At 34.8% G+C, this 144,179-nt stretch overlaps 3 protein-coding genes across 11 annotated transcripts; 2 read left to right on the forward strand and 1 right to left on the reverse strand.

The window, feature by feature from the left end:
- Positions 1 to 18,155: 18,155 nt before the first annotated feature.
- On the reverse strand, positions 18,156 to 31,101 carry LOC136037352 (uncharacterized). The gene is made up of 2 exons (XM_065720038.1): positions 30,902 to 31,101; positions 18,156 to 18,488 (listed from the first exon to the last, which is right to left on the reverse strand). The coding sequence occupies exons 1-2, from the start codon at positions 30,928 to 30,930 to the stop codon at positions 18,173 to 18,175; spliced, it is 345 nt and encodes a 114-aa protein (XP_065576110.1). The 5' UTR covers positions 30,931 to 31,101; the 3' UTR covers positions 18,156 to 18,172.
- Positions 31,102 to 57,634: 26,533 nt separating this feature from the next.
- LOC136037355 (zinc finger protein 845-like) lies at positions 57,635 to 108,602 on the forward strand. Of its 2 annotated transcripts, XM_065720049.1 has the most exons (11): positions 57,635 to 57,845; positions 64,324 to 64,476; positions 66,668 to 66,769; positions 70,879 to 71,031; positions 72,867 to 73,040; positions 74,114 to 74,287; positions 75,915 to 76,076; positions 85,664 to 85,887; positions 92,986 to 93,259; positions 100,474 to 100,575; positions 106,491 to 108,602. In XM_065720049.1, the coding sequence occupies exons 2-11, from the start codon at positions 64,431 to 64,433 to the stop codon at positions 107,819 to 107,821; spliced, it is 2,742 nt and encodes a 913-aa protein (XP_065576121.1). In that variant the 5' UTR covers positions 57,635 to 57,845; positions 64,324 to 64,430; the 3' UTR covers positions 107,822 to 108,602. The 2 variants fall into 2 exon arrangements, with proteins under 2 accessions (XP_065576121.1, XP_065576122.1); XM_065720050.1 differs by lacking the exon at positions 100,474 to 100,575.
- A 5,413-nt stretch (positions 108,603 to 114,015) lies between these two features.
- On the forward strand, positions 114,016 to 143,641 carry LOC136037353 (LIM/homeobox protein Lhx1-like). Of its 8 annotated transcripts, XM_065720041.1 has the most exons (7): positions 116,057 to 116,124; positions 117,142 to 117,200; positions 120,887 to 121,028; positions 126,442 to 126,543; positions 131,542 to 131,765; positions 134,545 to 134,818; positions 143,520 to 143,641. In XM_065720041.1, exons 3-7 carry the CDS (start codon positions 120,983 to 120,985, stop codon positions 143,624 to 143,626), a joined length of 753 nt encoding a protein of 250 aa, XP_065576113.1. In that variant the 5' UTR covers positions 116,057 to 116,124; positions 117,142 to 117,200; positions 120,887 to 120,982; the 3' UTR covers positions 143,627 to 143,641. The 8 variants fall into 8 exon arrangements, with proteins under 8 accessions (XP_065576115.1, XP_065576112.1, XP_065576114.1 ...); XM_065720043.1 differs by lacking the exons at positions 116,057 to 116,124; positions 117,142 to 117,200 and adding an exon at positions 114,016 to 114,076; XM_065720040.1 differs by lacking the exons at positions 116,057 to 116,124; positions 117,142 to 117,200 and adding an exon at positions 114,329 to 115,081.
- The last annotated feature ends 538 nt before the right edge of the window (positions 143,642 to 144,179 follow it).

Here is a 144,179-nt window from a genome sequence, read left to right on the forward strand (position 1 = left end):
GTGTGGCGAAGCGCCACCCCAACAGCTAGTATATATATATATATATATAAAAGTTGTCTGTGTGTGTGTGTGTGTATCGAGTGACGTCATGTTTGTGTGTCGACTGACGTCATGTTTGTTGACTGACGTCATTTTAAGGACTGAGCTGTATGCGTCATGAAGTTGTTTGTCGCCTGATGTCATGTTTGTCAACTGATGAAATTACATACCGGGACACAAATGACGACCGGGATACAGGGAATATAAATGATGACCGGGAGCCTCAAAGAGAAATTACAGACTGGGACACCCGGACACAAATCACGACCGGGACACAGGGAATATAAATGACGACCGGGACACAGGGACACAGCTACAACGGGGACGCCGGGGGCACAGGCGGGATATATAAAAGACGACCGGGACACAGGGATTGTTCGAATAGAAATTACAGACCGGGACACCGGGACACAAATGACGACCGGGACACAGGGAATATCAATGACGACCGGGACACTCAAAGAGAAATTACAAACTGGGACACCGGGACAAAAATGACGACCGGGACACAGGGAATATAAATGACGACCGGGACACAGGGACACATCATTAGAATAATGAGGTACATATCTGAATACGGATTGTTTTTCCCATGGACAATTATATGTTGCATGTTCAAGAGTCAGTAAACCTGACAATCTATTTATATGCATAGACAATGGGACAGCGAAGAATGTTGTAAATTCGCATGTTTTACGTAGTTTAAAACATATATATATATATATATATATATATATATATATATATATCTATCTATTCACAGGTGGGACTATTCACAGGGACACAACTACAATGGCGCGTAACTAATATGGCGCGTAACGACTTACACGCGCAGGGAGGGCTTGGGTGGCGCGAAGCGCCCCACCAACTAGGTGTTGGGGTGGCGCGAAGCACCACCCCAACAGCTAGTATATATATAAAAATAAGTTGTCTGTCTGTCGAGTGACGTCATGTTTGTCCGCTTATGACGTCTGAATTATTTCATCATATACCAATTCAAAAACGAATGTATACAAGCCGACCTAGCTGAGTTGGTAACGCGTTATGTTCCAGGTTCTAGGTTCGAGAGGTTCCAGGTTCGAACCATTAATACAAAAGAAGAAAAAAACTAAAAAAAAGGTAAAAACTAAAAGAAAAACTAAAAAAACTAAAAAAGCTAAAAAAAAGGTAAAAAACTAAAAACTAAAAAAGAAAAAAAACTAAAAACTAAAAAAAAACTAAAAAAAAGGTAAAAACTACAAAAAAACTAAAAAGAAAAAAAAATTAAAAAAGGGCTAAAAAACTAAAAAAAAATAAAAAAGGTAGAAAACTAAAAAACCTAAAAACTAAAAAAGAAAAAAAAAGAAAAAAAGGAAAAAGACTGAAAAATAAAGGAGAAAAAGAAAACTAAAAAAATAAAAATAAAAAAAAAATAAAAAAAGGTAAAAACTACAAAAAAAGGTAAAAACTACAAAAAAACTAAAAAGAAAAAAACTAAAAAAGCTAAAAAAAAAAGGTGAAAACCAAAAAAAAACTAAAAAGAAAAAAAGGAAAAAACAAAAAAATTATTTCAAAACTAAAAAAGAAAAAACTAAAAAGGAAAAAAACCAAAAAATAAAGGAGAAAAAGAAAACTAAAAACTAAAATAAAAATAAAAAAACTAAAAAAAGGTAAAAACTACAATAAAAACTAAAAAGAAAAAAGAAAAAAACCGAAAAAGCTAAAAAAAAAGGTAAAAACCAAAAAAAAAGAAAAAAAGGAAAAAAACAAAAATTTATTTCATCATATACCAATTCAAAAACGAATGTATATACAGACCGGAACACCGGGACGCAAATGACGACCGGGACACCGGGACACAGGGAATATAAATGACGACCGGGACACTCAAAGAGAAATTACAGACTGGGACACCGGGACACAAATGACGACCGGGACACAGGGACACAACTACAACGGGGACACCGGGGGGCACAGGGGGATATATAAATGACGACGAGGACACAGAGAAAGTTCGATTAGCAATCACCATCAACAAAGCTCAAGGGCAATCATTAGAATCACGAGGTATAGATCTGAATACGGATTGTTTTTCCCAGGGACAATTATATGTTGGTAAACCTGACAATCTATTAATATGCACAGACAATGGGACAGCGAAGAATGTTGTATATTCGCAAGTTTTACGTAGTTAAAAACATATAAATATATGTATATATATATATATATATATATATATATATATATATATATATATATATATATATATATATATATATATATATATATATATATATATATATATATATATATATATATATATATATATATATATATATATATATATATATATATATATATATATATATATATATATATATATATATATTCATATTTATATGCACAGGTGGGACACAGGGACACAACTACAATGGGGCGTGACTAATATGGCGCGTAAAGACTTACGCGCGTGGGGGGGCTTAGGGGGGCGAAGCGCCCCCATCAACTACGTGTTGGGGTGGCGCGAAACGCAACCCCAACAGCTAGTATATATATATATATATATATCTATATATATAAAAATAAGTTGTCTGTGTGTGGATCTGTGGATCTGTGGATCAGGTGACGTCACCTGAAAAAACTGGATCAGGTGACGTCAAAACTGAAAAAACTAAAAAAAGGCAAAAACTACAAAAAAAACTAAAAACTAATAAAAAAAATAAAAAAGCTAAAAAACTAAAAAAACTAAAAAAAGGCAAAAACTACAAAAAAAAACTAAAAACTAATAAAAAAGCTAAAAAACTAAAAAAACTAAAAAAAGGCAAAAACTACAAAAAAAAACTAAAAACTAATAAAAAAAATAAAAAAGCTAAAAAACTAAAAAAACTAAAAAAAGGTAAAAAACTAAAAAAACTAAAAACTAAAAAAAACTAAAAAAAAGGAAAAAACTGAAAAATAAGCTAAAATAAAGGTAAAAACCAATAAAAAACTAAAAAAAAACTGAAAAAACTAAAAAAAGGCAAAAACTACAAAAAAAACTAAAAACTAATAAAAAAAGTAAAAAAGCTAAAAAACTAAAAAAACTAAAAAAACTAAAAAAAGGTAAAAAACTAAAAAAAATAAAAAATAAAAAAAACTAAAAAAAAAGGAAAAAACTGAAAAATAAGCTAAAATAAAGGTAAAAACCAATAAAAAACTAAAAAGAAAAAAAGGAAAAAACTAAAAAAAATTTTCATCTAAAAAACTAAAAAAACTAAAAAAGGTAAAAACTAAAAGAACTAAAAAAGAAAAAAATAAATGACGACACTCAAAGAGAAAGCGACCAGGACAAAAGGAATGTTCGATTAGCAATCAACAAAGCACCGGGACACAGGGAGTATAAATGACGACCAGGACATAAGTAAAAAAAAAACTAATAAAACTAAAAAGAAGGTAAAAACTACAAAAAAACTAAAAAGAAAAAAACTAAAAAAAGGCAAAAACTACAAAAAAAATAAAAACTAATAAAAAAGCTAAAAAACTAAAAAAACTAAAAAAAGGCAAAAATTACAAAAAAACTAAAAACTAATAGAAAAAATAAAAAACTAAAAAACTAAAAAAACTAAAAAAACTAAAAAAAGGTAAAAAACTAAAAAAACTAAAAACTAAAAAAAAACTAAAAAAAGGAAAAAACTGAAAAATAAGCTAAAATAAAGGTAAAAACCAATAAAAAACTAAAAAAAAAAACTGAAAAAACTAAAAAAAGGCAAAAACTACAAAAAAAAAACTAAAAACTAATAAAAAAAGTAAAAAGCTAAAAAACTAAAAAAAACTAAAAAAAGGTAAAAAACTAAAAAAAATTAAAAAATAAAAAAAACTAAAAAAAAGGAAAAAACTGAAAAATAAGCTAAAATAAAGGTAAAAACCAATAAAAAACTAAAAAGAAAAAAAGGAAAAAACTAAAAAAAATTATCATCTAAAAAACTAAAAAAAACTAAAAAAGGTAAAAACTAAAAGAACTAAAAAAGAAAAAAATAAATGACGACACTCAAAGAGAAAGCGACCAGGACAAAAGGAATGTTCGATTAGCAATCAACAAAGCACCGGGACACAGGGAGTATAAATGACGACCAGGACATAAGTAAAAAAAAAACTAACAAAACTAAAAAGAAGGTAAAAACTACAAAAAAACTAAAAAGAAAAAAAAACTAAAAACTAATAAAAAAACTAAAAAATCTAAAAATCTAAATAAACTAAAAAAGAAAAAAAAGGAAAAAAATAAAGGAGAAAAACAAAACTAAAAAACGAATGTATATACAGACCGGGACACCGGGATACAAATGACGACCGGGACACAGGGAATATAAATGACGACCGGGACACAGGGACACAACTACAACGGGGACACCGGGGAAACAGGGGGATATAAATGACGACCGGGACACCGGGACAGGGAATGGTCGATTAGCAATCACCATCAACAAAGCTCAAGGGCAATCATTAGAATCATGAGGTATAGATCTGAATACAGATTGTTTTCCCATGGACCATTATATGTTGCATGTTCAAGAGTCGGTAAACCTGACAATCTATTTATATGCAAAGACAATGGGACAGCAAAGAATGTTGTATATTCGCAAGTTTTACGTAGTTAAAACCATATATATATATATATATATATATATATATATATATATATATATATATATATATATATATATATATATATATCTATATTCACAGGTGGGACATAGGGACACAACTACAATGGCGCGTAACTATTATGGCGCGTAACGACTTACGCGCGCGGGGGGGCTTGGGGGGGGGGTGCGAAGCGCCCCCACCAACTAGGTGTTGGGGTGGCGCGAAGCGCCACCCCAACAGCTAGTATATATATATATATATATATATATATATATATATATATATATATATATATGTAAATAAGTTGTCTGTCTGTCGAGTGACGTCATGTCATCATATCGTCATGTCGTCATGAAGTTAGTTGTCGTCATGTTTGTCTATCTGTCGAGTGACGTCATGTTTGTCTGCATATGACGTCTGAATTATTTCATCATATAACAATTCAAAAACGAATGAATTCAAGCCGATGTAGCTGAGTTGGTAACGCGTTATGTTCCAGGTTCTAGGTTCGAGAGGTTCCAGGTTCGAACCTAGGCTTAAAAAAAGGTAACACGAGCTAAGAGCTCATATGGCACTTGTGACGAGGCGAGAAGAGCTAAGAGCCAAGAGATCATATGGTATGAGCTCTAACAAAATTCTATGAATCAATAGATTGATTTAAAAAGGAAAATAAGAGGCTTAATGCCGGTCAGGATTTAAAATAAGAGCTCTGAATCACGATGTTCTTCTAAATATCAAAATTCATTAAGATCCGATCACCCACTCGTAAGTTATAAATACCTAATTTTTTCTAATTTTTCCTCTCCCTTTAGCCCCCTAGATGGTCGAATCTGGGAAAACGACTTTATCAAGTCAAATTGTGCAGCTCCCTAAAACGCCTATCAATTTTCATTTTCCTAGCACGTCCAGAAGCACCAAACTCGCCAAATCACTGAACCCCTCCACCCAACTCCCCCAAAGAGAGCGAATCCAGTACGATTCTGTCAATCACGTATCAAGGACATTTGTTAATTCTATCCACCAAGCTTCATCCCGATTCCTACACTCCAAGTGTTTTTCCAAGATTTCCCCCTCCAACTCCCCCCAATATCAAACGATCTGGTCGGGATTTGAAATAGGAGCTCTGAGACAAGAATTCTTTCTAAAAATGAAATTTCATTAAGATCCGATCATCTATTCGTAAGATAAAAATACCCCAATTTTCACGCTTTCCAAGAATTCCGGTTTCCCCCTCCAACTCCCCCCAACGTCACAGGATCTGGTCAGAATTTAAAATAAAAACTTTAAAGCACAAGATCCTTCTAAATACCAAATTTCATTAAGATCTGGTCACCCTTTCGTAAGTTACAAATACCTCAATTTTCAAAATTATCCCCCTCCAATTCTACCAAAGAGAGCAGATCCGGTCCGGTTATGTCAGTCACGTATCTTAGACAGGTTTTTATTCTTCCCATCCAGTTTCCTCCTGATCTCACCGCTTTAAGTAGTTTCTAAGATTTCCGCCCCCCCCAACTGCCCCCCCCCAATCACGCTTGATCCAGTTGCGATTTAAAATAAGAGATCTGAGTTACGAGGTTCTTCTAAATATGAAGTTTCATGAAGATCCGATCACTCCTTCGTAAGTTAAAAATACGTCATTTTTTCTTATTTTTCAGAATTAACCCCCTCCCCCCCCCAATAGATCGGATCCGTTCCAATTATGTAAATCACGTATGTAAGACTTTTGCTTATTTTTCCCACCAAGTTTCATCCCGATCCCTCCAATCTAAGCGTTTTCCATGATTTTAGGTTCCCCCACCCCAAACTTCCCCCAACGTGACCAGATCCAGTTAGGATTTAAAATAAGAGCTTTGAGACACGATATCCTTCTAAATATTAAATTTCATTGAGATCCCATCACCCGCTCATAAGTTAAAATACTTCATTTTTTCTATTTTTCCGAATTAACCGGCCCCCCACTCCCCCCCCCAGATGGTCAAATCGGGAAAAAGACTATTTCTAATTTAAGCTGGTCCCGTCCCTGATACGCCTGCCAAATTTCATCGTCCTAGCTTACCTGGAAGTGCCTAAAGTAGCAAAACCGGGACCGACAGACAGACAGACCGACAGAATTGGCGATTGCTATATGTCACTTGGTTAATACCAAGTGCCATAAAAAACGAACCAAGAGCCTGTGTATGTACCTGCAGTCCTTTGAGTCTGCAAGGCTATCAAAATATTCAACACCCGACTTTAGAATAATATCAAAAATGATTACCTTGCCCTTTTGAATTATCGATACCGTTCTTTATAGGTAGGAATTTTTTCATACATTTCAGTTACAATTTTATCCTTATCTTTTGACATAGATTCTTTGAATGACCTGCTCATCAAATTCATGGAAAACGTTTTAAATACGTATTAAAATTGCGCATTTGAAAAGGCGACCTTTGAAACAGGTGAGCATTAACTGGGGTCCGCGTTGTCTGTGCCCAAAGGACATGGGAACTAATTAAAAGTCAATAGCTAAGTTCATGAATGTAAAATCATCATTGATGACTGTCACAGTGTAAAAATATTTTCCCTTTACTGTGCTGACTGCATAGATGACTGGAACAGTTACGTCCGCAGGACTTTGCTTCTTAGGGAATTCCAATTTCGTCAGCAATAGTTACAGCTTAGGGGTATAAGCCTAGAGAAGGAAACATGTTAAGAAAACATTCCATAATACGCACAACAGCTGTAGCTAACAACTTTTGCATGGATCCCCCCTATACTTTACCGCCAACCCACCTTCCCCTAAAAAGCAAATATATAGTCCAAATTACATTAAAAAAATGCATTCTGTCACCCATCACTTGTTTTCCGGTTCTTCTTTTAAACAGTTAATTCAATTAATAAGTACAAGGTATGAAACAAGTAACAATTACAAGTACTTATATTAATAAGTACAAGGTATATAATTTCGACTGTATATTTACACATTAAGGGGGGGTAAAATATAGGGAGTTCCATGCAAAATCTGTTTGCTACAATTGTTATGCATATTGTATTCTTATCATGCTTCCTTCTCAAACATGTTTCCTTCTTAACTCGTAAGTTAAAAATACCTCAGTTTTCTAATCTTTCAGAATTAACCCTCGCCCCCACTCCCCCAAAGAGAGCGGGTCCGTCCCGGTTATGTCAATCACGTATCTAGGACTTGTGCTTATTTTTCCCACCATGTTTCATCCCGATCCCTCCACTCTAAGCGTTTTCAAAATTATAGATCCCCCCTCAATTCCCCCCAATGTCATCGGATCCAGTCAGGATTAAAAATAAGAGCTCTGAGACACGATATACTTCCAAACTTCAAATTTCATTAAGATCCGATCACTCCTTCATAAGTTAAAAATACCTCATTTTTCTAATTTGTGCAGAATTAACCCTCCCCAACTCCCCCAAAGAGAACGGATCCGTTGCGGTTATGTCAATCACGTATCTAGGACGTGTGCTTATTTTTCCCACCAAGTTTCATCCCGATCCCTCCACTCTAAGCGTTTTCCAAGATTTTAAGGCCCCCCCTCAATTCCCCCAATGTCACCAGATCCAGCCGGGATTTAAAATAAGAGCTCTGAGACACGATATCCTTCCAAATTTCATTGAGATCCGACCACTCCTTCGTAAGTTACAAATACCTCATTTTTTCTATTTTTTCAGAATTAACCCTAGCCCCCCCCCCCCCACTCCCCAAAACAGAAGAGATCCATTCCGGTTATGCCAATTATGTATCTAGGACTTGTGCTTATTTTTCCCACCAAGTTTCATCCCAATCCCTTCACTCTAAGTGTTTTCCAAGTTTTAGGTTTCCCCCTCCCAACTCCCCTCCCCCGTCACCAGATCCGGTCGGGATTTAAAATAAGAGTTCTAAGACATGATATCCTTCTAAACATCAAATTTCATTGAGATCCGATCACCCGTTCGTAAGTTGAAGATACCTCATTTTTTCTAATTTTTAAGAATTACTCCCCCCCCCCAACTACCCCAAAGAGAGCGAATCGGTTCCGATTATGTCAATCATGTATCTGGGACTTGCGCTTATTTTTCATCAAGTTTCATCCCGATCCCTCCACTCTAAGTGTTTTCCAAGATTTTAGGTTTCCCCCCCTCCAACTCCCCCCAATGTCATCAGATCCGGTCGGGATTTAAAATAAGAGCTCTGAGAAACAATATCATTCCAAACATCAAATTTCATTAAGATCCAATCACCCGCTCATAAGTTAAAAATACTTCATTTTTCTATTTTTTCCGAATTAACCGGCCCCCCCTCCCCCCCTCAGATTGTCAAATCGGGAAAACGAACATTTCTAATTTAATCTTGTCCGGTCCCTGATACGCTTGCCAAATTTCATCGTCCTAGCTTACCTGGAAGTGCCTAAAGTAGCAAAACCGGGACTTTAGGTTTCCCCCTCCAACTCCCCCCAATGTCATCAGATCCGGTCGGGATGTAAAATAAGAGCTCTGAGACACAATATCATTTAAAACATCAATTTCATTAAGATCCAATTACCCGCTCATAAATTAAAAATACTTCATTTTTTCTATTTTTTGCTAATGAACCGGCCCCCCACTCCCCCCCCCAGATGGTCAAATCGGGAAAACGACTATTTCTAATTTAATCTGCTCCGGTCCCTGATACGCATGCCAAATTTCATCGTCCTAGCTTACCTGGAAGTGCCTAAAGTAGCAAAACCGGGACCGACAGACCGACAGACAGACAGACCGACAGACAGACAGACCGACAGAATTGGTGATTGCTATATGTCACTTGGTTAATACCAAGTGCCATAAAAACTACAAAAATAACAAAAAACTAATAAAAAACTAAAAAAACTAAAAAACTAAAAAAAAGGTAAAAAACAAAAAAAAAACTAAAAAGAAAAAAAAACTAAAAAAAAAGGAAAAAAAAAACTGAAAATAAAGGAGAAAAAGAAAACTAAAAAAATATAAATAAAAAAAAACTAAAAAGAAAAAAAACTACAAAAGCTAAAAAAAAGGCAAAAACCAAAAAAAAACTAAAAAGAAAAAAAGGAAAAAACTAAAAATTTAAAGAAAAAAGAAAAAAAACTAAAAAAGCTAAAAAAGGTAAAAACAAAAAAAAAAGAAAAAAAGGAAAAAAACTAAAAATATATTTCATCATATACCAATTCAAAAACGAATGTATATACAGATCGAGATACCGGGACACAAATGACGACCGGGACACCGGGACACAGGGAATATATATTGACGACCAGGACACTCAAAGAGAAATTACAGACTGGGACACCGGGACACAAACGACGACCGGGACACAGGGAATATAAATAACGACCGGGACACAGGGACACAACTACAACGGGGACGCCGGGGGAGCACAGGGGGATATATAAATGACGACGGGGACACAGGGAATGTTCGATTAGCAATCGCCATCAACAAAGCTCAAGGCCAATCATTAGAATCATGAGGTATAGATCTGAATACGGATTGTTTTTCCCATGGACAATTATACGTTGCATGTTCAAGAGTCGGTAAACCTGACAATCTATTTATATGCACAGACAATGGGACAGCGAAGAATGTTGTATATTCGCAAGTTTTACGTAGTTAAAAACATATATATACATCTATCTATATTCACAGGTGGGACACAGGGACACAACTACAATGGCACGTAACGACTTACGCGCGGGGGGGGGGGGGGGTTGGGGGGTTGGCGCGAAGCGCTCCCACCAACTAGGTGTTGGGTTGGCGCTTCACGCCACCCCAACGGCTAGTATTTATATACATTTTAAGGGCATAAATCATGTCATTTTTCCACCAGGAGTGGTCGTATCGTTTTTGGTTTCTATGACGGTCGTTAAGTTACACAAGATGAAAAATTACTCTGAAGAGCTAAAGAAAAAGGCAGGAACAAGAAACAGCAACAAAGAACATAAACGAAAATGTTGCACAACGAAATTTGCGGTTAGTTGCAAGAAAAATTTGACTTAAAACTGAAGAATCTATATATATAAAAATAAGTTGTCTGTGTGTATGTGTGTCGAGTGACGTCATGTTTGTGTGTCGACTGACATCATGTTTGTCGACTGACGAAATTACAGACCGGGACATCGGGACACAAATGACGACCGGGACACCGGGACATGAATTCTCAATTCAATTGGAATTGCTGATTTGCCACCCTATGGCTTGAAACTAAACAATAAGACGCATGATTTTACCGAAGCGTAGATCAAGTTAAGATATTTCAAAGGATAAATGCACCGGAACATTCCTGGTTGTTACTGAATGATATAAAAACGAAAATTAAAGGAAAAATATAACGACTGGGAAAAGCCGGGAAAAAATTTTTGGCACAAAAAACGTCATGCGAAATTACACATAATTTTGAATGAATCCAAGCAGTTAAAACAAAAGGTATGGGAAAATTTCTGAGGTAATGATGCCCGAAAATGAAGCGCAAACAAGATCTACGCCTAGAAGACATGAGACAACAAGGATCACAACCTATGAAATAATGGACAACGAAATTGGTGGTTAGAAGAGAAGCAATAGTGAGAATACAAGTCCAAGAAGAAAACAAATCCTATAAAACGGATGATTTATTGATGCATTAACAGGAAGGAGGAATTGAATTCACGCCAGAATTTCTTATTTCAATTGAAGTTGTTGATTTGGCACCTCATAACGTAAATTAAAGAAAAACTTAATGATTAGGCCTAGTTATACACAAATATATACAAGTCTTCCGCGTACCGAGTGCTGGGGCTCAAACACAAAAATACTTTCAGTAGTCCCGAGGGAAAAAAATTAAGAATAAGATTCGTCAAAACTAGATGTGTTGCTAATAGAGTAATAAGTATTTCACTATAAGTAATAAGTTTTCATCCTGCTATCAAAACAAAGATACCGGCAAATCTTTTTACTTTCACTTTTACTTACAGTCTTTACTGTACACTTAACATTTCCGGTGGTGTGAACCCCTAGCCCCTTACAAAACAGCAGGAACATGGTGCATAACTTTTATGTAAATTCATGACCCTGATTGGCAACAGCTACCTAATATAACAGGCCAGGACGCACGAAAAGAAAGGGCTCGGAACACGGAAGCCACCCCAAGATACTATGTTTTCCCGATTTGCTGGGCGAGTATTGTTCAATATATCGAAGTCGATTTGGTAAAAGCTTAGAATTGGGCTATTGAGAAGTAAACATGTTAAGAAAATAATTCTTCTTTATAATATGAAGGGAAATTGTGGCCTGTATGCAGGAAAGACATTTTGAAGGTGATTCCGCTATACTTCACCCCCCCACCTCCACACAAATACCCACCCCCTAATGTGTAGATTTGCAGGGAAGTGCATCTTCCCCATATGTTTTCTGTTTCTTGATTTCGGCAACATTGATTCAATTAACAGAAGGTTGAGACAAGAGTGACGCATGTCAAAATGCATCGAGAATATATAACTTGGGCTATATAATTGCACATTATGGGGGAGGAGGTGGGGGGTAAAATATAGTAAAAGCGCAATGAAATATGTTAACTACAATTTTTTGTATATAATGAAGTAAGTTTTCTTAACACATTTCCTACTCATTAGCCCCAAATTCTAGGCTTTTACCCTCAATTTGATTTCTATCATTAAATCCCCCCATGACAAAAGCTTTTGTTAGGCCACCTTGGGGGAAAAAATCCTATCTGCGTGCATGTAACAGGTACACATCCACCTTTATAATTAAAAAAAATGTCTGTACATACACTGTCAAAACTCTACTCTTAAACGAGCTAAATCTGACAGCAATAAAATGCCAAAACTAGCTCTGTTTCAAATCAACTTGTAAACGTCAGAACATAAATTGATCCTATAATTATGCAAAAATTCCAATAGAATATCCAGATGAGTCTAATGGAAACAAGTCATAAAAGCAATTTTTTTCCATTAATCTTCTATAATGAAAATTATCCAATGAAAACCTCACGCCTATGCCAACAACTTCTAAACGGATGAAAAGAAACTAGTCATGTATAGACAATGAAACTTCATAGATGGGCAGAGATAATAGACCTTTGGAATTGTTCCATTTTATTTAGGCGATTTTATTTATGCAATTTTCCTCATAGATCTCAAGAAATGCACCAGATTTGGTCATCCCCCTTTAAAAATGTTCCCCTGTCAAATAAATTCCCGTCGATGTGCCTGGTTCCAGTTCTTATAGCAGCAGCAGAAATATTTGCAGCAGCGCATTTCATAGGCCTCCAAGACCAAAAGACATCCTTACGACTAAGATGTAATCGTCCCCTGAGCATCTAAAAATGTGTCAATTTCAGCTAAAATGCGTCCATCTCGAAATGTCAAAAACTGGAGGTAATTTTTTATGAGTTGTATTTTGACCAAGAAACGCTTTGTAAACCTCTTTCAAAGCGGCCAGTTAACATCACATATAGTGAAAACGAAATAGTCTATGTAAAACATTCATAGTCAATCTAAGTCATTTGACTTACTGTGAAAGAATGAAACTCATATAAACATGTAAATCCCTTACTTTGGAGAAAATCCATTACTAATGACATTTTGGCTAAACCTGGATGCTCAAAAAAAAAATGTAAAATTACTACTTTGATGAAAAATGACATTTCTTTACCAAAATGTGTATCCAGTTGGGAAATGTTTCGTTTTACGCCATATATTGTACCCGTTGCGTAAACACTTAATTCTAGGTTACAGTGAGTATGGCTAGGCTACACCAACTAGCAAAGATAAAAAAATTTGTCCCTTTTTTGTTCTTTTATGTCCCGAATTTCTAAAAGGATTCACCATTTTGCCATTTTGTCATTCTCTCCTGGCACATGGGAAAGTTTCCTTTAAACAAACAAAATATGTCCAGTAGGCCTAGGCAACCCTCCACCTACATCACTATTTTACATCCATTTTGAGCTGCAATGGACAAAAAAAAATAAATACACACACAGAACTAAGTACGTTCTCCATGGAGCTAGAACTCCGTAACTAGAAAATGTCACTTTCAAATATTGATGTTCATGGTTGTGCTTCTCAGCAGGCTCAATTTTTTTAACCATAAGTTTCTAATGAAATATAGTTTGTTCTTAAGGGATATATTGCTTTGAGCAGTGTTTCTGCCTCTAAAGGTTTTTGCTGAATACCTACAGGATTTCAGTACTGACCATGGGAAATAAACTCTTCCATACCCTTTCTCACTCTCGATAGATAACGCGCAAGGAGGAGAACATTGGTTTAGACCTACAGCCTTCAATTCCGACTGTAGGTGGAAAAAAAATTTCACAGTTGTAGACTACAGCTTTACCATTTCCACGGGACCGTGCAATATTCCACGGTGGTCTTTGCAGTTTTCCAAAAATGGATACAAAAAGTACTAGAATTGTTAATCTTTTTGTTTTGGTTTACCATTGATACAGCATGAGGTAAATTTTTCGCAGTTCATATAATGGACTTACCAATAAAGTGAACATACCACTCGATGCCCTTTATATGTTCTTTACGAATATAATAATCGCTTCTACCGCGAATTCCAGTTTAAGTTCTTTTTGGCCTAATCTAAACTAACCTTATTATAATTAATTTTTGCACTAGAAAATGTAGTATTATTTTGTTGAAAACGACCAAGAAAACGGCGCTGAGAAAAAGTAGAATTATTTTGTCAAAAACGACCGATAACTCATACTTTAATTGAAAATTTGTCATTTTTAAGAGTTAAAAAATTTACCGTAGAGCTCAAAAACTTGCAGTAGAAGCGATTATAATATTCGTAAAGAACATAGAAAAAGGCATGGAATGGTATTTTCACTTTATTGGTAAGTCAATTATATGAGCTGAGAAAGATTTATCCAGCATAAAAGAATGTCAATGTTCTTAAAGGAAAAATCATTGTAAGGAAACATTAGGCAGACGAGGTTATTTTTTGGCGCTTCGTTTTCAGTTCCATTCTAAATAGAATGAAGCTAGGATTACCACAAAATTAATGATTTTCTCCCTTTTTTTAACCACAAGATTTATGAGCTTAGCACGAATGCCCCGTGAATTCTCAACCACGGTCACCTAGATCGCTGGAGTTCTGCAGAAGACCATATGAGGCTCCAGAAAAAAAAATGCATGCTGAAGCCATTTGAATTGCAAAAGAAGGGATTTGAAATTAATTATGCAGATATTCCCGGAGAGGAGTAATTCTTTTTGAAGGTTTTGCAATTGTAGAAAGGTTGAGACTCTGAAAAACAGGACAAGCAAGTACTCAAAAGTGACTTCTGATGGAATTTGACTTTTGTCCCAAGCTGAAATTCAGTGTCTTCAAAAATTCTTGTCAAAACTAATATAGGCGTACATAATTCAAGCATCCACAGAAACAGATCAATTTTGTATACCTTTGCCTTTATGGTACTATATGGCTCATTGGTACTCCCCTAATGTGCAAATATATAGCCCAAATTTGTTCCTAACAATTACATTTTTATCTTAGATATATTTTATTAGCATTAACCAAACTGCACTTTTCGAGTGTTTCTCGTAACTTGACTTTGGGAAATCGGCTCCTACTCTGCCCCCCAGGATTTTGATAAAATTACACCCCATTTACCCTCTTTGAAAATTTTATAATATATGATGTCTTTAACTCCACACCACCCCTAAAATAAAGCCCTCTGTACGTGCCATCCAAAAGTGCATCACAGATACCGTTACTATATCCAAAAAGCGTTAGAGGTCAGTGCCGAAAACACACACACTTGCTAACATCATTCCAAGCGCGAGCACTAACTATGATAAACTAAAGTTATCAGATAACACAGGGCTTCGACACCGGATGAAAAGAACACTCCTTTAACTATCTTAGAAAAACAGGGACAACCCTCACCATAAACACTTTTGTAATTGCACACCACCCAAACATAAAATCTCAACTAGACTGATGAATATATAACCTGTTCTATGAATAGAATTACAGGGAAGATCCATTTGTATGGGAAAGTTACGATGATGATTTACAAAAATGTCAAAAGAAAATTGCGATATTACCACTAAAGCATTCAAGTAATTACGATCATGTCAGACAAGATTCCGCAGACGTATAGGCTACATATTCATATTAGGCCTATGAAACATGTAGTAACGATGGCATAAACGACTGTCTTATTTGTAGGCATAGTCTTTCTTTGTAAAATATTATACCCCCCCCCCTTCCCTCCTAAAAGAAAGACACACCATTTTCCCCTTCTGAAAGTTTCCGAGTATCCATCAAGTGAGCTTATTGGAAAAGAAAAATACATATTAGGACCAAGGCCACACCTAGGGAGACGGTTAAGGCCGTATCCAGTTGGGTTGAGGCCATTTCCGTGTGAGCGTGTTGGGAGAGGGCTTACGGGGTTTGACCCCACCCCTAATTTTTGGTCCGACTCACAAAATGATAATAATATAGATATAAACAAATTTTCGGTAAGTGTTTAAAGGTTTTCTTGTAACTGCCCCCTCCCTCTGAAAAAATCCAGGATAAACCTATGACTGGCGCTTAAACACAAGTTTTTTTCAGAGACAAAAAAGGAGATCAATGGCCTGAATAGCCCACGCCCCAAAAGCAGGGGATTCTTACAATACCTCCATGATTTCATAAAATCTGCACAAAAATTAATTTCTGTCTGCTATTGTGAGACACTTGCCTCCCCCTTCCTATGTTGGAAAATCCACTCGACCGCAAGTGACTCTCTTCATACACTCCTCCGTCAAATAACTTGTATAAATTCTTAGACAAGCCAGCACGCTTGGGGGAGAGGTCTCACCAAGGAGCATTCCAAGAACCACTTCTCTCCAGAGACAATAGTCTTAAAGGAAATTAAAGTCACGAGAAGTTGGATATTTGGTCCATATTCAAACTTTTAAAACACGATATCAATTCTCCAAAGCAAACTTGGCGAGCAGAACTCTGCCCCCAGTCCCTCAGCAAGTCGACAAGGGAAAATGACTAAATTCTTATCTCGTAAATACTGGAAATACTGAACTAAAAGCCTATATGCGTTACAATTTATGATCAAATCAGTTTTAGCCCTGAATAGAAATTTTTTTCCTTTTTTGTATCATAATTAAATATCTAGCTTTTTTTTCACCGTATTCCACTCTCCCAAATTTTCCTGCATTTATGCCACTGGTATATAAAGCCCATTTCCAGTGAGTATAGGCTAAAAGCACCTGAGACGAAAACGTAAATCCACAGAGAAGAAAAACCTTGCCTAAACTAACCATTATACAAAAAATACAACAAACATAATGCAAAAAAAAGAAAAACGAAAAGAAACTCCTTTTAATATATTTTCGTTTGAATTGTAAATGGAAATACAGTGCGTTCTAAGAAATTGTTTAAATTATTTAGTGCAATTAGTATTTTCGAAGGCAACACTGTCTTTCCATAACGTAAAAATAACAGTTTAGTAGGGATAGATCCTTTTATTAGACAGTGAAAACAAGGACAAAATCTCTGGATATTTCGATCACATACACAGTGAACCTCCCTGGCTGAGTGGATTGATGCGCTGGTTTCAGGATCTTTTGTCTTAGAGGGCAAGGGTTCGAATCCTAGAGTACACAATTAGTTAGTTTCGGACGGGGTCAGTGGCGTGACTTTTTAAGCTCAGCCAGAGTCGACCCAGCTGTAAATGGGTACCTGGACAAATTCTGGGGAAGGTAAACAGGATGGGTATGCGAAAGCACAGGATGGTTGGCCCCCAACCCCCCATAGCACTTCCTGGCTGAAGGACCAAGAAACGGAGATCAGCACTGCCGGTAGGGACTGTAAAGTCTAATGCCGTATTCTTTACCTTTACCTTTTACATGCACAGTGAACGTCATCAGCAGATGAACTATCTGCGTATGTAACCAACTTATCAAACGTATCTGCTGATAACAGCCCCTGTGTAAGTGACCGAAATATCCAGAGATCTTGTCATTGTTTTCAATATCTAATAAAAAAGATTTATCCCTACTAAACTGTTATTAGTATGTTAGAGCAATAAGGGTCAGAGGGATTGTACATCTTTGGAATTTTATACAAAAATTGGGGGGAGTAGATTCCGTCTTGTTTTAATTCACATATAAAACAACAACAAGAGACCAAACCTTTTCTCTTCTTCACTAGTATCATTTTTAGTAATCATAATACGACCATAAGATATACATTAGTAAACCTAAGATAAGACAAACATCAAGGAAAGAACACGCCTCCCTCTCCTTCTGAACCAATAGTCATTCCGAATCTGTAAGGGGTTGTTTTAATACTAAGATAAATAAAGAATAAAAGAAAAATAGAACTACCTTCTATTCCAGCATTATAACAACCATTTCCCTTATTCACGATGTTACTGAATCTAATAACAATTATTTAGCAGCTCGAACAAACTAATTGTCCAATTAGTACGGGGCTTTAAAAAATAAGTATTTTTCTAGTGCCTAAGAAGGGAACCTAACCAAAAAATCCTAATTTACATGAAAAAATACATATAAGACAATAAATCTTACTTATTTGCTGCTTCAAGTTTAGCTAGCAGTGCTAATTCATCCTGAGAAAGAACGGTTGGCGTCTGATAAGGCAAAGACAACGATACTACAGATTCATCAAACGGAGGGAGTGAGGAAGGGCGTTGCACCTCCTTAGACCCCAATGAAGTCGGTGGTGTATTGTCTTCTTGGCTAATTCCACTATCTGTTGATGGACTTGGTGACCCCCCTTTATATGTCAAATCAGTAGGGTTCATGTTTATGTCAACAGGCTGTGTGGACCTAAGGGACTCAACAGGCGACTCAGGGATAACTACAAGCTCATTCTTGACTCTGAAATAGACGAGAAAATTAATATGAATTTTATGATAAATTGTTGCAGGCCAGTGGTCCGTGGTATTCTTAATTGTGGGCTGCTTCTTTTTCTTTCAAAACATTAAAAAAAAACTTTGCAAATCAATAGTCAGTAAAAAATAAAATGAATAAAAACGACAATACAAACGGTTTTGAAAGTGGAATGAATAAAATAAATAATAGTACATAAGAAAGCAAAAACCAAATGAAGTACCAGCCACGTTCTGAGGGAAATGTGGTAGTACAGGAAAATAAAAAGGGACACAGAACACACGCGAGAAATGTTTCATACATTCATCAAGCAGAGAAAACCCACAGAGGAACACCAAACAATCGTGATTGCAGCCCGATATCACTATGAGGCCACACAAGCATGTTTTCCCTTTGGGAGACAAGGACTGAGGACAAAAAGGTGTATATTTATAAGTAATTAATCAAAAAAAAATTTCCACAAAATAAGTTTTTCCAGAAAAAGTAAACAACTCAATTAAACCAAAAATGAGCAAAATTAGAATCATGTAATCTACGAAGCGTACAACTACCACAAATCGTCATCAATAGATAAATGGAACCCAAAACGAACAGAAATTGCAATAAACAGCCGAGTCAAACTCAAAACGAGCAGAAATTATCGTGACTAGGGCTCACAACTCCTATGCCTTCTGAAGGCCAGAACAAAATTTGCACTTCACAGAAAAAAAATTATATATATTTTCATTTTTATAATTCTAAATAAGGCTCACAACCCCTATGAATTCTGTAGGCCAGAACATAATTTGCAATTCACATAAAAAAAATTCTATATATTTTCATTTTTATAACTTTAACAAATCTAATATTATTAACATTTTAAGGAATAAATATGAGCACATGTATATTGAAATAGCAACGCATATTCATTTATATTTTTTTATTAAGCTTGTTAGGTTACCGTTCTTTTTTATTGATAACTGATGCTTTGTTGTTAAATACAATTTTTACCCCCCCCCCCAACAAAAAAGGGCTAAAATTACACATATTTTCGCGCTGCACAACGATTTTCGGTGCTACAGTCAAAAGTTTTGGCGCATATCGCAAAAAATGCGCGAAACGCGCATGGTCCGTTCAAGCATCCTTGGATTAATTTTAGGTCATTTTTTGATTCTTCTTATGTCTGCTTATTTCAAATTTAGTTTCAATGCTTCGAAACGAACAAGGCAAAAAAGTAGTCCTGGTTACATCATACTTTGCACCAATTTTTTGAAACAAATACGGGGGGGGGGAAAGCGGTCCGAGCTTTTTGTTAGTTCTCTGTCTTTTTTCAAAATCTTCATTATTTAGTTCAAGGCAAAAAGAAACAAAGAGTCGCACAAAAGTGATATAAACTGTAGCGCAGAAGTGCTACTATTTGGTCATTAAATGTAGCACGTGCTACAGTGCTACACATGATGAAATAGCGCTAAAATAGCACTTTCGTGCTTCAGGTGGCAACCCTGGTTACCGTTCATTTTTTCTTGATAATCGATGCTTTGTTGTTAATAACAGATTTTCCCTTCAAAATATGCATTAACCTAAAGCTTGTATTTTATTGTCATTGAATGTCACTTCTAAGCAAGTTTCTAAGCAAGCACTTTAAGTTTTTTCTTTAAAAAAAAAGAACCATTCTCAACTCACTTGAGCCGCTGTCGAGAAGTACCAAGGAATGAATATCTTGAAGTTGATACGTGTCTCATAAAGAGTTGTCAAAAAGAACACCCAAGGAATTGTTGACATACCGCAAAAAAAAGCAGGCCTATCACATCAGATCCAGCAGATTTTCGAGTTCGAGGAGAGGGTAACATTTAAAACCATTCATTTTCCCAAAAGATTTGAGCGTTTTTAGTCTATTTCAAAATTGTATACCTTCCTTGGTGAACAGGCAGAAGTAAATATAATCTTTTAGAGGAAGTATAACTTCAGAAGGTTTTCGCTATTTGCATAATATATATATATATATATATATATATATATATATATATATATATATATATATATATATATATATATATATATAATGGCAGGATACTAGCGATTCCGTCTATAGTGAGTTTTTTCCACTGTTTAGTCAACAAAGATTTTCCCCTGTCAAGAAAGTAGCTGAAATCAGCACTAAAAAAAAAAAAAAAAAAAAAAAAAAAAAAAAAAAAAAAAAAAAAAAAAAAAAAAAACACACACACAAGAAGTAACCCACAAATTTTGAGCACATTATTATAAAGTACAAAATTATAGATACCACTATATTCATAATTGTAATTGATATTTCAATTTTGTTCGAAGGAACTTCAGCGTAATTAAAAAAATAAAATGTCAGATTAAATAACCTATGGCAGTCCAGGTGAAAAGCACTACCTTCCGAAAATTGAAAAATAAATTCGCGCCAAATTCAAGCCCCCACCCCCCGTATTATTCAAACAATATCAAACCAACTTCTCAAATGAAAATTCTCACCAAAGAAAATGTACAAAAAAGCAAAAAAACATTTAGCCCGTTTTATTCAGAAACAACAAGAAAAACTTCTTAAATGGAAACTGCTAAAATCACAAATATTGTTCAAAATTTCCTGGCATAGAAAAAGTTGCATTGAACAGTAATAACGACGATAAGTCTAAAATAATAAATAACTACTTTGCTAGTAGGCCTATGTTAACTCAAGGATATCATAGCTGAAAAATAATGTTCAGATATCTGGAAACCACACACCGTACGTATTTAATGTTCCAGAAACATGAATTAAGAAAGACAATGAACTATGAACAGGACAGTGACGAACAGACTAACTGATGTTTCCACTTTTAACAGTTTTAACCGAGATTTTAGTGTTTTTTTTTCTTTTCTGAAAACAACTGAAAAAATACTTCTTCTGTTCTAAATTATCATATTTGATTGCTTATACATAAATGTAAACATTAGTTCCATACTGCATTCTATTCAGCTTTCTGAGAAGAAAAAGTGGAAAATAATTTTCTCGGACTCGAACGGAAATTAAAAGTTCTAGTGTCCTTTGTAATTACCAAAAATACTGTAGAGCAACAAACCAACCTCCTAAGCCCCTTTTTTCCTTAAAATCATCCGATCGAACTTTTGAGATAAATATTTCGTTCAGTATAGTTAGAGGGTCTAATAACTATGCCCATGGGGATGACATGACCCCCACCACTCTTATTTTTCAGAAAGAGGGTGGATTTTACTTGGGGAGGGGAGTTTTTGGGGGGTGAACTGTTCAGGAAAAATTTTACACGAATTTTACACTTTTTGTTTGTTTTACTTTCTCCTCGGCGTCTCAATTTAAAATGTGGAGATGTTCCAGAGGAATCGTGTGAGTGAAATTGTCAGTAGAAAATTCTATGATTAACCTAACTTCACTCTCGTGGTATGTTCTAATTTCTTTAAAATTCAAAAACTAGCGCTTTACTGAAAATTGGGGTTGCTTGAGTTTTGTTAGAGAATTATAAATGTATACTAAACGTTATAGGCATCGTGGCTGGTGAAAGACAACTGAGATTATAAAAAAAAATCTTTCTATTTTCTCCAAGCTACTCATGGGATTGCTACTTTTTAAGGTCGGTTTTGTATTTTGATATCAAATCTTAGTTTCAAAATCGCTATATATTTTAGGGTTTTTCCAACTCCCAAATAAATAAAAAATATGTCACTCGAAATACAATTTCGACAAATCAATTTCTACTGATAGATCATATCAAGCTTTTAAAAGCTCCTTTGGTCAAACCTATGCAGTGCTAAAAAAAAATTAAAGTAGAAAAAAATCTCCAATCTCCTTTGAAGTCAAACACAGACCTCAGGGAAATCCATTACAGAGAGAACTGAGATAACTCCTTTTTTCTCTACCTGAGTAAGGCGCTCAGTAGAATGAAGCATCCACATTTGAGTGGAACTTTTCCGGAAATTAGAGTTGTCTAGGAACAAAATAATTTCAAAGAAAATAGCCCTTGATTAAGTAATACAGCAAGGGCTATCTTCATTGTTTTCGTTGGAGCGGCTCCCAAAAAAGTCAAGTGATTAAAGACCGTTTGACTTGTCAACAGAAGAATAGGGAGAGAAAAGTCTAAGAAAAAAATAAATAAGTGGTTCCACTGAAACTGCAATAGAGCTCAGATAATGAAGAGGCAGAAAACATAACTATGATTGATTGAAGTGCCCCTGGTACCAGACGCCCTTCTAACTTGTCACCAAAAAAAAAAGAAGGACCATGGTGGTAAGGGTGTAAAATAGCGGCTCTCCAAAAGGAGACATGCTAGAACAAGAACAGAGAAATTTTTAGATTGCTAAATTTATGCTCAATTTTATAGTTTTGTTGGCATTTTCAACAATTCATAACCAGTCCCCCCCCCCCAAAGGATCTCGTATAGCCCTATGTTATATAAACAATTAACATAATATTCAATCAATTCTTAATTCTATGTTTCGTTGATACTGGCTGCATGTTATAAAGGAAGAATTTCATCACTTCTATATTATTTTTTATGTAGCCTAGGGCTTTATGGGGCTATTAGGGGGGAGGTGTTCATAATGAATCGTCAGAAATCCTAACGTAACCATAAAAATGAGGATAAAATAGTAAAAAAAAAGCCTCTCTTTTCTCAACATCTCTTCTTCCGAGGAGCCGCTATTCTACAGCTTTACCGGAGGAAAAATAAAGCGATAAATATAAAAAATAAAGGCGATAAAAGCGACACACAATGGATGAAAAACCGAAATCCAAAAAATGCCGAAAATGAGAAACAATAGTTCTAGTGATATTAAAACAGAACTCGGATAATAAAACGGAAAAAAATTGGAAGTGTTGTCCGTCTAAGACGATATCTGATGTTCAAAATCTGTCCCTCCCTTAAGCCAAGGTTCAAGATCAGCTTGCCCCCCCCCAAACGCTCCTCAAAAGTTTCATCTCAATTCCATAAGCTGCCCCTAAGAAATTGTAGATGCGCTATTTTGATTATCTCACTACACACAGTCTCTTTCGATCTACATCACTACTTCCCCGTGAATAAACTCTGGTTTCTCAGGATTTTATATGGCTAAATTTTCAGACGGATTGCAGACAAGAAAAATTGCTACAATAGCTAATTCTAAGTTCAGCTCTGGATATTAGTAAGAAAAACAGTTTGGTGAATCGGAGACAAAACATTTTTAGAAAGTACAATAAAAACCCGAATATTAATTGGAATGAGCAAAAGATGAAAAATGAACGTTTTAAATATATTGTCAATAGAGAATACAACACTTCAAAAACCGTGTATTAACAGATCCCTTGCTTTAGGAAGCCTTAGGCAGAGAAGAGGCTTTGAAAAATAAGACAGCAACACGCCCTTATTCACATCAAGGTTACTGCCGTCAGTCAGCGTTTCCACTTCTACCGATTTTTCGCGAGATCCACCGAACTTCTAATCCATCTCCCGACACAAAAAAGAAGATACCGAAAATGCCAAAAATCTCCAGAAAATTTAATCCCCCGATAATGTTACTTTGTGGTAATCCTGTCCTTTACATGACTGTTGTCTATGAAATATTGTGTTGACAACATTTTTTGTCTGTAAAAATTAAAAACCCACAATTTGTGGTAAATATTTCGCAGTTCATATAATTGACTTACCAGTAAAGTGAACATACCATTCGATGCATTTTTTTATGTTCTTTACGAATAGAGTAAGCGCTTCTAGCGCAAATTCAAATTTAAGCACTTTTTGAACTCTTAAACATGACCTAAATATGCGGTATAAAAAGGCTTTAAACATTGGTCTCAAACTTACTGTTTCATTATAAATCCATTTTTTTTTAATGTTATGTAGTCCACAAGCACTGATTTTCCACAATTAAGTTGGATAAATAAATTTTATTAAGCCGTTTATGCCGTTTTCTTCTTCCTTGACGCCGAATTTTCAACTAAAGTATGCCGTTTCGGTCGTTTTCGACAAAACAATACTACGTTTTCTCAGTGCCAAAATTATTTATAGTTAGGTTAATTAGGTTAGGTCAAAAAGTGCTTAAATTCGAATTTGCGATAGAAGCGATTATTATATTCATGAAGAACATAAAAAAGGCATCAAGTGGTATGTTCACTTTATTGGTAAGTCAGTTATATGAACTGCGAAATAGTTACCCAATTTGTTGATTCTCAAAGACAGAAAAAATTTCTTTTTTCTGTCAAACTTTCACACACGTTCCTTTTTTTCTTGTTTTTCATTTGGAACCGCTACAGCCTGGAACTAGATATGGAACAGCCTGGAACCTGGAACTAGACATTTTTGATTAACACTTGAATTCTAAACTTTTCATAATTTTTTCAAGATTCATATGGCCGTGTAAACCTCCAATTTAAAATTCAAACAACGAGATTTAATTGTCACTGTCTTGGTACATGAACTTACGCCTGAATTTTACACATGAATTTTCGCCCTCTATCAAAAAATCCTTCCTTTGTCCTTGTTAGCAATAATAGCATTGACAGGTTTTCATTTCCGATTTCAAGTATTTCAGCCAAATTTATCAGTATCCCACGTCTTTTCATTTCATTATCACAACTCTCCTACCCCCACCCCCTACCTGAAAAATACATGGAGACGTGCCATTTTACTGTTTATGGTGAAAATCACAAAATAAAAAGACGAAATCGCAAATACTAGACACCATTTAACCATAAAAACAATAATTTTTGGATAATATCTACAACTTATTTACACCGAGTTAAAATTTAGTGAGAGATTTTCGTGGCAAGTTTCCTGAAAATGAATCAGTTCTGTGGGTAGACAATGCACAAAAATTTGTAAACAGGCTCAATTTGACCCAAATATTGATGCCAAATTAAAATAATTAGGCCAGTAGGAAAAACAAATTAGTACCAGTAAACATATTTAGTTACTGTTTTTTCTTAATTGTAAAAAATTAATAAAAGGAAAGCAAAAACGACAGGAATATAAAATAAACAAACAAGAATGAGCAAATCTCTAAGCGTTTTGATTGCTTCACTAGGTAGAGGGTAAAAAAAACGCTCAGTAAAACAAACGCCCACGACAGCAACGCAGCCATCCACTGTCTCTAAATGGAAGCGTACACCCTCGGCGTTTTTTCTACGCTGACGACTGCTGATGAGAGTATGTTTGCAGAGGGTACATCATGAAAGAAAACTAACTTGGAAGTCGTAATGAATTTCCTTTCCCGGGAAGGGAAAGGACAATTGTAAAAAAAAAAGAAAAAAAAAAAAAAAAAAAAAGCTAAATAATGTGATTAGGAAGTACCCAGAAATTCAAAAAAGTTTAAAATTTCAGGGGTTGGGCACAAATATGTCCCTACCTTCGACCCTATTGGCAATTACGCCCATTTGACAATTTGTGTGGACAGAGTATGTTTTATTTTAGTTTAACGTTCCCCTCAACATTTCCTCAATTTGTGACTTCATTATCCTCAGCCTTGGTACTACTCGCCACAGAAGTAGTAGCTGCAGTGGCAGTAGTAGGAGTTGTAGTAGTAGTATCGTGTAAATATTGCTTGGTACTTACGTGTTAGCCTGACAACAGTCAAGAAGAAGTTAGGTTAATCATAATGAAATACACCAAAATATGATGAAAATATAGGATTTTAGTAGCAAAATTATAGAAACTACAACAGAGAATTATGCAAAGTAGGCCGCCCAGTACACATTATATTAAATATCTAGCCTAAGTTACTCTAACCACCTCAATTTACTAAGTATTTAATTAAAATATACTGGCGTCGTGGTTTTTCTCATTAAGATCCAGCTAATTATAAGCGACTACATATTTTCTCTAGCAAATAGAGCAAACTTCTTGAGTGTTATCGGGCTAACACGTAATTACGTAATTCCTTTTCGGTTAATTAATCGTCCCCCTCACCATTTCCTGAAAGCTCAAAATTAATACACTCAGTCATTCCAGAATTACGCCCTTTTGACAATCTGTATACGTATAACGTGTTTTGATTTAGTTCAGTACCCCCTTAATATTTTCCAAAAAGTTCATCTAAATTTCCTTCGTCTTTTGGGACAAAAAAGGTGAAACACTTCCACCATTCTCAGTAGCAAATACTATATGTAACCAATTAGCGAATTGCACAGCTTACAGTTCTTGCTCCGAGTGATTGGGTGGGGGGGGGGGGGTATTATCCCCAGACATAGGTTCAGGACCTGTCAACTATACTGAACAAAATTGGTATCTCAAAACTTTGATTGAATGTGCTTGGGGAATCGATGGGCGTGGGAGGGATTTGCCCTCATATCATTTTAGCTCTTAAAAAGGGCAATAGGAATTTCAATTTTCAATCGAATGAGCTCCTTCCGAAGGTTTGACGTCAACTCCTTTCAATACGAAGCACCTTTCTGAAAAAATTAATAAAGAGCCAACATCGCGCTTTACTTAGGCAGCTCTGCTCCGTTGCCTACGATATTCCAGAGACACCCTTTTGACTATCTCGATTTTGATTTAGTTTTACATCCCCCTCAGTTTTCCCTGGAAGTTTCAACTTCATTCCCTATTTCATTACCGAGATATTACATCTGCTCCATTTTGACAAACTGGATGCACTTAAGCTCTTTTGATTTAGTTCAACAGTAGTAGCGGTAGTCCAAGTAGTACTAGCAGTAGCAGAAGTAGTAACAGCAATAGTAGTAGCAACAGAAGCAGCAGTGGTAGCAATAGGAGTCGCAAGTAGTTACAGTTATAGTAGCCGTCACAAGTTTCCTCTTAGTGCTTAGCCCTTCCAGATATACAGCAGACACGCTTTTTTATCCCCTCAACATACCGTGAAAGTTTCATCTTAATACCTTCATCCGTTTCTAAAATATCGCAAATACTGCAAAGTTTGACTCTTTCTCTTAACTCTACTTCTTAAAACAGTAAAAAAAACTTTAGTGTAAAGAGCGGGGCGTTGATGAGGAAGCATCTCCTTTCATATACGAAGTAATTTCTGTTCGTTTTAAGTTTTAATGTCGCTCCTTAGCCTACTTTCCGTTAAAAAAAAACATGTTTTTTTTATTTAATTTCTGAACGTTTTTGAATCAATGAATGTTTTGATTTTGGCTCTCCGCAGATGAATAATTAAAACGAAATTTGTATATTTATTTTTTCGGCTAAATGGCTTTCTCATAGTTTTGATCAAATGATTTTGAGAAAAAAAGAGCGGGGGAGGAGGCCTATTTGCCCTCCGATTTTTGGTTACTTAAAAAGGCAACTAGAACTTTTAATTGTTTTACGAATGTTTTTATTAGTAAAAGATATACGTAACTTACAAATTAGCTTATTTAGCGAACTTCTGTATTCTCGTGTTTTTATTACGTATACAAAGGGGTTCACCCCCTCGTCAGAACCTCGCTCTTTACACGAAAGCTTAAATTTTGTTCCAATTTCTTAAGAATGACCCCTGAATCACAAAAGCCGTAGAATAAATAATTGAAATTACTAAAAATACTTTAGCTTTAAAAAGAGCGAGGTATCAGGAGGAGGTGAGCCCATCATATGCGTAATAATTTCTGTTCGTTTTAAATTTTTTGCTTCTCCTTACTTTCAGTTGAAAAAACTTTTTCATATTTATTTTTTCATTGTATTTTTTTAAATAATGCTAGATAATCCCGCTTCTCCCTTCATGAAAATTTCCTTCCTCCATGACAAATTCCTGCAAGGAAAGTTCCCCCAACATATCCCCCTCTTCTCGACTTCTCCCCCCCAACCTAAAAGTCCCCCTGAAAACGTCTGTACACTTCCAAATAACCATTACTATATGTAAGCAATAGTCAAAGTTTGTAACTTGTGGCCCCTCCCACGGGGACTACAGGGGAGTAAGTCGTCCCCAAAGACATAGTTATATATATATATATATATATATATATATATATATATATATATATATATATATATATATATATATATATATATATATATATATATATATATATATATATATATATATATATATATATATATATATATATATATATATATATATATATATATATATATATATATATATATATATATATATATATATATATATATATATATATATATATATATATATATATATATATATATATATATATATATATATATATATATATATATATATATATATATATATATATATATATATATATATATATATATATATATATATATATATATATATATATATATATATATATAGGGGCTATAAAACAGGCGCTATAACAGAAAAGTACCGAAAATAAATTTCATTATGACAGAATTAAACTTGCTAATGTTTATTATTCTACAAGGAACCTAACCATTTGGATATGTATTTTCCTTGTTGATTTTCTCTAAAAAACAGTCAGCGACCCTCCTTTTTCAGGTCCATGTCCCATTCGAACCTGCGAGTCCAATTTAGCAGCCCCTTTAGAATTGGCTAAAACAAATCCATACTGCTCTACATACGTTCCACAAATTAGGTAATAATTAGAAAGGTTATGCAGAATAGCCAAACGATACTTGGAAGGGTGCCATTTCATTCATTAGAATGGTATAGCTCTCCTTTAAATGTAGAGCCGTCTTCAGAATTAACATAATTTTCATTTTTGACGGAATGTGTTTATTTATATGGGTGAAAGCTTCGTCAAATCTTCTTCATTTCATATTTCCATTTCATTTTAGTTATAAATGTAAAAACTTTGGGATCTAATAAATATTTCAATTATTCTGCCAAGAAGATCACTAGTGATTATTCCTACAGAGGGGATTAACCGACCAGCTGAAAAGGGAGTTCAATTTACCGTTTCTAGTCAGAATTTGGCTTTAAATTCACATCGGATCATTTTTTCTAAGCATCACCCAATTCCCCCGGGGAAATTCGTATCGCCTATGGTGTGGACCAGGGACGTCCACGGGAACTTTTAAGTAGGGGGGAGGGGACAAAAATAAATGTAAAATTGCACATATTTATAAGACCAGAGGGCTCTTCGAAGGAAGCCCAAAAAAATTCTAAAAACAGCTTTAAAACATTCGTTAGTAATATAGTCCATACATACGAGATTCAATGTAACAGGGATATCGGTTATCTTCTCGGCCTGCAATTTATCTCCGTGCGTGATTGAGTGCGTAGCCTAATTTACCAAAATATTATTTGGACTAATTTTAAAAAGGTATAATGACGGAAGGAAACATGATAATCTGAACAACAGAGACGTTAAGTTTTCTGACTACTGAGATAGCTAACATGTAAGTATATCTTTAGAATCGGAATTTCATCCTGAATCCAAATATAACATCCACTTGCGTAACATCCACACTCTTTTCTTCAAATTGGTTTATCCGTTTGTCAAAGTAAGGGAAAACTCATTACATATACATAATTCAGGGTAGCCTATATATTTACAAATTGGGGGAGGGAGGGGTTCCGACGCAAATGACTCAGAATGAAATTTGATTCTAAAGGCATGTCAGTTTCCAAGCCATCTCAGAATTGGGCCTACGTTAATCGGAAAATTCACTGTAAAACATTCTGCATATTGCAAAGTAAGAATTTGATTTTTTGTGTGTGTTTTCTTTTTGTTTTATATATTCCGTGAGCTATATATGGGACCATCAGTGAGGGGATTGCATTTGTGAGCGAATTGACTATTATATTTCGGGAAAGCATACAAAAGGAATCGAATAGTGTGTTCACCTTGTTCCTATTTCATTCATGGAATCTTGTATAGATTGACCGAGAATATTTTGGGATTTTCTTGAAACGTTCCCTGTCATGACAATTGCCAAATTTTGGTAAAAAACCAAGCATTGGAGCTATTGAAAATGAAACATGTTAAAAAAAAAATTCTTAATTCGTTATATGCAGAGAAATTGCAGTTAACACATTTTGAATGAACTTAATGGTGCCAAAGGCAAATTAATTACAGCGCCTTCTCCCGACTCAGTCAAATATAAGCAAGAAAAGTCGAATCAAAGTGAAAAAATGATCACAGCGGGTAACCGCCTGGTTGCACCCCCCCCCCCAGCCATGGCACCCTGGGAACCAGCCATGGTACCATGCATTTGCTATGCGTCACTCTTCTTTCAACCCCTGTACCCGTAAATTGGACCCAAGATCAAGAAACGGAAAAAAAGTGGGAATTAGTTAATTTTGGCAATATGTTTGCACATTAGGGGGTTGGGTTTGGAAGCGCATTCAAGATGTGGCAACTATAATTTATCTACATTTTTTGAAGCAAAACTGTTTTCTTAACGTGTTTCCTCCTTAATAGTCCCAATTCTAGGCCTCTACCCAAGTTTTATTCGATAATTATAATCCAGATATTCCAGAAAAATTGGGATTTTGGGGGAAGGCACCTTCCTCCAGTCACCTCTGGGCTTGACTATAAATAACTCTGATCTACCCTCCTTTAATCATCTTCTTACCTTGATATCCAAAATTTATGAAATACCATTATAATCCTTCTCTAGAACTTATCCTTTCATAACGATGAAGAAGAACTAAAAAACCACGAAAAACAACAGAATGAACTAACGGTTCCAGAACGGAAAAATATTCACTGGTCTGAGAATGAATGAGAGCGAAAGTATGAAATGTATTGAATCCTTTTTTTCAATTGCACAAACTGAATATCTACCAGCCAACTTTAGAGGAAGTTAAAATGTTAAACTTCCGATGATGCAGAGTTACCTTTAGGCAAAGAATTATGCGATGTCAAAAAGCCAGATTACTGACTTGTACTGGCAAAAAGTTATTATAAACTTCTGGGAAACCAGAAGGATCGAAAATGGTTAAAAAAAGGGCTGATTCCAGACCCACAAAAGATTACTTAAAACCCACTGGTACAGTGAGCGCCTACAAACAAATGAATTTTATCGGAGGGAGGGGGGACACCGTGCCGTATTATCTCTGGAATTTAAACAAAAAAGTGAATTTAAACAAAGAGGGAATAGTTGTGGGAAAAGTGGAAGTCATGGCCAATTGTAGAAAAAAGCCAAGACAGATTGTTGAATTAAGTGGGCAGCCCAGTCAAGGGTTAATTTTATCCCTTTGATTGCCGTTGTTACTGTCTGCCATTTATGCTACACCTTTCCGTGCATGTGTGTCCCTTCACAAATGCCAAACTAGAGTCGTACCTGTTGGAGGTTCTCGCTGGGGAAATCACGCAGGTTGACTACGGGTTAAATTACTTGAAAATTTTCCTCTCATGGCTATCACTCGACAACGCTGAACTAGAGTCAACCCTCTCATGCTAATTCACGGTGGATTGGGTTCAACCTATTGGAGGTTCTCTCTCAGGTTAATTCACGGTCGCAGAAAGGGGGAAGCAGCATATTGACAAATTTGGCAATCTATTTACAACTGATTACCCCGCCAAAGAAATGAATATGAATGGAAATGAACGAGTCCAATTCAAGGCCTACAAGGGCCTCCTGCAATCTGCCTCGACTCTTATGCAAGTGAACTTGCATTTATAAGCCAAGGGATTTGGGCGAGAAACAAAAATTTCAACTGTCTGTAATTGACTACAAAACGTCGAGTAGACATGGGCTAGATGGGAACCCCAAATGAGAATGAGTATATTGTTGGTATGTGTGAAGCGGATGGTTACTACAACTTGAGCAATGGTCTAACCATTGACGGCTTTAAGGATTCATGCTTTAAGCACGGCAAACATAGGCTCAATGAAATACCCTATGAAAGAGTTATATGGTGTTGGTATGTGCCTATAGCAATGGCCTAGCGCTAGAACAACGGGTCTAACTAGCCTCGGCTTGAAGGCATCCGTACGGATGCTCAAGCGGTGAACATGGGCAAAAGAAAGGAACTACATTGTTGGTATATGTTTAGCAATTGATTGCCGCTAAGGAAACAGTCTAACCATTCAACGGCTTTAAGCATCCGTACTCTAAGCGGTGGGCATAAGCTAGATGGGATGACTGTCTGACTGTCTGATATTTATTAGCGAAAGAGAGAGAGAGAAAGAGAGCGAGAGAGAAGCTTGAATGCTCTACAGTGGACATGGGCTGGATGGGAACCCCAAAGGAAAATGACTATATGGTTGGTCAAACCATTGACGGCTGTAAGGATTCGTTCTTTAAGCGGCGAACATGGGCTCAATGAAATCCCACATGAAAGAGGAATATAGTGTTGGTATGTGCTTAGAGCAATGGATTACCGCTAGAGCAACGGGTCCAACTAGCCTCGGCTTGAAGGCATCCGTTCTTTAAGCGGTAAAACATGGGCATAAGGAAAGGACTATATTGTTGGTCTACCGTTTAGCAATTGATTCCCGCTAAACACAACAGTCTAACCATTCAACGGCTTTAAGCATTCGTACTTTAAGCGGTGGGCATTAGCTAGATGGGATGACTGTCTGACTGTCTGGTATTTATTAGCGAAAGAGAGAGAGCGAGAGAGAAGCTTGACTGCTATACAGGGAACATGGGCTAGATGGGAACCCCATATGAGAATGAGTCTATTGTTGGTATGTGTATAATGTTGGTATGTTGGTATGTGCTGCAGCTCACTAAGCAGTTTCAGTTTTCTATCCAAGCAACTGAACGTACCTTACGATGGTTCAGATGGCTACTTCGAATGCCCCTGCACTTACCCACAAAGCTGATCTTTGACTTTGACCCTACGAAAGCCGGTTGGAGGCGAGCCCATGGTCGACCAAAGAAGCGATAGTCCGACAGCATGTACGAGTTCATGGAGTTGGCAAACATCAGACCGAGTCAAGCACAAACGTTCGCACTGGACCGAAGCGGATGGAGGAGGCAGAAGTCACTCTGCGCCGAGCAGCGCCCGGCAGGAGACCTAATTCAAGTAAGTCAAGTCAAGGATAGGGTAAAGATTCCAGGTGTTTCCAACGAAGTGTCATTTTTAAAATTAAAAGTTCTAGTGACCTTTTAAAGTGACCAAAAAGATTGGAGGGCAACTATGTCCCCTCACCCGCCCCTTTTTCCCAAAACCGTCCAATCAAAATTTTAGATAGCCATTTTGTTCATGATAATTGAAAGACCCAATAACTATGCCTTTGGATGTAAAATGACCCCTCCCCCAGAGCCCCAGGGGAAAGTCCTATAAGTTATAAAATTTGCCCATTGTTTACGCATAGTATTTGTTAGTGGGAAGTATGTATACATTTTCGGGTGGGGGGGCGAATTTTCTGCTGAGGATTTTTCCACGTGGGAATTTTCCATGGGGACGAAATTCTCCAAGAGGTTAGTCTGTCAGGGGAAATTATACACTGGGGGAATTTACCATAAAATCCTATATAAAATAAATTTTTATATGTCTTGCTTTCTCTTTTCTGTCTAAATTTTACGCGTGAAGTAATAGTCCAGGGTAAATTTTCGCCAGGCTTGAACTGTCAAGAGGATATTTCCGTGGGGAGAGGGATTTCTCCCTCTGTTTTAAAAAGTTTTTAATGGTTTTAAAAAGTGGAGTTGTGAGAAAGAGTCAAACTTTAGCGTAAAGAGCGAGGCATTGAAGAGGGGACAATCCCTTTCATATACGGAATAATTTATGTTCGTTTAAGTTTTAATGTCGATCCTTATTTGCAGTTAAAAAAAAGGTATTTTTTATTTAATATTTTAACAGTGACAAGGTTTTTAAGCAAAAAGGCAATATCACTATTTTTAATTTTGATCCTGAGATAGGTGCAGCTCAGATTATATTTAATATAAATATACCCCAGGAGTTTATGCAGGATATCTTAAGGCTAATTTATTTACATTTTAGGCTCAAGTTTTTCATCTTTCGTAAAAAGGGCGATCCCTCATGAAAATATTTGGGTAGGTGAAATATCCCTCTTCCTTTAGACAGGCATTAAGGTTGGTGGTCGCTGTACCAGAGAACAGGTACAAATGACGCAAAGTGGAGGGGACATCGAAAACTTTCTGTAGGCATAGCTGACAGACTCCCCTCCGCAATCCCTTGCTCTTTACGCTGAAGTTTGACTCTTTGCCACAATTCTGCTTTTTAAAACAATTAAAAACTTTAGCGTAAAGAGCAAGGGATTGCGGAGGGGACAACCCATTTCATATATGGAGTAATTTCTGTTCGTTTTAAGTTTTAATGTCGCTCCTTACTTTCAGTTAAAAAAAAAAAAAACTAGTTTTTTTATGTAATGTACAGTTAGGAGTGGAGTTGAAGAAAGGGATACTCTCGCAGAAAAAAATTAAATACCAGAGATATGTGACTAAGAAAAAAAAAGAAGAAGAAAAAATCAGTGTCTCCAACAGCACCATTCCTTTTTTTACAAAAGTGCTAAATTCGCACAATTTTGCAGCTATACATCCATAAAGCCCACCACCCCTTCCCCTCATGCAGACACATAAAGAATTGGATATTATAATGAGCAGCTGGTAGCAAATACGAAAATTGACTAAATTAATTATGCAAAACATAAAATTTGCCTACGATTATCCCTGGTTCCCATATATACGATTATTCAAATGCAAACACGGTTTTTCGGCCAGATAAGCGATAATCGTAATCGTATACGAATTTTGGATAAAATGTGTGATTTTCCAAAATATCGTACAAGTTCAAGAATCTTAACTTCTCCGATAATTTGGACCTAAAAATCGCATCAAATCAATAGGCTGGGCAAAATCAAAATGAATAGTGAAAAATTAATTTTGTCAGGTAGAAATTACGGAATTATACGCTACACAGCTGTTACAGACCATAAGAATTGCATTTTAATTTTTAATGTTGCTCCTTACTTTCAGTAGAAGAAACTTGTTTTTTTTTATATTTAATCTAATACTTAATTTAATATTTATAATTAATAATTTAATAATATAATATCTTAATAATTAATATATTATGGTTAATAATAATTAATAATAGTAATAATAATTAATAATATATTAATCAATTAATTAGTTAATAATATAATATATAATTTCATAATTAATTTAATAATACTTAATAATTTAATCTAAAAAACTATTTTTTTTTATTCTAATACATAGCCCAGGAAACAGCTGTTTATACATGACAATTGTTCTCATCAAAGGAAAAAAGGTTATTATTACATCCAGTATACCTGAATCAGTATCAAGGGACTTCTAAATTGCAGAACTAACCTTTGTTTTGATTCAATCCTATCTCAACTTCTTAGAAAAAAGGATACGAACTACTTTCTTGAAAAACTGTTAGATTTGGAAGTTCAACATATGACATCAGTCACAAGAATAAAATCTGGTTTTAGGGGCCAATATTCCGATAGAGCTGGGGGGGGGCTTATAATACTTAAACTTCTGTCATAGGCATCAAACTAAATTGAACTAAACTTCTTTTTTATTTAATTTAATACATAGCCCAGGAAACAGCTGTTTCTATATGACAATTGTTCTCATAAAAGGAAAAAAGGTTATTATTACATCCAGTATACCTGAATCAATATCAAGGGACTTCTAAATTGCAGAACTAACCTTTGTTTTGATTCAATCCTATCTCAACTTCTTAGAAATAAGGATACGAACTACTTTCTTGAAAAACTGTTAAGTTTGTTCAACATATTACATCAGTCACAAGAGAAAGATCTGGTCTTAAGGGCCAATATTTCGATAGAGCGGGAAGGGGGCAACTTATAATAGTTAAACTTCTCTCAAAGGCATCAAACTAAATTTGCTGCTTTGGAAGGTTTCTGATGTGAAATTTCGTCCCTCTAGACGTCAATTCGAAGCTCAATTTTATCTTTTACATTAACATTAGAAACAATACTCTGACGTTGCCTGTGAGGCTTCAATGTATTATGTTGGATTTTTTTAGGGACTTCATACAGAAGGGGGGGGGGGGTCAAAATTTCTGGAGAGGGGGGGGGGGGGGGGGCTCATTTGACTGAAAGTTATAATGCCCCTTTTCAGATACCACTCCCACGTCTATTTTCACCAAAGACACCCGATGAAAATCTTGAGATGGCCAGTTCTTTTAAGATAGTCCGAAGATCAAATAATTGAGCCTCCAGGGTTGACATATCCTCCCCAAAGCCCCCGAGACAAGGGTTGTAAGTGAGTCACATTGAACTGCAAACAAACCCGTCATTACAGATTTGCCAATTTTTCTAAAGTTTTTTTATAATTGCTTCAAAACACCGATATGCTGTCATGATAATCCATAATATATTCTTAGAGTCAAGTAACTCTTAAACAAGGTCTTGAAAAAGAGAGATAAGTCTATATATAGAGTGCTTCTACCCCTTTTTATAATTGCTTCAAAACACCGATATGCTGTCATGATAATCCATAATATATTCTTAGAGTCAAGTAACTCTTAAAAAAGGTCTTGAAAAAGAGAGATAAGTCTATATATAGAGTGCTTCTACCCCTTTTTATAATTGCTTCAAAACACCGATATGCTGTCATGATAATCCATAATATATTCTTAGAGTCAAGTAACTCTTAAACAAGGTCTTGAAAAAGAGAGATAAGTCTATATATAGAGTGCTTCTACCCCTTTTTATAATTGCTTCAAAACACCGATATGCTGTCATGACAATCCATAATATATTATTAGAGTCAAGTAACTCTTAAACAAGGTCTTGAAAAAGAGAGATAAGTCTATATATAGAGAAATTACTATATAAATCTATATATCTATAGATTTATATATAAATTGATATATAAAATCTATATAGAATCTATATATAATATAGATCTATATATGATATATTGATATATAAAATCTATATAGAATCTATATATAATATATCTATATATATATATATAGAATCTATATATAATATATCTATATATATATAGAATCTATATATAAATTGAAATTACAAAATTTTACAAATCATTGTTAAAAGGGCTTACATAAAATATCATACATAACAAGCTTAGCACACTCATGTCTGCAAAAATTTAAGCTTTTATATTCATGGGAAATCCAAGTTCATCTCTTGAGCTTCCCCAAGAGGTAGGGGTGGTATTTCCCCCATTTTTCATAGAAGGATGACGACAATTGAAAATTACACAATTTAAATCGTTGGAAAAAATAATCTTTCTTTCAAGCCTCCCTCCCCTCACAAGATTTTGGTGGGTTGCTTCCACACTTTAAAAAACTTAGGCGGGACTATCGTACCTTTAGACACACAAGATAAAAAAAAAGAAGATCAGCGATGAGTAACGGACACGTCCGTGAAAACCAGGGCTATCCAATTCATATAAACTATTCTTTTCATTCTAGTAGAAAATGTTTTGGTATTTACTAGTTATACGGAACACACCCAAGAAGTGAAGTTAGGTTAATCCTAGTGAAATATACCAAAATAATGAAATAAAAATACAACACTCTATTAAAAAGAAATTATGGGAACTATAACGATGAGCAACGGACACGTCCGTAAAACTAGGGCTATCCAATTCATATAAACTGCTTTTTTCATTGTAGTAGAAATGTTTTGGTATTTACTAATTAGACGGAACAAACCCAAGAAGTGAAGTTAGGTTAATTCTAGTGAAATATACCAAAATGTGATAAAAATACAATACTCTATAGACAAGATTATGGGAAATATAGCAGAAAATTACAGAAAGCAGGCCACACAGAACGCATTATATTAAATACCTAATCAAAATATAAATTCTATATGTTTAATATTTAATGAAAACATACATAAAACGTTGTTTTTCCGCTGAGCCTAAGCTGTTTCCGAATACAGATAGCTAAACTGCTTTTTGTCAGATCTTACGGAAAAACGCAGTTTTTCCACTGAGCCTAAGCTAATTGTCTCCGAATACAGATAGCTAAACCGGTTTTTGTCAGATCTTGCAGATCAAATTTTGGAGTTTGAACAGTACAAACTAACATTTTCATTGCACTGGAACCCGAGACTTGAAATTAGGAAAACCATTTGCATCGTTTAAGATTTAAATGATGAACGGGGTTCATGTTTCATTCCCAGTGCTAGAAAATCTTACCCCTTGATTTTTATAGAATGTCCATACCATAGAAGTATAACGTTTTGGTAAGCAGTACACTGTCGATTATAGACTGATATTCACACAATCTCATGAGAAAAACCAATTTGAGTTTCCACATGAATAACAACAAAGGCGCATGGCCAACATGCCCAGTCAAAGGGAACACAATTTTCAAAATTGAAATACCATATAATGAGTTAAGAGCGATAACGACTAGATAGAATTGTTTATATAGTTTAGGGACTAGACAGGGCCGTATCCAGATTTTTTTTTGGGGGGGGGGGAGGTTTTACAGAAAAAACTTTCAACTTTTGCAGATAGCCTAGACACAGATTTTTGGGTAAATAAATAAACATCTACCGGTACCTACTAATTAATTAAGTTTTTCAATGGTGTATAGCTTTCAGATAGAAAACGGCCTGGTTTTTCTATACATGCACTTACTGCGGCTTTATAGATTATATTTTATATCTATTATATATTAAATAATTTATCATTTGGAACTGGTTATCCTCAGAATAAGCACACATGAAAGCAGAAAATTAAATATCTAGAAGGAAAATGCTTGATAGGTAGAATCAAGCAGTTCGTAGTAACGAACTGTAGTAAGGAGCGACCCTGCTCAATAGTAACCAAAACTCTAAAAATGGAATTTTGATACCAATAGCTACATCAAAAGAATTGTATTTTAATGCTGATTTCAGATATATATGTTTTATCAAGTTTAATCTTACACATCAAAAGTTACGCGCCTGAGAAAATTTGCCTTATTTTAGAAAATAGGGGGAAACAACCCCTAAAAGTCATAGAATCTTAACGGAAATCACACTTTATTCTACGGCTTTTGTGATTCAGGGGTCATTCTTAATGAATTTGGACAAAATTTATGCTTTAGTGTAAAGAGGGAGGTGCTTACGAGGAGGTGAACCCTCTCATATATGTAATAAAAACATGAAAATACAAAAGTTCGTTACGTAAGCTAATTTATAAGTTATGTATATCTTTTACTGATAAAAACAATCGTAAAAAATTAAAAGTTCTAGTTGCCTTTTTAAGTAACCAAAAAATCGGAGGGCAATTAGGCTTCCTCCCCCGCTCCTTTTTTCTCAAAATCGTTTGATCAAAACTATGAGAAAGCCATTTAGCCAAAAAAAATAAATATGCCAATTTCGTTTTAATTATTCCTCTGCGGAGAGCCAAAATCAAGACATGTATTGATTCAAAAACGTTCAGAAATTAAATTTAAAAAAAAACAAGTTTTTTTTTATCTGAAAGTAGGGAGCGACATTAAAACTTAAAGCGAACAGAAATTACTTCGTATATGAAAGTGGCTACTTCCTCATCAACGCCCCGGTCTTTACACTAAAGTTTTTTACTGTTTAAAAAGGAGAGTTGAGAGAAAGATTCAAACTTTAGTGTATAGAGCGGGGCGTTGATGAGGAAGCAGCCCCTTTCATATACGAAGTAATTTCTGTTCGTTTTAAGGTTTAATGTCGCTCCTTACTTTCAGATAAAAAAAAACTTGTTTTTTTTTATTTAATTGCTCCAGAGATGCTAGTTATGCCATGAAGGTGATAGATAGATATTTATTGAAAAAACGCAAAAGGGACATGGCAACACGCAAAAAAACACTTTTAACACTAGTAAAAAAAAACTTAACAAAGCATATGAAACTAGACAGGAAAAAAACAACAATAAGGAGATACGTACAACAATGTTCGACTGCTCCCTTCCGTTTTCTATAAAAAAAAAATACTCTCTATCATTCTCAAATTAATATACTTTACAATATTTATAGTTTAGACACTCACTCAACCCGAACTTATTTGAAAATAAAATCCTTTAAATCAAGCGATTTGGGACAAAGGGCCATAAGGTGCAACACATCCTCGCCTAAGTTACTTCAAAAGTTGAACAGGTAATATTAGAATTAGGTAACAATATAAGGATGTAATGGATAATTGTGGTAGTAGGACAGAAATCAAGGAAATCAAAAGAAACCAAAATCAGATACATATTATTTGATTCCCCAGTCAGTGATATTCCAAAATATAACAACGACCGCCCACACAATTGTATTTAAGATCTACAGTCACTAGTGGAGCTAAATAGAGGCCTAGGCTACATGTAATAGTTTCTTCATTTTTTAAATTGTCTTATTTGGAATTATAAAGCAACTGCTGATGACAAATAAACACAAAAAATACCGACCAAACCCACTAAGTCAGCTAGCTTTTTCTACATATCCTGGGGATAAAGCTTTTTTAAGAAAAAAAAGTTTTCTTACTTTTTTCTGTTAGTTCCCTATATTTTTCGACAGTACATTACTTTCAGACAGAATGAAAGGAGAGCTTTTTTATAGATGCAGTGTTTTTAGCTGCCCGTTCAGCCACCTGGATGTTGAAATGCTATGAATAAGCAGACATAGCCATATTGCCTTTAATTATTATCAAACAGTTCGTGATAACGAACTGCAGTAAGGAGCGACCCGGCTCAATAGAAACCCAAACTCAAAAAAATTCAATTTTGATACAAATAGCTACATCAAAAGAATCGCATTTTAATGCTGATTTTAAATATATAAGTTTCATCAAGTTTAGTCTTATGCATCAAAAGTTACGAGCCTGAGAAAATTTGCATTATTTTAGAAAATAGGGGGAAACACCCCCTAAAAGTCATAGAATCTTAACGAAAATTACACCATCAGATTTAGCGTATCAGAAAACCCTACTGTAGAAGTTTCAAGCTCCTATCTATAAAAATGTGGAATTTTGTATTTTTTGCCAGAAGGCAGATCACGGATGCGTGTTTATTTGTTTGTTTTTTTGTTGTTTTTTTTTTCTTTTCTTTTTTTCTTTTCCCCACGGGTGATCGCATCGACCCAGTTGTCCTAGAATGTTGCGACAGGGCTCAATCTAACGGAAATGAAAAGTTCTAGTGCCCTTTTTAAGTGACCAAAAAAATTGGAGGGCACCTAGGCCCCCTCCCACGCTAATTATTTTCCCAAAGTCAACGGATCAAAATTCTGAGATAGCCATTTTATTCAACATAGTCGAAAAACCCTATAACCATGTCTTTGGAGACGACTTACTCCTCCACAGTCCCCGTGGGAGGGGCTACAAGTTACAAATTTTGACCAGTGCTTACATATAGTAATGGTTATTGTACAGGCGTTTTCAGGAGGATTTTTTGGTTAGGGGGAGGGGTTGAGAAGAGGGGGATATATTGGGGGAACTTTCCATCGAGGAATTTGTCATGGTGGAAGAAAATTTCCATGAAGGGAGTGCAGGATTTACTAGCATTATTTAAAAAAAAAAAACAATGAAAAAATAAATATGAAAAAGTTTTTTTCAGCTGGAAGTAAGGAGCAGCATTAAAACTTAAAACGAACAGAAATTATTACCCATATGAGGGGCTCACCTCCTCCTAATACCTCGCTCTTTACGCTAAAGTATTTTTAGTAATGTCAACTATTTATTCTACGGCTTTTGTGATTCAGGGGTCATTCTTAATGAGTTGGGACAAAATTTAAGATTTGGTGTAAAGAGAGAGGTACTGACGAGGGGGCGAACCCTCTCATATGTGTAATAAAAACATGAGAATAAAAAAAATTTACGTAAGCTAATTTATAAGTTACGTATATCTTTTACTAATAAAAAGATTCCTAAAAAATTAAAAGTTCTAGTTGCCTTTTTAATTAACCAAAAAATTGGAGGGCAACTAGGCTTCCTCCCCGCTCGTTTTTTCTCAAAACCATTCGATCAAAATTATGAGAAAGCCATTTAGCCAAAAAAAAATGCAAATTCCTCTGCGGAGAGCCAAAATCAAAACATGTATTGATTCAAAAACGTTCAGAAATTAAATAAAAAAAACAAGTTTTTTCAACTGAAAGTAAGGAGCGACATTAAAACTTAAAACGAACAGAAATTACGAAAGGGGCTGCTTCCTCATCAACGCCCCGCTCTTTACGCTAAAGTTTTTTACTGTTTTAAAAAGAAGAGTTGAGAGAAAGAGTCAAACTTTAGCGTAAAGAGCGGGGCGTTGATGAGGAAGCAGCCCCTTTCATATACGAAGTAATTTCTCTTCGTTTTAAGTTTTAATGTCGCTCCTTACTTTCAGTTGAAAAAACTTGTTTTTTTTTATTTAATTTAAGAAAGGGTCCTTCTATTTTAGTGTTTAAGGTTTGTCCTTACGCACCCAGAATCAAAGGTTCTCCCTATCCTTTCCCAATAGTAAACCCTGTATACAACAAGAGCCAAGAGCTCATATGGCACTTGTAGCGAGGTCGAAAGAGCCAAGAGCTTCTTCCCACTAAGTTTCATTACGATCTCTCCACTCTAAGCGTTTTCCAAGATTTCCGGTTTCCCCCTCCAACTCCCTAAAATGTCACCGGAACCAGTCGGGATTTAAAATAAGAGCTCTGAGACACAAGGTCTTTCTAAATATCAAATTTCATTAAGATCCGATAACCCGTTCATAAGTTAAAAATACCTCATTTTTGCTAATTTTCCGAATCAACGGTCCTTCCACTCCCCCAGATGGTCAAATAGGGGGAGTGACTGTTTCTAATTTAATCTGGTCGATCCCTGATAGCCTGCCAACTTTCACCGATCGCTATATTGATCACATATCTAGTTTCAGATCTTCTTCATGTAAAAATTGGTGTGGTCCGAGATTCAAACCTGAGACCACTCTTACCTTAAGCGAGAATCATACCCCAAGACCACAATCCATAAATAAGAAAGTAATCATTTATCTTATCGACAAATAAAATTCTTTTCAACTATCTTGTTCGCTCGCCCCACCCCCAGATGATCGAATCGAGGAAGAGATTATTTTTAATTTAATCTAGTCTGGCCCCTGATACGCCTGCCAACTTTCATTGTCCTAGCTTATCTGGGAATCCCCCCCAAACTCCCCCAAAGACAGCGAATCCGGCACGGTTATGTCTATAACGGCACTTGTGTATTATTCAGAAAACATTCAATAAGTGAAGTTTGGTTCTTTCGTGAAAGAAACTACGATGCAGGTACATTTTAATTAAGTATTTGGTACTTGTTCAATATTCAACTGATACAATTCAACTCAGAACACACTCAAGAATTTTGCTGAGAAAATTCAGTTTCATAGACACAAAGCTGAGGAAATTCAGTTTCATAGACACAAAGCTGAAAAAATTCAGTTTCATAGACAAAACTCAATTTAGTTTGCTACGAATAGTGATAGAAGATAGTGTCTGAACATGGATTTTGAAATGAAGATTTGGGATTAGCCAAAACCTAAAAGAAGAGGCAATCATATTCTTCCAGGATAAGGGGTTGTTGCCCACAACAAAACAGTGGGTCAATGGACACAACATGAATTTATACTCTTATGAGAAGGAACATTTTTGGAAATGTAACAATAGGCCATGTTTGAAAAAAGTCAATTTGCGTGTAAATACGTGGGTTTTGTGTAAATGCGTGTAAATATGTGGTTTTCGTGTAAATGCGTGTAAATACTGCAACGTAGTATGTTTCACGAAAGAACTTAACTTCACTTACAAAGTATGTTCTGAAAAATACACAAGTTTCTGAATAACGTATCTAGGACATGTGCTTATTCTTCCTACCTAGTTTCACCCCGATCTCTACACTCTAAGCGTTTTTTAAACTAAACGTTTTACACTCTAAACGTTTCTAAAAATTACCCTCAATATTTTCTACAAGTTTTTTTCTTAATACCCTCAGCCTTTTTGGAGACTCAGGAACAACGCTTGCTCCAGGCACTGTGGGAAGTTATGCCATCCCTGGAGGCATACTTATTTGACTATTGACTATTTTGAGCAAGATGGCTTATTCGTGAGTTTTTGAATACGTATCTTTCGAGAGAGGACAGCTAAATAGAGACTGGAAGGGCGATTAATTGCTCTCTGACCTTTTTTTGACATTCCCCTCAACATGGCCCGCAAGTTTAAACTTAATACTCTCGGCCGTACCGGAGATGTTGCAGATACACCTTTTTGATAAATTTGATGCGCTTAGCATCTCTTGATTTAACTTAACATACCCCTTAACATCCAAGTTTCACCTTAACACCCTAAGCCTTCCTGAACACAGCCAGAATCAATCATCCTCCCTTTTCATAACGATCAATTCCAAAAAACTCTCTCCATAAAGTTTTTCAAGGAAAACTAAATAGCTATATTAAACCAAAGTTGAGAAGAAACAAGAGCTAAGAGCTCATATGGCACTTGTGCCGAGGTTGGAACAGCCAAGAGCTCATATGGTATGAGCTCTAGCAAAATTCTAAGAATCAATATATTGCTTTAAAAGGAAAATCAAAGGGTTAATGCCGGTCGGGATTTAAAGTAAGAGCTCTGAGTCACGAGGTCCTTCTAAATATCAAAATTCATTAAGATCCGATCACCCACTTGTAAGTTAAAAATACCTCAGTTTTCTAATTTTTCCTCGCCCTTCAGCCCCCAAGATGCTTGAATCGAGGGAAGCGACTTTATCAAGCCAATTTGTGGAGCTCCCTGACACGCCTACCAATTTTTATCGTCCTAGCACGTCCACAAGCACCAAACTCGCCAAAGCACTGAACCCCACCACCTAACTCCCCCAAAGAGAGCGGATCCAGTCCGGTTAAGTCAATCACTTATCTATGACATTTATAACCGTTTTCAAAGATTTCTGGTTTTCCCCTCCAACTTTCCCAAATGTCAAAAGATCTTATGGGGATTTGAAATAAGAGCTCTGAGACATGAGTTCCTTCTAAATATCAAATTTCATTAAGATCCGGGCACACGTTCTTAAGTTAAAAATACCTCAATTTTTCTGATTTTTCAAAATTAACAAACCCCAGCTCCCTCAAAGAGAACGGATCCGTACCAATTATGTCAATCTCGCATCTTCAACTTGTGCTTATTCTTTCCATCAAGTTTCATCCCGATCTCTCCACTCTAAGGGTTTTCCAATATTTCTGTTCCCCCCCCCCCTCCAACCCTCTATGTCCCCGGATCCGATTCGAGTTGGAAATGGGGCATCTGAGACATAAGATTCTTCTATATATCAAGTTTCATTAACAGAGGCGCTATTTGGGGGGAGGGGGTCAGGGGTGGGCAAATGCCCACCCCAGATTTTTCAGGGGGTCCAAACTTCCACCACAAAGGGCCTTTCGCTGGCCATAATAATCCATTATGTCCAACATAATCCATTATGTCCAATTGATTTGAAATTACTGCACGCCTATTAACCAAAGAGCGTAATTACTTGACGACCCTTGGGGTAATTACGCTATTTGCTATTAATCATTGTAAACTTTGAAAGTAGGTTAGATACATAATAAAATTCTCGATTTCTTTCAAATGCCCATTTCCTAGATGATTACGCGACACGAAGTGAATCAGGGGGGGGCCAAGATGGAGTTCATGCCCACACCAAGATTTGGTCCAAATGGCGCTTCTGTTCATTAAGATCTGATCACCCATTCGCAAGATACCTCGATTTTCACGTTTTCCAAGAATTCTGGTTTCCCCCTCCAACTCCCTTTAATGTCACCAGATCTGTTCGAGATTTAAAATAAGAGTTCTAAAGCACAAGATTCTTCTAGATATCAAATTTCATCAAGATCTAATCACCTGTTCGCAAATTACAAATACCTCATTTTTCTAATTTTTCCGAATTGCCCCCCCCCCCTAACTCCACCAAAAAGAGTAGATCCGGTTATGTCAAACGCCTATCTTGGACTTGTGCATATTCTTTCCACCAAGTGTCATCCTGATATCTCTGCTTTGAGCGTTTTCCAAGATTTCCAGTCCTCCCCCTCCCTAATGACACTGGATCCGGTCGGGATTTAAAATAAGAGGTCTGAGTTTCGAGGTCCTTCAAAATATGATATTTCATTAAGATATGGTCACTCTTTCGTATATGGTCACTCGTTCTCAGATCTGTTCCGGTCATGTCAATCCCGTATCTAGAACTTGTGCTTACTTTTCCCACCAAGTTCCATCCCGATCCCTCAACTCTAAGCGTTTTCTAAGATCTTAGGTTCCCACCCAACTTCCCCTTCACCAGATCCGGTGGGGATTTAAAATAAGAGCTCTGAGACACGATCCTTCTAAACATCAAATTTCATTAAGACCCGATCGTTCCTTCGAAAGTTAAAAATACCTCATTTTTTTCAGAATTAACCGCCTCCCCCAACTCCCCCAAAGGGAGGGCTATATCAATCACGTATATAGGACTTACGACTATTTTTACCACTAAGTTTCATCCCGATCCCTCCACTCTGAGCGTTTTCCAGGATTTTAGGTTCCCCATACAACTCTCCAAAGTCACCGGATCCGATAGGGATTTAAAATAAGAGCTTTGAGACACGATATCTTTCCAAAAATCAAATTTTATTAAGATCCTATCATCCCTTCGTAAGTTAAAAATACCTCATATTTTTCTAATTTTTCAGAATTGACCCTCCCCCCAGCTCTCCCAAAGAGAGCAGATCCGTTCCGGTTAAGTCAATCACATATCTAGGACTTGTGCTTATTTTTCCCACCAAGTTTCATCCCGATCCTTCAACTCTAAGTGTTTTCCGAGATTTTAGGTTCACCCTCTCAATTCCTACCAATGTCATCAGATCCAGTCGGGATTTAAAATAAAAGCTCTGAGACACAATATTCTTCCAAACTTCAAATTTCATTAAGATCCAATCACTTCTTCGTAAGTTAGAAATACCTCATTTTTCCAATTTTCATAATTAACTCCCCCCACAACTCCCCCAAACAGAGCAGATCCGTTCCGGTTATTTCAATCACGTATCTAGGACTTTTGCTTATTTTCCCCACCAAGTTTCATTCCAATCCCTCTAATCTAAGCGTTTTCCAAGATTTCAGGTTCCCCTCCCAACTCCCCCCAATGTTACTGGATCTGTTCGGGATTTAAAATAAGAGTTTTGAGACACGATATGCTTCCAAACATCAATTTTTCATTATGATCCCATCACCCGTTCGTCAGTTAAAAATACTTCATTTTTTTCTATTTTTCTGAATTAACCGAACCCCCGCTACCCCCCCCCCCAGATGGTCAAATGAAGAAAACGACTATTCGAATTTAACCTGGTCCGGTCCCTGATACGTCTGCCAAATTTCATCGTCCTAGCTTACCTGAAAGTGCCTAAAGTAGCAAAACTGGGACCAAAAGACAGACTGACCGACAGACAGACCAGCAGAATTTGCGATTGCTATATGTCACTTGGTTAATACCAAGTGCCATAAAAAGTCAAATAATTTGTGAAATCATAAAACTGCAATAAATTGCAATCTAACAGTTCGTGGTAACGAACTGTAGTAAGGAGCGACCCGGCTCAATAGTAAATGAAACTTTAAAACACGGATTTTTGATTCTAAAAGATGCATCAAAAGAATTCAATTTTCATGCTGATTCTAAATATATGAGTTTCAGTAAATTTACTCTTTGTTATCAAAAGTTACGAGCCTGAGAAAATTATTCCTTATTTTGGAAAATAGACGGAAACACCCCCTAAAAGTCATAGAATCTTAACGAATCACACCATCGAATTCAGCGTATCAGAGAACCCTATAGCAAAATTTTCAAGCTCCTATATACAAAAATGTGGAAGTTTGTATTTTTTGCCAGAAGACAAATCACGGGTGCGTGTTTATTTGTTTTTTTTTCAGGGGTCATCGTACCGACCAAGTGGTCCTAGAATGTCGCAAGAGGGCTCATTCTAACGGAAATGAAAAGTTCTAGTGCCCTTTTTAAGTGACCAAAAAAATTGGAGGGCACCTAGGCCCCCTCCCACGCTCATTTTTTTCCCAAAGTCAAAAGATCAAAATTTTGAGATAGCCATTTTGTTCCGCATAGTCAAAAACCATAATAACTATGTCTTTAGGAATGACTTACTCCCCCATAATCCCTGGGGGAGGGGCTGCAAGTTACAAACTTTGACCAGTGTTTACATACAGTAATGGTTATTGGGAAGTTTACAGATTTTTCAAGGGGATTTTTTTTGGTTTGGGGGGATGGGTTCAGGGGAAGGGGCTACGTGGGAGGATTTTCTAACATTACTATAAGAAAACAATGAAAAAATAAACATGAAAACGTTTTATCAATTGAAAGTAAGGAGTATCATTGAAACTTAAAACGAACAGAGATTATTACATATATGAGGGGTTCTAAAAATACTTTAGCATAAAGACCAAGGTATTTAGGAGGAGATAAATACCTCGCTCTTTATGCTAAAGTATTTTTAGTAATTTCAACTATTTATTCTATGGCCTTTCTAATTCAAAGGTCATTCTTAAAGAATTGGAACAAAACTTACGATTAAGTGTAAAGAGCGGAGTGTTAACGAGGGTACAAACCCCCTCGTAAACATAATAAAAATATAAGAATATAAAAGTGTGTTACGTAAGTTAATTCTTAAGTTACGTATATTTTTTACTAATAAAAACGTTCGTTAAAAATTGAAAGTTCTAGTTGCCTTTTTGAGTAACCAAAAAAAATGGAGGGCAACTAGGCCTTCTTCCCCACCCCTTATTTCTCAAAATCGTCTGATCAAAACTAAGAGAAAGTCATTTAGCCAAAAAAAAATTAATATACAAATTTCATTTTAATAATTTATGTCCAGAGAGCCAAAATCATACATGAATTAATTCAAAAACGTTCAGAAATTAAATAAAAAAATAGTTTTTTTAACTGAAAGTAGGGAGCGGCATTAAAACTTAAAACGGACAGAGATTACTCCGTATATGAAATGGGTTGTCCCCTCTGCAATCCCTTGCTCTTTACACTAAAGTTTGACACTTTGTCACAATTCAACTTTTTAAAACAATTAAAAGCTTTAGCGGAAAGATCGAGGGATTGCAGAGGGGACAACCCATTTCATATACGGAGTAATTTCTGTTCGTTTTTAGTTTTAATGTTGCTCCTTACTTTCAGTTAAAAAAACTAGTTTTTTTATTTAATTAATAAATAAATTGAACCTAACACAAACAGAAATTACAATGAATAACCGAATCAAATTCAAAACGAGCAAAAACTAAGATAAGTAGGGCTGACTCCCTCCACCCATGGTTTCTAAAGACCAGCAAATAATTTGTATTTTACTGAAACGAATCATATTACACATATTTTCTTTTGTACTTGCAGCATTGAAAATAAAGATAAAAATTGTAGTGAAATAGCTTCTTGAACTGATGAGCTTCCGTGTATTAATATCATTACACATCAAATATTCAATTTGATTTTTTAAGTTCTTTCCAAGGACTGTTCAAGACACATGTAGTTTTCAATAGGACACAAATGATGCAGTAGGCTATAGACTTTTACAGATAAGGATGGAGGCAATAGCCAAACTCTTGTCAGTTTGATTTGCATACCCAATTTAAGTTTTACTCATTTCAAGATTTATTCACTATTTATAGTAGTATATTTAGCTTGTTTACTGTGATTGTTCAACTAATTTCTGCTCGTTTAGGGCATTAATTAAGACAAATCAAGACTAATTTGGATAATAATTACCATTCAAGAACAAGCCACATATAGCAATTGTAGTCACTAGTCGGTTCTAAAAAAAGGGGTTGTTTAACTTTTAGCTACTATGAGCTGTAATTGGTCTTTTACTAGACTATAACTACTGCTACAACCATGATATTGATCAAAAGAATAGTTATCACAACTGAATCAGTGGTAAATTCCAATTCTTTGTCAATTGACAGTTTTATTTTAAATGTGTTAAGATTTATTGTTCCTATGAGTTCAGGCATTTACCCCTCCACCCCCCCCCACCAAAAAAACGTAGAAAATGCCTTCCAGAAATTACTCCTTATGGCTGGTTGGTCTCTGATCACTTTCAACTTGTAAAAAAATGATTAAAACTCCCTGCAGATTGCAAATTCATTTCTACTTCCACAACATGCATACAAAACTAGCACAAATAAACCAACTAATTATATTTCCATATCTTTGAAGGATTGTAAAAACTAGCACTTTACTGAAAGCATAAAACAATATAGGGATTTTAGAAGAGTAAAAGCAAACCAATTAAAGTCATTTTTCATAGTATAAAAATACAGCATTTTATGAATTTTTCTTAATTTTTATTCATTTAATTAGATATAGATTTTGCACAATGGCTCAGTCCAATGACTAACTCTCATTTTTGGTCCTGAAAAGGATATGTCATGATGAATTTGTAGACAAGTTCAAAGAGAAGCCATCTTGATAGTATTAGGACTATAGACCAGCTTTAGAATTTGTAGTTAAAAATAAATCACCAATGCAACAGCACAAACACAGAAAGAAACACACGCCACAGAACTGAACATAAAAAAAAAACTACAAAAATAATAAACATTGAATAATAATATATAATAAATAATATATAAAATATAAGAAAAGAAAAAAATAGAAAGACGGAAGAAGAAAGGAGGACTTTTCCTACTTTAGTAATTAATATTTACAAGTACTTGAATGAGGCCTTAACCCTACTCATCCATCCAATTACACAGGTCAACCAGCATAGCCATACACAATCAACTGCAGAGTATAATCCATAAACAGACAGTTGTGTTGTAAGTAAGTATAAGTTGTTTTATACAGAATATTTAAAACTATAAATCGAACAAATAATTCAAAGGCAACCACCCAATACAAGGGCTCATCAAGAGAACACAAACTTGCCCATAGGGTTTCGGCACTTTCAATTCTCAGAGTTCATATTATGGCTTGTTTGATCTTCATTTTGAATCACACAATAGTGTATTTCTTCCAATTTAAGACTGTGATTTAAGACATGTGAGACCAAAATGTTAGCAGATAAATCAGTCCAATATTTCTGTGTGCTTCAAAGTGCCATTTTTGGTCTTGTGTTGAACCAGGAGTTCATCAGGGTTGCATTGTTTCCCCTTTATATGGGTCAATATAATGGACTTTGTCCTGAGGAACACAGCAAAGACTATGGGACAGAACAGAATCAAAAGGGGAAGTTAAACTCTCCAAGACTAAGATTATGATTTTAATGGTGCTATTTATTTTAGCATTTTAAATGAAAAAAAAAACTTAAAAAGAAGTGAATTTCTGGATTTTTTGGGATTTCTTGAGGGTGTAGGGTGCAAGAACAGGTTTGAAAATTAATGTTGAAAAAGCAAAGCAGCTAGAACAGGATTAAGTGAAGGTGAAGAGGTGATGTTAGGCAGTCAAAAGATTGGTCTAATGGACAGCTTCACTTACCCAGGTAGTATTATTAGTAGAGATGTTAGATTCAGTGAAGATATTAAAAGTTAAATAGCCAAGGCCCAGTGTTTCTTTAAAGTTCAAAGAAGCTTGGAAGAATACAGATTAATGAAATCTACAATGATGACAGTTGTCAAGTATGGTTCTGGAATGTGGGCACTCCAAGAGACAGAGGAGGATTTTCCAGATGTTTTCCAGAGAAATTTTCTATAGATTGTTTTAGGTAAATATCTGACCATACCTCAATAAGTAAACTGTACAAAAATATGATTCTATCCCACTTTAGTGGGCAATAATGAGAGAAAAGTTAAGATGGCAAGGACAATTTTGAAGATGGAGGATGACAAAATGCCAAAGATTCTCCTTCTTTGCCAACCATGTAAGCCCAATTGAAAATCATGTCACTCTCAAATAGGGAGTAAGGTAAGGAAAAATTTAAGGGGAATTACCTTAATTACCTTAAATTGCAGCTTGGAGCAATATAGGGGCATGCATAGCTGTATTGGTCTCAGGTGGCCTGGTTCTGCAGTGAGCTGTAAGTAGCAGTAGTTTCATCACAAGCTGTCTAAAAAGGAAACTATGCTGCAAAGCAGCATAGTTCCCATACTATAGCAGTTAGAAATGTTAATTCTAGAAGTGTATCCATCCTGGTTGACCCTCCTTTTCCATGGGGCAAACTAAAAATCCATAAAGGAGGCAGGGTTTTGAAGCTGAGGAAAAAGTTGGGGTTGTACAAATTATATTTTAAATATTAGTTCCAGTTATCACTTGTAGTTTCTGTATAGTAGAAAGTTGAAAGATAAGTAAAAAAACTCACATATCCATTAATGTCAATATCCAAGATCATTCACTTTCACTTTGAGTTTAAACTAGCCAGCTGCATCTCAAGAAAACAAACATCCAATTTTGCTTACATATAACATTACTATAGAGTGAAGCACATTAGTCCATTAGCCCTGCAGGCAACAGGGCAAGGTCTGTATCCTGATCAACTAACAATTCAACCAATCAGAATCAGAAGATACCTCACCCTACAGCCCACAGAGCTGATGGAATAGTACCACTTTGTTCTATAGTAATATTATCTGTAAGCAAAATTGGACGTTGGTTTTCTTCAGAAATAGCTGGCTAGTTTAAACTTGAAAGCAAAAGCAAATGATCTTGGATATTAACATTAATAGATGTGTGAGTTTTTTTACTTATCTTTCAACTTCTTAATATACAAAAATTACCAGTGATAACTGGAATTAGTATTTAAAATATAATTTCATTCATATTGTACAACTGCAACATTTTCCTTGGCTTCAAAACCCTGTCTACTTTATGCATATTCACTTTGTTGAAGGGGGATTTTAAAAAGCTAAAAAATGGATGCACTTCTAGAATTAGCATTTCTTAGTGCTACAGTTTGGAAACTATGTTGCTTTGCAGCATATTTTCCAGTTTAAACAGCTTGTGATAAAATTAAAGCTTTACCACATATCAAAATCAATCAGATTATCATATTTCTCACTATTATTACCACATCAGTTCTTAAGCTTGGTGGTACCTGGGGCAACATTAGTTAGAGAATCACTTCCCTCTCTTCAGAATCAAACATAAACAAAACTACTAGACCCAACATTCCTTTTCAGCCATAGTGCTCAGAGCAACTTGTCTTGCTTGCCTTTCCCCTTGAAAAGCCCTGATTGTTATTAATTACATTTTTAACCAATTCAATATAATTTTTTGATTCTAAATGCAGTGTAGTCATTCAGGCTAAACTATTTCTAAGTCTATACAGAGTAGATTAACTGGTTTTTAAAACAGGTCAATCAATTAAAAGACCAACAAACAAATATATTATTAGGACCATATAAGTGTCCATCAGGGTGAGGGAAAGGATGGTTATATAGGCAGTGTATAGATGCTTACAACTGTTAGACTAGGATATCATAGCTTAGGCTATGTTGAAAAGTGGCATAAAATTGGAGACCTGATGGTACACATTTCTCTAGCCTACTATATTTCTTCTTGAGAGACACTATTCTCAACTTTTAACAAGAATGGAGGGGTTAATTCTAGGTAGCCTAGGCTGTTTTTTGGGGGGATAGCCTAAATAGGCCCCAGGCTTTAATAAATCCATTCAATTTGCTCAATAACTTTCCAGGATAAACGAAATCCATTAATATAAAATTTTGTCGTATTTTTGTTAAATTTGGAATGCAAATGTATTTACCTAATTCATAGTTTGATGAGCAGGACAAAGCTTCTGAGTTAGACTTTCTGCAACTCATGGATTTTGTGTTCAAATAGTACGCCTTAATATCGAAGCCCGTTTTGATTGTCAGTGCTAATAACTAATAAAATGATGCCCATTCAATTGGACAATCTGTCTTGGCTTTTTCTACAATTGGCCATGACTTTACTTTTTCCACAACTATTCCCCTTTTCGATTAAAAAATCAACGGACTCGGTCGAGGTAAAAAAAAAACCTTAGTTAAAAAAACTAGTTTTAGTTATTTAATTTCTGATCGTTTTTTAAATAACATCAGGATATATGGCTCCACCTCCACAGAAAAATTCCCCTCCCCACAGAAGTATCCTCTAGAAAAAATGTATCCTGGTGAAAATTTACCCTGGACAATTACTTTTAACATCTCCAAGCCTAAAATTGAATCGTTAAAGAGAAAGCAAGAAATAAAAAATGCCGTATAGGCATTGTGGCAAATTTAACCAGTGAAAAGATTTTCAGGAAAAGTTCACCCCCTGGAAACTTCCCTTTTCACGGAGAACTCTCCTCGTGCAAAATTCCCCCAATAGAAAATGCATCCTCCCCTCTCCATTTAAAAAATGTATGCAAACGTAAGCAATGGGAACATTTTTATAACTTTAATCCAAAGACTTTTTTTATTAGGCCTTTCAATCAAATTGAACAAAATATTGAACACAACCATATCGAACAATTTAAAAATTTTATCGGAAGATTTTGGTAAATAATTAGTGTGGGGGGGGGGTCTAGTTGACCTCTAAAATTTTGGTCACTTAAAAAGGGCGCTAGAACTTTTCGTTTCTGTTAGAATGAGCCCTCTCCCGGTGCTATAAGCCCACTGGGTCGATACAATCACCCCTCTGGAAAACAAAAACAACAAATAAACACGCATCTGTGATCTTTCCTCTGGCAAATATAACAAAATTCCACATTTTTACAGATATGAGCTTGAAACCTCTACAGTAGGGTTCATTGATACGCTGAATCTAATGGTTTGATTTCAATTAAGATTCTATGACTTCTAGAGGATCTTTCCCGTTTTTTCTAAATCAGACAAATTTTCTCATGCTCGTAGCCATAATGAGTAGGACAAAACTTGATGAAAAATATATTTTTAGAATCAGCATAATTAGCCAACGCTTTTGATATATCTATTGGTATCAAAATTCCGTTTTTTAGAGTTTCGGATACTATTGAGCCAGGTCACTCTTTACTACAGTTCGTTACCACGAATTGTTTGATTCCAACAATGAAAATACCAAAAGCTTTTTCCTGTGTGTGCAATATAATCAAACAGTTGTGTATTCGTAAAACTTCAAAGCATGAATTGTAATTAAACGAATAGAAAAGATTTTCAACTACAGTATGGAGCAGGCTTAGGACTTCAAAACGAATTGAAATTATTCTGTATATATGACGATCTGCCGCCTTCTTAACACCGTGCTCTTTAAACAAAAGTTTTTTAGTGCTTTGAATTTTTTTTCAAATTATAACTTTCCTAACACAAAATTGGACAAAAGCTCTCAGTAAAAAAAAAAAAAATTCTCAGTAAAGAGTAAGGATCTACAGAAAAGACAGTCCCCTTTATATAAAGAATATTATGTTCAAATTGGTTTCAGAGTTGAAAAGCTCCTGTTTTTTTTTTAATTTGTGATTGTTTTCCAAATCATGTCCTGGCCTAATCAGATATGCTTTTGAAATGTTGAAGTCAATAATTGTACGTTGATTAATATCGTCCTACGTTTAAATTTACATTTTAATTAATTCCTACTCCCCCTACCTCTTTACACATTTATCTGAAACTTCACGAAGAGTAGGTAGTTTCTCCATTAAAATGTACTTTTCTAGGAATCTACCCTACCCCCACCTCAACAATTACAACCCACCTTATTATAACTGATACACAATTACAGATCACCAAAAGTAGCAAAACTTCGCTACAAATAAAGCAAATCAACTTGGTTGAATCCTGTATTGCCACCGCGTAACATTACTTTTTTGCAACTGGGAAGCCTAAAATACAGTTATTGATACTTTTAAATCAATTAGTTTTTCAGAATCTTAAATTAATACAAAACTCGTCCTCTTTGGTATAGTATCTTAGTTTGGTGCTAAAATGGCAGAAAACAAGACTTTTTCCTGGCCCAATCTGTATAGTCTGTTAAAAAAGAGATTTAAATTTACGTTTTAGTGAGCTCCCTAGCCTTGAATGAAGTCTTTCTTATCCTTGTGAAGCCTAGAGTTGCACTGTTTGTCGAGCTGTCTTTAGAGTGTCATATTTCCTCGTAGTCTCGCTCGCCGTCTCTGCTCGATCACTTCGAACGTCCGGTTGCTGATCCACTCTTTCTTTTTTCGCTACTTAAAGATCACAACTTCTGTAGCGGCAGTGAAAACATTAACTTTGAAAGTGTTCCACCCTGACTCACTTTCTGAACACTGCTGGAGGGCGTCAAAGCAGTTAGAGACCTCAACCATATACCGCTCACGAACTGAGGGATCTTGCTTTAGTTGAGAGGTGTCTATCTTCTTGGAGGAAGAGGAGTTACTCTTGTTGGCCCTCAGCTGGAGTTTGATCCTTGCAAAAACAAGACGATGGTCGGTATTGCCGTGTTCAGCACCTCTGTATGAGTGGCAGTTCTGGACAGACGAAAGCCAGCGTCATCGTACAATGATGTAGTCAAGCAATTTTTTGTCTTGCCGTCATTGCTGTACAATGTGTGAGTCGCAATGTCTCTTCTCACAAACCAAGTACTTATGACTAATAGGGCATGGGTGATGCTGCAATTGAGCAGCCACTCACCGTTATTATTCAGAGCGTCAACCGTCACAGGTTCAGCAGCCGCATCAAACAGGCCAGAGCTGTTAGCAACACATGCGTTAAAATCTCCTAGGACTATGAGGTAGTCGTGTGGTGGCACGGAGGAGAGCTCAGAGGACATCAACGCGTACCTGACACCAATACACCGGATACATGACTTCGTTCTTTTGTTCCCCCAGAATTTGTTATTAGTTAATATTTGCCTGTTTTAAATTAAAAACATTGTTACTTAGAAGTGTCATTTGCCCACTTCCTTGGTAATCCTATGGATAGATCGTTCAAAAATCTTTGAATCATTTCTGATGTTCAATTACCTTCAAGTGGCTCACAGAACTGATGGACCATCTAAATTACCTTTATTGTATGGCTTTCCGCTTTAGTTCTGCCAATGGATGATAAAATGTCATTAAGTCCCTAATATAATCATTCTTATAAAAGTCTTAAAAAACTATACCCGCTTTCTGTCTAACGGAGAGTATTCTACTCTCAAGCGTTCTTATTTTAAAAATGAACTGAACACTAAGAATTAACTTCTAAGATTGGCGTTGCGCTTCGATTTCCTTGGTAGTGTAGAAATATCAATTTTTCTTCAGAAGGTTTTCATGATTTTCTAAGCTAAATAAAATTTCCGTGTCTATCATAAAGTGTATTAGAATTATACCGTACAAATTGACTTTTAAACCAAGAAGTTTATATCAAAGGAAGTATGTTTCGACAAAAATTGTTTTCATGCTCTTCATCTTCAGCCTAGCAAATCTTTTCATGTTATGGGTGTCAAAGTGTTTTGGACACGGGTTCTTTAAAATTGTGGTTTACAAGATTAGCATGGTTTAACGCGGATACGGATAAGAACTTGCGGTGTTGAACACGGCATACAGAACGATGGTCTTTAAAACCTGGTTTAATTCTTAGTTCGATATGGGAGGCCAGAAAACGAGGCTCAATGCTAGAGAATAAGAAATAGCTTCGACTGTATTGATGAATTCAAAATATTCAGTAGGCCTTTACAAAGCATGTGATTTCAAATTGTAGTGCTTACTTCTAGGCTATTGCTCTCAAGTTTGGTAAATTTTCAAGCTCAAAATAGGCTATATAATATTCCATAACTGACAAATACAGGTGAGCCCTACTAGATTCCTTTTTTTTTGAATTTCTTATTCATGTAGGCCTACAACATAGTGTAAAGTTAAAGAGCTAGTAAATTTTCGTATCATGTCATTAATGAGCAGAGACAGACTTACTGTTGAATGGTGCCAAAGGGTGAAATTCTAGAATTAGTTAGTTTTTGCTCTCTTGGAAAGGACTTAGGTCAGGAAAATAAAAATTTTAGGGTAAAAGTCAATTTTAGCTAATTTTTGCTATCTTGGAAAGGGGTTAGGTTAGGAAAGTGAACTTTTCAGGAATGGGTCTACAGACTAAAGCTAGAGTAAAATTATAGCAGTTCATATAACTGGCTTTCCTATAAAGTGAATAGGCCTATACCACTTAATGTCTTATTTGCTCTTTATGAATATCATATTTGCTTCTACCACAAATTCAAATTTAAGCACTTTTTGAGCACAAATTTTAATTAAAGTATGACTTATTGCTCATTTTCCACAAAATGATGCTACATTTTCTCAGCACCATCTTTTTGAAAAAATAATGCTACATTTTCTCAGTGCTAAAATTAGGCTATTCATAATAAGGTAGTTTAGGAGATGTTAGCTTAGGTTAGGTTGAAAAGTGCTTAAATTAGTCTTTAAAGTAGAATCAATTATTATATTTGTAAAGAGCATAAAAATGCATCAAGTGATATGTTCACTTTATTGGTAAACCAGCTATATCAACTGCTATGATTTTGACAAAGTTAGTCCCATAAATTTATTTTGAAGTACCTATCTCCATTCCTTCTTCCTCTAGAGGGACCTGACCTTTGAAGACCTTTAAAAATCTGTGTGTTATAAAAGTAAAACCTTGCAAATTAGATCTTCTGCTTCAGTGAAGTACAAAAAAAAATGTATTTAGCTTTACAACTTTTCTCAATCCCAATTTATAAGGTTTTAAAGATAATACATTTTAAAGATAAATACATTTCATAAACTATAAAAAAGGCATTGATATGGCTTATAATTCTACTGAAATTTCAGTAATTGCATTTTCAGAACTAAAGCCAGAGAAAAAGAAACTGATAACTGAAAAGGGGGGTACTTTAAAATACCTAGTCAGGAAAAACTTTACCCAGTAGACCCATCCCTAAGAGTTTTATTTTCCTAACCTACTCCTTTTCCAAGATAGTCAAAAGTGGCTAAATAAATTTTTACCTTAAACTGACTTCAGCTTCACAACTTCGCTCAGTAACAACTTATGAGATTTCACAAATCTGCAAATACCTTAAATTACCTTAAACCACAGCTTGGAGCAATATAAGGATTATCCATCCTTGTGATGCTCCATGAGAAAAAAAAGAATTCGTTTGGTGTAGATTGTGGCTGTTAGATTAGACTCTTGTGGAGGACTCTGCAGCTTCCAAATTGTAAAGGAACTCCTGGCAGAGCCATTCCCTATCAAGGTGGGACTTGAACATGTCAATTGAAGTAGCAGAAACTGTTTCTTCAGAGAGCTGGTTCCACATATTGATGATTCTTTGGCTGAAGAAGTGGCTTCTATGTCTACTTGTGGAACGCTGCATGGAGAGCTTCAAAGAATGTCCTCTAGTAGCAGAATGCAAGGGCTGTACAAAGAGACTGGGAAGGGTATTTTTAGAGAGGATTTTTTGGTTAAAATAATGTCACCCCTTTTCCGTCAGTATGTCAGCGTCAGCAGCTTCAAACAATGTAGTCTTTCTTTGTATGGAAATTTATTCATGTTGGTAACCATCTTAGTGGCACAACGCTGGACATCCTCAAGCAACTTCCTATCTTTTTTGAAGAAAGGGGCTGCCAATGACATTCCAACCTCCAGGCGTGGACGTACAAGCACCTTATATAACTTCATAAGAACTCTAGGGTGTTGGCTGGAGATGGTTCTTTTTATGATACCGAGGGTTTTATTTGCAGAAGATGAAACAGACTTAGCATGGCTGCTAAACTTTAATTGGTGATCTACAATAACCCCAAGATCTCTTTCATCGGAAACAGCAGAAAGGAAGTTGTCTTGAAGGAAATACTTATGATGCTTGTTATTTTTGCCAAAATGAATTACATGGCATTTGTCAACATTGAAAGTCAGAAGCCACATGTTAGCCCATCTTTCTAGACTATCAAGATCTGTTTGAATTGATTGCTGGTCAGAGGGAGTAGCCACTTTTCCAACTAGTTTTAAGTCATCAGCATAAAGGGTAATAAGATTTGAAAGAAGGGTGGGTAATTCGTTAACATAGAAGTTGAAAAGTGTTGGTCCAAGAATAGTGCCCTGGGGCACGCCACTAAATACAGTTGTGGGAGAAGAGAAATGAGGAGTTCCTTGCAAATCAAAAACTCTGACACTCTGTAGTCTTTCAGAAAGGAAGCCCATAATCCACTGTACAACACCTTCGTTGACACCTGCAGCCCTCAATTTGATTATGAGGAATTCATGACAAACTTTGTCGAATGCTTTGGACAGATCAAGAAGAATCATGTCAACAGGAAAACCCTCATCAAGCAGTGTAGTCACTAATTCATATGTTTGGATAAGGCTAGTGTCCACAGATCTACCAGATCTGAAACCATGTTGTGATGTGGAAAGGATATTATTGACCTCAAGATGTTCAATTACAGCTTTATTAACAAATCTCTCAAGCACCTTAACAACTGCAGAGGTGATGCTTATGGGATGGTAATTCTCTGCTGAGTCTCTTCATCCCTTTTTATGGATCGGGGTTATATAAGATGTTTTCCAATCATGCAGTAGTTCCCCATTTTGAAGAGATAACCAGAACAGCGTGCACAGGGGGTAGCTGAGAGCTTTCCGACACTCCCTAAGAAGACGTGGATGAACACTGTCTGGTCCCTTTGACTTATTTACATCAAGCTTCTCAAGGCTATTGAAAACCATTAATTCACCTACTGACAGATCAGGCATAGGGAAACGCACTTCATACAATGGAGGATCTGGTGAGGAGGTGCCTGAATTTTGGGTAAAGGCAGAAGCAAATTGTGCATTTAGAATGTCAGCCTTATCTATTGGAGATGAGTGTAATACACTGTGGTCAACAAGGTCAGGAATAGTATGATGATTTGGGTTTTTAGAAGAGACATGTCTCCAAAAAGATTTTGGGTTTAACTTGATCTCAGAAGCCAAATTTTCCTTGTAGGCAGATTTCAGTTTTCTTTACAGAATCTGTTACACGATTCCGTACTGCCTTATAAAATGACAGGGTCTCCTGGTTCCTCTTCTTCATATACCGTTTCCAAGCTCTAGATTTCTGGTTAATCAGCTTCTTAACTTCCTTAGTGAGGAAGGGAAGTGTTTTGGGCTGTTTCCTAAAAATAACCCTGGAATGTTTCCAGTTCCTAAGTTATGAAAAACCTATTGATATGGCTTAAAGTTATGCCTGAACAGCAGGAATCACATTTCTCAGAACTGAAACCAGAGAAAAAGCAAGGGAAAATTATGATACAGTGTTGTTTGTCTAAATTCCAATAGATAATAGAACTGCAAAGTAGGTAAATTTCTAAGGCATAGAAATCAGAAGAGCATTGACACTGTAGTGTTCCAAAACTTTCCTAGAATATGTTTTTGGCTCTGGTTTCATTGTTAAAAGTTTCATGTCCAAGATAACCAAAAATAGCTTGCCTAGAATTTCACCACTTTCAGGGCCAAAAACATACTCTGGGAAGGTATTGCCAAGCTTTTTTGTCAACCCTCTTTTGATTTCTTAGCTGTGCCTACCTATTGAAATTTTTATAAAACAATATTTAACTCTGATGCTCAATTTTTTCTTCTGGTTTCAGTTTTGAAAATACAATTCCTGTTATTTGGGTAGAAATTTAAGCCATGTCAATAGTTTTTTCCTAAATTTAGGAAATGTATTTGCAGATCTTTGAAACCTCATAAATTGAGATTGAGCAAAGTTGTGAAGCTGAAAACAGTTTTCTTGTGCTTCATTTAAGCAGAAAGGCTATTTTGCAAAGTTATGTAGTAACATTCCTGTTTAGCTACCTTTTGCTATCTTGGAAAGGGGTTTGGTTTGGAAAATGGAATGTTCAGGGATGGGTCTACAGATTAAAGTATGTCCTTAGAAAGGGTTTTGAAGTACATACCTCCACTCCTTAGAGAAAAACAGAAAAACTAAACAGAATGCAACAATTAATATTAAGTAAAGTAAATTGAGTCCTGCAAATCTCCAACACAAAAAAAGAGTAAAAACAAATAGTTAACTTCTCAATTTTTTAATATAATTTTAAAACAGCATAGAAAAGTGGTAACTTCAAGCTATACTTGCTATTACAAGGTTAAAGTTTGACCTTTTTACTCCTAGAAGGTACAATAAGAATTTTAATATGCCTTTATATTGCAAAGATGGTGATTATTTCAATTATAGTTTTAAGATGGGAAAATGCTGAGGAGCTGGGGAGGTGACCACAAATCTGAGAGAAGTAAAACATGTGCACAAAAGAATATATGGTGACTTAAGATCAGGTACAAGAAAAACTCCTGAATAAGGTCTCTAGCTTATTATAACCCATAGAAAGTGGTTTTAAAAGAAACGAATAAGTTGACATCTTTACAACTGGGCTGTTTATGAAACATGAAATTAAGTTAAGACAAAAAACGACTTTAAAATTGATCTGGTGTGTTAATGCCTCCTTAAAATACAAAGACTCTTGCAAATCTTCATACTAATCAAACCAATTTGACATCTCAAGGATGTATTTTTCATCAGTAAGAACACCCTTAAAACAGCCAAACCAACCATTAAGTCTGCTAATGATTCTATTTGACTTGTTTATTTCAGATAACTGAGGATAAACCCCTAGAATGACCCAAGAAAAAATTGACTACAAAACATCAGAGTATGATAATTAGGAAACAACCATAAAATTAATCTCTTAAATAAATTTGCTAGTTTGTACTGAGGCTCTGATTTACAGAATTTTTTTCATTATGAAAAAAAAAAAAAAAATCAACAAAAGCATAGGCCCTAAAACTGATTTCTAGGGGATACAATAATTCAGTTTTGAGGGTGGGCAGAAAGGTAGAGGAACAAAAATTAACCCACCATTCAAATAAGATTAACCAAGATTTTATATTTCTCTTCATACCAAAATGAAACATCTTGGAAACAAATTTTAAGAATAAAAAAAAAAAAAAAATCAAATTTCATATGAATATCCTGGAATATAACAGCAGGAATTTCCTGAGCCAAACACCAAGTGCACCAATTCAAATAGGGCACATATTCAGTTGGCTTCTTCATTCAGATACCACGCCTAGAATTTAGAACAGCAAAACGACAGAACATCATAGCCTTTTCAAATATTTCACCAAATAGTAAAAAGATAATGCAACAATGCCTTCAGGATTGATGCAATCCCCAGAGCCCATGCAAAGAGTTGTAAGTTATGCCAGTTGAGCATATTACGTTTTTATAGAAGCAGTGGCTGCATAATATTTGGCAGAAATTTATTTTATCAAAGATTAAAAGCTCTAGCTCCTTTCAAAGAATCAGAAGTGATTGAAGGGTAACCAGCACCCCTCCCCCATGGCCTCTTTTCTCCAAATATATCAGATAAAAAATTTTGAAATAGCTATTTTGTTCAAAATATTTCAATTGTCAAATAACTATGTTTCTGAGTTTCTATACCATCCCTCCCTGGTTGGAGAAAAAGTTACAAATTTTGCTATTTGCCCATCATTAACATATAAATTTTTTATGGAAGACATGGTTGTATAAAGTCTGGGGAAGTCATATTCAATTGAAAATCAAAATTTCTTTTGCCCTTTTTATGAGTTGAAAGTGATGAGATGGTAACCAGCCCCCCCCCCCCCACTGTTCTGCTATTCCCTTTATGAATCCAATTAAAAATTTAGAAATAGCCATTTTGTTAAAATGTCCCAAAATTCAAATAACTATAACTTAGTGATGAGATTGAAAAATCCCTTGTAGCCCCTAGGGCAAGGTTCATTTGATTAAAAATTGAAACTTCTAGTTCTTTTTAATAGTCATAAGTTGTCAAAAGGCAAGGATAAGACTTACCCAGAATTCACATTCCCCCCCCCCTATACCAAATTAGCTGTCCTAGCCAAGTGGTTAGTGCTCTGGACTTGAAATCCTGGAGTCAGGGGTTCAAGTCATGGTGTTTTTGGTTATTTAACTTGTTACAGGGATCAATGGCTTTACCCTGTAAGTTCAACCAGGATTGACCCGCCTCTAAATGGGTACCTGGAGAAATCAGGGGGAAAACATGGGAAGAGTTAGATGATATGCCTTTAACCCCCAGCTGAAGGCATCAAATCAGTAGATTGGTAACTGTACAATACAGACCATTGGTCAGCACACATTTTTTTTTTTTACCAAAATGAGACATCTTTTGCGACAGAATTTTATGGATTGAAGAATTAAGCTTCACCAGATTTGCATTAAGTTTAGTCTTCAGTTAAAGAAAATATCTATTTGAAGTCTTTTTTACAGGAATTGTAGTTCATTTGCCTTTGATAGAGGAGCAGATTTTACTCGAGTTGAATAATCCCTGGTATTTTTTAAAGAAGAGATTTTAAAATAGTTAAACAATCCTAGAAATGACTGAAAACATCACATTCATTGAGGTTCCACTAATTCAGGGAGGTAAGTCAAACTATTTGTTTTCTTTGTGTTTTACTTTGTTGTCTTAAATTTTCTTGCTTTTAAATTTATTTCTTTCAGACACAATTTTTCTTTTGATTTTTAATGTGAAGCCAAAAAATTTTGACTTTTACTATTTCAGACAAAGATGATTTTTTTTTTTACTTTTCACTCTTTTAATTCAGGTTTTGCCCATATATTTAATATTCACTTCCCAGTTGCCACTTTTGGCATTATGCTAGTATGTCAATGCTTAGACCTTCACTGCTGGGGTTGTATTTGTTATTCGTGCAACTGTTGTTAGAGGTAAAAAACAAGCTTTGGTAAAAATACATTTTTAATCCAAATATGGTTTTTATTTGTTTAAATTTCAGATGTTTTTATTTTTCCCAGATTTATGATCAATTGCCTAAAAGCCTGTACATACAATCTTCCACTAGATTATTACATGGTGTAGAATTGCACATTACTTTATGTTGGGTCAAATTAAGATGCATACTGATGACTTCTCTTTTGTAGAAATTGAAAATGTTTGAAATTTTGAATATTAAGCATGAATCGACATGTTTATTACCACAAGCTGCAAGAAGCAGATAAATGCTGATAGCTGATGAACATGTAAAATTTAATGCATATCAGGAAAGATGCAACAGCTGAAACGTGCTGTTAAAAAAAAACAAAAAAACCTGCACTGATAGCCCAATACACTTTCTTAAAAGGCAAATGGAAAGAGTTTGAGCTAAATTTTAAAACAGACAGCTCACATTTCAAATATAATAGTGTTTGGGAGCTGGATTCCAAGAACAGTGTTAGATCTTACTGCTTGATGAAATCAGCTCTCTGATATAAAGCACAGAAGGCATCTGGGCATAATGGCTGGAGTATTTCAAAGAAACAGTTAATCCATGTATCTTTTCCAAACCTCTATGTGCTTGGCCTGTTTTATGTTCTACTATCAGGCTCCAGTTCACCTCTCCTTGGTTCTAAGGTGGTGATACCATCTGAACCCTGAACAATAAAGCCCCTTGTCTGAACATTATAAAGACTATAAGTTTACGACTAATTAAATTAGTTATTTAACCTAAGCCACTGCACCAGAATTTGAATAGTTTAATTTGCAAACAAACTACCAGAAATACTCAAGTATTAATCTTGTTACATATACAAATTTCGCCATGTACAGAACTGCCCGACAATATTGCAATCTGTTTGGGATTGATTTTTCGTCATTTTATTGATTAATTTAAAAATAAATAATTAATTTAATTATTTAAAATTATAAAAAATATATAAAAAATAAATAATTTTATTGATTAATTTAATAATGAATAATTAATTATTGAGGTCATTTTAAGTCTGCTTGATTCTTTTTTTTTTTATCTTTTATTGTTTTCGAGGTGTGTACACAAGATTTTGCTTTGTTGGGAAAGTTTTTCATATTTTCATTGAGTGGTTTATAGGTTGAATTCTTGAAAAGCACCGTAAAACCGCGTGACATTTGAGGTTTCGATCCAGTATTCTCTTCTAGTCTATCATATTGGATTAACAACACATCTTGACCACTAACGTCCTTGCTTCGAGCTGGTGGTGTGTTGCTGCAGCTAAGCTTTAGCTTGGGTTCTGTATTACCAAGCTGAAATCAAACCCACTAAGGCACCTCAAGTCACTGGTTTGTTGTTACTTGATCTTGACACGTTTTAAAAATTTATGGTTAGTCATGAGTGGACTGAAACTCTTTTGCACACTAGCTAACCCAGATGGAACAAAAACGAGAACAACGTCTTATTAGGCGTTAATCAAGATCAAATACCAGTACTTTTTATGGTGATTTATCTATCGAATTGAAGTATTTTTTATTTGAAAGTGGCAATTAAGGATTTCTAGTGTCTAAAGTCAGGGATGTTTTAACCATTTTTCTCAAAAGTTCATCCATTAAAGATTGAATTTTGCTAAGATTTTATATAGCCAATTTTTTTATCCTGTGGCAATAGTATTCTGTCTATTGTGTTTTTGTTAATTAGTATTAAAAAAAAAGAATTTCAATAGATAAAAATAAGTCCAGCAAAATGTATTTCTTTATATTCTTCAATTTAAATGTAAGATGGCTTCTAAAAATTAAAATTCTTATTTTTATTATTTGAGCTAGTTCAATATGTTTTATCACTTATATTGATGTATGTTTTTCTTCTTCTAGAGGTCGAACAAGAACAGCCTAGCTCCATTTTGTCATATAACCATGAAGAAATTTTCGAGAGAGAGCCTATTTCACCGGCGACTTCAAAGGACAGAAATGAAGGTTTGTTTGTTTGATAAGTTAAAAAATCTCACGTGACACAGTTATTTTTCTTGCTAACTTGTTGTTGACGTATAATTTTGGATTTATTAAATCTAACTGCTGGAGGAAACAACTCGTAAGCTAATTATTTCCGACGGATTTCTATCTCAAATTTAACTTTCTATTTAAAAAACCATATATGTTTCTTATTGTAACTGATTCAACAAAAACCTATAAAATTGAATATTTACATATATTGTTTCGCCTAAATATTCAACTTCCCCGAATCCTACTATGTCAGTGCTAGATTGCTTGTGGTCTAATGTGTAATTAAATAAAAAAAAAACAAGTTTTTTAAATGAAAGTAAGGAGCGACATTAAAACTTAAAACGAACAGAAATTACTCCGTATCTGAAAGGGGCTTTTCCTTCTCAACGCCCCGCTCTTTACGCTAAAGTTTAACTCTTTCTCTTAACTCTACATTTTAAAACGGTAAAAAATTTAGCGTAAAGAGCGGGACGTTGAGAAGGAAAAGCCCCTTTCATATACGGAGTAATTTCTGTTCGTTTTAAGTTTTAATGTCTCTCCTTACTTTCATTTAAAAAACTTGTTTTTTTTTTATTTAATTTCTGAACGTTTTTGAATCAATGCATGTTTTGATTTTGGTTCTCCGCAGAGGAATAACTAAAACGAAATTTGTATATTTATTTTTTTGGTTAAATGGCTTTCTCATAATTTTGATCGAATGATTTTGAGAAAAAAAGAGCGGAGGAGGAAGCCTAGTTGCCCTCCAATTTTCGGTTAATTAAAAAGGCAACTAGAACTTTTAATTTTTTACGAATCTTTTTATAAGTAAAAGATATACGTAACTTATAAATTAGTTTACGTAAAGAACTTTTGTATTCTCATGTTTTTATTACATATATGAGGGGGTTCGCCCCCTCGTCAGTACCTCGCTCTTTACACTAAAGCTTAAATTTTGTCCCAATTCATTAAGAATGACCCCTGAATCACAAAGCCGCAAAATAAATAGTTGAAATTACTAAAAATACTTTAGCGTAAAGAGCGAGATATTAGAAGGAGAAAAGTCCCTCATATGGATAATAATTTCTGTTCGTTTTAAGTTTTAATGCTGCTGCTTGCTTCCAGCTGAAAAAAAAACTGTTTCATATTTATTTTTTCACTGTTTTTTTTAAGTAATGCTAGCAAATCATGCGCTCCCTTCACGGAAATTTTCTCCCCCATGACAAAACCCTCGATGGAAAGTTCCCCCAGCATATCCCCCTCTTCTCAACCCCTGCCTCCAACCAAAAAAATCCTCCTGAAAACGCCTGTACACTTCCCAATAACCATTACTATATGTAAGCACTGGTCAAAGTTTTGAACTTGTAACCCCTCCCACGGGGACTGTGGGGGAGTAAGTCGTCCCCAAAGACGTAGTTATAAGGTTTTTCGATTACGCTGAATAAAATCGCTATCTCAGAATTTTGATCCGTTGACTTTAGGAAAATAATTAGCGTGGGAGGGGGCCTAGGTGCCCTCCAATTTTTTGGTCACTTAAAAGGGGCACTAGAACTTTTCATTTCCGTTAGAATGAGCCCTCTCGCAACATTTTAGGACAACTGGGTCGATTCGATCACCCCTGGGGAAAAACAACAACAAAAAACAAACAAATAAACACGCATCCGTGATCTGCCTTCTGACAAAAAATATAAAATTCCACATTTTTGTAGATAGGAGCTTGAAACTTCTAAAGTAGGGTTCTCTGATACGCTGAATTTGATGGTGTGAATTTCGTTTAGATTCTATGACTTTTAGGGGGTGTTTCCCCCTATTTTCTAAAATACGCAACTTTTTTCAGGCTCGTAACTTTTGATGGGTAAGACTAAACTTGATGAAACTTATATATTTAAAATCAGCATTAAAATGCGATTCTTTTGATGGGGCTATTGGTACCAAAATTCCATTTTTTAGAGTTTTGGTTACTATTGATCCGGGTCGCTCCTTACTACAGTTCGTTACCACGGACTGTTTGATATGGATTGTTGTGGCCATTTAACCTTGTTTACTTATATCTGTTGAGCATTACAAACTTGGTCCTTTTTACTGTTTAATATCGATAATGATCTTGAGAAAATTTCATTTGTACTGCATACATTTGAACAGTGACTAAAGATTGGCAATGAATTTATCAAGATGGATTCAAACACTAATAATGGCAAAGGTAAAAATCCAAACACCATTAGGGACTTCAACGCTATTGTTTCTTTATATTTGAAGTAAGCGAGAACATCTTTGATCCAAGCGTCTGATGTGAGTCTTTATTGGTCCCAGCTCAAGTTTGACTCTTTCTCTCAACTCTCCTTTTTAAAACAGTAAAAAACTTTAGCGTAAAGAGCGGGGTGTTGAGGAGGGTTAAGCCCCTTTCATATACGAAGTAATTTCTGTTCGTTTTCAGTTTTAATATCGCTCCTTACTTTCAGTTAAAAAAAACTTGTTTTTTTTTTTCATTTAATTTCTGAACGTTTTTGAATTAATGCATGTTTTAATTTTGGCTCTCCGCATATGAATAATTAAAACGAAATTTGCATAGTTCTTATATTTCTTTTTTGGCTAGGCTTTCTCATAGTTCTGACCGGATGATTTTGAGAAAAAAGGAGCGAGGGAGTTGGCCTAGCTACCCTCAAATTTTTAGGTTATTTAAAACGCAACTAAAACTTTTAATTTTTTACGAACGTTTTTATTAGTAAAAAATATACGTAACTTACGAATTAACTTACGTCACGAACTTCTATATTCGTATGTTTTCATCACGTATATGAGAGGGTCCCCCCCTCGTCAATACCTCGCTCTTATATATTTACATATATTCAAAACTATAATAATATGTAATATATATAACTTATATATTTAAAATCAGCATTAAAATGCGATTCTTTTGAGAGGAGGGTATCAAAATTTTTATTGGTATCAAAATTCCATTTTTTTAGAGTTTTGGTTACTATTGAGCCGGGTCGCTCCTTACTACAGTTCGTTACCACGAACTGTTTGATATGCTATATGTAAACACTGGTCAAGGTTTATAACTTGCAGCCCCTCCCACGATGACTGTGGGGCTCACGACATTCTAGGACCACTGGGTCAATACGATCACCCATGGAAAAAAAACAAATAAACACGCATCTGTGTTCTGTCTTGTGGCAAAAAATGCAAAATTCCACATTTCGTAGATAGGAGCTTGAAGCTTCTACTCTAGGGTTCTCTGTTACGCTGAATCTGATGGTGTGATTCTTGTTAAGATTCTATTATTTTTAAAGGGTGTTCCCCCCTGTTTTCTAAAATAAGGCAAATTTTCTCAGGCTCGTAATTTTTGATTGGTAAGTCTAAACTTAATGAAACAAGTTGTTTGATTACCTAGGAATAAAGTAGGTACTTCGAGAAGCAATTGAAATCGGACTTAAGATTAATTATAATATTTGCTTAAATAGGGACTTGGTAGAATATTCACTAAATGCTTTATTCTCAAATTTAATTAAAAACGATCTTACAAAATATTTTCAAAAACCAGTAGAACCAGTTACAAAAAGAACTTTGAGGCTAGCTCTCAAATAGGCAAGATTAGCTATAAAAAAGTTATTTTATGTTGTTGTAAGTTTACTTTCCCCAGATTTTTCCATGTACTCATTGAGAGCTGAGTGTACTCTGGGTAAGCTTACAGAGTCATAACATTGACTCCCGTTCAAATCAGATAACCAGCGTCACCAGGACCCGGACCCCCGTCCTCATGGACACGGGATTCCAGTTCTAGTGTGCCAGCCGTTCGACTAGGATGGAACGAACATGCAAGCCTAGAAATGCCAGGTCTAAATCCAGTTGTGTATTCCATTTATAGTTGACATATCTTTCTGATTGTGGTTAATTTAATGGAGCTAAACATGTGTTTATTTTAAACTTATGGTTAAAGAAAATATATGCTTGTGATCTTTTGTCCAAATATTCAACCAAATCATGCTATCCCAATGCAAGATAGCTGATGAAAATTGTTTGTTATAATTTTTATTTTACAAACTAGAGACATTTCTAATGTGCAATATATGTTGTTATGGTCATTGAACTTGGTTTTCTCATAGTTGGAATATATAACCAACTTGGTCCTTGTTTCCCACCTGGTCACAATAAAATCCTTGAAGATATTGTAGTGGATGCTTCTGACCATCTTGCACATATAAGCAGCCTGAAGTACAAATTTATTGAAGTGGATTCAGTCGATGAGAATGACAAAGGTACGTATTTTATTGCCTACGAAGGCATATAGATTTATGTCTTCGCGATTGGATGTATCTACACTTTGGGAAAATTTATTCCAAGAAGAATTCTAGCCGAAGAGTGCAAACAGTACGTAGTTCTTCTTGGCATAGATTGTCCCTGGAAAAGTCGACAAGCCCTAAGTTACCTTACTTTTGTCTTTTCCTATATACTTTTTTTCTTTTCGTTTCTGATCTATTCACCTTTTATTTTCTAATAGCGCTACTTGGATATTATTTTCTTTTTCGTTGTTATAATGTTATACTATTGCTCGAAAAACTGTTCCCACAAACTTCTGCTAGGTGGCTTATGGGGAGAGGGGAATTGCACTTAAGAATTATTTTGATCTATTTCGGCATGGAAACACATGAATTTATCATACACACAAATTATTACTTTGCAGAATAAATGTAAATAACATTCATCTTTTCTTAAAGCCTATTTTTTAACCGTTCGATCAGTTACAATTAAAAAATGACTTCTTATGCCCTTTTTCAGCCCCATTTTCTGGGGCCTGTGCCCTCTAAATTTTTTGTGTATTAGGCTCCTCTTGGACCAAGGTCTTGTGGTTGAAACTTTCAAACTGATCAGAAACAAAAAAAAACTCCATCACCCACCTTTCCCACCAAATATGTGTCCCTCTTTGTTCAGGACCCCTGAAATTTTTAGCCAATTGGCCATCTAAGATCAGTTTTTTTCCTCATTAAAACCTAACTATTCGTAGTTCTTCTTTGTCCTGGGAAAACTCGACAAGCCCAAAATTAAGACCTCAAGCGTTCGATCAGTTACAATTAGTATACCTAAAGTGGACTCTTGTAATTTTCATATCACTCGTTGCTAAGTTTAGCAAAACTGAAACAATCATAATATAATCTATGGAAAGTTCATTTTATTAAAATTGATGCAGAAAAAACGACATGCTTAAAACTCAATTCTTGCACTCACTGTAGTAAATGGAACAGTCAGGCTAGAATCCTCCAATACTTTTGAGGTTTATACAGAAATCTTTTAAAAGCTTGAGTTTCAGAATCTCCCTTAATGTTGCGAATCTTTCTAGTAATTCTGTTTTACCCTCTTGTTTTTTAATATTTTCCTGCTTAACTGTTACATTCAATCGTGACAAAATTTGTTTGTCAAAATTCATCCCAAAGCAGTAAAAGCCAGACACTATTCCGTAGACATCAGTGTCCCCCTCCCTGGCAAGTGAAGCTATATTCCCTTGAGATTTGCCTTAGGTAGTCTATAAAAGAGTTCTAACCTTGCATTTGGCCCTGGTTAATATCCCTAAGTTAACCAGAGCCAGAGGGAATACAGTAAAGCTGTATTCCCTTGATATTGGCCTTGGGTAGTCTGTTAAAGAGGTATAATCTGACACGCAGAATTTTCTCAATTTTATTGTTGTGAAACAAGCGATTTAGCTGTGCATAGGTGACTTGAGTATTAGGCTGCAACAATGCAGCAAGGCAACAAAGCAGCCAACAATGAATTTTTTTTTATAACCATCAGAAAATTTCTATAGCCTGCAGTTTAGCCAAGTTCGAAGGAACATCATTGACCAAAAACAGAAAATAACATAAAGTCAGGATTTTTTTACGCAATAAACTAATCTATATAGACTGTTAGAATTTTCTGAAGCAACAGACGTTATAATTTACTATGATCTGCTGGTATAGGGTACGGTGAAAACTTATGTCAGACTTTCAGGTGTCACTATTTGCCTCTTTTCACTTTAATTTGAAAAAAAACGTTCTATTTATTCTTTAAAATGAGTTTAATGCATGTTGCTACTTTTGCTTAAGTAATTTTATTCCAGAGGTAATACGCGAACAACCTAGTTATATCTTACCGTGCAACAACGAACAAATTCTTTATAGACAACCATCGGGATTGAGAATAGACAAGGTTGACTTGAAAGGGCCAAGGTTGAATTCTCCTATACATTGTGACATCTATAACCCGCCTGAAAATGGAATGGACAGAGATGAAGGTATGTTTGTTTGATAAATTGCAAAACCTCGAATTAGCTAGTTACTTTCCCCGCCAAGTTCTTAGCCGCTAAAGCTTATAGTCTTCTTAGCCGCTATAGCTTATGGAAACAAACTCAATAACCAATGATTTACCAGACAAAATGCGTTTGAAGATTGGATTTTCCATTTCGAAACTGATATATTTTTCTGATTGTGATTAATTGAATAAATATCTGTTAAAACCTAGACACGTTTGACCAAACCTGAACCTTTAATTCGTTGCTTTTTAGTAACAGAACCTGATGCTATGACATTCAAACTTAATCTGTGTTGCTATATAATCAAAGAAATTCATTGGAAGTGGGAAACTGATTAGTTGTGTCATGCTAGCAAATGCTCCATGAGTAGCCCTCTTCTAGATAAATAGAATTATCTGTCCCTCTGTTTGGGTTTGATTAGTTTGTAAAAGAGATTTAACCTAGCATTTGGCTCTGATTAAATAATTTCTTATCTTGTGGCACTAACATTTTTCTTTGAATTTTTTTTTTTTTATGAAAGAAGCGATTACGCAAGAGCAAATGGATCTGTGTTTTAGGCTGCATGGTGTGCTGAAGTATAGTTGGACAAAGTTTTTTTCTGAGCAGACTATGAAAAAAAAAACGATTAGCCTTTCGTTTCTCCTTGGTTAATACCGTCTACCGTCATTACCGTCTAGAAGTTCATTACCGTTAATACCATAATACCGTCATTACCGTCTAGAAGTTCTTGAAAATAGATCATGAACAGCTAACAACGGTAAAAAAAAAACAACCCTAGGCTTGTAGTTAGAAGGAAAAATAATGTATAAAAACAATTAATTCTTTATTATTAATATCAAACAAAATTAAATCTGTTTTGCACAACGGGTAGAGCTATCTGAACCTTCCGAATTTTCTGAAGCAAATGTCGTTATACTCCACCAGCGTAAACTTGTGTCAGTACTTTCTTGTTTTACTACTTTGTATAACTTGATATCGTTTAAAAAAAAGCTTTTTATTTAATTTGAGTAAAGTCAATGCACCTTTTTGCTTTTGCTTAAGTATTTTCCTTCCAGAGGTAATACGTGAACAACCCAGTTTTATCCTACCTAGCAACGACGAACAAGTTCTTTACAGAAAACCGTCGGGATTGAGGATAGATCAGGTTAACATAAAAAGACCAGTGTTGAGTTCTTTAACGGATCGTGGCGTCTGTAATCCGACTACAACTTTAATGGACAAAAATAAAGGTATGTCTGTTTCATAATTTAAAAAAAAAACATGGAGTTATTTTGCTATTTTCCTTACCAAATTGGTTCTGGGATATATTCTAAATTTCTTAACTTGTATTTGTATTGTAACTTGTAGGAAAACAAACTCACTCAACCAAAAGTTGCCTGCCAATATCTATCTGGAGATTGGACTTTCCATTTTGAAATTGATAATAGTTCTAATTGTGGCTAACTTAGCAATTACCTGTTAAAACCCAGACACGTTGACCCAGTTCGAACTTTTAATTCTTTGCTTCCAGCAATGAAATTTGGTGCTATGACATACAAGCTTCGTCTATGCGGCTACATCTAAAAAATTATTAGGAGGGAGACGATAGCTGGTTTTTTCGTGAAGCCAGGTAATGCTTCAGTATCCCCCTCCTGGATTAATAAAATTATGTGCCCATGAGATTGGCCTTTGGTTAGTTTGTAGAAGAGGTTTAACCTAGTATTTGGCTAAATAATTTTGGAAGTCAAGATTTTTTTTTTCTGATTTTTTTTTTTTTGAAACATACAATTAAGCTAGGGCGGAGATGGTAGAGCACTTATCTGTCTAGTGTGCTAAGTTTTGTAGGAACAAATTTTCTAAGGTTAGACTTTCCAAAAAAATAATGATTGAACTTTTGCTCTTTCATAATGACTATTCCCACTTTTATCATGTAGAAGCTGTTGAAGTACAAGCATGAACAACATTGCTGAAGCTTTTCTATGACCTTGAACCTTCAGTTTTGCCAAGATCGTAGGAGCAGCATCGACCTAAAAAATAGAATTAAGTCCATCATGATGTGTAAGTGTAGGTTATGGTGGAAACGGGTCTAAACTGAGAGGTTTCTTTCTATGGTAAAAGCTATGCATAATATCTTCAGAATTTTGAATTATTATTTATCAGAATATTTTTTGAAAAGTCATGTGAATAGCATTTTCAGAAAAGCTACCTTGATATTCACAAAGAATATATCGTAAAATGAGAAACCTACTGGCACTAATTTTATTTCAAGTTATCTCATTTATGTTTTTTATTATCTAAAAGATATTTTATTTATCTCAAAAATGAATTTTTTTATTCATCACATGTGCCTCTGATAATCTCCATTAAGAAATATCTCATAGGTCTCCTACTTTGTTGGTCAAATTTAGGCATTTCTACTTGAGCCTTGGGGATTGAGTTTTTTTTAAACGAGTTTTTTTTTTTAAGAAAGTTATTCATTTTTGTGATTGTTGGCCTAAAAATCTTCGATCATTGCGCAAAGAAGTTATAAAATACTTATTCTAATTCAACGGCTCTTTTCAGTTTTTTTCAGTTGTACATTCAGCTTTTCAGTCTAACAATATATTTTGTGTTTTTTAGAAATTTTTTCAGTAATTCTGGACCAAAAAGTTATTTTTTTTTTATTTTAAGAGTAAATGATTCAGCAGAGGCATCCCCCATCGTGTACCAGTAATTTTAGTTCATTTTAATTTTTAATGTTACTTTTTGCTCTTACTTAAAAAAACTTATTCTCTTGATTTATTGTGCAAAAGTTTACTGCAGAATGAGTTTAACATTAGTTTAAATTAATAGGAATGACCATGCTGCTAGTTTCGGTTAAACAGTTTTCTTTTTCAGAGGTAAATCGCGAACAACCTAGCTATATCTTACCCTATAACAACGAGGAAATTCTTGACACTCAAACATCTAAATTAAGAACTGATCAGGTTGACACGAAAAGTCGGAGATTGAATTCTGACATGTGTAATCCATCTACAACTCCAGTGGACGGAAATGAAGGTAAATTTGTTTGATAAGTTAAAACCTCGAATTAGCTAATTACCCTTCTCGCCAACGTGATGCTTTGAAATATTTTAAATTTCTTAAATGCTATATCTGATAGAAATAAAAAAAAAAACTAATTTATGGCAAGCCGAAACCGGTCATGTTTTTGGGCTCTCCATTTTGAATCTAATATATCTTTCTGGTTGTGGCTAATTTGGTAAATATGCGTTGAAGAAAATATATACACATGATTTCTTGCTCAAATATTCAACCAAATCATACTACTCCAATGCAAGATAGTTTATAGAGGTCATTGAATGTATTTCCATTTCACATAAGGGGACAAGTCCAACATGTACTCTACCTTCACATGCTCATTTTTTCTTGATTTTCACCCACATTTGTTTTTCTTGGAAGTCTGATGCTTGTGTGTACCAAACACTTAAATATCAAATTTTTTTGTCCCCATATTTTTAAAGATATTTCTCACGACACTATTTGATTTACCAATTGATTACATTTATCTAAAAGAAATGCAAGACTTTATAAAACAAAACAATCTGCATAATGTACTTGAATGATGTATTACTATACAAGTTTGACTATGTTGTCAATTACTATACAGCTTCATCTCAGTCTTCAAAGTGATGACAACATTTTTTTTTTTTTGGATTATCTTAAATTTAAAGCTTTCTTTCAACCTAAATTAATTTATCTTGCTTTGAACTTGACCTATATTCTTCATATTCATTAATTCAGTAACTGTTGTTTCATAATGCTTATGCAATGGATTAAATTCTCCTGACTTAGATTCAGGGTATTCATTTGCAATGTGGATTATTAGTGAGTTTCTTGCTCGACTGACCTTCTCTTGACTCTAGATTAATTCAAACTGTTTCCAAGTAAGTGTATTGACTTATGTCTTCTGCCTGGCGTGGTTCAACGTAGAAAGAGATGTCAGCTTCCTTCAACTGCTACGATGAGCTGCTAACGCTTGTGTGTCGCGGACATCGATGTTTACCAGCTTCAAATATTTTAAAAGACTATCGGTGTTTCGGTCCTCTGCGGGGTCGTTTCTATCCAGCTTCTGTGGACTTAAAGTCCAGCACGTTTTTTTCAGGTAGTTGTGATGGCATTCTAAGGAGACGACTGCACCATCGCAGAGTGTTCTCCGCAATTTCGATGGAAAACAGCGTCTGCTGGGTTGTTTGTAGTAACTTTTTGTTGCTGACGAAGTCGAACCCTCTCAGGTCTTGGTCTATCCTCTCAGGTCTATCCTCCTAAGGCTTTTCATATGAAATACGTCTATGGTCTTGGGAGCTGTGATTGTTAGGGCCAGGTTTCTGTTCCATAAAGAATTACAGACCCAACCATGGCATTGAAGATTTACAGCCTCGTGTTTTGACCAATACGTAGTTTCTGCCATGGGTGACGGTTTAACCTCCTCATGGCAGCAGGTGCCTTTATAGGTGGTGTGTGAAGTAAGTGGTAGTTGAAGCGTAATTACAATTGACAAAGGAGACCATTCTTCGTCTTGGACTGACCCCCTAATGATTATATCTCTCAGGGCGTGCCCTAGCTGTGAACGCTCTTTGGGGAAAAGCACGTTGTTGCGGTGCTTAAATCGGTTTCACCCCTTTCGTTCGGGGATCACTGTTTCCGAAAGGAAAAATATTCCTGATTGGATTCGTTCCACCTGTAAAGCTGCGGCTGAATTTTTTAGTGACCCTAGTGGGAATGATTCCCTTAACTCTTCAATATCTAGCTGAAATAAATATCATAGCGTCTAAATATCATGGCGTCTGTGTCTAATTTTTTTTTGGGGTGTTAGCCACCATGCACCTATTATAAGCAATCTGAGTCATGCTCCCTTGCAAAGTGAACAGATACAGCAGGGTAATTCTGCCTGCGAGGACGCTGTAGATTCGGATGAATTTCTCATGTGATTGTGAATAACCCGCGAATCCATTTTTGTCGAAAATACTTCCGTATAAACTTCGGGAATTTTGGCAGTACCGGGTGCCAAATTAAAAAAAAAAAGAAGAAAAAAATTACAGACAAAAAATCATTAAAATTAAGCTAAAAACTTTTGGCACCAAAAAACTGAAGAAGGTTTAGCTTTCCTTTAAAAGATAGTTGACTTTGACAACCAACAAATTTTCATTGTTTAAGGTTTTGCGTCTTAAAGTGCTGATTTCTTCTGTAGCAATGCCTAGGGGAGAAAATTGTTACGTTAAAGTGTAGCAATTTTCCTAGGGGAGATTTTCTGAGGGGTTTTTTCCGCAGGGTTGTTTTCCGGAGACTGACACTGACCAGCGATTCCAGTGTACGCTCGAGTCGACTTGTTCATGACTATGGCAAACTGCTAGAGAAGATCATTTATTCTCTTGAGAGAAATTACAGTTCTTGCGGTCAAAGTAATCAGGTCACTCAGATCCTCCCTCCTCTTGACTATCGCCCTCCCCCCACCGACAGATGTGATTTAATAGAGACTATCGCTAACTTGCCAGCCTTTGTGCGTGATCGTATTACTAGGAAAATGAATTACATAAGTTTGGTTTGAGTTTTGTCAGAGAGATAAAAAGTTCCAATGATTTGATCTGTATTATTGTGGCGGCTAAATCTGGGAAAAAACTTCCCTCTGATCTAAAGGGGTCTTTCTATGGCTGTGTCGTTAGTTTAAAAAAACCTATGTTTTCTTACTTACAAACTTATTGACTGTGTTTTAGTCAATTTTTAATTGCCTACAGTTTATTACAATGATTTATCTTTTTGAACATTTACGTTTGCTTCTCATAGACTTAATAATTTTATTGCCCAATTAGATTCAAGTTTACGCATTATTATTTGTGGTGATTTTAAATGTGATCATGGTAAGTAAATGAGCGTAGTCGAATTTTATTTTCATTTTTACCAAATTTTAATATCTGCCGCAAGTCACTTGATTTTATGTATTCTCATTTGAGTGGGAGTGCGAGTAATATTGATCACGTTCTTTCTAATTTTGCGCCCTCTTTTATGGTAAAAATTATCCTGGATTTTCCAGTAAGTGATCACTTGCTAATTCAGTTTTCTGTAATTTACAATTCGGTTTCTATGTCTAATGCTGCTCCTATTCGCCCGAAGTATGTTCACAGAGTTTTTTGGGATAATCCATAGACACTGTTTCACCGTGATAAATCTGAATCTCTGGCTTGAAAGGTAACTGTTTCTATTAGCCTGAATTGTCTTAATTTTAATAATGAGTTTAAGCTTAATTTTATATAATTTCATTTTGTCCATTGCTGAATTTGAGGTAGCCTATTAAATTCTAGAGTAAAACTATGTAAACCGAATATAGAAAAACCTTTTTGGTCGTTGAATCCGTTTCTTGTACATGCTAATCATGAATCTAAATTGGCTTTTCGTTTTTGGCAAAATTGTGAAAAGACGCGGAATCGTCACCCAGTTTTTCTGTACATGAAGAAAAAGAAAGCGGTTTTCCAGTTGGAACTTCGTCATACTAATAATATTTTGTTAATAGACCCCTCGTCTGAGGTTGACGTCAATTAAAAGACTTTGGAAAGCTCTACGTTTAATTAAAAAAAATATTAATGGCCCTTCCAAAAAGGATAGACCTGTTTTTTACTATTTTAAAAAGAAGAATTGAGAGAAAGAGTCAAACTTTAGCGTAAAGAGCGGGGCGTTGATGAGGAAGCAGCCTCTTTCATATACGAAGTAATTTCTGTGCGTTTTAAGTTTTAATGTCGCTCCTTACTTTCAGTTAAAAAAACTTGTTTTTTTTTATTTAATTTCTGAACGTTTTTGAATCAAATGTATGTTTTGATTTTGGCTCTCCGCAGAGGAATAATCAAAACGAAATTTGCATATTTTTTTTTTTTTTGGCTCAATGGCTTTCTCATAATTTTGATCGAATGATTTTGAGAAAAAAAGAGCGGGGGAGGAAGCCTAGTTGCCCCCCGATTTTTTGGTTAATTAAAAAGGCAACTAGAACTTTTAATTTTTTACGAATCTTTTTATTGGTAAAAGATTTACGTAACTTATAAATTAGCTTACGTGAAGAACTTTTGTATTCTCATGTTTTTATTACATATATGAGGGGATTCGCCCCATCGTCAGTACCTCGCTCTTTACACTAAAGCTTAAATTTTATCCCAATTCATTAAGAATGACCCCCTGAATCACAAAAGCCGTAGAATAAGTAGTTGAATTTACTGAAAATACTTTAGCGTAAAGAGCGAGGTATTAGAAGGAGGTGAGCCCCTCATATGGGTAATAATTTCTGTTTGTTTTAAGTTTTATTGCTGTTCCTTACTTCCAGCTGAAAAAGCTTTTTCACTTTTATTTTTTAATTGTTTTTTTTTTAAATAATGCTAGTAAATCCTGCTCTCCCTTCATGGAAATTTTCTTCTCCCATTACAAATTCTCGAAGGAAAGTTCCCCCAGCATATCCCCCTCTTCTCAACCCCTCCCCCAAACCAAAAAAATCCTCCTGAAAACGCCTGTATACTTCCCAATAACCATTACTATATGTAAGCACAGGTCAAAGTTTGTAACTTGTTGCCCCTCCCACGGGGACTGTGGGGGAGTAAGTCGTCCCCAAAGACATAGTTATAAGGCTTACGACTACGCTGGATAAAATGGCTATCTCAGAGTTTTGATCCGATGACTTTGGGAAAATAATTAGCGTGGGAGGGGGCCTAGGTGCCCCTCCAATTTTTTGATCACTTAAAAGGGCACTATAACTTTTCATTTCCGTTAGAATGAGCCCTCTTGGAACATTCTAGGACAACTGGGTCGATACGATCACCCCTCGGAAAAAGAAAAAAAAAAAAAAAAAACAAATAAACACGCATCCGTGATCTGCCTTCTGGCAATAAATGCAAAATTCCACATTTTTGTAGATAGGAGCTCGAAACTTCTACAGTAGGGTTCTCCGATACGCTGAATCTGATGGTGTGATTTTCGTTAAGATTCTATGACTTTTTGGGGGCGTTTCCCCCTATTTTCTAAAATAACGCAAATTTTCTCAGGCTCGTAACTTTTGATGGGTAAGACTAAACTTGATGAAACTTATATATTTAAAACCAGCATTAAAATGCGATTCTTTTGATGTAGCTATTGGTATCAAAATTCCATTTTTTAGAGTTTTGGTTACTATTGAGCCGGGTCGCTCCTTACTACAGTTCGTTACCACGAACTGTTTGATTATTTAAACCAAAATCTTTTCAAGATGAGGATGGGATACACTCAAATCATATCGGCTCCCACTTCTTTTCTTCTCCTTCCTTTGGGATTCTTTAATTTTATCCTCAAGATCTGGTATTGCTCCTTCATCTTTCAAGGTGGGGGTGGTAATTCCTATTTCAAAATCCGGTAAAAGAAATATCAGATCGGGTGACTCTTATAGACCGATAACAAAGGGTTCTATAACTGGTAAGATTTTGTGAATTGTGCATAAAGGGTATTTTTAAACTTTTGGATGTTGGTCTTAATCAAGTAGGCTTCAAATGAGGAATGACATATGACCATGCCCGTGCAACTTTTGATACAATTATTAATCAGTCAAGGTGAACTTTTGGATGTTGGTCTTAACCAAATAGGCTTCGAATGGGGAATGGGATGTGACCATGCCCAAGCAACTTTTGACACAATTATCAATCAATCAGGGTCTTCTGGCTCCCCACGTTATTTAATGTTGATTGATATAAAAGGAGCCTTGGACAATATTTCACATGCTTCTACTTTTCAGCCCTAATTACTGGTGGGATCCCCTTTCTCTTGTTAGAGTTCTTAGATCCTGGTAGGGGAGAGGGGTGGCTTAGAACAAAAATTACTGCTTCTGAGTCTTTTTCATATGCAATTTCTGTTGGTCCTAGAGTTAGACAAGGTGGAGTTTTATCCCCTTGTAATTAATATATGTTTGGCGGAGTTTTTTGGTTCACTATCCACAACCTTTATCTCTTGGACGCGGGATGTGTCTTTTATTATACATGCTGACGATATTATTATTCCGAGTCGTTCTAGAGCTAGTTTAACCGATAATTTTAATACCCTTTCCAGTAAGCTTAAAGATAGAGACCTTTCTATTAGTGTTAAAAATTTCAATATTTTCCAATTGGCGAAAATAACCGAGCTGAACTAATGTGCAACAGAAGTACTTTTTTTTATTTTGAATACTGTTCTTTATCTGGGGTTACCTTATGGTGCTTCCGATCGGAATTTCGAAGTCAATGCTAATTTTAAGTATTTAAGAAAAAAATTAGAAAGGCATTTGGCTAAAAAAGTACAGCTTCGAGGTGTCGTCTTGATATTTCTCTTTTTACCCCAATTGCCCTTCCGTATGTTCTCTATCCTGCCCTTCTTTTTTTTTTTAAATCTTAAAATCTGCAATTTTACTTCAATTCACATTTGCTGTTTTTAGTGCTGTTAAATTTACTTTTTTTCGATCTGTGTTAGCAACACCGAATTAGTTTCGAGATTTAACATTAAAGAGGCGTTGGAATTAGCTAGGATTAAGAGAAATAATTTTTACCATAACTCTTTATGTTGAACCTTTTCTCTTTTCTTCCCAGAATTTAAATAATGTTTAATGTTGCGTTTTTAGAATATTATAATAGAATATAATTTTTGAAGGTGCTTTTAGACTTTTTTTCTACATTTTATGTTTTTGTATTCTTTTCTTGAAAGCGGATATTTTGAATTTTTAAAAAAGAATAAAAAATACCTTGACAAATTATTATTTAATGGCTTATAATGTTAAGAAATCTGAAGCTTGTCTACATTGCTCTGACATTCTTTTTTTTTTCCTATTCAAGCGATTTTTTGTGTTTAGTGTCCTAGCGTAGATATTAATTGACTCAGAACTATGAGAGTTCAATTTAAGTTGAATTTTTTACTGCAGATCCATGTCCGATAACATATTATGTATTACCATATCTACATCTTATGCATAGACGGAGAACCATTACACAGAAGGCTTGCGGACAACATTCATTTCAAGATCAAACAGTTCGTGGTAACGAACTGTAGTAAGGAGCAATCCGGCTCAATAGTGACCAAAACTCTAAAAAACGGAATTTTGATACTAATAGATGCATCAAAAGAATCAGATTTTCATGCTGATTATAAATATATAAGTTTCATCAAATTTATTCTTACCTATCAAAATTTACAAGCCTAAGAATATTTGCCTTATTTTGGAAAATAGGGCGAAACACCCCTAAAGGTTATGATATTTTAACAAAAATCACACCGTCACATTCAGCGTATCAGAGAACCCTACTGTAGAAGTTTCAAGCTCCTTTCTACAAAAATGTGGAATTTTGTATTTTTTTGCCAGAAGACCGATCCTCGGTGCGTGTTTGTATTTTTTTTTTCCTAGGGATTATCGTATCGACCCAGTGGTCCTAAAATGTCGTGAAAGGGCTCATTCTAACCGAAATTAAAAGTTCTAATGCCCTTTTGAAGTAACCAAAAAAATTGGACGGCACCTAGGCCCTCTCCCACGCTCATTTTTTCCCCAAAGTCATCGGATCAAAATTTTGAGATAGCCATTTTGTCCCATATAGGCAAAAACCATAATAACTGGGTCTTTAGGGGTGACTAACTCCCCCACAGTCCCCGGGGGAAGGGCTGCAAGTAACAAACTTAGAGGATTGTTTGCATGTAATAATTGTTATTAGGAAGTCTACAGACGTTTTCAGGGGGATTTTATCAGAAGGGGGAGAGGAGCCGAGGGGAGGTTACGTGGGATGATCTTTTCATGGAGAATTTATCATGGGGGAAGAGGATTTCCACGAAGGGGGGGGGACAAGATTTTCTAGCCGTCTTGAAAAAACAATGGAAAAATAAATATGAAAAAGTTTTTTCAACTGGATGTAAGGAGCAGCATTAAAACTTAGAACGAACAGAAATTAATACGCATATGAGGAGGTTCATCTCCCCCTAAATATCTTGCTCTTTACGCTAAAGCATTTTTTGTAATTTCAACTATTTATTCTACGACCTTTGTGATTCAGGAGTCATTCTTAAAGAATCAAGGTATTGACGAGAAGGTGAACCCTCTCATATACGTAATGAAAATATACAAATATAGAAGCTCGTTACGTAAGTTAATTCGTAAGTTACGTATATTTATTACTAACAAAAACTTTCGTAAAAAAATTAAAGATATAGATACCTTTTTAAGTAACCAAAAAATTGGAGGGCAAGTAGGCTTCCTCACCCACCCCTTTTTTCTCAAAATTGTCCTATCAAAACTATGAGAAAGCCATTTTGCCAAAAAAAAATAAAAATAATATGCAAATTTCGTTTTAATTATTCATATGTGGAGATCCAAAATCAAAACGTGCATCAATTCAAAAACGTTCAGAAACTAAATAAATAAAACAAGTTTTTTTCAACTGAAAGTAAGGAACGACATTAAAACTTAAAACGAACAGAAATTACTCCATATATGAAAGGGGCTATTACCTCCTCAACGCGCCGCTCTTTACCCTAAAGTTTTTTTTTTATTATTTTAAAAAGTAGAGTTATGAGAAAGGGTCAAACTTTAGCGTAAAGAGCTGGGCGTTGAGGAGGTAACAACCCCTTTCATATGCGGAGTAATTTCTGTTCGTTTTAAGTTTTAATGTCTTTTCTTACTTTCAGTTGAAAAAACTTTTTTTTTATTTAATTCATAAAAAAAGTGAACTTTTAAGATGGTTAGGGCGAGGAAAAAAGCTAATAGTACAATTATACACCTTAAAAAAAATTAACTTTTTGTGGTGATCCTAAATGCTTGAAACCATATTGATGAAAGCTACCCATCAAAGGCTACGAGTCTTACATATGTACCATATAGTACATATGACATACGGACCCTTACACATGTACCATATTCAGTACATCAGAAAACCGTTTAGAGGATTCCTATTTACAAAATTTCGAAATCTGCATATTTTTTTTCGAAAAAGGAGATCACAGATGCTTGATTTCCTTTTCCAGAGGTTAATCGATGATCCTGCTACATTCAGAGATCGTTCATTTGTACAAAGATTGAAACACCCTTGTTTGCATTTTAGAAGCCAAATAGTTTATGCTGCAGCAAAGGGGATGATTTCCACCAATTTGTGGAACACAACCCCCATATATCCTGAGAGAGGACTAAGTTGCTAGCAATGAAAAATTATTAAACCCTCAATCGATTTCAAGTTAGTTAAAAACTATATCATACTACTTCGTTTCAGAGGCAGTAATGTCGTCCGGTGGCGCATTTGTTCCCTAAGAGTTACGTAGCTATACAAAATTAACAATTAATGTACATTTATATAAGAGCTTCATTAAAGTGAGTTTATTCACTTACTTTTTTTTTTAATTCATGCATATTGATGTTATAAATGTGTATAAGCTGTTACTTATGATTGTTGATGGGTTATTTCGTAGGGAGAGGTTTGGTTTGCCGGATTCCTCCAAAAATGAATGAAAATTGATATTACTCGATATCGTGCATGTAACCTTGTTTAAAACTGTCACTGTTTAGCTCTGAAAATTTTACACATATTAATGTCAGCAAATTTTTTTCTGATTATATTCATTGTCTTATATTAATGAACTTTCAGCATCCCTCAACGGTAACGAAGATGGTAATTCTAGAGGCACTAATGGTAAAGTGAAATCCTCCTTTGGAAAAGACAGAGGTAGTAGGTCATGGCATTCCTCTCCAAGGCGGACATCAACCGAATTAGAAGCATTAAAAACGGCTTTTTCTCAAACTTCTGCGCCCACTAGACATGTTTTGGAACAATTAGCCAATAAAACCGGTCTACCGATGCGAGTGATTAAGGTAATTGCAAAATGTTATGTTATTATTATTTTTAGTTGAAGTGGCAGTAGTAGTACTACTAGTTGGTAGTGGTAGTAACAGTAGTAGCAGCATTATTAACATTGGTAATAGTGGTAGTAGTATTATTAGTAGTATCGTAGTAGTGTTTGTGCCCGACTTCTTTTTATCAGATAAAGGTCGCTTTTGTTGTCAAAGGCAATTTAAAGGTAACAATTTCATAATTGGGAATACATTTGTTTGTATAGAAGTTTTATTTAGTGATCTCACGGGCTAGCAAAATCTTGCCATTGATTCATAATTTATGGATGAGGTAACTTCAATTACGGGTTTCCGTCTACTTGATTGGTCCATGTCGTCACATGATTAAAAAAGAGGGGATTTTACATCTTCTGTCTACGTTTTTTTATAGTTAATTCATGTTTAGAGTTCATAAAAGATTGAGCAATGGATTTGAAACTGTGGTAAATATATTTGAGTTGGATTCCAACGATTACTATTTATTATTATCCCCGAATCCTGTTAGGGCTGAGAAGACAGTATTTGATTTCATCGTCCTTCGTAATACATACTGGAGGGTCCGTCCCCCTCCAAAGAGGTATTTACTTATAAAGTATTGGTAGCACAGACCTTGGAACCGTGGGCCAGATATTGTGGCACTTATTCCCCGCAGGTAGTATTTTGTCGTATCCATACCAGTTATATCTGTAGCATGCTCACAGCCCGAATCAGTAAGGGTAGAACTTGAAAAATTCGTGGCGCATCGGAGTTGGTGTGACACCATGGGTCGCGTTACTACTACTAGTGGCATCAGGACTGAAACTGGTACCATTAGACTATGAACACTGGTGCCAGTGTTGGCACTAGATTACGAATACTGGTGGCAGAATAGTCCACGAGAGACCATAGGTAGTGACACCATGTACTCGTTCCCTTAGTTTTGGTGCTGGTGGTGCTGTGCCGCGTACGCCGGTGGTGTTAGAGCATTAATAAGTAGTAGTAGGAGCAGTTGTAGCAGTAGTAATAGTAGTGGTGGTATTAGGTTGTAATTGTGGTATAGTAGTAAAGTAGTAGTAGTTGTAGGAAAAATAGCAGTTGCAGCTGTAGTAGTAGTAGTAGTAATTGTAGTAGTGGTATTAGGTAGTCATTGAAGCATAGTCGTATTAGTAGTAGCAGCTGTAGCAGTTGCAGTCATAATTATACCAGTTGCAATTACAAATACAAACAGTTGCATCAAGTCGCGGTTTCAGTTCCGAATAGTCACATTCACAGTTGCAACAAATCGCAATTTATTGTAGTTTTAGTTCCAAGTAGTCACAGTCGCACTTAGTTGTGACTAGTTGCAGTCGCCATAGTATCGCAATAGTTGTAGTAGTAGTAGTAGTGTTAGTTGTACCTCTGGAAGGTTTAGTACAGCACTCTTAGTCGCTCCTGAGGTATTCCGGATGCGCCCTTTTGACAACCTGCATGTATGCTTGTCTGCTTTGTTGAATTTTTTTAATATCCCCCGTTCCTTGTCTAAAATTTCTACAATAATACAATAAGCTGTTCCCGAGATACGCTCTTTTGACAACCTATGTATGGGTTTTCATTCCCACTGACATATTTGTTGTACTTTTCAACTATACTGAATAAAATGGTTAACTCGGAATTTGTATCGGACGTTTCTGAAAGAAAAGGACGGGGTAACATTAGAACTCATTGCCCTCCGCTCACTTTTGATTCTTAAATAGGACACTAGGACTTTTAATTTCGCCTGGTATTCTCTTGATCTTAATAACCTGGATTAGACGGATAGTAATAATAAAATAGCTCTTTTTGAAGTAGAACAATGTTAAATTTAGTTTATTTATTTTATTGTCTTGTGGAGTAACACTACTGCTTTCGCTGCTATTTTTTGTTCACTGCTTTCGTAGCTCTTTTTGTTATGTTTTTCTTGTGATCCTTGATCTTATTTTGAAGTGTGAATATATGCAAACTCGGAATGTTTCCTGTATTGGAGTAGCGAGACTGGGTATGGAAAATTCTGGTGAAGTTTGAAAAATATTAAGTTCAAGAAAAAAAAGTATCATGGTAAATGGTATAAAAACAAAACTATCCTAGCTCGGAAAGTTAATTTTTCAGAGCAATATTAGGCTGTACTGCAGAACAGTAAAATATCTCTCTGAGAACCAGAGAATATAATTTATTAACTGTTATAGTTTTCTTTTAAACAATTCTAGAAAGATTTATCTCGAATACCAAATTATGATCTTTTAGGCTGTTTCTGAACTTTTAGATCTCATTCCTGTTCTATTTTAATCGAGGAATACTTCGAAAAGGACCCAAAAATTTCCTTGATATCCCAGAGAAAACTTTTCTTCTAGACAAGATAGCCCGTTTTTGCAAACGTGGATGAACAGATCTTGACCCGTTAAAAGCTGTAGAGGAAATTATATTCCTTCTGGGACATTTTCTATTGTAAGTTTTGGTTTTGCGAATTCCCTACATCTTTCAAGTAAAATACCGTAGCCGCAAAACTTAACTGTTCAGAAACCAAATACCTCTGAAATCTGATATAGCTTCATGTAATCTGTTTGACAGTCTAAACAGAATTTTGAATTTCCATAAATTAATTTCCATAAATTTTTAGAAAACAGTATGGTACGTCCTGGTTATGAAAGAGAAGTTTTGATTTTTTAATTTTGTTTAGGATTTTCTGATTTTTTAGATTTTGGTTATAAAATTTCCGATTTTGGAGTTTGTTATATTTTAGACGTTTGATGCCATGAAAAGTAAGCAACAAGACATGCACTCTTAAACATAAAAAATCAAGCAGTGTACTAAGAAAGAAAGGCGTTCATAATGAATCAACTGATGGATGTTTCTTAACCGTTGGACCGTTGAACGGTTAAGAAACCGTTGGTTTCTTAACCGTTTTTATTAATAAAAGTGCAAACAAAAAAACAACACGAATACAAAGTTACAACGCTTACTTCTTACTCGCAGAATGTATTCAAGAAGCTCTGTAATTGCACATTGACCTTATAAGTAATAACTTTTAAGAATTATAACGCATCTGCAAACCTGACTCAAGGGTATACAAATTTATTACACGCACAATATGGTTGTACCTGTTTCTTAGGACCTGTGCCCCTTTGATCGGAGGCTCTGCAAAACTCTGCAGGGTTTTGGCATTGGGGGTGTACTTTTGTCAGACATGGAATCCCTGCGACAAGGGACATGCACAGAGAGGTCGGGAGGGGGATCAGGGCCCAGTCTTCCTTTAAATTAAATTTTTTTCAAGTTTCTGGATACTTTTTTTTAAATATTTCATTTTATTATCATTCACCCCCCTCCCCTTCCTGCCGAAAAAAATTCTGGTTAGACCACAAAGATGTTCAATTTGATGCAACATCTTTTATATAATCGTGCATACATTCCTCACATTTTGTTAGTAACCGTGTAATATGTTGTTGGTAGCGCTATGCCATATATGCGGGGTGGGGGGGATGCATTTACTACAGGAGTACTAAAATATAGGCTGCTAGTATTGATGGTTAAGGAGGAAGGCGGCCCCCTTAACATATATGATTAAAAACTCGTATAATGCTCTCTTCCCAAACCTTTTCGGGTAAAGGGAATGAGCTACACGGGCTTAGAAAATAAAGCTCGCTTTTATTGACCAAAACGTCAATCCAGCAAAGAACTTTAGGTTATCTTTGTGTGAACTCACTTAGATGAATTAACTAAAAAACATACATAAACACAAAAAGTAAGGTCGCCTCTGGCCTGACCCCGTGTGAACTTGCGCCAATTAAAAGAAAAAAAAAATTCTATTCAACAGTATACGTAAATTAAAATCAATGGGAAAACATTCAGCCAGATTGTACGATGAGCCATATAGATAATTAATGCATAGCCAATATATTTTCTTGATCATGCTTAATCGTGAAACATTGAATACATTTAAAAGTAAAATTAGTAAGTAAATTAAAAAAGGTAAGTAAAATTAGTTTATATAAAAGAATGTACTGTGCGGATGAAGTTATTTTATATACAAGAGAAGTGGGACATTTGTCTGAGAAACAGGGTAAGGTGCCCAACAGGTAATATAATTTTTTTTGCTGAATTACTTGAAAACCTTGTATGAGATTCGTAGACAAAGGTGTTTGTTACTTTAGACAGAAACATCCTGTAAAAATGTTGTAGAGAATGCCAGAAAGTAGTTGACAGGGTTTGTCAACAAGGGTAGTTTTAGGGTTTCCAAAACACACTATTTTAATACAGGACAAAATTTTAGACAGAAGCATTCTGTAAAAACGTTGTAGAGAATGCCAGAAAGTAGTTGACAGGGTTTGTCAACAAGGGTAGTTGACATGTAGATATATATATATATATATATATATATATATATATATATATATATATATATATATATATATATATATATATATATATATATATATATATATATATATGTGTGTGTGTGTGTGTGTGTGTGTATATCTATATTATACCAAACAACAACATCAGTAACAGCCTCTCCGAGAAGTAAACAACTTGCCTGGAGGGTTTCCAAAATACACTAAAATAATACAGGACAAAATAAATGATACGATTTATTTCATGGTGTTTGATCTGTGGAATTATCTTAGTTGGTGACCAGCCTTTTCTTTCTAAATTTACAGTAATGACGTATTTTATGGAATTGTTTTGATATTTAGTATTAAGAATTAGTCGATTGTCGTACTTGTCTATTTTGGTTTGAGAAGAAAAGCATAGGGTAGTGAATGTAAGATGCATGGTTATGTCAACACTTTTTTCCCTGATATTTCAATATGTGAAAGATCCAAATTTTGCTAAAAATTGACAGGACAAGTTGAAATGCCCCCTAAGAAAACTTCGAACAATACCAGCAAAAATCCTTTTAAAACTCCTATTGAAATGGGTTTAAAAAAGATAGGTAGGATACGAAACGTTTTCAAAACTAGGAGCCTAAGATTCGACGCAGTAGGAAACGCCCTTATAAGAAAGGGGAAAGGAAAAATTGTTTTAGGGGGAAAAGGCATAAGAAACTAAAATTACGGTACTTTTGGCTAAAATTCTACGATGTTTAAAGATTTTTAATCTTTTTGGCCTAGTAAAATTAAAGTTGCGTCCAGGAATTTTTGTGTCCAGGAATATTTTGACCCATTTCCAAACTCGCAGTTCACAACTTCAAAAGTTCATAACAATAATAGTTCATTGGTTAGTAATACGATTGATATTTTTCACAGCTCTGGTCAACCTTAGTTGTGTTACTGTAATTCAAAAGGTATTACGGGTCATTTTTTGGTATACTTAGAATCCCATTCTCATCAAAAAATTTAAGATCTATTCATTTGTCTAATCTCTTTTTCTCATTATATATAAGATGTTTGGGTATTTCTCATCCTGAAATAATTACTTCCCCTCTTTTCAATTACTAATAATTGGAAATTGGAGCTTTAAAATCAAAATCTTTTAGTTACATCCTGAATCAAAGAGTCATAAGAGTGGAAACTAGTGCTAGTTTATAAAACTAGCGCCATCTAGCGTCTGGCGAAATTCGGCATTTTAAAGCCTAATTAATTAGCCATGATTTGCCCTCATTAAACTAGGCCTACTAATTTTTAGGCCTAGTAATATGTACTACGCCTAATTATGTTATCAAGCCAATTAGGTATAACCCTTTGCCATCATAAACAAATAAGCTAGGCCTTATATATGTCTTTTAAACAGTAGGTTAGCCTACCCTAAACAGCCAAAAACGGGATTTTTAAGACATACACAGAGACTTCGCCTTTAAGTAATATAAATATACAGATCAGGCCCAAAGAGCATGGGAAATTTTGAGTTTTCAACACTATTTGATTAGGCCTATACCAATTATCCAGTTCGACTTGAATTTTTTCTACTTATTTAAAGACATTTTGATGATTTCGCCAGCCACTGCGCTTAGTCTGACGCTAGTAGTTTTCAACTCCTACCTTTCAATGTTAAATTGCCGAAGTTTCCACTCTTATCGTTTCCCATGCTCTTTGTCCTTAATGTCAACGATCAGTCATTTTTTTTTTATTGCAGATAGCGCGTTCTTGACAACTGTCAGAAAACTCACTTTTGTACTTTTTCTTTCGTTGTCTGTGTAGCATATTCTACTTAATATACTTTATTTCCAACTTCCAACTATAGTACGTCTACTTCTTTCTACTTCTACGTCTACTTCTACTTCTTTGAAATAAGCTTCTTTCTATACTTTCGTTAGGATTCTAAGTGTAAAGACAAATCTTCAAATTTTACATTTGTGGTTACAATTTAAGTAATTATAAACATTTTGGAATGATTGCCAAGTAGGTTTTTCTGCCTTTCATTGATACACATTCTTTTACAATGTAGCCCGGCAACAATGTGTCTGGCATGGTAAATTTGAAAAATAATTTGTATCAACATCTACGTATCTTTCAATGAATGTTTCAATGAATCTTCCATGTATCTTTCAATGAATGTTTATTTTGTATTTTTTTTGTATTTATTCGTGTATTATTTTATTTTGCTTTATTTTGTATTTATTATATTTATATTTTGTATTATTTATTTTGTTTTATTATGTGTTTTATTTTGTATTTATTCATGTATTTTTTTGTATTTTTTGTATTTTGCAGTAATATTGTATTTTTGTCCGCTGTCTGTGTAGCATATTCTATGTAACAAATTTTATCTCCAACTACCATAGTACATTTGAAAAAAACTTTATTTTAAATGAGCTGCTTTCTATGCTTTCGTTAGGATTCTAAGTGTAAAGAAAAATCTTCAAATGTAACATTTGTGGTTTCAATTTAAGTAATTATAAACATTTTAGAATGATTGCCTAGTAGATCTTTCTGCCTCTCGTTGATACACATTCTTTTACAATGTAGCCCGGCAACAATGTGTCTGGCATGGTAAATTTGAAAAAAAAAAGCTTTTATTAACATCTACAATCTTTCAATTAATGTTTTGCTTTATGATAAAACAGGCAGAGAGAATGAATTTGAGACATGTTGAAGATTAACCTCAATTAGTATGTCGCAAAAATAATTTAATTAACAGGTTAACTTTTAGGTATGGTTCCAAAATCAAAGATCTAGAGAGAGACGACGACTAAAGCAAAACACCTCAACGGTTTTAAAACCGCTGAAATTTAGAGGATCCCCTCTACGTTCTGAATTGGATGCTAATGATCCTAGACCCAGACTGAGACCTTATTTAGATCCCGAACTTTCTGACAAATTTGGCCCTCATTCCCCTCCTCTTCATCATGCTCCGTTTGCTGGTGGTTTTCCTAGTAGCCAAGGACCTCCTCCTGTAAATTTCCTTGCATTTGGTCGAGGAACAGGTAAATCTTTGAGTTTAAAGATACAGTTTATTTTGATGATTAGAAAAGAATTAAGAAAAATAACGGTCTTTACTTATATGAAGCTTGTATCTTTTTAAGCTAATATTTAATGGGTTAGGAATAATGTAATATTACTCTGTTTCCTTATGTTGCCTTTTTATATACCTTTATGGAATTTTTCATTTTTTGGATTGTTTAAATTTGAGTCAACGCAGGAATGATTTTATTTCATTATCATATTGGAATATCATATCATAATAGGATAATATCAATGATATCAATATCATATCAGTCACCATATCATATTGGTGACTGAATTTATCATATTGGATATCTTCTTGCCTAATGCAGTCTAGGTTCGGAGCTCGAGAACTGTATGTTCACTCCAATAGGAAATTTATATTTAAAAATTGGCCCTTTTTTGCCAAAAAAAACTTTTTTTTTCCTTTCTCCCTCCTAAACTTTCACTCGTTTTATCCCCACTCTAAGAAGATCTTTTTGTTTGTTAAAGACATTTATGTAGTTTGGGTCTTGTACTTTACAACTGTACATTTACACTATTCTCAAAATATATCTACAATAGAAAATGACCTATTTTTGACAATATTTTCTTTTTAAGATCTTTACCTTCTCCCCCCTCTAAAATTTAAGTTGTCTTACCTCTTCTCTAAGAAATTTGGATTGTAAGTTACATGAATAATTTGATACATAGGTATCAAACCATTTAAGTAGATTAAAACTTTGACATTTTGAGTGACAAATTGTTTTCCTGACTTTAACCCTTCCTTCTAACGTTTTTTGTTTTCATTATAAACATCACCCGCTTAATATGATAAAATGTTTCCTTTTTCGCATTTAGGTGAATTGGCGCCTCAAAAAAAAAAAAAAAAAAAAAAAAAAAAAAAAAAAAAAAAAAAAAAAAAAAAAAAAAAATATGTTGTGTAACAGTGAGACAACTATAAGAGACATCTAAAAATCAAACGCTTTTAAATTTATTACCAACTTTATTTACTGTACCAACAAGGTGTGTATGCAAATTTATCCGTATTTCAGTATTTTGCTTTAAGGTGAACTTAAATTGTGGTGTACAACTTATTGTGGTTCAGATAGATGTGGTTCAGATATCAGTTAATTTAAAGCTCTGAACTTTGGCTATTTTCAAAATCTGCACGAAATCTCATTTTTGCAATAAAAATTCACATTCTGTGTGGCTGCGAATGTGGTAGCTTTAAAAATAAAATGTGAATCACGCAATTGCAAATTTGCTTCAACCATATACTAAGAATTTTTGTGAAACGTACGTGGAACAATGACCTTGAAATAAAATAAGAACTAAAATCTAATGAATGCTTGACAGATAAATACATAATAAGATTAAAACGGCGAGTTATTTTCCTATATTGGTTTAATGGTCTCTGCTCCAAAGTGGCTTGGTGCTGACCTGATTGAAAATGTATATTGCAAATCTAAGAAGACTCGAAATTGAGATGAAATGGAGAAAATATCTAGATATTTGAGCTTAAGGCTTTTTTGTCAAGTTTAAGATTCCCTACAAAAGTCTACCGACCTCCACCCGTCTCCTTAAAAGTTTGGCCATTCAAAATAATAAAAAGTCCGTCTTTAAATGGTTTAAAAAATCTTAGTTCGAAGAATCAATAAAAAAAAACACACCAAAAATGCAAGAATTTCCAAGGATCAGTAGCAATCAATAACCAAGATCAAATTTATCAAACTCCTAACTCTGTTATGGTATTTGTTTTATCTACTTAACATTCTTTGAAAATTATCGCAAACTGGTAGTTAAGGACTTCTACTGTTTGAAATGGGAAGGAGTGGGGCTTATATGACCGTTTTTGTCAAAAGGTCGTCCAATGAGTCAAATCTATATTCGAAGGTTTATATTTTCAAATAGTTGATTTTACAGTGGGGTGCATCCCACTTTTATATCCTAGTTAATCAATATTCGCTGAAAAAAAAACAAAAAAACAAGCACATAAAATTGTGCCCGAGACGATGTTCTTCCTTATATTATACCGTAAAAGTAAATATACGTAAAATTACGTAAATATATAATACGTAATATAATACGTAATATACGTATAATATAAAAATACGTAAAAAGTAGTATATACGTAAAAGTAAAATTAAAACGTAAAATTTTAAGTAAAATTTTTACGTAAAAGTAAAAGTATTATATACGTAAAAGTAAAATCGTCATAGGCATTGAAATAGTGTTGCCTAAGCCAAGAACAATATGACTTCAATGTGTAATTTTTTTTTCGCACCTGACCGCTTTGAATCTAAATGATTTTTCATAGAAAGTATGGAGAGAGTTCAATAGATTGCAAATTTCAGTGTCTGTATTAAGAATTAAAAGAGATTGGAAGGTCATTGGCTCACCTTCAACACATTTTTTAGCTGCCATGATTAAATGAATATTTCTTTGGGAATGATATTATACGCTATAGCTTCTGGGGAAAAGGCTGTAAATAATGGAAGTTCCCATGGTTTACACATGGTTTGAAATACCATGAACTTTTTGGAAATCTTTAAGGGTTTACTTGAGTATGTTTTTAGTTATTATTACTATATTTTCCCGGAACCACTTTTTATGGAAGTAGTGAAAATCGGATGACGAAAGAGCTAATGAAAATAGGCTGAATGTTTAATTTATAATGATATTAATCTAAAATATCCCAGAAATTTAAGAATATACTTGATAGTAATTTGGTTACTTTTCTATGGTAGGAGCACATCTGACGAAAAAGGTTTACCGATCAGATAAGTCCTTTTATCAACCTGAATGCATTTAAACTCTTTTATTTTAGTTAGATCTAAGTAGTAGTTGTAGCAGTATTTGTTGCTGGAGTTGAAAGTAGTACCAGTCGCATTCGCAGCGTCAGTCGCAAGCAGTTACTATCGCAGATATAGGTAGTCGTACGCATAATCACAAGGAGATACAGTCGCAAGTTATCGTAGTCAAAAATATTTCCTATCATGTTCAACAGTAATTGCAGTTCCAAGTAGTTATAGTCGCAGTTGCAAAACCTCGCAGTCACTATTTGTGGCATTCGCAAATAGAACCATATTCACAATTAGTTACAGTTTCAATCACAAGGAATCTCGGTCGTAAATATTTGCTGTTACAATTAGTCGCAGCTGCAATTGGAAGTAGTTGCAGTCGCAAGTATTTGTAGTGGAAGTCCCAGTCGCAAGTAGTCGCAATCACAAGCTATCTTGCTTGCAGTAACAAGTAGGTGCAGTCAGAGTTGGACCTGCTGTAAAAGTAGCCCTGGATGTTTGAAGTTAATGCCCTTAGAAATTCCTGAGATATGATAGATATTCCTTTTTTTGATAAACTAGATGGAAATAGTTTCTTTTGATTAAGTTCATCATTTTTCTCTGTATCAACTTGCTCTATGGAGCAAGACCAAGATCTACCAAGCGTTGTTATGTATCCGAAGAACTTTATTTTTAAGCATCTCCAAATTCAGTTATTCGTTTATAACTGATTTTGTCTCCAGTTTGTGCTGATATTTATTGACTTGACCTTATTACCGTAATGCATTTTGGACCCACCCAGGATTTAACATTCCTCCTTTTCCAATAGTGAATTTGCTTTTGGTCAGAAAATATATGAAAATGGTTATGTCTCTTAGGGAACGAATGTTCGATTGTATAATTATTCATTTTACACCCTATAAGTTTCCTTTTTATTGTATATAAATTACTTTTGTGGCCTTGCTTTAAATCCATTGGTTTTCCAATCTTAAAGCATTAATTGTTCTGTATGAGTTACCATAGTACTGACAATCTGAAAATCTTTCTCATTGATTTCACTTACTGAATACTGCCAAATTGAGTTTCAGGTCGTCCTTGATTCTTCTGGTTGGTAAATACCTCCTTGTCCGCAAAGAGAGATGATTTTCACTTATTTTAATTTTGGTGTTTCGATTTCAGTCCATATTAAGCTTCGATTGTAAATACAATTAAATTTTGACCTGTGTAGCAGTCTGCTAAATACAGAGAGATGTTTTCTATACACCGTTATTGGCTATTCATCAACCCAATTTAGGATTGAAGGGAGTTTAAGAAGTTCTTAGTATATGATGAAGTGTGGTTTCCGCTGACATTAGAAATCGACAATAACATCCCAACACCGTGTTTAGCAAGCAAATAACTATGTCTCATGAGGTTTTTAACTTATCAAACAAGCAAACCTTTATTGCTATCCATTGGAGTTGGCTCTGTTCCAAGAACATCTTCACTGTTTTGTTTCAAGATACAGCTAAATTGTTTGCGTTCAGCTTCTGAAAGAAACTAAAATATACCTCAGTATTAACTGACAGTACAGATTGAGCTTACTCATGTCATAAAAATGAATTTTGTGCACACAGCACTTATATTACTTTCATGTAATGGCCCTTACATTTCCACCTTCAAATTGAATAGTAAAAATTGAAAAAGAACTGCAAAAAAAATTAAGGATTAATTCTATGCATTAATTTTTGTTTTCTGTAACGGAAATACAAAAAAAGGACATATACAATATCTGTCGGTAAATATTAAATTTAGGCCATAAAAACTCCTAGTAAAATAAATTGTTAAATCTAAAGGTAAGCTCAGAATTCCAGTAACGTTATCAATTTGCTGGCCAAAGCACTAGCGGATCCAAGTGTTGGTCGAGAAGGCGGGGCTGAGATCTTACCAAGATTCTTCCAACGTCCTTTCATTCGTTAAGGCTCTGCCTTTTTTTTACAATAGCTGTATAGAATTTTTTGATTCGTTGTCAATTTTTCTTTGGAAATAAACCCTTAAAGCTGTCATTTCTTTGATTCAGTTAAATTTCAAAATTCAGCCCAAGGAACTACTTGATATTACCGTTTTCTTGAACTGAAATTTTTATGTTTTGCTGTCCCAAAAAATGATATCCGAAAGTTCAAAGTACCCAGGTCAGGATTTACCAGCATGCCCACTAAGCACACAAGACCAGGGGGCTCAGTAAATTATAACTGAGTGATTTTTTCTAAGCAAATACTGGACTGCAGTGATTTATCATCAAAGTGGCAAATGCACTCCGCTGCCGCACTGCCAATTCACAAAAAAGAAATTTTAAAACCCCCACAGCAATTCCATGGCCATCTATAACTGTCAGATGTCTGTCAAGAATGGAAGATGAGAGTTGGTTATCACCTCCTTCTTTTATTACTTTTTGCTCATCAGTTGCGATCTGTTCAGTGATTCCACTCAAGGCCCTATCCTGGGGGTGTTTTTTTTTTTGGGGGGGGGGGGGGGGGTTGATCCCCCCCCCCCCAAAAAAATGCTTGTCCGACTTGCTAAAACATAACAAAACTGAAAATAGACTAGTTTATAATGTGTTATAGAAAAAAATTGTACCCCCCCCCCCCCTCCCGAAAAAATTTTTGGATATGGCCCTACTTCCACTACCCTCAAATTTTCAAGGATTTTTTTTTCAAAATCTCACAAAAATGGAGAAGTATAAACGCTAGGGCCTAAAACTGTCAAAGCTTTAAATTTGACTTTGCAACTTCCTCCCTCTCATTAAAAACTAAACATTTTGCCCATTTTAACGCATTGTCCCAGAGGTTGCTGGGCTCATGTCTTCCCTGGAGACATATTTGTTGTGCCTTCCATCAATTTTAAGACAAATGATAATCAAATAAATTTATGGGATGCTTTTGGCGCTGCAGAGATTGTGTAGGAAAAATAGACATAACTTTGCAGTTTGACGCCTTCGCGGGCGCCTTTTAGCTAATTCAACATCCCTCTCTTTATGTCCTGAAACTCTCAACATTGATGTCACTTTAAAGTTGGAGATTCATCACAGAAGGCTCTTCAGTACAGCTTCTGCGTGCCTATACCCTCGCCACCGTCTTAATTTGTTTCTTTTGTTGATTTTATGTTTGTATTTGTTTTTCTCTTTGTGTTTTTTCATGTTTATTCTTACTCCACCATGTTTACTTTATGTATCGTATGGGTGACAAAAAATCCTTGTTATTACATTTTTGTTACTCTATATTAGCAGAAAACAAAAATATATGCATGCAATTAAGCCCAGTTCAATGTTGTTCTTCCGATTCTGCTATTCAAATGTAAGATCGGTTCTAAACCTAACAATTTTTCTTTTTAGCATATTAGTAAGTTTATTATGCGTTGTCAGTTATATTGAAGCATACTTTTGTTTCTTCCAGGGATTGATCACGAATAACCTAGTTGCATCTTGTTGGATAACAGCAAAGACGTTTTTGAGGTAAATGCCCACCCCAGATTTTCCAGGGGGGCCCAAGCTTCCACCACAAAGGGCCCTTTTCCGGCCATAATTATCCATTACGTCCAACATAATCCATTCTGTTCAAATGATTTGAACTAACTGCACGCCTATTAGCCAAAGAGCGTAATTACCTGACAACCCTTGGGGTAATTACGCTATTTACTATTGATCATTGTAAGCTTTGAAAACATAATAACAGTCTCAAGTTCTGTCAAATGCCCCATGCCCACCCCAAGATTTGGCCAAAATGGCGCCTCTGAAAGGATCACCCTATCTCGTCAATTACAAATATATTTTTTAGTTCGCGTGGCTAAATTATTCAGAACAGACATTTTCCCCAAAAGTTCATCTTCTAAGGAATCCACTCATTCAAGTTTTTATGTAGGCCAACTTTAAGTTTTTATGTAGATCCTTTGTCTAAGAGGGCGAGGGTTCGAATCCTTGTGTACCCAATTATTTAGTTTGGGATGGGGTCAGTGGCGCGACTCTGTAAGCTCAGCCAGAGTCGATTCAGCTCTAAATGGGTACCTGAAGAAATCTGGGGAAGGTAAACAGCAAGAGTGTGCGAAAGCACAGTATGGTTGGGCCCCCAACCCCCCGTTGCACTTCCTGGTTGAAGGGCCAAGAAACGAAGGGTAACACCGCCGGTAGGGACTGTAAAGTCTAATGTCGTATTCTTTACCTTACCTTTAACCAGAATTCGGTAATTTATTGAGTATTATATTCCTCTTGTTACATTTTTGTCACTCGGTATTCGCTGAAAACAAAAATAAATTGGTGCAATGAAGCCTAGTTGTCATTCTTCTGATTCTGCTATTCAAATGTAAGATAGGCTCGAAACATGACAATTTTTATTTTTAGCATATAAATAAGAGCATTATGCGTTACCAGTAATATTGAAACATACGTTTATTTCTTTCAGAAATGGAACACGAACAACCTAGTTGCATCTTGTTGAATAACACCGAAGATGTTGTTCAGGAAGAGCCTAATCGACCTATTATTCCAGTGGAAAGAATTGAAGGTTAGTCTGATTGATTTAAATCTAACCGGCTAACTTTCTTACTAATCTGGTGTTGGGACCTTATTTTCAATTTATTATATTCAATTCCTTATTGAAACTAAGTTGTGGACTAAAAGCTCCTGATAGGATTTGCATTTGTAAATTAAATTTTTTTATTTATTAGAAGAAGAAGAAGTTTATTATTATTTTTCAATGCAATACAAAATACAATTCAAAATGGAATTACAAGACACTTATTCCCCCTCGAAAGGCTCCATGACCAGGGATACAAGGGGGTGCATGGCCAGAGATACAAGGGGGGTATTTGAAGATTGATATAGATGTTTCTGATTGTGATTGATCTAATAAAGACCTGTTAATGAAATAATAGCAAATAGTGTTTTCCCCCAAATATTCAACTTCACAGATCTTACCTTTTTTTTAGCAGTCCTTTGAACTTTTCTTTACTGTCACATGATATTTCACTCCTACTTGAATCATAAATCGATTTCAGTTTTTTTTTTTTAAATAAAATATGTATAGAAAGAGGGTGGAGTAGGCAATATTTTCTCTAGTATTAGCGCCCAAATATTAAGTCTTAAGACCCTTTAAGACCCTTCGATACCATAAATGATCACCCTATCTCGTCAATTATATTTTTTAGTTCATGTGGCTAAATTATTCAGAACTGATAGGACGGTCTTGTCATAGCTTGGATAGCTTTGATCAGAGATCAGAATAAGCAATAGAAAACTAAAAGCTGACACCTGCTTTCCTGAAAATCTTAGAAAAAACCATGTAGCGTCCCTCGTTTTGTTTCAGAAATAGAGATATTCAGATCTAATGAAACCTACGTTACTGGAAAGTACGAGTTTTGTTTCTTCTGATTAAACGGAAGAGAATGGATAAGAGATCAGAATAAGCAATAGAAAACTAAAAGCTGACACCTGCTTTCCTGAAAATCTTAGAAAAAACCTTGTAGCGTCCCTCGTTTTGTTTCAGAAATAGAGATATTCAGATCTAATGAAACCTAGGTCACTGGAAAGTACGAGTTTTGTTTCTTCTGATTAAACGGAAGAGAATGGATAAGAGATCAGAATAAGCAATAGAAAACTAAAAGCTGACACCTGCTTTCCTGAAAATCTTAGAAAAAGCCATGTAGCGTCCCTCGTTTTGTTTCAGAAATAGAGATATTCAGATCTAACGAAACCTACGTCACTGGAAAGTACGAGTTTTGTTTCTTCTGATTAAACGGAAGAGAATTTTATTTCTATAGTTAAGAAAAGGACACTCCCTGAAAAGTATTCTAGTATACATGCATGGAAACTGTAAAAAATCAGCTCAAAAGAAGTATTAATGATTAATTTGACAGCTTTGGAAGTTTATTGCTGTGCTAACTGCCTTGATTGATATCATTACCGACACAGGATGTTCATTACTTATGCTACTTTATTTATGTACATTATTATGTACATAGTATATAGTACATTTACATTTAAAGTACATTTAAATTTAAAGTACATTTAATGTACATAGTACATAGTACATTTAAAGTACATTATTTATGTACTTTGATTAGACAGCTTTTCGCTTAACTATTAGCAGCAGATTATAATAATAATAATAATTTATTTGTGACCCACTTAAAACAGCGGAGTATAAAACAAACACACAGAAAAAAAAATTCTGATAACACATTAAATTACTGTAGAAAACATTTTAGAAGACCATGAAAAGGGTTAATAGTAAAATGTATCGAGTCGGATAGTTTCTGGTGTAGCACTTTAAGTTTATTTAATAAATCTGGAGCCCCGAAATTTGTTACCATATCACTGTTCTTGTACCAGGGAGGAAGATATAACAAAAATCGGAGGAAACGAAAATAAGATGACTTGAGAGCCTTTAAATTTTTTCTTTTTAAAACAGGATACAATCCAGAAAGATATAAGACCAAGTGATCACAAAAGCAAGAATAAATTTGTGAAAGGGCTTTACGGTTGTATTTCCCCCTGTTAACAACAATTTTAGAATAACCCACTTGAAGTTTAACCTTAGCATCAGAAACAATTTTATTACGAAAAGAGTCTAAATTGTTAGTAAGGGTAATGCCCAACCACCTTAAAGAAGTCACACACGGAATGCTAAATTCAGAACAATTAAGTCTAGAAGATTGGTTAGGAGAAGGATCAAAATGAAGGGATTAACATTTATTAGGGTTAAGGGTTAGACTTACATTCGAGAAAGCAGTAGAGATAGAACGAACAGAAGCCGAAAGCCCAGATTTAGTTCTACTAATGAGCAGAATATCGTCTGCATAAGCAAGATATGAGACATTTGAACTACCTAAAAGGTAAGTTGTTGGAAGACTATTTAAAATATCAGCAATACAAAATGAATACAATTGATTTGAAAATTGATGGAGATAAAACCCCACCTTGTCTCACACCTTGTCTTGCGGAGATCTTTAACATGGAAGGATCAGAAGGAGAAGATTTAAAATGAAGGAAAGAATGACCATACCAAAATTTTAATAAAGAAACATTAGAAAAATTCACTCCACATTTAAGCAAAGAAAATAGGGCTTAGGGGTGAACTACAGAATCAAAAGCCTTAGATAGATCTCAAGAACAAAAATAAAGATCATAGCCCTTCCCGGAAGCATCAGAAAGCAAAGTAGAAAGAACTTTATGGGCATGCTGACATCCTAGACCACGCTGGAAACCAAACTGGTTAACTCCAAAATTTATATTATCTGTTATAGAAGGGAGAAGTAAATACTCAAGGACTATGCTTAAGGTACAAGAAACAGTAATAGGACGATAAGATGAACATGAAAATGGATCTTTCCCCCTTTTTAAAATAGAAGTAACTCTGCCACACAAGAAACTGTCCGGCACGACAGAACAACACAAACAAATTTGAAAAAGTAGTTGTAAATGCGATATTAAAGGGGTGCAATCAGGTTTTAAATGATTCAGTATTTTTAATACTGAAAACAATACCAGAAGCAGGCCTTCCGCATTCTGACCATATACGCAACCATAACTTTGCACGGTTCTTAATCGACTTCAACTCTGAATCATTATTCCACACAGGTTGACGAGTCCCTAACCTAACTCGTTCACAAGGGACAGCACAAGACTCAGCGTTTTTCAAACACGAAATAATTTGAGAATAGTACAGGTTAATATCGGCAACCACATTTTTCACAGGCACCCACGTCTGGAGCAAATGAAACGGAATACGAATAGAACTAAGTAGTGTAGCAAGCGTCACACTGTAAAGGGCAATATTTCCACGATTCCAATTATACTTGTCGAAACATCGTGAGGGCTTAGGAACAGAGGAATATGCAGGAACATCAGATAGGGAAAACGTAAATGACATCGGCATATGACCAATGTCTTATTCATCCGTATGGACAGACATGCACTTCAGAAATAATGAGACTTGGCGAACAGATTACATGGTCAATATTTGATACACTTCCTGAATGATAAATGCTAGCATAGGACTGATCCTTTGGCACAATTTTTAATCAGGAACTAAATCTAACAAACAGTCAGTTCTGGCCGAGTTATCTAAAATATTGCAGTTCAAGTCACCAACAAGCAGATATGTAAGTTCGGAATCTGTGAATTACTTCACAGCTGAGCATAACGAGGAGCAAGCTTTAGCCAACCGAGTCATAGAATCAATTCCACGTGCATTATGTGGCAAATAAGTGTTAATTATAACAGTATTGCCTAACTGGATGGCAAGAAAATAATCGTTCGAGCATAAGCAAGTGGAATTTAGACCACTTAAACTTCGCTTCACAAAATATGCAAGCCCTCCAGAGGGCCTGCCAAAAGTTGTGTGGGCATTTATAAGAAATAACTGATGTTATGTACTTCGTTGTAGGAAACTGGAACTGGTGGAAGAGAGCAGGTGTTCTTGTAAGCAGACTATAGCGTAGTCATTTGTGAACTCGTCGATCACAGAGGCTTTATTCTTAGTGCCATTAATATTAAAAGAGAGTAGGGATATCGAGCGAGCCATCTCTTGGCAGCAGAAATCACTTTTTTAAGGACTTGACATTTTAGGCTAAACGATACATGCGGACCACCACAATTCACACATTTCGCAGGGAGTTTACAGGGAGAGTCCTTCATAGAGACATGAGGCCCTGAGCAGATTGCACACTTTGGATTTGAACTGGAACAGGCGGACTGGATATGGCTGGGGGATCTACACTTGTGACAGCATCTAGGTGGGGTCAGAAACTCGAATAAGTTCATAGCCGATTTTTAGCCCTGTTTTTAGCAGCCGAGCCTTTGACAATAGATCTTTAAATTCAATCTTGACAACTGTAGAGGCACCAAAACGACTAGCCGATGCTATGCCTGGCTCACTGCAGAATTGGTCAACATCAAAGTCAAGAGGAATTCCTTTAGCAATTCCAAGTATTTTTTTTTGTGACAATCTTAGTCGCACAAGATGTTACCGTATTTTTAATCGAAGAGCAAAAGTCATTCACTGCAGATTTGTCTATATGAACAATCAGTTGGTCTTTTTTTGCTTTTACACTACTAACACATTCATGACCAGTAACTTTATCCAGCATTTCTTTTCTTTTGATTGGATTGTCAAGTGAAGCAGGGATCTTGGAAACCACAATAGTCGCTAGGAAATTTGGTTCAATAAGTTGAGGAAGGGGTGGAAAATGGTTATCATAAACTTCCGCACGAGACGCAACAGCATTAAGGACTTTTTCCATTCGCGTGAGCTTCGAGGATAGATGTGAAAACATCAGGTCAGGAACCGAAGGAACTTCATTAGCTGACAAGATAACATACGTGGGTACGGTTAAATCTTCAGAATCACATTTCGCCAGCAGCTCAAGAATATCACGTAAATGACTCTGTGTAGCCTTATTTCCTGCACGTCTTGGGCAAATTTCTCCAGGCAAAACTTTGTTCCAAAAAGCAGACTTTGCAGCCGCAACAGCAGCTGCATCGAAGAATTCCAAGGCATGCCGAATAATAAGATCATCATCAACACCATTATTTCGGCTAAACTGCAAAAAGTTCAGAACTGGCAAAGTTCTCCGCTCGCCATTATTCCAGAGCGATTACACAATGTCCATTTGAATAATCATTTCTCGAATGCATAACGTCACACACAATTATCACAGGCAAAAATTAGTCTTATCTTATCTAAGTCCGTATCCAAGCCGGTTATTACAATTGTTACGATTTGGCTTAAGAACTTTCACTAATAGATACTGCTAATTGAATATTTTTCTTCACAACTCTGTACTTATTAAGTCACTAAATCACAGGGGATTTAATGTCAATAGCAGTTACATAAACAATCGGATTATAAGTGTCTCTAGGGAAAATCATCCAGGTAGAAGTCTTACTTTATTGAGAGGTTATTATCCAGAAATAATGTGTTCAAACCCAAATTATGGGTTTTGTTGATTTTAAACTCTCCTTAGCTTTTCGAACTGTTGACATATAATAAATTGTCTATGTATTTTTGCTAAATTTGCATCGGAAGCTTCATGTGGTGCAGAAAATATTAGCTAATGGTCCCTTTGTCTTTGAGACTGTCTGCTGAAATGGAGAATCGCAAAATGACATTTATGGTATCGGTATCAAATTGTTGCTGATATTATGGTATTATAATATGTATTATTATTATTATAATATAATAATATATTATAATATATATATATATATATATATATATATATTGTAATGTAAATTTTTCTTACGTTAATAAAAGTTGAACGATTAGAAAGAGAAGCCATAGATTCTCTTTACAATAATAATAATAGTTGAACCTACTACAATAATAGTATTTTTCTCTTCTTCCTTTACAGTAATAAATTTTTATTGAACATTCCTTTATCTTTTTATTTTTATTTTTATATTCCTCTTCTTTTTTAGATGCGTTGAGCTCTTCAATTTCTCATTTAGATGGTCTAAAGCAAATAAAACGTGCAGACATAAATCCAACCGTTGTGCTAGAAAAGTTAAGACCACAATTTATAGAAGAAGTAACAGCTGGTATTTGGCGTTGTGGCTCTTGTGGTAAAGCAGAGACATCTTTTTTGATGTTAGATCTTCACGAAAACACAGGTTGTGAGGAATTGTCACGAATAGAGTGTGACATGTGCCCAGTAGTAACTAATGACTACTTTAGTTTTGTTGCTCATTTTATAGAACATAAAATGGGAAGGAAAAAAAAGTGTCCCATCTGTTTACATGAAAATATTGATGATATGAAGCAGCACTTAGTTTTACTGGGTCATTATGTACCAAAAATGACTGAATTAGACTTACAGATGAATACATCGCTAGTTCTTCCCCAGAAAATATCAAAAAGTACTAGCTTTCAGACGCAAATGACTCTCCAGAATAGTAAAAAAGTACATGAGTGTAATATATGTAAGAAGAGTTTTTCGTCAAAACAGTATTTGGGCTTGCATCAAAGAATACACAGTGGAGAAAAACTGTTTGACTGTAAAATATGCGGGAAAACCTTTATTTATGAGCAGAGCAGGAATATTCATCTAATAATTCATTCTGGTGATAAACCTCACAAATGCTTAGTTTGTGGTAAGAAGTTTAGTCTAATATGGAACATGAAACGTCACATGACCACCCACAAAGATGAAAAACGACATGAGTGTAACATATGTAAGAAGATGTTTTCTTCAAAGGAACATTTGACTATGCATCAAAAAACACACAGTGGAAAACCATTTAAGTGTAATATATGTAAGAAGAGTTTTTCTTCAAAGCACTGCAGAAATATTCACTTAAGAATTCATTCTGGTGATAAACCTCATAAATGCTTAGTGTGTAGTAAGAAGTTTAGTCTACTATGGAGCTTGAACCGCCACATGACCACCCACAATGGTCAAAAACGACATGAGTGTAACATATGTAAAAAGATCTTTTCCTCCAATGAATATTTGACTTTGCATCAAAAAACACACAGTGGAGAATCATTTAAGTGTAATATATGTCAGAAGAGTTTTTCTTCTAAGTACTACGGGAATATTCACCTAAGAATCCATTCTGGTGAAAAACCTCACAAGTGCCTAGTTTGCAATAAAAAATTCAATCTCGTGGGTAACTTAAAGAGGCATATTACTATATTCCATTCTGATGAAAAGCCCCACAAGTGTTCAATTTGTAGTAAAAAATTTAGCCTAAAGTATAGCTTGAAGAGACACATGACTACCATCCATTCTGATGAATTATCAAACTAGTGTTCAGTTTGCAATAAAAGTTCTAATCAAAAGGAAAACGCGTGACTTGCCTTGAGGAACATATAACATATATGACAAACAAATAACTTTAAGAAACACCCGAATCATCGAATCTGGTTAATTATCCCATTAAGTACTCAGTTCTCAGTAAAAGTTCTAATCAAAAGGGAAACACGTGACTAGCCTTGAGGAACATTTGCCATATATGACAAACATATAAATTTAAGAAACACACGACTGTCATTGATTCTGGCTAATTCTCCCATTAAGTACTTAGTTTGCAGTAGAAGTTCTAATCAAAAGGGAAACACGTGACTTGCCTTGAGGAAAATATAACATATATGACAAAGATATAATTTGAACAAACGCACTACTATCATCGATTCTGGTTAATTATCCCATTAAGTACTTAGTTTGCATTACAAGTTCTAATCAAAAGGGAAACACGTGACTTGCCTTGAGGAATATATAACATATATGACAAAAATTCAACTTGACGAAACACCCGACTATCATCGATTCTGGTTAATTATCCCATTAAGTACTCAGTTTTCAGTAAAGTTCTAATCAAAAGGGAAACACGTGACTTGCCTTGAGGAATATATGACATAATATGACAAAAATTCAACTTGACGAAACACCCGACTATCATCGATTCTGGTTAATTATCCCATTAAGTACTCAGTTTTCAGTAAAGTTCTAATCAAAAGGGAAACACGTGACTTGCCTTGAGGAATATATAACATATATGACAAAAATTCAACTTGACGAAACACCCGACTATCATCGATTCTGGTTAATTATCCCATTAAGTACTCAGTTTTCAGTAAAGTTCTAATCAAAAGGGAAACACGTGACTTGCCTTGAGGAATATATGACATATATGACAAAAATTCAACTTGACGAAACACCCGACTATCATCGATTCTGGTTAATTATCCCATTAAGTACTCAGTTTTCAGTAAAGTTCTAATCAAAAGGGAAACACGTGACTTGCCTTGAGGAATATATGACATATATGACAAAAATTCAACTTGACGAAACACCCGACTATCATCGATTCTGGTTAATTATCCCATTAAGTACTCAGTTTTCAGTAAAGTTCTAATCAAAAGGGAAACACGTGACTTGCCTTGAGGAATATATGACATATATGACAAAAATTTAACTTGAAGAAACACCCGACTATCATCGATTCTGGTTAATTATCCCATTAAGTACTGAGTTTGCAGTAGAAGTTCTAATCAAAAGGGAAACACGTGACTTGTCTCGAGGAAAATATAACATACATGACAAACATATAACTTGAAGAAACGCACTACTATCATCGATTCTGGTTATTTATCCCATTAAGTACATAGTTTGTAGTAAAAGTTCTAATCAAAAGGGAAACACGTGACTAGCCTTGAGGAACATATGACATATATGACAAAGATATAATTTGAATAAACGCACTACTATCATCGATTCTGGTTAATTATCCCATTAAGTACTTAGTTTGTATTACAAGTTCTAATCAAAAGGGAAACACGTGACTTGCCTTGAGGAATATATAACATATATGACAAAAACTCAACTTGACGAAACACCCGACTATCATCGATTCTGGTTAATTATCCCATTAAGTACTCAGTTTTCAGTAAAGTTCTAATCAAAAGGGAAACACGTGACTTGCCTTGAGGAATATATAACATATATGACAAAAATTCAACTTGACGAAACACCCGACTATCATCGATTCTGGTTAATTATCTCATTAATTACTCAGTTTTCAGTAAAGTTCTAATCAAAAGGGAAACACGTGACTTGCCTTGAGGAATATATGACATATATGACAAAAATTCAACTTGACGAAACACCCGACTATCATCGATTCTGGTTAATTATCCCATTAAGTACTCAGTTTACAGTAAAGTTCTAATCAAAAGGGAAACACGTGACTTGTCTCGAGGAAAATATAACATACATGACAAACATATAACTTGAAGAAACGCACTACTATCATCTATTCTGGTTACTTATCCCATTAAGTACATAGTTTGTAGTAAAAGTTCTAATCAAAAGGGAAACATGTGACTTGCCTTGAGGAATGTATAACATATATGGCAAAAATTTAACTTGAAGAAACACCCGACTATCATCGATTCTGGTTAATTATACCATTAAGTACTGAGTTTGCAATGAAAGTTCTAAGGAGAAAGGAAACACGTGAGTTGACGAACATATAACATATATGAAGAATATATAACTAAGGAAAACATAATTATCTTCTATTCTAATGAATAATCCCGCTAGTAAGTAGTTTGCAATAAAAGTTTTATTCAAAAGGGGAACTTACAGAGGCAGATGAAATGACTGTTTCCTATTTGAGAAGAGTTTTTCCCAAAAGTCGTCCAGACTTTAGAGAAAATCCATCTGAGCTGAAAAATTTAACGGAAAACTTTGACTTTCATGTGGAAATTAGTGTTTACATTAGATCCCACTTTGGTCAAAACTCGCCAAGCGTTGTTGCAAAAAAAAATGTTCTAATTAAAAGGTAAATGAAAGCAAATCAATGATCTTCAACAATGGGGAAAATTGTACAGTTGTGTTGTATGTAAGAGGAGTTTTTCTTCAAAGGGGCATTTGAATTGTAATTAAAGAACAAAACATGAGAAAGAACATTTTTGTCTAAAATAGGCGGGAAATCTTCAACTTTCAAGCAGGGTATGCACTTAATTAAGAATCCGAGAAACTGTTCTTGTGAAATAAGTGCCCCAATTGCTAAGTTAATATAAATTCTCTATCGATTTTTTTTTATTTTCACCTGTAACTTTATTATAGCAAATCTTGAAGAATCCGTGGAACTGTTCTTGTGAAATAAGTACCACAAGTGCTTAGTTTGCTTTAAATTCCTTATTGATTTTTTATTTTATTAATACCAAATACGGTAAGCTTTCAAGCTTGTCGCACAAGCTTTATTTTCACCTATAACATTATTACTGCAAATCAAATAACAAGTTGAACAGTAAATAAATAAAGTAAAGTAAATAAACAGTAAATTAAATAAAGTTAGACAGAACAGTAAAGTAAATAAAGTTACAAGTGAAGAACAGTGTGCGTTTAAAAAAGGGAGAGGATGTGTCGACCCAATTTTCTCTTTTAGATTAATATTTGAAAGTTGTCTGAATCAGTAAACCTCTTCAGCCCTAAGTTTTATTAATTTAAATAACTTTCACTAAATAGGTTTTCCAAAGAAAAGTAAAGAGCTATATTAAACGAAAAATTAGCAGAATTAAAGTCAAATAGTCTTCTAAGAGTAAAACTCCCACAAACACCATTAGTAAATGAATGAAAATTACAAAGGATAGAAATTACAATAAACAGCCAAACCTAACTCAAACGGGCAGAAACTAGAATGAGTAGGACTCATACTCCCATGCCTTTTGAAGATCTGAATGTAATTTGCACTTTACAGAAAAAAATCCTTATTTTGAGCTGAATGTGTATGAAAAAATACCTTCGTAATCAAGATTACTGATTAGACATCAAGTGAATGTTGATTGACAGTTTAATATTAATGTATTAATATTTATTCCTTACAGTTTTAGTATTTTTGGATCCATTAAAGTAAAAAAAAAGTGAAAACATTTAAAATGTATTTTTCAGCTTCACAACTTTGTTCGATCTCGTTTTGTGAGGTTACAAATTCCTACTCAACAAGTCTATTTTTAGAACTAAAACCAGGAAAAATGTTTTATCAAAATTTCATTAGGTAGGCATAAATGAAATAGTGTTTTACACTCAGGTGCCACACACCAATAAGGCTGCCTCAGCTCATTAGTGTCATAATCAGAAAGTTTACTAGCTTTTTAACTTTAAATCTTAGTGTCAGGCCCATATGAAAAAATAACTAACAAAAATAAGTCCAGTAGTTTATTCACTTGTCTCTGTCAGTTATGGAATCTTGTACTATTTTGACCTTGAAAATTTACCAAACTTAAAAGCAATAGCCTATCAGTAAGCATTGCAATTTGAAATCACATCCATTTTCAAGTGTGCGGTGTGCGAAAGCACAGGATGGCTGGCCCTCAACCCCCCATTGCACTTCCTGGCTGAAGGGACAAGAAACGGAGATCAGCACCGTCGAAGTCTAATGCCATATCCTTTACCTTTTTTATGGTATTCAATGGTTATTAGTGATCACTAAACAATTTGTCTCTTCTCTATGATATCAATAGAAGCCTGAAAAATCTTTCTATCAATGTGCCAAGGCAGGTTAGGATTCAGGATTGCAGTGTAGGTATTTTTATATTTGTAATGTAGCATAGGAGGTTAAGGGAAATAGTCTCCACATTCAGTGACTGACAATCAAATAATACATGCTGTCATCAGTTGAGAAGCAGACAGCATAGAGAGGATAACTTCCACTTAAATAAAAAAAACTATTTAGAAGAAGGGTACCTGATTTCAGACACTAAAGACTGAAAGGATCAATACAAGATACTAAGATATATAGGAGTGCTGTTATTGATGTTAAAAGTAAGTATCACCATCTAGTAGTGTCTAGGGTTAAAGTTGAAATTTCGGAAGGGTAACTACTTCCCTGGAAGTTATGATGTTGGTAGACTCCGGGATGAGAATTTGAGAGAAACTTACCAGGAACAGCTGAATACTAAGCTTGAGAGTTTAAAATTTGACAATGTGGAAGATGATTGGAATAATTTTAGGAAAACAATTTGTGAAGTTGCTGATGATGTCTTTGAGAAGAAAGTTAAAACTGCAGCTATGAATATTAGTGAAAAAGTCAATGGGCACTGTCAGGGCTTTTACCGCCATGTATTTATCCGTGTTTACCCATGTTTACCCCGATTTTCTTACCCATGCCACGGGTATTGGAAATGTCATAGATTTACATTAAAAAAACATGGGCTTCACTTGAAAAGATGAAGTTTTCGAAGGATTCACGAGTTTTAATATTTTTATGCCAGAATTTTTTGGTACGGATAGTATTAACTTAAAAAATGACACAAACAGTAAAAAAAAGTCACAATTACTGTTTGGGCTGTACTGCAAAACTGGTGTAACATGAACTGTGTTTTCGAAGATGGAGTTTTCGAAGGAATCACGAGTTTTAATATTTTTATGCCAGAATTTTTTGGTACGGATAATATTAACTTAAAAAATGACACAAATAGTAAAAAAAGTCACAATTACTGTTTGGGCTGTACTGCAAAACTGGTGTAACATGAGCTGTGTTTTCGAAGATGGAGTTTTCGAAGGAATCACGAGTTTTAATATTTTTATGCCAGAATTTTTTGGTACGGATAATATTAACTTAAAAATGACACAAATAGTACAAAAAAAGTCACAATCACTGTTTGGGCTGTACGGCAAAACTGGTGTAACATGAGCTGTGTTTTCGAAGATGGAGTTTTCGAAGGAATAACGAGTTTTAGTATTTTTATGCAAGAATTTTTTGGTACGGATAATATTAACTTAAAAATGACACAAATAGTAAAAAAAAGTCACAATTACTGTTTGGGCTCTACTGCAAAACTGGTGTACCATGAGCTGTGTTTTCGAAGATGGAGTTTTCGAAGGAATCACGAGTTTTAATATTTTTATGCCAGAATTTTTTGGTACGGATAATAGTAACCTAAAAATGACACAAATAGTAAAAAAAAGTCACAATTACTGTTTGGGCTCTACTGCAAAACTGGTGTAACATGAGCTGTGTTTTCGAAGATGGAGTTTTCGAAGGAATCACGAGTTTTAATGACACAAATAGTAAAAAAAAGTCACAATTACTGTTTGGGCTCTACTGCAAAACTAGTGTAACATGAGCTGTGTTTTCAGCACAGATATAAAGTATTGTCATACCTCTTGTCTGTGGTTTTCAGGCACCGGGTTTGAAGCGTGTTTTGAGCGGGTTCGATAAAAATAGTTTTCAGGTTCGTCTTCTTCGATCCGGCAAAACTTTAAAGCGTTTTCATGCTACGGGGTACGTGTGTATTGGACATGGGTTTTTTAAAATTGTAATTTCTAAGAATAGCATGGTTTAACACGGGTTCTGAGAAGACATTCACGGTGTTGAACTTGGCATTCAAAACGATGATCTGCCGAACCTTTGTTTAATTCCCAGTTGGATGTGGATGGTGTGAAAACAAGGCTGAAGATTATTGAACAGCAGACGGCTCGGCCTTCGCCCGCCTTGAATTCAAAACTTTCAACATGTTTCCAATCCTTGCTGTTAGGCTATCTCTCTTAATTTTGGTAAATTTTGAAGGTCAATATGGTAAATATTGGCCGAGATCACGACGTAGGCAATAATGCTCCTAAACCAATGAACATAGGCTATACAAGATTCCATAACTGACCAACACACGGTAACATTATAGCTAATTGACTTCTTGCTATCTCAGAAAGGGTTTAGGTTAGGAAAATGACACTTTCAGGGGTGTGTCGACAGGCTAAAGTATGTTCCATAAAAATATTTTAAAGCACCCATCTCTGCTCCTTCTCCCTCTAGATGGCTCTGAAATTTGTCTACATGACAGGTGTATTCCTATTGAAATTTTGACAAAACAACATTTTACCTTAATTTTCAGTTACTAGTTGCTTTTTCTCTGCCTTTATTTCTGAAAACACAATTCCTGTTATTTGAGCAGAATTCTGAACCATATCAATGTTTTTTTTTTTTCAAAATATAGGAAATGTTTTTGCATAGCCTATCTTTAAAACCTTATTAAATTGAACTGAGCAAAGTTATGAAGCTAAAAACAGTTTGGTTGTACTTCAATTAAGCAGAAGATCTATTTTGCAAGGTTTCACTTTTATAACACACATATTTTAAAGTTCATCAAAGGTCAGGGCCCTCTAGAGGGAGAAGGAGTAGAGGTAGTTGCTTCAAAATACCTTCCCAGGACATACTTTAATCTGTAGATTCATCCCTGGAAGTTTTTTTTCCTAACATAAACCCTTTCTGATAGCCTATAGCAAGAAGTCAATTAACTAGAGTTTTACCAAACACACTACTAGGTTTCTCTTTCATGTAATTTATATTTATCATTTTTTTTAAGAATTTTTTTCATGTTGCACCAAGATGTAAAGTTAAGGAGCTGGTAAATTTTCTGTTTACCTCACTAATGAGTAGAGACAGACTTATTGTTTTGTGGTACATGAGAATAAATTCTAATTTAGTTACTTTTTGTTTTTTTGGAAAGGACTTATGTTAGGAAAATGAAACTTTCAAAGATAGGTTTACAGACTAAAGTTTTGGTAAATATATCATTTTTAAAATTATTGACTTATCAATAAAGTGAACATACCAATCAATGCCTTTTTTTCTTCTCTTTGCAAATATAATAATTGCTTCTATAGCAAATTCAAAATTAAGAACTTTTTGGGCTCTTAAGAATGACAAATTTCAATTAAAGTATGAGCTATTGATTGTCTTCAACAAAATAATCTCAGTGCCAAATAATTTCTCAGTGCCAAAACTACTTATAATAAGGTTAGGTTAAGTTATGTCAAACAGTGATTAAATTTGAATTTGCAATAGAAGTAGGTATTATATTTGTAAAGAGCATAAAAAAGGCACTGAGTAGTTATGTTCACTTTATTTGTAAGTCAATAATATGAACTATAATATATTTATCAAAGTGTGTCCCATTAAGGTATTTTTTGGAGTACCTACTTCCAATCCTCCCTCTAGAGGTCCCTTATCTTTGATGACCTTTAAAAATTGTTGTGTAGTAAAAGTGAAACCTTGCAAAATAGAACTTCTACTTAAATGAAGTATAGTAAAACTGAATAAAATTCTATTTTAGCTACTTTTCTCTATCTTGGAAAGGGGTTAGGTTAGGAAAAGGAAACTTTCAGGGATGGATCTTTAGGCTAAAGTTTACCCTGGGAAGGTATTTTGAAGTAACCACCTCCACTCCTTTTCCCTCTAGAGGGTCCTGACCTTTGATGGACTTCACTTTTACCTGTCATAAAAGTGAAACCCTGCAAAATAATTCTTCTGCTTAATTGAGGTACAACAAACTTGTTTTCAGCTGCAAAACTTTGCTCAATCCCAATTAATAGTAAGATTTTAAAGATATATTAATATTTTTCCTAAAAAAAACAAAAAACAATGATATGGCTTAAAATTCTGCTCAAATATCAGGAATTACATTTTCAGAAATAAACCCTGAGAAAAAGAAAATGATCAGCCTTACTGAAAATTAAGGTAAAATGTTGTTTTGTCAAAATTTCAATAGGTATAGACCTGTCACATGGACAAATTTCAGGACCCTCTAAAGGGAGAAGGAGTGGAGGTAGGTACTTGAAAATACCTCCCCAGGGTATACTTTACCCTTTAGACCCATCCCTGAAAGTTTTATTTTCTCAACCTAACCTCTTTCCAAGATAGCCAAAAGCTGCTAAAATTCAGTCTTACCTAAAACTCTTTTCAGTTTCACAACTTTGCACAATAGCAATTTATGAGATTTCAAGGATCTACAAATACAGATCCTAAATTAAGAAAAGCCCATTGATATGGCTTAAAATTCTACTCAAATAATAGTAATTGCATTTCTCAGAACTAAAACCAGAGAAAAAGAAACTGAAAAGCAAAAATTAAGGTACAGTATTGTTGTTTTCTAAATTTGAATACCTAATAGACATGCCAAGTAGGTAAATTTCAAAGGCTTAGAAATTGGAAGAAGGTTGACACAGTAGCTTTCCAATACCTTCCCAGAGTATGCTTTTGGCCCTGGTTTCATTGCTAAAAGTTTCATTTCCTAACCTAACCCATTTCCAAGATAGCCAAAAGTAGATTGTCTAGATTTTACAACTTTCAGTAATGAATCCAGGGCCAAAAACTTACTGTGGGAAGGTGTTGTCAAGCTTTAATGTTAACCCTCTCTTGATCTCTTAGTGTCAAAAATTTGCCTGTATATTGAATTATTTGGTAAAACAACATTTTGCCCTCATTCTCTGTTTTTTTTTTCTCTGGTTTTAGTTCTGAAAATGCAATTCTTGCTATTTGAGTAGAAATTTAAGCTATATTGGTAGTTTTTTTTCCTAAATTTAGGAAATATTTTGCAGGTTTTTGGAGCCTCATAAATTGAGATTGAGCAAAGTTGTAAGACTGAAAGCAGTTTTCTGGTACTTCATTTAAGCAAAAGATCTATTTTACAAGGTTATGCAGTAAATCTCCAGTTTAGCTAAATTTTGCTACCTTGGATAGGCGCTAGGTTAGGAAAATGAAAATTTTGGGGATAGGTCTATAGACTAAAGTATGTCCTGGGAAGGTGTTTTGAAATACCTACCTCAACTCCTTCTCCACCTAGAGCCCAGTGATTTTTGAAGACCTTTGAAAATTTTATCTCATGAAAGTGAACACCAGTAGGTGCAGAGCTAGTACAGTTTGCACCAATCGCCTCCCCCAAAATCAGGTTCTTCTGAGAAGATAGGCTAGCTAAAAAAAAAGACTATTTCTCTAAAATCAGAATATCGTCCTGAATAAAAAAATAATTTGTGTGAGAATAAACATTACTCCCTCCTCTGTATTGTGCAAGCATATACACTCTATTCTACATATTTTCTTAAAATTACAATTACCTGCAACATAAGGTTGTGATGACCTCCTTTAGCTTTCTGGCTGTTGATGGTTTAACAATTTCAGTTAATTTTAAGTCCCTATTGAGCCTTTAGTCAACATTGGCCCAATATTTGTTTATTCCAAGATTGAATGAGCTTACTCTGGCTGCTAAGACTCCATTTTGATAATTCATTACCAGCCAATCACCCCCCCCCCCTCTCTCCAATGTTGTAATATAGACCTAGGGCAGAGGCTCACAACCAATTTTGCACCATGTCCCACCTCAGTATTTTTAAAATCTTGATGCTCCCCATGTAATGTTTAAATTTTGTCACCCAAAATATAACCTGTATTCACCTTAAGGAAATTTAAAAGGTCATCAACTTAGTATCTTTTTTTAGTTATCCTCTTTTTGTATGCAACATCTTTCATACAATGCATGACATTATTACAATACTATTATTTATATGTTTTGCTCTTTAAATGTATGATAATTTGACATCATTTACATGAATTTTTTTTGAGTTATGGCTCAATAGCATTTTCAGCCAAAGGGAGGACATCCTTCCATGACCCACCAAAATATTCCCATGCCCCAACAGTGAGGCATGTGCCCTATGTTGGGAATTATAGCCCTAGGTTATGTAAAAAAATAATATAGTAATATTATAAGGGGTTTAATTTAAAGTGCTGATATTACATGGGTTAAACGAGTGAAAGATTAATATAGAGGTATGCAGTTCATAATGTCCAATATTCTCTGTAATAGAATCATTTTAGGGGTGGATGGGTCTGACTTTATTGAATAGATTCCCTAGAGAGTGTTCCTAAGACCAAGTGAATGATACCTTTTTTCTGGATGCATAAGCAAAGACGGTTTAATAAACAATAGTTTTATTTCAGGACTTACATATAAATTGTCTGGTAAAAACACTTCGACAATTAGTGTATTAAAACATGCAAAAACTTAGGCTTAGAGACAAGTTTATATTGCTTCGAAATTCTCTTAAAACAAGTACTTGACACTCATCTAAAACTTGACTGTCCTACCAAAGCTTTCTATTTGACGTACCTATATCCTGCTCTTTTGGGATGCTTGACCTCTCCCCAAAAGGATATGCCGCCTTTGCAGTAATACTGGTATTTAGCATCTTGATAAGATGCTATTTAGCATCTTGATAAGATACTATTCTTTTATAGAAATGATAAATAAATAATCTTTATTCTTTCCCTTTATCACAATACAATAACATGGGTATCATTAAACAAAAAAAAGGGAAAGATGCAACATAAAGAACACACATGATGAGCTATCACTTCGAATTAACAATACTTATCTATTTGCTATTTTTTGCTTTAAGCCACGATTTTGCTCTTCATCTTGACAAGAGGTTTTTTTTTATGAAGTGCACTTAAGTCACAAAAAGCTGGTTGACTCCAAAAAGCTAGTCTTTTTATTGTATTTATTGGCTAGTGCATCGAATAATTCAAGAAAAATCTTTCTCTTTTACTATTTCGAAATCGGATGGCAAAAGTAACAAATATTGAAACTTTGCATTTTGCAGGGAAAATTGTAAGGCTGTATGTCACATATCCCCTTCCCATTGTAGAATGATGTCCTCATCATTCAGACTAATCTCCTGTTGTTATGATAGTTTATCTTAAGCTTAAAAAATTGGAAGTTTGATATTGTTTATTAATGTTTTAAAATTCATCCTTATATTTCCTTCACTGCAGAATGGCTTTTGATCTAAATCTACAGAACCATGCTTATTTGTGTGTATTATTTTTATTTTTACACCTGGAACTATGATAATTGATTAATATTAATTTCAATTTAACTCCATAAAGCTTATACTCCTACACCTTACATTAATATAATATACTTGAACATAACCACAAGTTTACACTGTGAATACCTAGTTTCAATCGTTTTTTCTTAAGTCATGCTTATTTTTGTTAAAAGTAATTTTAATTCAACTTTACTTCCAATTGATTCAAGGTATTCAAAAATATTAAAGCATAATAGTTAGGTTAAATTTACATCACAATTAAAAACACTTGTCAGTTTTATAATATTCTGCAAATTACTACTGGCATATTTGTCACAATTCTTCACTAAGTTAATTTATAGTATTTTTTAAATCACTACTGCCACATTCTTTTTATGATTCATCACGTTTTTTATGTCTCTTTCTTTTACATCTATAGTAAAGATGTCATTATTAATCTGGCTACTGATGTCAGTAAGTTCGAGTTCGCACTGTTTACCCTGGCGGGGGGAACCCTATCATACGACCTAGTAGATCCCACAAGGTGGAAAAATATTCTAGATGAAATAAAGACCCAATTAATATTTTACCTCCATTTGCCAGTAGCACCAGAAGCAGCAAACTTCTTTTTATATTATACCAAACTAAAGGTGCATATCACCAAAATTAATGAACAACTTTTCGCTATAGTAACAATTCCTCTAATCAGTCAACAGTCTATATACGATTTATATAAAATATCTAGCTTTCCTGTTAACATTAAAGAGCTCCATCATGAGCATAGGGTCAGAACCAGAATACATGCTCATTGCTCAGGACAGAAGAAAATATGCTCTAGGAAACGTCCACAACTGAAATCATCTTGCAATCCACTTGAAAGCCTGAGGTCAGGGGGTTCAAGGTGGGGTGATGCTTTTTATTTGGTTTGTTACATTAATCAATCTTCTTACTTTTTTAAGCTCAGCCAGGATCGACCTAGCTCTAAATGGGTACCTGGGGAAGTCAGGGGGAAAACATGGGAAGTGTTGGATGATTTGTCCCCAAACCCCTGCTGAAGGCATCAAATCAGTAGATTGGTACCTGTACAACACAGATCATTGGTTAGTAATCAAAAAAGTTGTTTTCTTTATACCAAAACGAGACATATTTCGGATCAAAATTATCTTGGCTAAAGAATTGAATTTTATTTGATTGTCCAGGAATATAATTGCAGGAATTAATCCAGAACTAATTCAACAATTCACTCATTCATATTCATTGGTCTTCATTCATAAATCAAACTGAAAATCATTAAGGTAAAACAGAAAGGAATTTAGAAAAGCAATAAGACAAGACATCTTAGTCTGTTCGAAATATTGCTACAAACTGATATCATTGGTCCATCTTTACATCATCTAGCTCACTTTTCTTTAGAATTTTCTTTCTAGGGGAAGAAGTTATGGTTCATTTACACAGTGTGGGGATCCGTCAAGATTTAGCAATCCCAAGTAATCCTCTTTCATTTCATTACAAATTTTTCTGAATTTTGAATAATTGTTTTAATTAGGGAACTTGTTATACTGAATTCAAGCCTTCTTATGAATTTTTGCTCTTGGGTTCTCCGATTATAGTTTAGGGAAGGTGCGAGGCCTTGATGAAGGAGGAAAAAAGTGTGGACCAGATTTGCATTAAGTTCACTCTACAGTTAAAGACAATATTTATTTTGAAGTCCTTGTTTTACAGGAATTGTGTGGTTCATTTGTCTTTGAAAGAGGAGCAGATTCTATTTGAGTTGATTGAGCCCTAGCTTTTTTGAAAGAAGAATTTTATTTCCTAGAAATGACAGAAAACATTACATTCGTTGAGGTTCCACTAATTGAGGGAGGTAAGTCAAACTGTTTGTTTCCTTTATGTTTTTCTTAGTTGTCATAAATTTTCTTGCTTTTAAATCTATTTCTTTCAGATACATGTTGTCTTCAAATATCTTTCAAATTTTTTTCTTACGTTTTTTTGTGTTTATTAAGAGTAACATCTCTTTTTCTTTTGATTTTTCATATGAAGCTAAAATATTATGACTTATATTATTACGAATATAATACTTTTTTTTTACTTTTCACTATTTTAATTCAAATTTTGCCCATATGTTTAATATTCACTTCCCAGTTGCCACTTTTGACATAATGCTATTTTGTTGTTGCTGGGACTTCCACTGCTGGGATTGTATTGGTTATGTATGTAACTGTTGTTAGAGGTGACAAAGAAACTTTGGTGAAAATAAAACGTTTTAATCCGAATATGGTTCTTATTTGTTTAGATTTCAGGTTTTGTATTTTTCCCAGATTTGTGATTAACTGTCTAAAAATCCATTTATAAACCCCCCCCCAAACTATTTACATAGTGTAGAATTACATATTGCTTTACGCTGGGTGAAGTTAAGATGCATACTGATGACTTCTCTGTGTAAAAATTGAAAATGTTTGAAACTGAATATTAAGCATGAATCAACATGTTTAATCAGTTAGAAAATACCACAAGCTGGAAGAAGCAGATAATTGCTGAAAGCTGATAAATATGTCCAATTTAATGCATATCAGTAAAGATACAACTGCTAAAACATGTTATAATAAAAAAAAATCTGCACTTATAGCCACCACACTTTTATAAATGACAAATACAGTCAAATTTTAGCGAGTCAAATTTTAAAACAGACAGGTCACACTTCAAGCATAATAGAGTTTGGAGCTAGCAACCAAGAGCAATCTTAGATCTTATATGCTGCTAGATGAAAATGGCTCTCAGATATAAAGCACAGGAGGCATTTGGTCATAATGGCTGGTGTATTTCAAAGAAACACTTAATCTAGATATCTTTCCAAACTTATATGTGCTTCACCTGTTATCTGTTCTAGTGTCAGATTCCATTTCACTTCTCCTTGGCTCGGAGGTGGTTTACAGCCGTCCTGGCTGAGTGGTTGGCGCGCTGGTGTGTGAATTCTGTGTCCAAGGGACACGGGTTCAATCCCAGTTGTGACCAGTTATTTAATTTGGGATGGGAGTCAGTGGCGTGACTCTGTAAGCTCAGCCAGAGCCGACCCAGCTCTAAATGGGTACCTGGAGAAATCTGGGGAAGGTAAGTAGGAAGGGTGTGTGAAAGCACAGGATGGTTGGCCCCCAACCCCCCATTCTACTTCCTGGCTGAAGGGCCATGAAACAGAGATCAGCACCGCCGGTTTGGACCTTAAGGGTCTAGTGCCGTCTCACTTACTTACTTACTTACTTACTAGACACCTTCTGAACCCTGAAGAAAAATAAGCCCCTGGCCTGGAAGGAATTCAAGCAGAATTACTGTAAGTCTGCAGTGAACGTTTTAACCTTCTACAAATTTTCCTCACAAGCCTGTATATACTGCCTGAGTAAACAGACATGTCATGATATCATATTGCAAAGCCACAATTGCTCCACTATGCAAAAAAGAGTCAAAGGATCCTTTCAATGATTTCCATTCTTTTAGCCTTAGAAATCAGAAAGAGAAAATCATGAATTATATTATACTCCAGATGATCAGGGCTGTGTTTTCCTCAGTAATCTAAGAATACCAAGTAGGGTTTCATTCCAGTACACTAATTTTTAACAGTTCACCAGAAATTAGAAAAATATCTGGTGTTTGGCAACAGCCTTTACCAATGCTTTATCAACTTTAAACAGGAATTGACTATTTAAAGAAATGACCAGCAGTAGGCCTATATTTTCTAATAATATGAAAAAAACTTCGTTTTCTTAAAGAGTTAAAGAGTCTGCGTCCCAAAGTCGAACCTTAAAACGTACAGGAATTAGAAGAGGCAGTTGGGGGGCTGCCGCCCCCCAAACCCCCAGCTTTTAAAGACTCTTGTACAGGTTTTTTTTTGGGGGGGGGGGGACTTCATTGTTACTAATTACTAGTTTCGGCGCAATGGTTCTCCTGTCCTTTTGTGTTTAACATTTTTCGAAGTTATTCCATTATTCATTCATTTCAATTTTTTGTTAATTAAAAGAGGGCCTTTCCGAAGCCAAGAGCTGGGGGTTAGCAAAAAAACAAAAAACCTGTACAAAAGAGTCTTTAAAAGCTGGGGGTTTGGGGGGCGGCAGCCCCCCAACTGCCTCTTCTAATTCCTGTACGTTTTAAGGTTCGACTTTGGGACGCAGCCTCTTTAACTCTTTAAGAAAACGAAGTTTTTTTCATATTATTTCTGTACGTTTTTCTACAATCCATGGTGGATGTAATTTAATAATTCCTGTACTCCTCGTACAGGAATTAGGAGAGGAACTTGGGTGGCTGCCGCCCCCCCCCGCTTTTAAATCATTGTATAAAATAGAAAAAAAATAGATAGAATGACCGAAATGTTTCTTTTGCTCATAAGAAGCTAATATTCTGTTATCTCTCAAATGATAAGCTGTCCAGGTGTTATCAAAATTTTTTTGATGTTGTGAAAAAAAACCGCCCGTAAGGGACTTGAACCCTTGACCCGAGGATTAAAAGTCTCACGCTCTACCAACTGAGCTAATAACTTGCATGTGTGTAAATATAACTTCTCAATAGCTTTTAAAAATTTCAAATTAACATGGGCTCTTATGGAGAGAAATCCGTTAATTAAATAGCTAATGGGTGGTTTCTGGAAAACAGGGAAGGAGTTATCGGATCAAGCTGAAATTTCGCGGATAAGCTCCTGGGCCCTAGGGGACCTTAACTTGTGAATTTCAGCCCGATCGGACAACGTTAAAGGGGGGCTTGGGTTGACAGGTCGAAACTTTCGGCCAGATTTTCCCCATGAAGAAAAAGTTGGAGGGGGATGAAATTTTGCAGGTTTCTTAGTTGGAGCTCGGGCTACGAAATGCATCCCTCCCCATCCGTCTGCGACCACTGGAACCGAAGATCGCTTAACATTGTCGTGTGTCGCCTCTTTATAGAGGCACGAGTGTGCCTCCTTGATACGGAATTCCACAAAACCTAGTTGTTTGTGTCTAGATATGTTCATTAAATTTAGAATTTGTGTCAAGACTAGCGAAGGTTTCGATGACAACTTTCAGATGAACATATCATCTGAACATATCATCCTGTTCAGATGAACAGGATTAATTCAAGGATGCCTTATTCTTCCACAGTTTTTTAGCTTCGTTTTTTGACAATCAACCTCTCAAACGCTTCAACGCCTAAATCAGTCTTTAAATGCCTTACAATTTTACAAATAATTCCCATCAAGATTCCAGCTCCAGCAAGTTCGGATTCTTGGTAATATTGGACGGATGAATCAGTCCTGTTTACAAAAAATCAATTGCGAAATAAGAGATCACAACTTTTTCTCAAAGATCACATAATATTTCTCCAGAGATTGTAACATAAGTTTGCAAATTACCGCCGCCCGTGCCTTTTCTGTCTAATAGAAGACTTTAAGGCAAACAGAAGGGGAATGCTCGCCAATTTGAAGAAAGGGGCCCCTTGAGACCTTCAACTATGGACGAGACTTAAGTTAAGTAAGTTAACCAAATCGCTAAGTTCAGTTCATTTTGATGACACTGGCTTATGTTTCCAAAAATAAATAAAATATGATTAAAGTTCACCACATGTGATCAAACTCAAATAATTTGCAATGCAGGTAATTTGTGTGTGGGTATTTTGAAAAGCTCGTTGAGCCAAATGAATATCAATTAAATATTAATAAAAAAAAACCTGTGAGAAATTTTATATAAATCGCTAAGTCAAGTGAGTTTTTACTGGTTTTTGATAAATATATTATAAAGAAACTACAAGTTCACGGCTACTTAAATTAGTTATTACACCCAAGTTATTGCCCCAGTGGCTATGAACGTTTGTATAAAGTGTTTAGTGACTGGTTTCATTCGAAATTTCAGTAGTGACACAACCTATTTTATAGATTTAGGAATTTACCTTATTGGGTTAGAACCCCCATGAAACGCCTTATTTAATTGACTAAATGTAGCTATATATTAGACTTTATACCTATATAGAAAGCATAGATATGCGTTAAGATACCTTTGAAAAGCGTGAATCTTCTTCTGACTCGCCGTTCTGGGAAAAACTACTACTTTAAAACTATTAACTCATTAAATATTTTTAACTTTATGTTTTGCTCTTAGTTAACACTTCAGGTACAATCAAATGCTATAAATCTTGAAAAAGAAATAAATTTAAGAAAGTAATTATTTCTTATAAAAGGATTGCAGTTTAGTCTTTATAAGGTGCTTTTTAGTGTGTCTTCCTAAGTAAAAGAACAAAAAAAACAAAACGAAAACAACTAAATGTTAATGCCCTAGTTAGATTTATTCGAAAGAAATCAAATGTCTAATTTGCAAACAAACTGCTAGAAATACTCAAAGTATTAATCTTGTTATATATACAAATTGCTGCATTCATAGAACTGCCCGACAGTATTGCAATCAGTTTGGGATCAATTGTTTATAAAGGTTATTTTAAGTCTGCTTGGTTCTTTATTTGTTACTGTTTTTAGGTTTGACGCAAGATTTTGTTTGATTGGGAATCTTTTTCATATTTTCATTGAGTAGTTTATACGGAATATACTTGATTCAACGAAAAACACCATAAATTCTTGTGACATTTGAGGTTGGGATTCAGTATTCTCTTCTGGTCTGTTGCATTGGATTACCGATGCGTTTTGACTATAAGGTACTTGTGTCGGATCGATTGTGTGCTACTGCTGCTGAGTTTTAACTCTGGCTTCTATATTAACAAAATGGAATCAAACCTACTACGGCACCTCAAGACTTTCAAATGTATGGTTAGTCAGGAGTGGAATGAAACCCAATTGCAAAGAACACAGACAAACTAGCAAACCCAGATGGACCATAAACGAGGACAACGTCTTATTAGACATTAATAAAAAAAAAAGCACCAATACCTTTTTTATGGTGATTTCCCTATCGAATTGCAGTATGTTTTTTTTTCATTTGAGAGTGACAATTAAGGATTTCAAGTGTCTCAAGTCAGGGTTGTTTTAATCATTTTTCTCAAAAGTTCATCCACTAACGATTTAATTTTGCTATGATTTTATATAGCCAAACTTTTTGATTTGCAGACTGATGTATCCTGCTTATTGTATTTTTGTTGCTCAATATTAAAAAAAAATGAAAATCAATCCACAAAATTAAGCCTAGTGAAATGTATTTCTTCATATTCTTCAATTTAAATGTAAGATGGCTTCTAAAAATAATAATTTGTGTTTTTATTATATGAGCAAGTTCAATATGTTCTGTCAGTTCTATTGATGTATATTTTTCTTCTTCCAGAGATCGAACAAGAACAACCTACCTGTATTTTGTCATATAACCGTAAAGAAATTTTTGAGAGAAAGCCTAATTCACCGGTGACTTCAAAGGACAGAAATGAAGGTTTGTTTGTTTGATAAGTTAAAAAATTTCAGGAGACATGGTTATGTTTTCCTAATTTTTAACTTAATAAATCTAATTGCTGGTGGAAATAACTCGTAAGCTATTTACTTCCGGCTGACTTCTATCTAAAAATTGAACCTTCTCTTTGGAAAACCATATATACTTCTCATTGTAACTGATTCAATAAAAAACTTATTAAATGAAATATTTATGTATGTTGTTTTGCCCAAATATTCAGCTTCCCTAAATCCTGCTGTCTAAATGCTAGATTGTTTATTGGCTAATATGCAATATATATTGTTCTTGTATTCTCAATGTATGCTGTTCCCTCCTCAACACCCCGCTCTTTACGCTAAAGTTTTTTACTGTTTTAAAAAGTTGAGTTGAGAGGAAGAGTCAAACTTTAGCGTAAAGAGCGGGGCGTTGAGGAGGGAACAGCCCCTTTCATATACGGAGTAATTTCTGTTCGTTTTAAGTTTTAATGTCGCTCCTTACTTTCAGTTAAAAAACTTGTTTTTTTTGTATTTAATACATGAAGAAAAAGAAAGCGATTTTCCAGTCGGAGGTTCTTCATCATAATAATATTTTGTTTTTGGACGCTTCGTCTAAGGTTCAGTCAATAAAAAGACACTCTGGAAAGCTCTGCGTTTAATACAAAGAATTATTGAATCTTCCAAAAAGAATAAACCTTCACTTATGGAATCCGAATTTCGTTTTGGTGACCTTTCGAATTCGTGTGGTAATCCTAAACAACTTCTGCGTGTTGTACACATTTTGAATATTTCTTTCAGTTTGCATGATCTTTCTATTCCCTTGTATTCTTTATTGAATGTATTCCGTAAATTAAAACCGAAATCTTTTCAAGACGAGGATGGGACACACTCAAATCATATCGGCTCCCACTTCTTTTCTTCTTCTTCTTTTGGAATTCTTTAATTTTATCCTCAAGTCTGGTAATGACCCTTCATCTTTCAAGGGGGGGGGGGGTAACTTCTATTCCAAAATCCGGTAAAAGAAATATCAGATCGGGTGGCACCATGGGTGCGCAAAAACATATTCTCCTTTTAGTGATCAATTTTTTACAAGCCCGCTATCAGTGCGTTTACAGTCTTTTCCCAGGAGATACCGACTCCGAATGGGTCGAGCTTACATGCGGAGCCCCACAAGGTACTAAGCTCGCTAGTCTACTGTTTTTGGCAGTGATAAATTTCATCCTTTCCGGCTATGAAGAAAGATTTAAGTATGTAGACGACGTGTCAGTCCTACTGAAGTACATTGTTGAGAAGTCTGAGGCTGTCCCCCAATTCTGTAACGAAATAATCAAAAACTTCAAAGATGAATGTACTGCGAACAGCCTCCAAATCAACGAAGGAAAGACTAAAATCCTTCGCTTTAATCCCCTGAAGAGAGACTTTGTGTGCCCTCCTCCTCCTTATCCTAGTGAATCTTCGACAGTAGTGCTTGGTGTCAAGTTTAGCATCGACTGCTCTTTCAGCCTCCATGTCGATACAATTATCAAAAAGGCAAATAGTGCGATGCGGACACTTATACTAATGCGTCGATTTGGTTTTTCAGTGACACAACTAAGGATAGCCTATCTTACTTACATTCGACCAATTTTAGAGTATGCATGTCCCGTATGGGGCCCACAAGTCAATAACACTATTTACCTAAGTGACCAGCTTGAGTCAATACAAAAAAGAGCAGTCAAAGTAATATTGTGCGATGCTTTTACCGAATATAAGTTAGCATTATCCACTTTACAAATTCCCTCTCTTCAAGAGCGTCGTCTCAGTTTGATCCTTGAATTTGGCCAATATCTTCTCAGAAGTGATAAATACAGATCGATACTACCACCAGTTTTAGTGAAACATCGAAGTACTAGGTTGAAGAAATTTGACAGATTAGCAGCACCTCCTTCACGCACAAATCGTTTTTCCAACTCATTCATCCCTTTCTTTGTATCAAAGTATAACAATTGTTGATTTTAAACTATTTGCCTTCTGATTTTTTTTTGTCGTTTGATTTAATCCTTTTTTCTTTTTTGTAAGCACAAGCGCCATTTAGTTTTATGACTACGAAAGATTGTGCAAATAAAACCTATTCTATTCTATTCTCTTATAGACCGATAACAAAGGGTTCTATAATTGGCAAGCTTTTTTGAATTGTGCATAAAGGGTCTTTTTGAGCTTTTGGATGCTGGTCTTAACCAAGTAGTCTTCAAATGAGGAATGGTTTTTGACCATGCCCAAGCAACTTTTGATACAATTATCAGTCAGTCAAGGTCTTCTGCCTCCCTACTTTATATAATGTTGATTGATATAAAAGGAGCCTTGGACAATATTTCACATGCTTCTGCTTTTCAGCCCCAATTATTGGCTGGATCCCCTTTCTGTGGTTACAGTTCTTTGATCCTGGTAGGGGGGGGGGGGGCTTAGAAAAAAAATTGCTGCTTCTGATTCTTTTTCTATTATAATTTCTGTCGGTCCTGGAGTTAAACAAGGTGGAGTTTTATCCCCTAACATATTTTTATTTTGTTAACTATGGATGCTCTATGTTCACTATCCACAACTTTTATCTTTCAGAGGCGGGATATGTCTTTTGTTGCGCATGCTGATGATATTGTTATATTGAGTCGTTCGAAAGCTAGTTTAACCGATGATTTTAATACCCTTTCCAGTAAGCTTAAAAATAAGACCTTTCTATCAGTGTTAAAAAACTTCAATATTCTCCAATTAATGACAATAACCGAACTGAACTAATTTACAACAGGAGTACTTCATTTTTGGTTTCTAATGCTGTTCTTTATCTGGGGTTACCTTATGGTGCTTAAGCTCGGAAGTTCAATGTCCATGCTAATTTTTGAGTGTTTAAGGAAAAAATAGAAAGGCATTTGGCTAAAAAATACAGCTTCGAGGTATCCTCGTGATATTTCTCTTTTTAACGCAGATTTTAAAATCTGCGATTTTTCTTCAATTCACATTTGCTATTTTTGGTGCTGTTAAGTTTTGCCATAATTAGTTTTGCCGAATTAGTTTTGAGATTTAAGATTAAAGAGCCGTTGGGATTAGCTAAGATTAAGAGGGATAATTTTTGCCATAAGTCTGGGAGTTCTTTCTTTATGTTGAACGTTTTCCCTTTTCTTCCCAGAATTCAAATAATAATGTTTGATTTTATTTTTTGTTTGGCTTCTATAACGTATTAATTCAGTTATATTATTAAACTCATTTAAAATCAATGTTTTGTTTCGTTTGTTGATGTATTTCATTTTTTTTGTAATTTAAATTATGTATTTTATAATATCCTCCTCAATTTTGAGGTAAATAAATGAATAAATATTAGAAAAAATAACTATAGAGATTGATTATGCAAAATCGATGTAATTGACACATTCAAGCAGAAAAGTTGAAGTAATGCCCGTTCACACATGCTCTTACCGCTCTTCCTACTTTTTTTTAAACCCGAAGGACTGGAGTCTATGTAAGAATGATGCATTATAACTATATTAATATATAGCATGGTTTTCATGCTTAGTTTTCAAACACTGCGAGTTTTGTCTTTGACTGGTCAGTAGAATGCTTAGTTTTCCCACTTTTTTCCTACTTTTTTATGTTATTTATATGTTATTTATTTATAAATAACATATTATGTTATTTTATTTATTATGTTTAATTTATTATAATTTATTATTTATTATGTTTAATTTATTATTTATTATTATTAATTTTATTTATTATGTTATTTATTTATATTATATTTTTTATGTTATTGTTATATTATGTTATTTTTTATGTTATTTATTTTTTATGTTTTTTTTTACTTTTTTTTATGTTAAATCGAAATTTACGAATCAATACCAAACGAAAGTCCTTCATATCGTAAGCAAATAGGTGGACAACATTTGGAGCTAGTTTATGCTATATTAGAATATAGTTTGTAAGGTGCTTTCAGGTTTTTTTTACATTTTGTTTTTTTATTCTTTTCTTGAAAGTGGACATTTTTAATTTTTCCAAAAAAAAATACCTTGACAAATTGTTATTTAATGGTTTATAATGTTAAGGAATCAATGATTGTCTACGTTGTTCTAGCATTTCTTTTTTCTATTCAAGCGATTTTTCGTGTGTTTTGGGTCCTAGCATAGATATTAATCGAACTATAACAGTACAACTTAAGTTTAATTTTTTTTTATGTAGATCCGTGTCCGATAGTATATTATGTATTACCTTATCTAAATCTTATACATAGCCTGAGAACCCTTACACAACGGGCCTGGAAACAGTATTGATTCCAAGATTCATAAAAAAAGTAAACTATTAAAATGGTTAGGGCGAAAAAAAAAACAACAAACTAATAGTACCATTATACACCTTTAAAACATCCACTTTTTGTGGTGATCCTAAATGCTTGAAACCATATTGATGAAAGCTACCCATCAAAGATTACGAGCCTTGCATAGTTTGTGCTGCTGCAAAGTAGTGATTTCCACCAATCTATGGAACACAACCCCAATATATCCTGAGAGAGGACCAATTCGCTAGCAATGAAAAATTATGAAATACTCAATGCATTTCAAGTTAATGAAAAACTATATCGTACGACTCTGTTTCAGAAGCAGTAATGCCGTGCGTTTGTTCCCAAAGAGTTACGTTATGAGTTACGTTACGTTAAGAGTTACGTTACGTAAAAATTAACAATTAATTCATTTATTAGAGAAATTCATTAAACTTCGTTTATTCACTTACTTTTTTTAAATTCATGCATAGTGATGTTATAAGTGTGTGTAAGCTAATACTTAGGATTGCTGATGGGTTATTTCACAGGAGGTGTGGTTTGACTGATTCCTCAGAAAATGAATGAAAATTGATATTACTCGATATCATGCATGTAATACTGTTTAAAACTGTCACTGTTTAGCTGTGAATATTTCATATATGTTAAGGTCAGTAAAATTTTCTTTTTTCTGGTTATATTCATTGTCTTATAATGATGAACTTTCAGCATCCCTCAACGGCAACAAAGAGGGTAATTCTAGAGGTGTTAATGGTAAAGCGAAATCCCCCTCTAGGAAAGACAGAGGTGGTAGGTCATGGCATTCTTCTCCAAGGCGGACATCAACCGAATTAGAAATATTAAAAACAGCTTTTTCCCTAACTCCTACGCCCACTAGACATGTTTTTGAACAAATAGCCAATAGAACTGGTCTACCGATGCGAGTTATTAAGGTAATTTCCAAATGTTCTTTGATTATTTTTTGTAGTTGAAGTAGCAGTAGTAGTACTAGTAGTTAGTAGTAGTAGTAGTAGTAGCAGTATTGGTATTGATAATAGTGATATTTAGTGATAGTAGTATTAGTAGTAGTAACAGTAGTAGTGTTTGTGCCCGACTCTTTTTATTAGATAAGTGTCGCTTTTGTTGTCAAAGGCAGTTTAAAGGTAACAATTTTTCAATAGGGAATAAATTCGTTGGTATCAAAGTTTTATTTAGTGTTCTCACGTGCTAGCTAAATCTTGCCACTGATTCATAATTTATTGATGAGGTAACTTCAATTACGGGTTCATCTTCTTGATTGATTATGGGTCGATTGATTAATTGATTAATCAATCTTCTTGATTGATTAATTGATTGATTGATTGATTATGGTTTCATCTACTGTATTGATTATGGGTTGATTGATTAATTGATTAATCAATCTACTTGATTGATTAATTGATTGATTGATTGATTATGGGTTCATCTACTTGATTGATTATGGGTTGATTGATTAATTGATTAATCAATCTACTTGATTGATTGATTGATTGATATGGGTTCATCTACTTGATTGATTAATTGATTAATCAATCTACTTGATTGATTAATTGATTGATTGATTATGGATTCATCTACTTGATTGATTATGGGTTGATTGATTAATTGATTAATCAATCTTCTTGATTGATTAATTGATTGATTGATTGATTATGGTTTCATCTACTGTATTGATTATGGGTTGATTGATTAATTGATTAATCAATCTACTTGATTGATTAATTGATTGATTGATTGATTATGGGTTCATCTACTTGATTGATTATGGGTTGATTGATTAATTGATTAATCAATCTACTTGATTGATTGATTGATTGATTGATATGGGTTCATCTACTTGATTGATTAATTGATTAATCAATCTACTTGATTGATTAATTGATTGATTGATTGATTGATTATGGATTCATCTACTTGATTGATTATGGGTTGATTGATTAATTGATTAATCAATCTTCTTGATTGATTAATTGATTGATTGATTGATTATGGTTTCATCTACTTGATTGATTATGGGTTGATTGATTAATTGATTAATCAATCTACTTGATTGATTGATTGATTATGGGTTCATCTACTTGATTGATTATGGGTTGATTGATTAATTGATTAATCAATCTACTTGATTGATTGATTGATTGATATGGGTTCATCTACTTGATTGATTAATTGATTAATCAATCTACTTGATTGATTAATTGATTGATTGATTGATTGATTATGGATTCATCTACTTGATTGATTATGGGTTGATTGATTAATTGATTAATCAATCTACTTGATTGATTAATTGATTGATTGATTGATTATGGGTTCATCTACTTGATTGATTATGGGTTGATTGATTAATTGATTAATCAATCTACTTGATTGCTTAATTGATTGATTGATTGATTGATTATGGGTTCATCTACTTGATTGATTATGGGTCGATTGATTAATTGATTGATTGATTGATTATGGGTCCGTCTACTTGATTGAAATGACACGATGTATTTCATGTTGCTTGATCTATCGAATTGTCTTAGTTGATGACCAGCCTGTTCTTTTCAGTACTGACGTATGTAATCGAATTGTTTCGGTGTTTAGTATTAAGATTTGTTGATTGTAATACTTGCCTATATTATTTAATCTTTTTGGTCTAGTAAATTTAAAGTTGTGGCCAGGAATATTTTGACCCATTCCCAAACTCGCAGTTCATAACTTGACTTGCGCAATGATAGCTCATTGGTTAGTAGTACGACTGATATCAGTCACAGCTGTAGTCAACATTAGTCGTGTTAGGTTTTTCCATTCTCATCAAACAATTTAAGATCTACTCATTGGTCTAACCTTTCTTTCTCATTATATCTAAGATGCTTTTCAACCTGAAATGGTTACTTCCCCTCTTTTCAATTAATAATAATAATTGAAATTAGTAATTAATAATAATAATAATATATAAATAATATATAATCAATCATTAATATATAATTAATTAATAATAATAAATAATTAATAACAATTATTGATAATAATATAAAAATGAATAATTAATAATTTCAGTTAATAATTTGAAATTGGAGCTTTAAAATCAAAATCTTTTGGTTACATCCTGAATGTCAACGATCAATCATTTTTTTTTAGATTTCATCATCAGATTTCAATCATTTTTAATCAGTACTTTTAGTATTTTAGTATTTCATTTATATTTTATTTAGTATTATTTTATTTTTTATTTAGTATTATATTTTAGTATTTTTAGTATTTTTAAAACACATTTGTATTTTTTTTTTCACTGTCTGTATAGCATATTCTATGTAACACACTTTATCTCCAACTACCATAGTACTTTTGTTCAAATCTTTATTTTAAATGAGCTTATTTCTATGCTTTAGTTAGGATTCTAAATGTAAAGAGAAATCTTCAAATTTAACATTCTTGGTTTCAATTTAAGTAATTATAAACATTTTGGAATGATTGCCTAATAGATCTTTCTGCCTTTCGTTTATACACATTCTCATACATTATAGCCCAGCAAAAATATTTCTGACATGGTAAATTTGAAAAAAAATTGTATCAGCATCTACGTATCTTTCAATGAATGTTTTGCTTTACGATAAAACAGGCAGAGAAAATGAATTTGAGGCGTGTTGAAGATTAACCTGAATTAGTATGCCGCAAAAATAATTTGAGTAACAGGTTAACTTTTAGGTGTGGTTCCAAAATGAAAGATCTAGAGAGAGACGACGACTAAAGCAACACACTTCAACGGAGTTGAAACTGCTGAAATTTAAAGGATCCCCTCTACGTTCTGAATTGGATGCTAATGATGCTAGACCCAGACTGAGACCTTATATAGATTCTAAACTTGTTGACAAATTTGGCCCTCATTCCCCTCCTCTTCATCATGCTCCATTTGCTGGTGGTTTTCCTAGTAGCCAAGGACCCCCTCCTGTAAATTTTCTTGCATTTGGTGGAGGAACAGGTAAATATTTGAGTTTGAAGGTACTGTTTTTGTTGATGACTAGTAAAAGAATAAAGAAAAATACGGGTATTTACTGATATGAAGGTTGCATTTTTTAAACTAATATTTATTAGGTTAGGAATAATGCAATGTTACTATATTCCCTTATGTTTCCTTTATACCTTTATGGAATTTTTTATTTTTTGGATTATTGAAATTTGAGTCAACGCAGGAATGATTTTATTTCATTATCATATTGGAATATCATATCATAATATGATAATATCAATGATATCAATATCATATCAGTCACCATATCATATTGGTTACTGAATTTATCATATTGGATATATTTATCATAATGTTTATTTAATTGTCACTGAGCTTATAATATTGGATGTTTTCTTGTATAATGCAGCCTAGATTCGGAGCTCGAGAACTGTATGTTCACTCCAATAGGAAATTTATTTTTAAAAATTAGCCCTTTTTTTGCCAAAAAAATTTTGTTTACCTTTCTCCCTCCAAAAATTTTACTTGTTTTATCTCCTCTCTAAGAAGTTCTTTTATGTTTGTCACAGACATTTAAGTAGCTTGGGTCTTGTGCTTTAGAACTGTAAATTTACCCTATTATCTTGACAACATTTTTTTTTTACGATCTTTACCTTTCCCTCCCCCCTCTAAAATTTAATTTGTCTCACCTATTCTCTATGAAATTGGGATTATAAGATACATCAATGCTAACAGAGATATCAAACCATTTAAGTAGATTAAAACTTTGACATTTTGAGTGACAAATTGTTGTCCTGACTTTAACCCTTCCTTTTAACGTTTTTAGTTGTCATTAAAAACATCAATGATAACAGAGGTATCAAACCATTTAAGTACATTAAAAGTGTGTGACATTTTGCGTGTCAAATTGTTTTCCTGACCTTAACCCTTCCTTCTAACTTTTTTAGTTGTCATTACTAACACCACTCGCTTAATATGATAAAAATATTTTTTGAATATTTCCTTCTTCATATTTAGCTGAACTGCCGCCTAAAAAAAAAAAAAAAAAAAAAAAAAAAAAAAAAAAAAAAAAAATTGTAACAGTGAGACGACTATAAGAAACATCTAAAAATGAACCCTTTTAAAAGTATTGCTTCATCAGTTAATTTAAAGCTCTGAACTTAGACTATATTCATAATCTGCTGGTTTTCTGCAATAAAAATTCACGCTCTAGGCAGCTACAAATGTGGTAGCTAAAAAAATGGAATGAGAATCACGAAATTGCAAATTTGCTTCAACCGGTAGCATACACTAAAAATTTCAGCACAAATGTATATTAAAAATAATGTATATCACAAATTTAAGGAGAATCGAAATTGAGGTAAAATGGAGGAAAAATCTAGACATTTGAGCTTAAGGCTTCTTTGTCAAGTTTAAGATTCCCTGCAAAAGCCTACCGACCTCCACCCGTTTCCTTAACAGTTTGATAATTCAAAATAATTAAAAGTCTAAGCGTCTTTGAATGGTTTTAAAAATCTTAGTTCAAAGAATCGAGAAAAAAATCATTGAAATTGAAACATTGAAATTTCACATTGAGATCTCAAATTGAAGTTTCACATGGAAATTGTTCCTATCACACTGACGCTTAAATAAGCTCCATAGCAAAAGTTCCGTAAGCTCCGACATAAGCTCCAACGCTTAAATAAGCTCCGTAGCACAAGCTCCAACGTAAGCTCTAACGCTTAAATACGCTCCGTAGCACAAGCTCCGACATAAGCTCCAACACTTAAATAAGCTCCGTAGCACAAGCTCCAACGTAAGCTCTAACGCTTAAATAAGCTCCGTAGCACAAGCTCCGTAGGCTCCGACGCTTAAATAAGCTCCGTAAGCTTCGACGCTTAAATAAGCTCCGTAGCACAAGCTCTGTAAGCTCCAACATAAGCTCCAACGCTTAAATAAGCTCCGTAGCACAAGCTCCGTAAGCTCCAACGCTTAAATAAGCTCCGAAACAGAAGCTCCGTAAGCTCCAACGCTTAAATAAGCTCCGTAGCAGAAGCTCCGTAAGCTCTAACGCTTAAATAAGCTTCGTAGCACAAGCTCCGTAAGCTCCAACGCTTAAATAAGCTCCGTAGCACAAGCTCCGATGTAAACTCCAACGCTTAAATAAGCTCCGTAAGCTCCGACGCTTAAATAAGCTCCGTAGCACAAGCTCCGTAAGCTCCGACGCTTAAATAAGTTCCGTAGCACAAGCTCCGTAAGCTCCGACGCTTAAATAATCTCCGTAGCACAAGCTTATGTATGCATTATTCATCTCTCTCGAGAGAAGATGAAGTAAAGCGTCATCGGCGGTTTACTGAAAACTATATGTTGCTTGAACAGTTTTCGGAATTACAAATAAAATAAAATTGAATATTTAATATGTAATAAAATTAATTGTTAAAAGAATCAGGTCAAGATTTTATTTTCATTTTCAATGCTGTAATAACTGGAAAAAAATGTTTATAGTTTAATTCGTTTTCAGTAAAGTGCCAATGACACACTAGGCTTTATGTTTCTACAGTTAAGGAAGGGGGCAGTATCCAAACTCTTATTTGAAGTGAAACTATATTCGTCTTGGAACAATCTTAGAAAGAACTAATAAATTAAACTGAATATTTGATGTATGATTATATTAATTGCTGAGAGCTCATCAGTTGAAAATTGTACTACAATTTTAATTTTTATCTGAATATTAAGTACAAAAGAATCGCCGTCTTAAAATTAATTCTGTCTAAATTACTTTTAAGGGGATTTTTTTTAAATATAAATTACATATAGTCAAACTCCAAGTCAGAACAAAGTAAATATAAATTGACGGAAATCCTTGTCCAAAATTAGCAGTTTAAGTAAAGAAAGTTTAAAAAAAAACCCTGTTCACAAAAAGTGTTGGGTATTGTCCACTAAGCATAAATCAAAAGGTTTCCTGTCAGAGCTACTCACAAACATTACTCACAAATTTAGCAGAACTTAAGTGACAAAGCATTTACAAAAATACAAAGTGAGTTGGTTCTCTTTCTTGGAATATTGGCATACTAGATATTTATCCGAGTAAAGGACTTCAAGTAAAGCTAATTTATAACTAAAAACTAATTTTATTGCGATATATTGGGGGATTTTTATTTTGCCAAATTGCTTATGCCATGTCTGGCATATACTTCGCTACTATACCCAATTTTTGACCAAATAAACCTCTTATAAAAATCAAATGGGCCACTGGCTCATTTTTTTTAGATAATTGTTCTAAGAGAATCAGTCTTTTCATACTTGGTTTTTAACAGCATCAATTATGTCAATTATTCATGTCAGTGTCAATTATTATTTGTTATGACATTATTTGTTATGTCAATGTTAAGACATTATTTGTTATGTCAATGTCAATTATGTCAATTAGTCAGATTATGGCACAAATGGAAATCAAGAAAATAAGGAAAACGGCAGTAATCAATATTCTTACTGGTAAACGACTTTTTGGTTGGGGGGGGGGGGGGTGGTTGGGCTAATCCTTTTCTTTTGCGAAAACTAGTTGTCATAGTCTCACAAGGATAACGAAGGTTTTAATGAGCCTTATTTTTTTTTTATTATTATTTCTTATTTGTGTCACACTGGATTTCAAGTCAGAAGACTGTTATAACAGTTGAACATTAGTTCGGATAGAAATAATGTGAACAACAAAGGGCCGGTTCTAGTCCCTTGTGTAGTGGATAAACTGTAGAGTATTCTCTATTGACTCTTGATTATTTTGTATCTCTTGGATAGAAGGTTATATGGAGACACTATGACCTAATTAGGAAATTCTAGATTTCTAAGAGTTTTATATTAAGTAACGTTTTATAAAATGTTTTTAAATAGAGCATCAACATCAACCTGTATTAGGATTATTCTTGCTTTGCTAAGCAAGATCAAGCTCTACCAAGTTTAGGTTCCCGAAAAACTTTATTTTTAAATATCAAAAGATTCAATTATATATCTGTAACTGGTTTTGTCTCAATTCAGTGATGATGTTTATTGACTGCTTCAAGTGCATCATTCTACTCTATGGTTTTCATTGCCAAAAATAAGTTCTTAGAACTAAGAACTTAGAACTAAGCTCCTAGAACTGGAGATAAGAATCAGGGGGCTTTGTCATTGTTGTGATAACATTGGTTTTTACAAAGTCGCCCGCGAAGGCGTCAAACTGCAAAGTTATGTCTATTTTTCCTGCCCAACCCCTGCAGCACCAAAGGCATCCCATCAGTATTGAATTAACCACAATTCAAAATTGTGGGGATGTTGAATTAACCACAAGGCACTATGACAATCCTTAGAAGACGAACTTCGCAAATCGCATTCAGAAATCTTAGAAATCGCAATCAGAGACATACATATCAATATTCAAATGAAAATCCTGTCGGGAGTTGTAAGTCAACGATTTAGTTTCAGTAAGGGAATGGAATATAAGAAATTCAAAATAAGGTCCCAACGCCAGGTTAGCAAGAAAGCTAGCAGGTTAGAGAAAAATCAAACAAACAAACCTTCAATTCTTTCCACTGGAATTGCAGGTGGGTTATGCTCCACCTCAAAAACGTCTTTGCTGTTATCCAACAAGATGCAACTAGGTTCTTCGTGATCTATCTCTAGAAGAAACAAAAGTATGCTTCAATATAACTGATAACGCATAATAAACTTACTAATATGCTAAAAATAAAAATTGTCAAGGTTTAGAACCTATCTTACATTTGAATAGCAGAATCGGAAGAACTACTTTGAACTGGGCTTAATTGCATGCATTAATTTTTGTTTTCTGTTAATATAGAGTAACAAAAATTTAATAACAAGGATGTTATTTTTTCACCCATACGATACATAAAGTAAATATGACAGAGTAAGAATAAATAAAAAAAAACACAAAGAGAAAAACAAATACAAACAGAAAATCAACAGAAGAAACAGATAAGACGGTGGTGAGGGGAAAGGCACTCAGAAGCTGTACTGGAGAGTTTTCTGTGTAAAATCTCCAACTTTAAAGTTATATCAATGTTTAGTCTTTCAGGACATAAGGAGAGGGATGTTGAATTAGCTAAAAGGCGCCCGCGAGGGCGTCAAACTGCAAAGTTATGTCTATTTTATCTCTGCAGCACCAAAAGCATCCCATCAAACTTATTTGATTATCATTTGGCTCAAAATTAATGAAACGCATAATAAATATGTCTCCAGGGAAGACAAGAACCAGGCAACCTCTGGGACAAGGAATTAAATTGCGCAAGATGTTTAGTTTTTATGCATTGACTTCATAATGAAAATGAGAGGGGGGGGGGGGGTAGCGTTTATACCGCTCCTTTTTTGTGAGACTTTTGGGGAAATCCTCGAAAATTTGAGGATAGTGGAAGCAGGGCCGTATCTAGGATTTTTTCCGGAGGGGGGGGGGGTACAATTTTGTTCTCTAGCATATTATAAATTTGTCTATTTTCAGTTTTGTTATGGTTTTACAAGTCGGGCAAACATTTTCTGGGGTAGGATCAAACCCCCCAAAACTGCCCCTGTCTTGAGTGGGATCGCTCAACAGAACGCAACTGATGAGAAAAAAGTAATAGAAGAAAGAGGTGATACCTGAGTTTTGTCTGCCATTCTTGAGGTACATCTGGCAGTTAATAGATGGCCATGGAACTGCTGTGGGGTTTTACAATCCCTTTTCTTTGAATTGGCAGTGCGGCAGCAGGGTGCATCCGCCACTTCGGTGATAAATCACAGCATTCCAGTATTTCTTAAGAAAAAATCACTCAGTTATAATTTATTGCGCCCCCTGGCCTTGTGTGCTTAGTGGGCATGTTGGTGAATATTGGCTTTGGTACTGGAACTTTTGGATATCATTCTTTGGGACAGTAAAAAATAAAACTTTCAGTTCAAGAAAACGGTAATATCAAGCAGTTTCCTTTATTGAATTTTGGAATTTAACTGCATAAAGAAATGACAGTAATAAGTGTTTATCTCCAAAGACAAATTGACAACGAACCAAAAATTCTATACATCTATTGTTAAAAAAAAGGTAAAGCCTTAACGAATGAAAGGGCGTAGGAAGAATCTTGATAAGATCTCAGCCCCGCCTCCTTGACCAACTCTTGGATCCGCTAGTGCTTTGCCCAACAAATTGATACCGTTATTTGAATTTTGAACTTACTTTTAGACTTAAGTGTTACAGAGTGTTCTAATGAGACCCCTTTTTGCTGAGAAATCCTGTTTCATATGGAAAGTTAACGTGTATTTTCAAATCCCATGTGTTATGTTTGTTCCTAGTCATAACACCTTCACCTGTATTCAACCGTAACAGTTGTTGAAGAGAAAAACAACATGAGAAGTTGATTAAACTTTATTTGCATAGAATACTAAAAAACCATCATATATAAGTAGAAATTAAGTACTATACTGTAAAACACTGAAGAAAGAAAACAGTGTTGTATTAGGTGTCAATCATTTTTCAAATTTGCTGCACTTATGCTGTTATTATGATTACGTGCTTATTAAAATGATGTTTATGGCACTTGGTATTTACCAAGTGACATATAGCGTTTGTAATTTCTGTCGGTCTGGCTGTCTGTCTGTCGGTCTTGGTTTTTCCAGTTTGGGCGCTTCCAGAGAAGCTAGTATGATAAAGTTTGGCAGGGGATCAGCTAATATATCAGATTAAAATAGAAAAAGTCGTTTCCTCGATTCGACCATTGGGGGGGGGAGTGGGGTGACGGTTAATTCGGAAAAATTAGAAAAAATGAGGTATTTTAACTTACGAATGGTTCATTGGGTCTTAATGAAATTTAATATTTAGAAGGACCTCGTGTCTCAGAGCTCTTATTTTAAATCCTGACCAGATCCGATGACATTAAGGGGATTCGGGAGAGGAAACCGGAAATCTTGGAAAAAACTTAGAGTGGAGAGATCGTGATGATACTTGTGGGAAGAATAAGCACAAGTCCTAGATACGTGATTGACATAACCCGACTAGATCTGCTCTCTTTGGGGGAGTTTGGGGGGGGGGGGGTAATTCGGAAAAATTAGAAAAAATGAGGTATTTTTAACTTAAGAGCGGTGATCAGATCTGAATGAATTTTATATTCAGAAAAATCTCATGTCTCGGAGCTCTTATTTTAAATCCCGACCTTATCTGGTGACATTGGGGGGAGTTTGAGGGGAAAACTGGAAATCTTGAAAAACGCTTAGAGTGTAGAGATCGGGATGAAACTTGGTGGGAAGAAGAAGCACATGTCCTAGATACCTTATCGACATAACTGGACCGAATATGCTCTCTTTGGGGGAGTTTTGGAGGGGGTGAATTCGGTAAATTAGAAAAAATGAGGTATTTTTAACTTACGGACGGGTGATCGGATCTTAATTATTTTTTTTGATTTCGAAGGACCTTGTGTCCCAAAGCTTTTATTTTAAATCCCAACTGGATCCAGTGAGATTGGAGGGGGATCGAAGTGGGGAACTGGAAATGCTGGAAAACGCTTAGAGTGGAGAGATATGGATGTAACTAGGTGGGAAGAATAAGCACAAGTATTTGATACGTGATTGACGTAACCAGACCGGATTTGCTCTCTTTTGGGGGAGTTGGAAGGCGGGGGGGGGGGGGGCTAATTTGGAATTTTCTATAAAAATGAGGTAATTTTGACTTACGAACGGATGATCGAATCTTAATGAAATTTGATATTTAGAACGGATCTGGTGACATTGGGGGAGATTTTGATGGGGAAACCGGAAATTTGGAAAACGCTTAGAGTGGAAAGATTAGGATGAAACTTGGTGGGAAGAATAAGCACAAGTCCTAGATAAAAAACTGACACAACCGGATCGGATCTGCTCTCTTTGGGGGACTTTGGGGGAGGGGGAGATTTCCAGTGCTTTGGCGAGTTCGGTGATTCTGGACATGCTAGGACGATGAAAATTTGTAGGCGTGTCTGGGACCTGCACAAATTAGTTTGATAACAGTCGTTTCCCCGATTAGACTATCGGGGGGGGGGGGGCTGAAGGGAGGGGAAATTATGAAAATGGCGGTATGTTTATCTTACGAATGGGTGATCGGATCTTAATGACACTTGATACATAGAAAGATCTCATCTCTTAGATGCTCCATTTTTAATTCAGGACACGGGGGTGGAGAGGGGAAACGAAAATTGGAAATATTGGAAAACTCTTAGAGTGGAAAGATCGGGATGAAACTTGATGGAAAGAATAAGCACGCGTTCTTGATACGTGATTGACATATTCGGACTGGATTCGCTCTCTTTGGGGGAGTTGTGGGTATTTCTAGTACTTTGGTGAGTTTTAGAATAAGTACAAGCTATAGATGCGTGATTGACATAAGTGGACCGTACCCGATCTCTTTGGGGGAATTGGAAGGATGTCTAGTGCTTTGGCGAGTTCGATGCTTCTTGACGCGCTAGGACGATGGAATTGATAACTCTAGTACCGATTCTAATTTTAGGTTCCGACATCGTCACAAGTGCCATATGAGCTCTTGGCTCTTGTTTTATTTTAGAGCGACAATTTGGAATATCTGTGGTTTGACTGGCTTTTTACAGTTCTTTTTTAATTTTCACTATTCAAATGTAATGTCCCTTGCATGAAATTAGTGTAAGGGTCATATGCATAAAATTTATTTTTATGATATGAGTAAGCTCAATCTGCACTGTCAGTTAGTATTGAGGTATATTTTGGTTTCTTTCAGAGGTTGAACATGAACAATCTAGCTGTATCTTGCCACAAAACAGTGAAGATGTTCTTGGAACAGAGCCAACTCCAATGGATAGCAATAAAGGTTTGCTTGTTTTATAAGTTAAAAACCTCATGTGACATAGTTATTTTCTTGCTAAACCCGGTGTTGGGATCTTATTGTCGATAAATCAGGTTGAGGAATAACCAATAACGGTGTATAGAAAACAACTCTCTGTGTTTAGCTGGGTGCTACACAGGCCAAAACTTAACCATATTTGCAATCGAAGCTTAATATTAACTGAAGTCGAAACACCAAAATTTAATTAAGGAAAAGTGGTCTCTCTTTGTGGACCAGGAGGTATTTACTAATCCTAAGAATCAATTATAAAGGACGGCCTGAAACTCAATTTGGCAGTATTCAGAAAGTGAAATTAGTGAGAATAATTCTTAGCTACTATGGTAACTCGTACAGGAATATTAAAACTTTAAGATTGGAAAACCAATGAATTTAAAGCGAGGCTGAAAGAAAAAGGAAATTTATCGGGTGTAAAATGAATAAATATACTATTGAACATTCCTTCCCTAAGAGACATAAACATTTACCTATATTTTGTGATTAAAAGCAATACAAAATATACTTCAAAAATCTCATAGTCGTCATATTTTCTCTTTT

Source organism: Artemia franciscana, chromosome 16 (assembly GCF_032884065.1).
Source record: "Artemia franciscana chromosome 16, ASM3288406v1, whole genome shotgun sequence".
Classification (NCBI taxonomy): domain Eukaryota; kingdom Metazoa; phylum Arthropoda; class Branchiopoda; order Anostraca; family Artemiidae; genus Artemia; species Artemia franciscana.

What these genes read in the sequence shown, in the direction of transcription:
- LOC136037353 (XM_065720043.1), top strand. Translation starts at nt 120,983, where the DNA reads ATGACAGAAAACATTACATTCGTTGAGGTTCCACTAATTGAGGGAG. An exon ending in TACCGATGCGAGTTATTAAG is followed by an intron (nt 131,766 to 134,544) that starts GTAATTTCCAAA and finishes GTTAACTTTTAG; the next exon opens with GTGTGGTTCCAAAATGAAAG. An exon ending in TGCATTTGGTGGAGGAACAG is followed by an intron (nt 134,819 to 143,519) that starts GTAAATATTTGA and finishes GGTTTCTTTCAG; the next exon opens with AGGTTGAACATGAACAATCT.
- LOC136037352 (XM_065720038.1), bottom strand. Translation starts at nt 30,930, where the DNA reads ATGGTATTTCATAAATTTTGGATATCAAG. An exon ending in CATAAATTTTGGATATCAAG is followed by an intron (nt 18,489 to 30,901) that starts GTAAGAAGATGA and finishes CGTCTATTTCAG; the next exon opens with AGTCAAGAATGAGCTTGTAG.
- LOC136037355 (XM_065720049.1), top strand. Translation starts at nt 64,431, where the DNA reads ATGACTGAAAACATCACATTCATTGAGGTTCCACTAATTCAGGGAG. An exon ending in TTCAAAGGACAGAAATGAAG is followed by an intron (nt 66,770 to 70,878) that starts GTTTGTTTGTTT and finishes GTTTTCTCATAG; the next exon opens with TTGGAATATATAACCAACTT. An exon ending in TACCGATGCGAGTGATTAAG is followed by an intron (nt 85,888 to 92,985) that starts GTAATTGCAAAA and finishes GTTAACTTTTAG; the next exon opens with GTATGGTTCCAAAATCAAAG.